We start from the raw sequence: 144,179 nt of genomic DNA, 5'->3' as shown, positions 1-144,179 counted from the left end.
CTATAGCACAAATAGCTTAATGAGTCATGTCCTCTTAAATACTGCATTAGGGAATATAACATACATGTGAAAAGAGCATCTGGAGACTCTCAGTTTGAATTCCAAATTGGTTTTGGGACTTGTGAGGCATTACTCAGTCTTAAGATACTGATTCAGCAATGTCATGTTTGCATTGAAGCTTATGCTTGGTTCATCAATTATGAAAAAAAACTTTTGACACCGTTCACATGACAAACTGATGCTTATCTTAGGTGAACTGGGGCTGTTTGACTGGAAATCTGTAGAACAATCAAGTGCTGGCTTGCATATTGCAGGTCAGCTATCAGAAGAAATATTCATTGTGAAGGAGTTCATAAGGGCTGCATACTCTCCCCATTAATTTTCACCATCTGTTCTAGAAAGATTTTCTTAGATGCTATTGATTGAAAACAACAAGGAATGATGGTTAATAGAGTTATCATCAATAACATCAGATATGCCAATGACACTGTTTTATTTGCAATGAGACTGGGAGATCTGCAAGAACTACTAAACACTGTTACTGAAGGAGCAACACCAAAGGGCTACATTTAAGTGTCAAGCAGACAAAATGGATGGTTGTCAGCAGAAACCAAGATGAGATTCAGGACTCTGTGCACTCAGTAATGGTAAGATCAGAAAGGTTTCATTGATTAATTATTTGGCTTGTCAAATCAACAGTAACTGGGGCTTCTTTCAAATAGATTTCCTGTAGAATTCAACAGGCCAGAACATCTTTCCAGAAAACAAAGGAAGTTGCAACTAGCTGAAACTTAAATTTTTCACTTCACATGCAGCTACTTCAATGCTATGTATTAACACGTTCGCTGCGGTCGCCAGTGCGAGCCGCTAACGCGCGAGGCGGACGCTTGTAAGCGCACGTGCGCTGAGAGCTGAAATCATAGCCCTGCGTAACCTGTAAGTTTGTGGCGAATAAACTAGATGCCGCCAGCTGATTCGTTTGGAGTTCGTACGCTGGCTACCAGAGGCGCAGCGTTCCACTCAGTCAAAACAGTTCGGGGCTAGCTGCCAGGAGCGCTGCAATCACTTCTCTTTGCAGCCGCACGGCCTTCTATGATTTTTATTTCGAGGAAATAACTTTACATAGTTACCGACTTAGCTCGCCACTGTATCTTTTCATAATTCTTATGGATGAATAAAACTTTGTTCTGCAAGGGAAGTCAGCAGTTTCAAGTTATAATAAGATACTGCTGGAATTTATATTTCGTAATCCATACCTGGCTGAATACAAATTATGAACACGCCTAAATTTTGATCGCAAGACTAATGTCTAGTTTTGCGACAAATTCATGTTGTGCACGAACGTAATATTGGCAACGAATATAACGTCTGCGGAAGAGGTGCTAGATATAGAAATACAAGTACACTTTAGCTGCATGCCGATCATGTGATAAATGCTGCCTGCTGTCTGTCGCTTATAAGCGTTACATGCATTTATTGCAAACAATTCTAACAAAGCCCCTTATTTATTTATTGTATTGCTAACTGGACAGAAAATGCAATTCACGCAAGTGACAAATCCACTCCATTGAAAAAGAATTAGTCGGAAAACACCAAAAGATTTATAAAACGAAGAAAAAGAAACAGGACTCGTCTGCAATGTGGTGCTATGGAAACCCAATCACAAATATATACATATTATAAAAATGACTGTATGTGTATGTATGTATGTTCCACATCTCCTCCTACTGGACCGATTTCAACGAAACGTGGTACACATATTCCTATTATCGGAAAACTATCACTGTAGGGGTAAGAACCACATACGACACATACGTCAGGAGATATGACGTCATGAACAATGTAATTCGTCAAAAACGGCCGCATCATGTGACGATATTCCACATCTGCTCCTAAACTAGTACACCGATTTCAATCAAATTTGGTACAAATCTTCTCTAAGGTAATGAATCATTTGCTATGGTAGCAAAAACTACTTACGATATATAGTTCAGGAGATATGACGTCATAAACAATTCTGTTCTTGAATAACCGCAACATCAGGTTTGTGATTTCTATTTATTATGTCATTACTACTAAAGCTATTCGCGAAGAATTTTGCAGAGGATATGCATATATACCACTAAATGTAGCTTTGAAATTATATCATAGTATGACACGTAGTACAGGAGATATGACGTCAAAACTATGAAACGCACGAAAATCCGTCCCACTATGCATGTGGTTGTAATGTATTACGTCTGTAATACCAACTCCATTCGCACCTCATTTTGCAGTTTCCTAATATTCTTCCCGGGGAACATGGAAAATTATATTCTTGTGGGACACATAGTACAGGAAATATTATGTCATGAAGATTGACCTGTGTGAAAACGGAACTGAGATGAATGGAAAATAGATAGCGATAGAACAGGAGGCGATGGACAGAGAGAGAAGAAGCAGATGGACTAAAATAAGACAGGAATGAATACACACCCGGGCAACGCCGGGCACTGCAGCTAGTAACAAATAAGTTTTCAAGGTGTAGAGGTGATGTTTTTATAGCAAACCACAAAAAAGTCCACATACGGTACTGTACAGAAACATCATATTCTGAGCAACCAATGTAACTATATTTACATGGCTATCAAATAAAACAAACACTTTACAAATCAAACACAAACAGATCTTCCTCTGTAGATACGACGTCCCATTACATTATGGATGTGTAATTGTGCAGCAGTTCAAACAGAATCCAGGTTGGTTTGGACACGTTAGACACACGTATGGTGTATCCGTACGCTTGCCGCGCACGTTTTACATCGCTTCCGCATAACTTGCTTCGTCCCTTCCGTTGCGTCCCGCTTTTGCACAACATGTGTGTCTTTACATTTGTTACGCACACCTTTTGTAACGTCCATTGGTGGAAGTAGTCCCTTTATTATTTGTATTCTATAATCATACAAAGTCATATTATGCCCTGAGTATTTATTATATAGGTAATGTGCATTGAACATTAGCATGTCAACTACATGGAAGAATAGTTTCTTTGGCCAGCGGATTGTCTTTCGTTCACATAAATAATAAGACAACATCTGGTCCTGCCTATCGGTCCCAGACATACAACTATTATATCTGATAATTGGCAGTGGTTTCGCGACTATTTGCTGGCGTGCATTCTGCACACGTTCCATTGTATTGGGGTATTCTGTGGAAATATAGGAGACCTCTCGTCTATCCTTCCATTTGCCGATCATTACCCCGTCCGAATATCGTGCTATGGTGTCCCCTTTCCCCAGCTTGGCGCATACCACGTCTTTAGGGGTATTTTTCCTATTTACCCTTAGTGTCCCGGTGCAATGTGTTTTTGCATTCAACAGGGTTTTAGCTAAGGCAAAGCTGTTGTAAAAATTGTCCATGTAAATGTGATGGCCAACATTCACCTTCTCTTCTAACAAATGCAATACTATCTTTTCAGCATGCCCTTTTCCCCCCATATCACCACGCATCCCCGTGTACACAGCGCATTTATTGATGAAGCCGTCTGGGTTATTTAGCATGTACAATTTGATGCCATACTTATTTCTTTTGTTTTTTATGTATTGTCTAAATGACAATCGTCCCCTCCAAAGAATCATTGATTCATCTAAAGAGAGATCCCTACCTGGATAATACACATTACACATTTTGTTGTTGAAATAATTCAATATAGGGCGTATCTTATACAGTCGATCATTTGGTTTCGGTTCGCCTGACTCTAGATTTTTTGCAAAATGCAATGCGCGTAAGATAAGCAAATATCTGTCTCTGCTCATACTCATCGTTATTCCTTTATTTTCGAACAGCGGATCCCTCTTCCAGTAGTCTTGTAGTCGGGCACATTTGACATTACCCATATGTAATGAAATCCCCAGGAAGACAAGTATTTCTTCTATACTTACGGGTTTCCAATTACTAATTCTAGAGCCCTCTTGTGTATTTGCGCTCGCAAATATATTCCGTGCGTTATCATTTGTTTCGTCAACTATGAGCTGCAGTATGTCATCTGTAACCAGTAGCCTAAAGAAATCCATTGGCGTATTGCCAGCAGGCTTCATCAGCAAACATTCTGCTTTCGTAAACGGGTGATACTGCATCCCATGTGGTTCTTCATGCCACGTAACACCTGGTTTGCTTACCTCTGCGAGCGCTGGTTCTTTATCGTCGGCGATTTCCTCATCATCGTCGCCCGTATCGTCCGATTCCGAACTGTCACGAAACATACTGGACAGTTCTGCTTCCACACTGTCATCACTGTGGTCTGTTTCTGCAGTCTCCAAATGCCAGTCACCCTCATCTGGTTCGTCCTCTCTGAACTCTACATCACTATCTTCTAACACACGTAGTAACTCATGGTCAGTATATTGGTCACTCTTCCTACACTTTTTCGCGTTCGAAGGCCCCGGTGTCGGTTCATTCGCCGCCATTGCAAACAATGCACAACACAGACGACAAAAAACGAAAACACACAACTGCAGACAGGAACACGTTACGTGATATGTCGTTGGTTACTTGAACTAACACGAGTGCACAGCCGAACAAACTAAACTGAGAACTCTGCTAGTGAACGCGCCGCTTATATGCATCAGCCGCAGCGAGCATGTTGACGGCGTAGCGTAATGGTCAAGCGCATTGCTCACGAAACAGTCGACCTGGAATCAATCCCAGGTGCTTCCTAATTTTTTTCAATTGTTTTCATTCTTATTTTCCTTGGTTTCGTCAGATTTTGCAACTATTTACCGTAGAATTTAAATACATTCAAGTAGTATATTTATATAACTAGGCGAAAGTTTTAATGAAAATAAAGATTTTAAAGATTCTTGTGATTACGTGCGCTACTTTTTATTCATTACGACAGTAGAAGTTTTGCCATTTTTGTGGTGACATATCATAGAAACATGTGAAACATATATGTTTCACTCTAGGCACATTTTATGAAGGCATTGTTTGAGCAGTTACATTTCTCTGCAACATGCTTCATTGGAAAGCACACTTAATTCAAGTTTTAAAACTAAAGTGTTTCCTCTAATAGTTTGGATGCAAACCAAGCGTACTAGATCATAGGGGTGTCCACAAGAGCACTGAATTGATGCAGCACGGTCGAATGTATTTTAATTGCATCTTCTCTTGATGATACCTCTCGCTGTTGTTGGAGTTATTCAGGGGCACTTTGTAATCTTTTAATTAGATTTTTGACTTGACGATAGAAATATACATCTACCGTAAATAACCGAACACTCTGAAGATACGAAGTAAAATAAAAATGAGAAAAAAAAAAATCAGGACGGACCTGGGATTGATCCCAAGTCGCTTGTTTCGTGAGCAATGCGCTTGACCATTACTCTACGCCAATAACGACGAACAGAGCGCTAAATAAGGTATAGCCTCCTATAGTGCTATCGGAACAACTTTCGAGAGCATATTCTCCTTTCCTATGGCCAACTCAGGCGAAATATTTCGGGCACGTTATGTGGAGTCCCACCTCTTTCTAGAAACAATTCGGACGAAATCGGCGTGTCCCAGTTGGCGACCTCCCCTAGTGAGAACTCAGCTAGCGAGCGCACCGCTTATAAGTGTTACCCGCACTGGCTTGCTGATCGCGGCAACGCTTATGAGCGTCAGCCGCTCTGGCGTGTTGATCGCGGAAACGCTTATGAGCGTCAGCCGCTCTGGCGTGTTGATCGCGGAAACGCTTATAAGCGTCAGCCGCAGCGAACGTGTTAAGTATCTCCTTGGAGTTGTGTCAGGGACACTTACTGCAGTATCAGTTAATTGGAGGCATTTGAAATGTGGGTGTATGAAGGACATTAAGGATACCATGGGCAGAAAAAGGCACAAATGTGGGAATATTGTGGCATGTGAACAAAGATTCAGAAATTCTCAGTACCGTCAAGAGAAGAAAACGTGAATGTTTTGCCCATGAAATGCAAGACGACAAATGCATTTGTTGCAAGTATTACTTCAAAGGAAGATTGATGGCAGATGTTGTCTAGGATGTAGGGAATTATCCTACCTAAGAATTTAAGTCAGTTGTTTGGCTTGCGCACAGAAACATTGTTCAGAAAATACATGGACAAGCAGCAGATCATGCTACTTGTTGCCAATTTTGTTGGAAGACCAGACACTTAAAGAAGAAGATCAATAATTATGTGAAATACCAAAAATCAAATTTATGTTGCCCCAGAAGTCATTGAAGTGACAACCTGCAACTTGGGCCTTGCCCCATTAACTGAGTTAGCAGTGTAGTAATATAGATGAGGCATCTGTGCAACAAATTATGATTGATTTAATGAGTGGATAAGATATTACAATGTGAAAATGACTGAAGATTGTCTTTGATGAGATAGAGATTAACATGGGTGCGGGAACACAACTGTTGGATGCTGGAGACTTGAAAAAAGGTCACTTGGAATGATGAATATACACATTGGTACATGACCATACCTGTGTACAAGTGCATTGAAACTCAGATGAGCCAATGTGTGCCTCTTGCTGACAGGCTGGGTTTCAGGCAGATAGTGAATATAATGCTCATGTTGCAGAAGATGATTATTTACACAGGATGAAATGGGATGCCTGATATGTCTACCATCATTCATTTGAATGATACAGGAATATATTGTCCAGTCACATACACTTGTTTGTGCTCCTGCAACAGAGTACCGCAAAGGTAATCTGTACCTCCAGCACAGATCAATGTACCACGTCATCACTGCAGAATTTTCTTGTAATAATTTGAGTGAGAAAGTGCTTCTGACCCCCATCCCATTCCTACCCTCACCTTCTCATCAGATCACAGGATGTTAGTGATGCTATGAAGAAAAAACATGCATCCAATCAAAATCTGTATTTTTGTGAGTGGCTGTTGAGAGGTAATGTATCAAAATGGCTTTCTATGTCTTGTGGAGTCCGTGCAATGTGTTGCTTTGATCACAATTTTGAATGGGAGTGCTGTACCCTACTAGGCAGCTATTTTTAATTTAGTTCCTTTCGAGTATAAATTCAGTTATGGACAATGGCTTAATTTTTGGATGCGGTGAATCTAACCAACCTTATTCTTATTAATGATATGAATATAATAGAGGGCAACATTCCACGCGGGAAAAAATATATCTAAAAACAAAGATGATTTAACTTACCAAACGAAAGTGTTGGCATGTTGATAGACACACAAACACACACACAAAGATGAAAGGATGTGGGTTTTAAGGGAGAGGGTAAGGAGCCATTCCAATCCCGGGAGCGGAAAGACTTACCTTAGGGGAAAAAAAGGACAGGTATACACTCACACACACACACATATCAATCCGCACATATACAGACACAAGCAGACATTTGTAAAGGCAAAGAGTTTGGGCAGAGATGTCAGTCGAGCCGAAAGTACAGAGGCAAAGATGTTGTTGAATGACAGGTGAGATACGAGCGGCGGCAACTTGAAATTAGTGGAGGTTGAGGCCTGGTGGGTAAAGGGAAGAGAGGATATACTGAAGGGCAAGTTCCCATCTCTGGAGTTTTGTCAGGTTGGTGTTAGTGGGAAGTATCGAGATAACCCGGACGGTGTAACAGTGTGCCAAGATGTGCTGTCCGTGCACCAAGGCATATTTAGCCACAGGGTGATCCTCATTGCCAACAAACACTGTCTGCCTGTGTCCATTCATGTGAATGGACAGTTTGTTGCTGGTCATTCCCACATAGAAAGCTTCACAGTGTAGGCAGGTCAGTTGGTAAATCACGTGGGTGCTTTCACACGTGGCTCTGCCTTTGATCGTGTACACCTTCCAGGTTAACAGGAATGGAGTAGGTGGTGGTTGGAGGGTGCATGGGACAGGTATTACACCGGGGGCGGTTACAAAGATAGGAGCCAGAAGGTAGGGAAGGTGGTTTGGGGATTTCATAGGGATGAACCAAGAGGTTACGAAGGTTAGGTGGACGGCAGAAAGACACTCTTGGTGGAGTGGGGAGGATTTCATGAAGGATGGATCTCATTTCAGGGCAGGATTTGAGGAAGTCGTATCCCTGCTGGAGAGCCACATTCAGAGTCTGATCCAGTCCCGGAAAGTATCCTGTCACAAGTGGGGCACTTTTGGAGTTCTTCTGTGGGAGGTTCTGGGTTTGAGGGGATGAAGAAGTGGCTCTGGTAATTTGCTTCTGTACCAGGTTGGGAGGATAGTTGCGGGATGCGAAAGCTGTTTTCAGGTTGTTGGTGTAACGGTTCAGGGATTCCAGACTGGAGCAAATTCGTTTGCCATGAAGACCTAGGCTGTAGGGAAGGGACCATTTGATGTGGAATGTGGCAGCTGTCATAATGGAGGTACTGTTGCTTGTTGGTGGGTTTGATGTGGACGTATGTGTGAAGCTGGCCATTGGACAGATGGAGGTCAACATCAAGGAAAGTGGCATGGGATTTGGAGTAGGACCAGGTGAATCTGATGGAACCAAAGGAGTTGAGGTTGGAGAGGAAATTCTGGAGTTGTTCTTCACTGTGAGTCCAGATCATGAAGATGTCATCAATAAATCTGTACCAAACTTTGGGTTGGCAGGCCTGGGTAACCAAGAAGGCTTCCTCTAAGTGACCCATAAATAGGTTGGGGTACATGGGGTCCATCCTGGTACCCATGGCTGTTCCCTTTAATTGTTGGTATGTCTGGCCTTCGAAAGTGATGAAGTTGTGAGTCAGGATGAAGCTGGCTAAGGTAATGAGGAAAGAGGTTTTAGGTAGGGTGGCAGGTGATTGGCGTGAAAGGAAGTGCTCCATCGCAGCGAGGCCCTGGACATGCGGAATACTTTTGTATAAGGAAGTGGCATCAATGGTTACAAGGATGGTTTCCGGGGTAACAGATTGGGTAAGGATTCCAAGCGTTAGAGAAAGTGGTTGGTGTCTTTGATGAAGGATGGGAGACTGCATGTAATGGGTTGAAGGTGTTGATCTACATAGACAGAGATACGTTCTGTGGGGGCTTAGTAACCAGCTACAATGGGGCGGCTGGGATGATTCGGTTTGTGAATTTAAGTTAGGTAGAAGGTAAGGGTGCGGGGTGTCGGTGGGGTCAGGAGGTTGATGGAGTCAAGTGAAAGGTTTTGTAGGGGGCCTTAGGTTCTGAGGATCCCTTGAAGCTCCACCTGGACATCAGGAATGGGATTAGCTTGGCAGACTTTGTATGTGATGTTTTCTGAAAGCTGACGCAGTCCCTCAGCCACATACTCCCAACAATCAAGCACCACGGTCGTGGAACCCTTGTCCGCCGGAAGAACGACGATGGATCGGTCAGCCTTCAGATCACGGATAGCCTGGGCTTCAGAAGTGGTGATATTGGGAGTAGGATTAAAGTTTTTGATCCAACTCCCCAAGACACTATCCAAATTGAAAACTGCCTGGAACAGTTCCGTCCTCTGTCACAGCGGGCCACACCTCCTCTTCCTCAAAATCACCCTCTCCAGAATTTCTCACTTTCAGCCTTGCCTCTCAATCATTCTTAAAAAACCTTAATCCTACTCCCAACATCACCACTGCTGAAGCCCAGACTATTCGTGATCTGAAGGCTGACCGATCCATCGTCATTCTTCCGGCGGACAAGGGTTCCACGACCGTGGTACTTGATCATCGGGAGTATGTGGCTGAGGGACTGCGCCAGCTTTCAGACAACACCACATACAAAGTTTGCCAAGGTTATCCCATTCCTGATGTCCAGTCGAAGCTTCAGGAAATCCTCAGAACCTTAGGCCCCCTACAAAACCTTTCGCCTGACCCCATCAACCTCCTAACCCCACCGACACCCCGCACCCCTACCTTCTACCTACCATATTTACTCGAATCTAAGCCACACTTTTTTTCCGGTTTTTGTAATCCAAAAAACCGCCTGCGGTTTAGAATCAAGTGCATAGCAAGCGGAAGTTCTGAAAAATATTGGTAGGTGCTGCCACAACTAACTTCTGCCGTCGAATATATGTAGCGCTACACAGGCATGCTTTGTAGGCACAAAGATAAATACTGGCACCAAAACCTCTGCATCAGTAAACAAATTAAAAAAAAAAAGATGGAAGACGAGCTTTTTTTTTCCGCCCCGAGTTTCGACCACTGCATTTTCATACATTATCCAACGAAATAAATACAAATTCCGTATGGTTCATCTTCGAATGTAGTAGAATTTCAATGTACTACGAAAATCCGACTGGAAAGACTTTCAAATAACTTCCGGGAATTCAGCCAGGTAACACTTTCAGCGACCGCCGATATTTCGGCGGGAGAACACCCCGCCATTTTCAAGGCAAACTGCCTTGCAAACTGTTTGGGATGTTAGTCAATATAGCCAACTCTACGTTCTGAATTTTTTCCTACCTCTGAGAAGAGATGGTTGCTAATAGGAACCTGATGAAACGTGAATCACAAACAGTACTCTCTTCACCATAAGTATAATATGAATATAAACTATTTGCCATGCATTCTTCCGTGTTTGCTGCTATCTCATTTAAATCCTGTCTGCCTAATAAACTATGAAACTAGAGTGAGACAACAGCAAACGCAGAAGAATATACTCATCGTGTCATGTTTATATTCGTATTATTCTTATGCCTAATAGTGATACAGTCAGAAATGGAGCACGGCAACTGACTAGATATTTAAATCTAAGATGACTCTAATTTCTGTGCAGAATTCGATGTACTAAAGAAGCGGCCGCAAAGATTTTCAAATGGAGAAAAATGTTCGCCTAAGTCTCGTTCAGAACATGTTCTATCATACGCAGTCTATTATTTGGTTCTTGTTGATCATTATCAAAGAAAGCAGCAGTGTAAGTAACAACAAATAGCAGTCTCTTCTCATTGCTTCGCTAATGAGACGATTTGCCTCTTTTTAGTTGTAAGCGGCGGTAGCGCGCCCAAAGCAAGCCATGCCGCGAGCAGCGACAGGCCGTAAACACGCACTGTCAGAATGCGACAAACAATGCATGACACAGTACAGTAATACATTTTCAGCTTAGAGTGACGTAAACACCTATAACAGATAAAACGGTACTTATCAGATCAAAGCAAAATAAGCAATCAATTCAAACAAGACGAAGCACGTGAAAAAGGAAGGGTACCCATATAAATACGGATGGAGTGCCTGACGCATAGCAATGGCTACCTGGTAAAGCTTAACTGCTAGGCTTACGACTCGAACCAAACTACTGTAGCTATATCGTCATTCATTTGACCTAAATTGTGTCTCATATTACAATGGACCAACTTTGTTTCGATTTGGAGGTGCGGCCTAAAACTTTTCTCTCCCCTTGAATTTCGAGTCTCAAATTTCAGGTGCGGCTTAGATTCGGGAAATCTTTTTTTCCTTTATTTCAAGTCTCATTTTTCAGATGCGGCTTAGATTCGAGTGCGGCTTAGAATCGAGTAAATTCACAAACCCAATCATCCCAGCTGCCCCATTGTAGCTGGTTACCAAGCCCCCACAGAACGTATCTCTGCCTACGCAGATCAACACCTTCAACCCATTACATGCAGTCTCCCATCCTTCATCAAAGACACCAACCACTTTCTCGAACGCCTGGAATCCTTACCCAATCTGTTACCCCGGAAACCATCCTTGAACCATTGATGCCACTTCCTTATACACAAGTATTCCACATGTCCAGGGCCTCGCTGTGATGGAGCACTTCCTTTCACGCCAATCACCTGCCACCCTACCTAAAACCTCTTTCCTCATTACCTTAGCCAGCTTCATCCTGACTCACAACTTCATCACTTTCGAAGGCCAGACATACCAACAATTAAAGGGAACAGCCATGGGTACTAGGATGGCCCCCTCGTACGCCAACTTATTTATGGGTCACTTAGAGGAAGCCTTCTTGGTTACCCAGGCCTGCCAACCCAAAGTTTGGTACAGATTTATTGATGACATCTTCATGATCTGGACTCACAGTGAAGAAGTACTCCAGAATTTCCTCTCCAACCTCAACTCTTTTGGTTCCATCAGATTCACCTGGTCCTACTCCAAATCCCATGCCACTTTCCTCGACATTGACCTCCATCTGTCCAATGGCCAGCTTCACACATACGTCCACATCAAACCCACCAACAAGCAACAGTACCTCCATTATGACAGCTGCCACATTCCACATCAAATGGTCCCTTCCCTACAGCCTAGGTCTTCATGGCAAACGAATTTGCTCCAGTCTGGAATCCCTGAACCGTTACACCAACAACCTGAAAACAGCTTTCGCATCCCCCAAGTATCCTCCCAACCTGGTACAGAAGCAAATTACCAGAGCCACTTCTTCATCCCCTCAAACCCAGAACCTCCCACAGAAGAACCCCAAAAGTGCCCCACTTGTGACAGGATACTTTCCGGGACTGGATCAGACTCTGAATGTGGCTCTCCAGCAGGGATACAACTTCCTCAAATCCTGCCCTGAAATGAGATCCATCCTTCATGAAATCCTCCCCACTCCACCAAGAGTGTCTTTCCGCCGTCCACCTAACCTTCGTAACCTGTTGGTTCATCCCTATGAAATCCCCAAACCACCCTCCCTACCCTCTGGCTCCTACCCTTGTAACCGCCCCCGGTGTAATACCTGTCCCATGCACCCTCCAACCACCACCTACTCCATTCCTGTTAACCTGGAAGGTGTACACGATCAAAGGCAGAGCCACGTGTGAAAGCACCCACGTGATTTACCAACTGACCTGCCTACACTGTGAAGCTTTCTATGTGGGAATGACCAGCAACAAACTGTCCATTCACATGAAAGGACACAGGCAGACAGTGTTTGTTGGCAATGAGGATCACCCTGTGGCTAAATATGCCTTGGTGCACGGACAGCACTTCTTGGCATAGTGTTACACCGTTCGGGTTATCTCGATACTTCCCACTAACACCAACCTGTCAGAACTCCAGTGATGGGAACTTGCCCTTCAGTATATCCTCGCTTCCCGTTACCCACCAGGCCTCAACCTCTGATAATTTCAAGTTACCGCCGCTCGTACCTCACCTGTCATTCAACAACATCTTTGCCTCTGTACTTCCGCCTCGACTGACATCTCTGCCCAAACTCTTTGCCTTTACAAATGTCTGATTGTGTCTGTATATGTGCGGATTGATATGTGTATGTGTGTGTGTGAGTGTATACCTGTCCTTTTTTCCCCCTAAGGTAAGTCTTTCCACTCCCGGGATTGGAATGACTCCTTACCCTCTCCCTTAAAACCCACATCCTTTCGTCTTTCCCTCTCCTTCCCTCTTTCCTGACGAAGCAACCATTGGTTGCGAAAGCTTGAATTTTGTGTGTCTAACAACATGCCAACGCTTACATTTGGTAAGTTCATCTCTGTTTTTAGATACACCACTTTATTCTTAATTTGAAACACAGATGAAAAATTTGATAAGATAGCAAAAACCCTGTCTACTCATCAAAATTATTTTGGAAGAATCCTGTTTTGCAGAGTATAAGTTTCTGGACATAAAGGTAGAATGCTTTGACATGAATGTTACTACATACCCTACGTCAGAGTCAACCAGTGTACACTGCTCCAGGTCTAGTGAAAAATTCAACAGTGTTCTCTCAGAGTGATGGAATTTGTTATATTTGAGGGATGTTACTGAAGGCATTCATTTTTTATTTTTGCTTTAAAATCATTTTGGATTTATTACCAAGTCTCAGACATTGCTTAGGAGACCCATATTCCATGGTAACATAATTATTTTACCAATACCAGAAAAGGAAAGTTGCTACTCACTATTTAGCAGAGATGCTGAGTCGCGATAGGCACAATGAAAAGATTCACACAATTATAGCTTTTGGCCATTAAGGCTTTTGTCAGCAGTAGACACACACACACACACACACACACACACACAAACACAAACACAACTTGCACATACATCTGTAGTCTCAAAGAGCTGAGACTACGCTGCGAACAGCAGCACCAGTGCATGATGGTAGTGGCGACTGGGTGGGGGTAAGGAGGAGGCTAGGATGGGGAGGGATAGTATGGTGGGAGTGGCAGACAGGGTGTTGCAGTTGAGACGGAGGGCAGGAGAGAAGGTACGGAGGGGGAGGGGATAAGTAGTGGAAAGGAGAGAAATAAAAGAAATTAAAAGACTGGATGCGGCAGTGAAATGATGGCTGTGTAGTGCTGGAATGGGAACAGGGAGGAGCTGGATGGGTGAGGACAGTGACTAATGAAGGTTGAGGCCAGGAGGGTTACGGGAACGTAGGATGGGAAGGATCCATATGGTACAGGCTGTGAAGCAGTCATTAAGATAAGGGATATCACGTTTGGCAGCTTGTTCAGCAACAGGGTGGTCCACTTGTTTCTTGGCCACAGTGTTTTGCTGGCCGTTCATGTGGACAGACAGCTTGTTGGTTGTCATGCCTACATAGAATGCAGCACAGAGGTTGCAGGTTAGCTTGTAAATCACATGACTGGTTTCACAGGTAGCCCTGCCTTTGATGGGATAGGTGATGTTAGTGACCGGACTGGAGTAGGTGGTGGTAGGAGGACGTATGGGAGTGGTCTTGCATCTAGGTCTATTACAGGGATATGAGCAATGAGGTATGGGATCGGGAACAGGGTTTGTGTAAGAATGGACAAGTATATTGTGTAGGTTCGGTGGATGGTGGAATACCATGGTAGGAGGGGTGGGAAGGATCGTGGGCAGGACCTTTCTCATTTCAGGGCACGATGAGAGGTAATCGAAACCCTGGTGGAGAATGTAATTCAGTTGCTCCAGTCCCAGATGGTACTGAGTTATGAGGTTAATGCTCCTTTGTGGCTGGACTGTGGCACTTTGGGAGGTGGTGGGAGACTGGGAAGATGGGAAGATAAGGCACAGGAGATCTGTTTTTGTACAAGGATGGGAGGATAATTACAGTCAATGAAGGCTTCAGTGAGACCCTCGGTATATTTTGAGTGGACCACCCTTACACAATGACATGAAATGTAAGAGCACACAGAAACTGAAAGTTAGTGTTAGGATTTGGCTCATCTGATATTTGATAATAAAATATGTAAAGTTAGGTTTATGAAGAGTTGTTACTCAACCAGCAGTGTACTATAAAAGATGAAATGTGCTTTTATAGCATTTGAGCTGCAATCATCACTTATATTTAATGTAAACTGCGACACTAGGACTGCCATTGTAACTATAGATCATCTGAATGGCAGTGTGTGAACAGAATCACTTTGAAATTTGTTTTGTATATGTCATTTTATAATGTAAAGATTTATTATGTATGCCACAACGTATAAGCCACATTTCTATGAATAATTTATGTTACACATGTGATTTGTATTTGCTTCTTCTTCTTCTACGTGATCAGGCCCAGTGGACCGCATGCTTCTACAACTTTCCTCCTCCACTGTATTCTGTCCATTGCTGCTATCCGCCATCCGTCCACATGCTTTGTTGAAATCTTCATGTAAGCCATCCCTCCAACACTCCTTGGGTCTCCCTGGTGGTCTCTGTCCTGTAGGTGTGAAATCCAGGAGCTTCCGAGGCTATCTATGATCTTTGCTAAAATATTGAAATGTTTTGTCACCTGAATGACAGTAACAGATGCTACTTCTGTCCCACTCAGTAGCTGAGAGACTGCACAGGTAAACACTTTTTTGGAACAACTGTGTCCTCTTATTTGAAAATATGTATGCACAAACAGAACATGTAATCACATTTAATTATTTCTTTCTCTTGAATATTGTTTTTACTTGTTTCGTATTTGTGTACTAAAAATACAAAACGTTTACTTAGCTTAAGCTTGAAATACCAAGATTTTCACCTGCTGACGAAAATTAGTTAAGAACAGATGATGCAAGTGGTGCAATATTTACTATGATGCAAGCCTATTCACCTTTGAATTCTGTGAAAAGTTGATGAACTTGCAATCCATCTTTGTCTTACAGTCAAGTTTCACAGAAACTGTTTGTGCCATTGGTACACTGATTATGTTATAATGCACACACAACAGAAAATTAATATTGTCTGTTCACAGCCACACTGTAGAATTGTGCACTACATTACTCAAACAGGCTTCAAAATCATCCAGTCTCCGGCTGTACAAGTCCTTCAGGGGTGTGTGAAACGTAACATATAACAGATTCCCACCCACTTTAAATTAAAAATATACGTTGAGTCTTGTTATGATAATTCCAAACTGACAAGTATAATCCATAGATTGTGTGAAATATTGTACCTATGAAATATTGTATATGTATATTTCATGAATTTACTGTGATAAAGGTTATTTCAAGTTTAAGTTGACCTGCTATCTGGTGGCACTGCAGTTTGCAATTGACACTGTCAAAATCAAATGTATTTTATTAATTTGCTGTGTTAAAAAGAGAAATGAATGACATTATTGCAAAATATGTATGTATATAGGCCCTGCAAGGTCACTGATTTGCACCACTTTTTGAGAGATTTCAAAGTGGCCACCTTGCCAATGAGTTTAGTAAAATTAAGAGGACATTCATTTTTGGAGGGAGATCTTTGGAGGTGGCAGTGGAAGACTTTCTCTTTTATTTGGCGTGGAGGTATAATGGCAGTACATTGATATAATAGCTTTTCTTTGTTCCATTGTAACAACCTCGAGATGTGAATAAAACATTTTGGAAACTATAAAAATAATATTTGTAGCACAAGTTAATGGTATATAAGTAATTTCCTGGCCAGTGGCTGTATCAACAGAAAATGTCAGTTATCTTTTATACAGCAGCAGAAGCATATCAACTGTACAGCTCCAATGATTCAAAAAGTGGAGAGGAATTTTTCAGTGATCTGCTGTCTATAGGCTCAACTGTTGCAGGGCTGGGGAGTGGAACATCCACCCCCCAAGACTTTGATTTCTGTGAAGATCCTATTTTATCTTTCATGAGCGCAGGGGATTGTACTTTCCTTTGGCCCGTAGCCTGTGGCTGCTGGTTCTTGTCTTGAGAGGAGGTATCTGGACAGGCGTCCTCATCTCCGCAGCATGTCTGGCTGCACTGATGATGTGGGAACCTCCAGTGCTATAGGTCTAGGGGATGAGGGAGCTGATATTCCCTCTCCCAACTGCAGGGCGTGTTATGGAATACAACCCAGGCCAGGAGGTATCATGCAAGACACAGTCATTGTGTGAGGTGTGGACAGTGATACGACAGGTGCAAAATTGAAGACCGTATTAGTTGGATGAAGTCTTTCAAACTTTTTCCTTGCATCTTGGTAAGACAGGCGGTCAAGTTTTTTATATTCTTGAATTTTATTCTCCGTATTGAACACTGAGCATTGCAGTGAATGAGGAGGGTGTGGTTCTAGACAACTGACACATTGAGGGGGTCGGTCACAAGGGCTGTCCTCATGGGACGTCCATCCACATGCCCTACACACACCCTCATTACAACAGTGGGAGGACATGTGCCTAAACCTTTGACACTTAAAACATCTCATTAGAGGAGGAAAGTATGACCTGACATCACACCTATAAATCATTATCTTAATCTTCTCAAGAAAAATGTCGCTGTTGAAGGCTGGAAAAAAAAAGCCCCAATGTCCATTCAGTTGTCCTTGGGTCCTTTCTGGATGTGGCTAACTAAATTGACTTGGTGCTGCACCACATTAGTATGCAGCTCTTCATTTGTTTGTAGTGTTAGGTCCAGATGGAAGCTAACACTTTGAATTCTATTTGAGCTTGTTATGAGGAGAAATGATGACTGCTACATCTCCTAACTTGACATAGGCCTGTGGTGCCCAGGATTAGTTGTTGTCTGATGTTTTGATCAGTAAAGATCCATTTCTCGATTGCCACAACCTCCCTAAACCGATTTTTAATGTTTTCAAGGAAAAACATTGGCTTTGTTGTAGTGAAAGAGCTGCTGTCAGTGCAGGAACAAACCAAGAACTCAGCAAACTGTCCACTTCCATTTCTTCATGCCTGGCTCTGGTCTTGAGGCATTGCCAATGACAGAAATGGCATAGAATTGTAAACTTCTGTGTTAAAGTCACTGTTCTTGACTGATGAAACAGCTGTTTTGGCATAGCCACCATTAAGTTTGATCTGTTTCATTGCAGATCATCCGCCCCAATGCCACTCACTCTAATCAAAGACTCTCCCTGCTGGTGCCACCTCACCAAGGCAAAGGCCACCTGCCAAAGTAGCCATTGTTTGGAGTCTCAGTACCCCAAAGTGGACAGGTTCCAACTCCTTGGGCGATATGGGGAGGTTACAGCTCAGACATCAGCAATATGATCCCTGCATTGTCAGGGGGCTACCACCAAGAGGATACATGACAACTCCACCATGACAGACTGGCTACCACACTCGATTTCAGGTGCAGAGGTAGATCCACTTGATTGGTAAGTGCGAAAGATAACACTGCACAGTGGAAAGTTAATGCACCACAGTAAGGCATCCTTCCACTAGTGGCCTGCCCTTCAGTAAAATTTGGAAAGTGGAGGTCAAACCCAAAAAGAGAATGAGAATTTAAAAAGCCAAAAAAGGTGAAAGAAAAAACACTAAAAAATTGAAAAGAGTGAAAACCTTCAAAAGTCTGAAGAAAGTCACAAGACCAAGGTGAAAAAATCTTGACTCAATAAAAAGACTCCTATTAATTACCTCCTACAACAGGCAAGGAAGGGTGTGGGGTGTGGGTCCTTTCTAGCCCCCAAAACCGCTGGGGGGGGGGGGGGGGGGCAGATTGCTGTCTCCATTTTAATCGTTGGTATATGATTACACAGCCTTTTAACAGATGTCTGTGTATCAGCTTTACCTTCAAGTGCTTTCAGAAAATGCCTCTAATGCTCTTTGTGGTGATAAATACATTAGTGGAAATAGGTAGCATTCTATCACTGTTATCCTTATTTTACCATAGCCACTAATTATGATGGTAAACAAATAAATGGTTAAGGGGGCCACAATAGTAAGACCCCCTAAGATTGCTGAGCATTGGTTCTCCCTCGCTGTCTATCCAAACTGCTCGACCTGGTTTCCTTTAAATTTCTTAATTCCATTTGCATCATAAGAGTCGCAAAACTGTGATGTGGCAAATGGCCCAGAGGTTGTCCTCTGATAACTGTTTCACCAAAACAGCAATCTGCCCCATCAGCATGTAGCAAATCTTGAGGTTGAGGACTTTTGTAGAGATTTGTACCATCTGAGTGTTCTCATTGGTACACAACGACCCAAAGTAGTAAATTGTGGTGCTTTCTGCAGCATGCCTATAGATTAAGTGCCCCTTTACGCATTCTTTTTAGCACAGAACAAGAATCCGCATAGTTGTACAAATGGCTTAAGCAAGCCACCCACAACCTATTGCAGTATTTTTCACTGATTTGAATGCAAGTGTATATCCGTGCATGAAAGAATTTCCAATGACACATGAATGCTGATGACAAAACCCAAAGCACTCACTCACAGGAGATGAGCCTGCAGCTGTGCAGTTGACAGCCCCTGCAGTGCACCGACTATGTGATTTCACGAAGAATGAAGGTAAAATATAGCAGCTTGGTGCAAAGAACATAAGAGTGATTTAACTGAACAATATAATCTGAAGCCATCTCTTATTAACAACAGAAGTAAGGATTATCACAATAAAAACAAAGATGATACAGCTTTAATCATAATATACTATACATTAAGAATGCTGGCTGCAGACAACAGTGGAGGAAAATTAAAATAAAATAATAACTGCATTCACAGTAGTGCCAAAAATGACAAGTAATTGAGATTCAAGAGAAGTGATGCTGACTGTGAGGCTGTTTATGTACCATAAGTATAGTTTTTTGACTGACTTCGATTCACTGGTGGCATGGAATCAGAGTAGCTGATACCTTCTCTGAAGAAATAATTATTATTCTCACCACAGCATCTAGTTACATTAGTTTATGTTGCTGGGTCCAGTTGGAATCAATAGTTATGTGCAGCAACCACAGAAATTAGGAATCGATAATTACGTGCAGTGACTGCAGAGACAGCAGGAACTGCTGGTTCCCTTTTAGCACTCGACATGATGACAGCTTGCTCTCTGTGCATAAAGTAGGGTCTACTAACTGCAGTTTGTGCCATGTCTAAACACACGTGACTTTTCTCCTTTAGTTTAGTGCATGTTTTGTTGCACCCTTTAAGAAATGAGTAAATGTGCACTAAGGTTATAGAGGACACTACTGGTGTCACGGAGTAGCCTGTACTTGCATTGCCCATAATCCCCAACATGAATTCAGCAGCTGAAGACTGGGTTGTTCGCCATTTGATACCAATCAGGATGCACATGTAGTTCCAGAAATACTGCTGACACAGAGAGGATTATCATCCTTCAGATTTGAGGTGACACCACTGGTCGTATCATAGAATTCCCATTCCATGCGATGCTAGCACATCGAACTGCGTATGTCTCACTCTTTATAGCTCACTTTCACTCACACACGTGTGTGCATGGATACACTCATTGTCTGAGATAGTCTGCTGTTAGCTTACGCTACACCAGGTGGATTAACTTATGCTATGGCTTGCGCCAGTGCGATTATTAGATGGTAAAATGGAAATGTCGTGTGGCTAGGGTCTCCCGTCGGGTAGACCGTTCGCCTGGTGCAGGTCTTTCGATTTGACGCCACTTCGGCGACCTGCGCGTCGATGGGGATGAAATGATGATGATGTGTGATTTTCTGCATACTAAACCAGATTTGTATGTTATTATTAGAATTTTCAAAAATGGTTCAAATTTCTCTGAGCACTATGGGACTTAACATCTGAGGTCATCAGTCCCATAGAACTTAGAACTACATAACCTAACTAACCTATCACACACATCCATGCCCAAGGCAGAATTCGAACCTGTGACCATAGCGGTCGCGCGGTTCCAGACTGAAGTGCCTAGAACCGCTCAGCCACTATTAGTATTTTAATGTTTCAGATTACATTGGTAAAGTTAACTGTCTTTGCAGTATCTTGGCTCTGTATGCTTTTCTGAAATCCTAGGAAATGTGATGAGTAAGGTAACTTGGCCATGTGGTAGTTTAGGAATATCGTGTGTGTGTGTGTGTGTGTGTGTGTGTGTGTGTGTTTTTTTGGTCCCCAGCAGCTAATTAATCTGAAACTTGGGTAACTTTAAAAGATTCTACAAGTCTGTGACTCCCTTTGACATTCCAAGATGTTGGGATATTCTGTTTGGTGGAACATCTATTAAGGTAAGCTTCGTCAAATGTTGCAAAAGGGGGATTTTCACATCGTGTTCTGAGGCTGTAGTGAAGATACCTCCATGACACGACTGTGCAACATCTGCAGCAAGCATGTTATCTGCGCTAAGGATTTGTAGTTGAAGTACAATTCCTGCAGGGCGACTAATACACAGCTCTAGCTCGTCTAATGTTGTCACTAAGAGACAGGCTTGCTGTAGGAATGGAAGTCTAGGCGTGGTGTCTTCAGCACTTTGGTAGTACAGGATGTTTAAAAAAAACAACTGTGTCTTCTCCGTGAATGAAGACAGACACTTCGAGTAAATTTTAACAAGGCGTTTACTTTAATGCCAGTTGTAAGTTGCCAGTTTATGTAACTGCTGGTAAGGGGTCTCCCTGCTGCAGCTAGTTTGCTCACTTGTTCATTACCCACCATGCATTGAACCGATATGAGGCAACTCATCGACAAAAGCGTTTTGCATTCTCCATTTGAACAGGTGGAATTCAGTTACAACTGTGAGATACAATTTTCGACGAGAGGATGGCAATGTACCTCCTTGAACTCAAAGCGTTAGATGTCAAAGCGTTAGATGATACCACAGAAGTTTCAGGTTATTCCTCTATGCTCGGTCAAGACATAGAGCGCATTCAACACATTTTGCATGTAGTCCAAGAAGTCTACTTGTCATGCCATCTGAGAGTTAGTTATTCTTCCTGTGTCTGACGTGTTTTGCGATGATGTTTATGTTTCAAACCATAGAGGACTAATTTGCTACATATATGTATATAAACAATATTTAATCTGGGTGTGGAGGTGCAAGATGACAATTTGTTTCAAGTTCCTGGCTTATTAAAACTGTGTGCCAGATCAGGACTTGAATCTAAGACGTTTAATTTTTGGGAGCCTGATCCCAAAACTCAGTCGTGACGGGGTCAGCAGCAGGGTGAAGTGGGCAGGGGTCACAACCCGAGGCTTGTCTGCAACGTGTCGCCCCCCCCCCCCCCCCATCGGACCCTCATCCCCACGATGGATATGTATTATACCTTAAACAGTGCCATATATCTAGAGATCTGTGACTATTTCCATGCAGAGAAGCTGCGTGCAGTATTCTAACAAGATGGAGCAACCGCTCACACATCCAACCAAAGCACACAGTTCACATCACCAACGTATACCCTGCGACCAATAGAGGCCTCTGGCTCCCAAGGTTCCTGGACTTAACATCGTGTGATTATTAAAAAGCAAAGTGTGTGTTGACAATCCTCGCACAATAGACGATCTTGAATGGAACATTACTAGAGAAATTAGCGACATAACGCCTGCAGAATTGCAGCATGTTGCTGGTAACATCATTATATGAAGTCAGCGATGCCTGGATGCCCATGGGTACTACTTCCAGCATCTCTTATAAACAGATAACTGGATGTTTTCAACGTTACTGTTATCTATTCTGTTTTAGTACAATCTCGGGCATGAGGCTCACCAGTTTTATATGGGATACCCTGTATAAACGAGATGAGATTGGGTCTGTAGCGTCGCAGCTATTACGCGACTGCATATTTTTGCAGTAAGTTTTGTTACGTTATGCCAAGCTGTTTTGGAAGCCTGCAGTATAGTAGCATTTGGCAGCGGCCGATTTGTGGCCTGCCGTATGCGTCACCTATCGCTAAAGCGGACCGTGAGAATGCTCACTGTGGCGAGTACTAAAATCACTTATTCACCTCACTTAAGAAACTAAATAACTATGTTAAATATTATCTGTTTTATTCCAAATTTGGTAATGACCTAATGTTATTCAGACGAGCTTTGTGTCAAAATTTAATACCGCTACCTATAATAGTTTTGGAGATAAAGAAAATTACTTAAAAAGTAAAAAAACCGACATTTAGGGAATTACATTCAGTAAGGAACTATACTAAAGTCTATTCACCGAGAGCTGGGACGAAACATAAACAGTGTCACGTGGGCGACTACGCTCGTTTCCAGAGAAAGCATTCGGTGTTCACGTGATACGTAAGGGGTGCGGAAAATCCTTGGCGCCCGCTTTGCAGCTGGCGGCGTTCGGCTGGCTGCCGAGCTGTCACAGCGGACCGTCAGAAACCTGGGCAACAATGTACGAAATAATTTAACAATAATGTTAAACTGAGTTCATTCTGTCGAAGTAGATTTATTTTCATTCAGGTTTCTAACAAAACTCTCCATTCAGACACAATTAATTGTTAATTTTAATAACAATACCAGTAATAATAATGATAGAGGACGAAACGAGGTTCACTCTGTCGAACTTGAACTGTTTTCATTGAGGTTTATAACAAACCGCTCCTCTATAATGCAGTCTAATTTCCACATTTGAGTTTCCACTTTTTCTACGACATGGAGGACGCACTTGTTCCAATCCTCTGCAGTCACTGTTCTTACTGCTTCTTCTAGCAGTGCTTTAACTTCCGGCATTTTGTATGTTTTGCTTTTCGCTGCAACATAGCTTTTGATTCTAGCCCACACTAACTCGATGGCGTTTAATTCACAGTGGTACGGAGGAATTCTGAGAACAGTTTTCCCTGCATTCTTCGCCATTTCATCTATTGCGTATTCGTTGTGCGCTGTTCGGTGATTTTTAACTATATCTAACAGCTCTTTTTTCAACATACCGTCTTCGAAATCGATGTTTTTAGATTTTAGCCACTCTGATATTTCGTGCTTATTGGAATTCGCATTGGGAACTTTTTCTTTTCTCCGAGAATGGTACGGCGCGTTATCAAGAACAATAACTGCATTTTCCTGAAGCCGAGGAAGAACGTCATGAAACCACTTCTCGAAGGTTTCGGCGCACATCTCCTCATGATAATCACCACTTTTCTTGGATTCGAAAGTCCAGAAACATCCTTCAACGAACCCTGCTTTGCTGCCTATGTGTGCGACAATCAGACGTTTCCCTTTACCTGATGGGCCCTTGCTTCCGGTGGATAATACGGACAGAAACACTTGTTTTGAGGATGTAACAGTTCCGTTTTATACACATTAAGCACCATGTGCTTCTCAGAAGAACTTAATGATTTCTTCTTTGCTCGCTTCTTTGGTGGACTCAAAACTGACATGTCGACCTTGCTCGCTGAATCCGTGGATGACATAATGAGGACAGCCATATGTGATGCTAATGAAATAAGTGAATATATAAAATAAGAAACGATGTGATGCTATTTGATGCGCACATAAACAGTGAATGCTCAGCGTGACTACAAAAGCATTTACTTACTCTAATAATCAACAACTAGTCTTTCACGCGTCTTTACAGATGAACTTAAGATATCCTGAAATCGTCGCTCTACGAGGTGCATTCAAGTTCTAAGGCCTCCGATTTTTTTTCTCCGGACTGGAAAGAGATAGAAACATGCGCATTGTTTTAAAATGACGCCGCGTTCATTGTCAATATGTCCCAGAGATGGCAGCACTGTACGGCAGATGGAACTTTATCGCCAGCGGCGAGAATGAGAACTGTTTTAAATACTTAAAATGGCGATGTTTTCCTTACTTGAACAGCATGCAATCATTCGTTTTCTGAATTTGTGTGGTGTGAAACCAATTGAAAATCATCAACAGTAGAAGGAGACATGTGGTGATGGGGTTATGGATGTGTCGAAAGTGCGTTCGTGGGTGCAACAGTTTAATGAAGTCAGAACATCATGTGACAATAAACCGAAACAACCTCAGGCTCGCACAAGCCGGTCTGATGACATGATCGAGAAAGTGGAGAGAATTGTTTTGGGGGATTGCCGAATGACTGTTGAACAGATCGCCTCCAGACTTGGCATTTCTGTGGGTTCTGTGCACACAATCGTGCATGACGACCTGAAAATGCGAAAAGTGTCATCCAGGTGGGTGCCACGAATGCTGACGGACGACCACATAGCTCCCCTTGTGGCATGTTGCCAAGCAATGTTGACGCGCAACGACAGCATGAATGGGACTTTCTTTTCGTCGGTTGTGACAATGGATGAGATGTGGATGCCATTTTTCAATCCAGAAACAAAGCGCCAGTCAGCTCAATGGAAGCACACAGATTCACCGCCACCAAAAAAATTTCAGGTAACCGCCAGTGCTGGAAAAATGATGGTGTCCATGTTCTGGTACAGCGAGGGCGTAATCCTTACCCATTGCGTTCCAAAGGGCACTACGGTAACAGGTGCATCCTACGAAAATGTTTTGAAGAACAAATTCCTTCCTGCACTGCAACAAAAACGTCCGGGAAGGGCTGCGCGTGTGCTGTTTCACCAAGACAACGCACCTGCACATCGAGCTAACGTTACGCAACAGTTTCTTCGTGTTAACAACTTTGAAGTGATTCCTCATGCTCCCTATTCACCTGACCTGGCTCCTAGTGACTTGTGGCTTTTTCCAACAATGAAAGACACTCTCCGTGGCCGCACATTCACCAGCCGTGCTGCTATTGCCTCAGCGATTTTCCAGTGGTCAAAACAGACTCCTAAAGAAGCCTTCGCCGGTGCCATGCAGTCATGGCGTCAGCATTGTAAAAAATGTGTATGTCTGCAGGGCGATTACGTCGAGAAGTAACGCCAGTTTCATCGATTTCGGGTGAGTAGTTAATTAGAAAAAAAAATCGGAGGCCTTAGAACTTGAATGCACCTCGTACAACACCCACTAACGAGCTCACACCTGCAACTGAGACGGCCACACTGACTGAGCGCCGCGCCTGCGAACCGCACAATGCACCGCTCATAACGGACAAACGGTTGCACCCATCGCATTCGAACAAACTACAAAATTAAATTCAAACCTTTCTGAAACTTTTCTCACTTACACTCCCACAAAAACATTTGAAGGGGAAAAGTTTGTCGCTTACTATATTTCGGATGATGATTTGGTAAAAGTTCTGCATCAGACGTGAGATTTTAATTTATTACTTCACTATTATGGTCTCTATTGGGCAGAAAATTTACAGACGTCATCAACATACAGTACTGAAGGCAATTATAAAATTATTTTGCTGTGCCACACACAGTTTTGGAGATATGACGTGATAAATATAGAGTAACACGAAAAAACTTTTCCTGAATGCTTAAATATTTCTCTTTTTCAGTGACAATAATTTTTAATGTAATGTAAAAAAAGGTGTCAGAAGGTAGATCTCGGATCACTTTATCATGTTCAGGTGCCAAATTATAAAAAACACGACTTTCATATTTTAATTTCAGACGCCCCTGCCTTGTACACCCCTCGACGGCAGCGCTGTGGTCACGCGCCTTGCCGTGTTTACAGTACGTCTCTTGTTTCGGTGAATGGAGTATAGTTTATCTTTTGGTATTATTTGAAAACGTAAACAGTAGTCTCAGTGTGCAGAATTAATTAATTCAGATTTTCACATTAAAACTCTAATTTTCATTTTCGTAATATAAAATTCAGACAAAATTATTATTTGTGTTTTATGTCATTGTGGAGTAAATGAGAGTGAGTGAGAGTGTGTATGTGGGACATACGTTAAATTTCGAGATTAATTTTATGTATTGCATTACGCAATGATAGCACGGGTAAGATGTTTGTACTCACATTGCTGAAGACGTATTTCCAAGCGTACTTGTATTTGTAAGAAGGTAGCCAGAATAGTTATTTGTAGAGTAATGTTTTCCTAAAGTTGGTTCAGTATTAGTTTTCGTTTGGTTTGGTTTGGTGGAACATTTTATCAATATCTGCAGCATAAAATGACGTAAATGTATCTGTGAATGTAGATTGGAGTAAAACAGTTTAGGCACCAATATGATCTTGAAAGATTGATCTGATTGGCTGTTCATTTGATCAACCAATCAGAGTGAAGTCTTTCTCGCACTCTATCAAGTACTATAAGCGCTGTGAGCAGCGGCATTGAGAGAGTTGTGTACTAGCTGGCTAACGAGAAGGTCTTGTTAGACGTGTCCGAAAAAATTATTTGTAAAATGAGGAAGTGACTGTTATTTCGAGTTCGGGTTATATCACCGTGGAAGCAGATGCATTTACGGACAGTTCTGTGAAGTTTGGGAGATTTTGGAGTGTTTGGTACAGAGAAAACCACGCGTGAAATTATCGGCCGTTGTGAAGAATCCTGCATGGCGTGTTCAGTATGCATTTACAGAACATTTTTTGGCGACCATCTTCCTTTGAAGAATCCACTCAAAAGGACCGAGTTTGAAACTCATTTCGTAGCAGAATATTGACTGTATTAACCTCTTCAGTCCCGACGTACACATACGTGCACATCAGGCCTTTGTAGTGTCATCCTGCCAAATGACGTTTTCCTGAACTGAGACCCGATGTGCACGACTGTGCACATCATGCGGTTTCTGTTCCTGCCGCTAGGTCGTGCGCAAGTCAGTTTTGGCGGGTTTTCTTGCATCCTGAAACTTCCGATCTGAAGGATGGCGTCATCTGCGACACGCGAGAAAGGTAAATTCAGTTTCAATAATCCTTTTTGAATTGTATTACTGTTTTTATCGTGTCTTACTCCAAACTAGACATCAAGAAAGTTATATGTGTATGCAATGAAAACGATAGTTTCGTAGTTTTACAAACATCGACTGTTGAATTTGAAGTACACATTTGTGTACATCAGGTCTTAGCTCACAGAATGTAGTGGTACTAACGCTAAGACTGATCTCATTGTGAAATCGTAATTTAAAACGTAATCTAAATTGAAGTCGAAAGTTTAGCTACTAATACTCTAGGAGAGCACCTAAGTTATCGTGGTTGTTGTGGTGTAATGGGTAGCGTGTTGGATTCGGAACAGATAGGTCCTTGTGGAAGTCAACAGAAATTATTGCTGCGGTCGTTCTGCTGGTGGCGGCGTGCGCAATCACGTCTCTGTATGCGCAGGCGGCGTCGAATATGCTCCTGCCGCGCCGCGCCCGCCGCCTGCCGGCTCCCGCGCCGCGCCAGCCGTAGCAGTTTCGTCGCCTTAACGTGAGCTTCAACGATTTGGTGAGTCAAAATGACTACTTACAACCGATCTAACACGACGCTGCAGTTGCAATTTGACCGGGAATTCGTTAGGCCAACGTCCTTTGAAATTGAGGATTGGATGTTTAGGGAACTGAGGATAGAAGAGGATGAACTTGAGGGACTGATGCTGGACTTCACAGTATACAGTCTTTTCATTAAATTAAAAACGCTCGTACGATGTGAAACCTTGGTGACTACCCACGGTGGCATACGGAAATTCACGCACAGGGACGGTGCCATGAGTGACGTAAAGATCTCGTACGCTGGTTACGGTGTGAGGCACTTGAAGGTCTACAATCTGCCTTTCGAAGTGCCGGACGAGGAAGTTGCACGATGTATCAGACTGTACGGAGAAGTTCTGTCGGTGAACCGCGAGTTCTGGGGAGCGGGACACAGATACAAGGTCGACTCGGGCGTCAGGGCTGTGACGATGGTATTAAAGAAACATGTGCCATCTTTCGTGATGATTGGAGGGCACAGGGGAGTGGTGCAGTACAATGGCCAGCCCCAGACGTGCTCCATATGCAACTCCACAGAGCATATGCGCGCAAACTGCCCAAGAAACAAACGACCGGCGCAACTGCCACGGCAACCGAATACGAATACCGAGCAATAGAATGTTACGGGCAGCTACGCCGGAGCTGTAGCTGGTGAAGCGCCACGTTTAAACGAAGAGCCGGTCGTAGCCGTAGCAGCCACAGAAGCGACAGCGGAAGCGGCAGCTCCGACAGCCGCCGCCACGGAGAGCCCAGCGGCTCCCCCACCCCCTGTCATCGTCCCGGCCCCGGCCGTGACCAGCGCAGTTCTCCTGCAGGAGGTGGTAACGACACAAATAGTAGAGGTACCCGGATACAAAGTTATCAGCAACATCGACCCCGAAACCCGACGAGGGACAGCGATTATGATAAGAGAAGAAATAGAGACAGGGGAGCCAAAACTGATGGTAGATGGAAGCGGAATCGCAGTAGAAATATCAGGAACGGTGTTCATAAAAATATACGCACCGTCGGGCTCAGAAAAGAAGAGGCCGAGAGAACAATATTTCAACGAACGCATCTGTGAACTCCTCCCGCACAATGACACCAACATTGTGCTAGGAGGAGATTTTAACTGCGTAGCTGCACCAGAAGATCAGATCCCGGTACCGAACCTATGCATGGAGCTGCAAGAGCTCATAAGGCGTCTAAAACTTGACGACTCGTGGCGTCTGCTCAACAAGAGAACACAGAGTTCACTTTTCACTACAACAGGGGGAAAAGCAGATTAGACAGGGTGTACGTGAGCAGAGAGTTGGCCGCCTCTGTATCACACGTAGAGGTCTGCCCAGTGATTTTCTCTGATCACTGCGCATACGAAACCAAAATCCACCTTCCGAGAAGAAAGACCGCTGGACAAAAGGCGAGATGGAAACTAAACGTCAAACACCTCAAAGACGAGAAACTACGGTCGGAAATCTCCGAGACAGTAGGGAAATGCTCAGAAAGACGTCACGCATACAACTCCACCATAGAGTGGTGGACAGAACTTGCCAAGCCAGCTATCAGAAGAGCACTGATCAGATACAGCGCGGAAAAAGCATACTGGAAGAAAAGCACAGCAGACATCTACGCACTCTGTCTTACGGGAGCACTGAACGCCCCTGCTGACGACCCACAGTACCTGACGCGCGTGAGAAGATTAAAAGCACGTCTGCTCAACATGAAACGGCAGCGAATGGAAGGCGTCATCGCTCGCAGTCAAACGCACGGCGTCGTCGAGGATGAGCCTGCCACACTGCACCACTTAGTCAGGGAAAGGCAAAGGGCAAACAGCAAGGTTATCTCCGAACTCCTCGATAAGGACGGAAACAAGCTGTCCACAAAGCGGGAAATTGTGGACCACGTGGAAAACCACTTCGAAAAGCTCCTCAGAAGCGAAGAGACGGACGATGCCGAAACGGCAGACATCCTGCTGGAGACACGTCGGCTCTTGACCAATCAAGATCGGGCGCTACTGACCGAAAACATGACGGAGGATGAGGTGAGAGCCATCCTCAAAGACAGCGCAAACTGCAGAGCACCAGGAGCCGACGGCATCCCCAAGGAATTCTACAGCCAGCTCTGGGACCTAGTAGGAAGACATCTGAGAGAAATGGTGAACGAAATCCTAAATGGGACAGCAGTACCGGCCTCCTTTCTGGAAGGGACGGTAATCCTTCTCCCAAAAACACAGGCAGCGAAACACATCGAAGAGTTCAGGCCCATAACTTTGCTGAATGCAGATTACAAGATTGCCGCGAAATGCCTCGCAAGTAACATCAAGACTGCGTTAATGAAGGCGATTAGCCCGTGGCAAACGTGTGCAGTGCTCGGCAGGAGCATATTCGACCCCGCCTGCGCATACAGAGACGTGATTGCGCACGCCGCCACCAGCAGAACGACCGTAGCATTAATTTCTGTTGACTTCCACAAGGCTTTCGACAGGATCAACCACCGATATCTCCTGCAAACGTTAACCAAACTCGGATTCGGACAAAAATTCACCGAAATTATAAGAAACTTTCTAAACAACGCCACATCGATAATAACTGTAAATGGATGGACAACAAAAAGGATACAACTAGGCAAGTCAGTAAGGCAAGGCTGCCCGTTATCCATGGCCCTCTTCGCGGCAGCGCTTGACCCACTGCTACGTAAACTGGCTGCAAGCCTGCATGGTTACCAAATCGGGCAACAGAAGGTCACATGCATGGCCTGCGCCTACGATGTGGGAATCTTTGTCAACAACGAGCAGGAGGTAGACGAAATAGAACCGATAATCAAAACATTTCAAAACGCATCGGGAGCAAGGGTCAATCCCAGAAAAACTGTGCTGCTCCCCATTGGCAACGGAAGTCTGACCATCAACAGGGAGTGGTATAGAGTAACCGAGACCCACAAAACACTAGGGATACTGATCCAAAAATGCCCACTAAAGATGGCGACACAAAACTGGCGAACAACCCTACATACAATACGAGGGCTCGCCAGGACTCACTCGAGCAGACACCTAACACTAGGACAAAGAGTAGAATTGATCAACACAACGATCCTGTCGAAAGCCTGGTACGTGGCACAGATACTGAGTGCACCAACAGAAATCGCACGAGCGATACAAGGAGCCGTCTGCTACCTGCTGTGGAGGCGGGAAATATTCAAAGTATCGCAGGCGACGTGCTCACTGAAGAAGGAGGAAGGAGGGCTGGGGCTGGTGGACGTCAGGACAAAGTGTGCTGCGCTGCTGCTACACAGAGCAATCCAAATGGAGGGCAAAAACAAAGACAGCATCACGGCCTGCCTAATAAACATCTACAGGCCACGATCAGAAGAAGCGCCGGTAGACACCAGTCACATACCGTTTAAGATGCGACACATCAGGCAACTGATCCTCGATAAAAGTTATGCACTGCCCGCCGTAACAAACCCGCAACTAAGAACGGCGAAAAACATCTACGGCGCATTAAGAGGGCTAACACACAGAACAAGAATCGAGATAAAATCTCCAGACCACGACTGGCCAGTCGTCTGGAGAAATATCTCAGAAAAAGCAATACCGGAGCACGCCAGATCTACGTGGTACAAAGTAGTGCACAACACCGTACCGACCAACGAGAGGCTGGCGCGAATCCGTATAGAAGAATCGCCCAATTGTGAAACGTGCAACGAAAAGGACACCGTAGAGCACCGTTTCCTATGCAGGGCAACCAGCAACATATGGGAGACAAGCAAGAAGATAGTAGCCCACATGAACAGAAGCGACCCAAGAAACATCCAAGTCACGGCTCTCACCGTCCCTGAGGCGAAACCTATCCCTAGGCCAAAACTAACGGCCACGATGTGGATACTCGCCATGACTGCACACGCAGTCATTACCAAGAAGCAGTCAGACAGCGTGCAGTTCCTCACGGACTTGTGGGAAGAGCACAAGAAGGCAAAACAACACGCCAAATACCGTGAGACTTTCCACAACTTCCTGGAGATCCCGCTGACCGCCGCCTTCAGGGACGCCCTGTCTGCCGCCACGTGACGTGTCCGCCACCGCCGTTGCCGTCGCTGCCGCCGCCGCCCACTGCCACAAACCGCCCACGCCCTTGTCGCAGTCGCAGATGTCCTCCCACATCCCAAAAGCACGAACAGTGATACGTGTGTTAAAGTGCTAAAGTGCTTTTTATAAAAAAAAAATTAAAAAAAAAGTGACAGTGAAAAGTGATCGAACACGTAAAAGTTTCCAATATAGTGTCAATATAATCATAGCTCCGAGTGTCTTTTTGTTTTTTGTGTTTTTGTGCTTTTTTTTGGTTTTCTACCCTCCATTGTGTGCAATCGAGAGGTGTGCGTAACTGTGAGTACCACAAAACTATTACACTTCTATCAGTACAACAAACTAGTGATTCACATGCTTATATATGTCTGTCTTTCCACCACGAATAGTTTTCCTCCTTTCAGTCTTCCTTACTCTCACGCAACGTCTATATTAAACTAGCTCTACAATTGCACTATATAATGCTTCCTAGTGTACTGCTGTTTGGTCAATCGGAAAAAAATAGGTTAAAGAATTCGCTAAAATAGTAATGTCCTTTTCTTTTGTCATGGATTGTTTAATATGTTAAGATAGTTTCTCACGAGTGTTCCACCTTTGGATACCACTTTACTCATCAAACACCAGCTGAGAACTGATACACTCGTTAATATTTCTGTCAAATTGATTTCATGCCTAGTGCATGTCCCACTAAGGACTCGTTTCCAACATCCAACGTAAAATGCCTCCCCCTTGTTTTCCAACACAAGATTTAATAAGAAGATAGTAATAAAACATTACTTTAAAATGAATAGAGCACATCCACAACTCAAAATATCTACAAAATAATAACAATAATAATAATACCATAACTAGTAATAAGAAAAATTTCCATAAAATAACTTTTTTTTTCTTTACTAATTATTTTTACTAATTATTATCTGTTAATAACTAGATCGTACAATCGATGATTATTCAAAATTCATTCTGCCACACGTACAAATGTAGTGTACAAAGACTCAGAAAAGTTAAACTGCAACAATAAACAGAGCAAGAAACAAATAACGAACTGTGACTGACAGACTCTCGAAAAGTATTTTAAAAAAAGCACCAAACGAAATAATTACTTGGACAGTACAGTAACAGGAAAATAAAAGTAAAGAATGGATTGTCTCGTCTTTACAAGTTAATTGCAAACTGTATTTGTAAAACGAAAATTGTTAATTTGTAAATAAAAGTCTATATACGTTCAAAAAAAAAATGCTGGTGAAAACTCAAAAATTTTTAATTTTGTTATTAGGTTCAGTTTCATTTCTTTATTCCATTACATCAACAGTTACTTTCACTTTGTTTCATTTTCGCTTCTCAGCTCTAACAGATGATGAAATTATAAAACTGCTCGAGACGAGTGACTTGAGTTCCTTGTCAGAGGAAGATGATCCTGTTGATGAACCTCCAACTCCACCTGAACGAATTGGTGTGCTTGAAGTTGAAGGATGGCCCTGACTAACATTAACCTATACCTTTCACAAATCACTTGCCTCACAAAAATCTTCGTTACTCGAACTACTGCAATACAGCGAGTGCCACTACTGCCAGCTAAATAAAAGATTCAAACTACGGAAGGCACTAACTACTGATAGGCATAGTTAGCAAATGAAAGATTTTAATAGAGAAGAAACAATGTATTTACCTTAATAGTGTTGAAAAATCATAATATACATAGCAGTTCATGACATCCAGTCTTACAAATTTCAAAACTCCGCCATTTCTCTCCCCACATCCACCACTGCTGGCAGCTCACCTCCAATTGTGCAATGCTATGCGCTGTTCACATCCAGCTGCCCAACACTACAATGGCAGACAACAATGCAAACTAGCCACAGACTGCACACAGCACAGCCAGTGATTTTCATACAGAGCGCTACGTAACGTTGCCAATAAGAAAACATAAACAGCCCACTTACATAGCCCCCATGCTCCCCACAAAAAATTTTACAAATTGTTTTTGGCAGTGGCCAATAGTGATTTGATAAAATTTTTCATAATTACAATAACAAAGATATCAAATGCACACACTTATTGATACAATGTTGGTCAAAAGCTAAAATTTTCTCACAGTCCATAAAGACAGTCCTGATCATTTATCACAGTAAAATTACAGTGTTTTTCTCAAAGGCTGAGCAGTAAAAGAAAATGCACACGGAAGTAGTGGATTTCCATGCAGTCTTGAAGAAGTAGTGTTGTCCTTCCAACGGAAAGACAGTGCTGACTCTTGACATGCAAACAGGTAATGGTCCACAACAGAGCAAACCCACAGCAGAGTCAGTCGAAATTTTGAAGAGTATTGGTAGGTAGGTCATCACAGAGCAGACCCACTGTAGTCCTGGTAGAGATTACGGTATTGGTGGGCCACCAGAGGTGCAGACCCACTGCAGTCCTTGGAGAAATAATGGTACTGGTGAGTCAGCAAAGGTGTAGACCCACTGTAGTCCTTGTAGAAATGGCCAGCAGCCATCTGTTGTGACTGTGCAGGTGCACAATCACCATTGAAGAGTCTTGCGGATAATATAGCGAGTCCATAACCACCACTTGTGCATTCATAAAGTTTTTGGAATTGTCCTTAGAACCAGCAATGCTGTTAACCAGTCCCTTGCTGAATTATCAACACACGTCCAGACACTAACAGTTCTCTTTTTTTCACATATTGTGCATATACACTCCTGGAAATGGAAAAAAGAACACATTGACACCGGTGTGTCAGACCCACCATACTTGCTCCGGACACTGCGAGAGGGCTGTACAAGCAATGATCACACGCACGGCACAGCGGACACACCAGGAACCGCGGTGTTGGCCGTCGAATGGCGCTAGCTGCGCAGCATTTGTGCACCGCCGCCGTCAGTGTCAGCCAGTTTGCCGTGGCATACGGAGCTCCATCACAGTCTTTAACACTGGTAGCATGCTGCGACAGCGTGGACGTGAACCGTATGTGCAGTTGACGGACTTTCAGCGAGGGCGTATAGTGGGCATGCGGGAGGCCGGGTGGACGTACCGCCGAATTGCTCAACACGTGGGGCGTGAGGTCTCCACAGTACATCAATGTTGTCGCCAGTGGTCGGCGGAAGGTGCACGTGCCCTTCGACCTGGGACCGGACCGCAGCGACGCACGGATGCACGCCAAGACCGTAGGATCCTACGCAGTGCCGTAGGGGACCGCACCGCCACTTCCCAGCAAATTAGGGACACTGTTACTCCTGGGGTATCGGCGAGGACCATTCGCAACCGTCTCCATGAAGCTGGGCTACGGTCCCGCACACCGTTAGGCCGTCTTCTGCTCACGCCCCAACATCGTGCAGCCCGCCTCCAGTGGTGTCGCGACAGGCGTGAACGGAGGGACGAATGGAGACGTGTCGTCTTCAGCGATGAGAGTCGCTTCTGCCTTGGTGCCAATGATGGTCGTATGCGTGTTTGGCGCCGTGCAGGTGAGCGCCACAATCAGGACTGCATACGACCGAGGCACACAGGGCCAACACCCGGCATCATGGTGTGGGGAGCGATCTGCTACACTGGCCGTACACCACTGGTGATCATCGAGTTGACACTGAATAGTGCACGGTACATCCAAACGGTCTTCGAACCATCGTTCTACCATTCCTAGACCGGCAAGGGAACTTGCTGTTCCAACAGGACAATGCACGTCCGCATGTATCCTGTGCCACCCAACGTGCTCTAGAAGGTGTAAGTGAACTACCCTGGCCAGCAAGATCTCCGGATCTGTCCCCCATTGAGCATGTTTGGGACTGGATGAAGCGTCGTCTCAAGCGGTCTGCACGTCCAGCAAGAACGCTGGTCCAACTGAGGCGCCAGGTGGAAATGGCATGGCAAGCCGTTCCACAGGACTACATCCAGCATCTCTACGATCGTCTCCATGGGAGAATAGCAGCCTGCATTGCTGCGAAAGGTGGATATACACTGTACTAGAGCTGACATTGTGCATGCTCTGTTGCCTGTGTCTATGTGCCTGTGGTTCTGTCAGTGTGATCATGTGATGTATCTGACCCCAGGAATGTGTCAATAAAGTTTCCCCTTCCTGGGACAATGAATTCACGGTGTTCTTATTTCAATTTCCAGGAGTGTACTATGACCAACAGAAATGTGTGCAGTGAAATGAATGCTTACAAGTTACTTAATTTGATGAACTGGTGTCAATTACAATATTATAACATGAGAATACAATAACAAATGTACAAAATACATCATTAAAGAACATAACAATACAGATAACATTTGTAGGAATACAGGCTTTACAAAAGAATAGAAATATACATATACATCAGTGTTACAGGAATTATGACATGAGTACATACATAAAAGATCAGAGTAACTTTCGAAACATCAACTTCACACATGAGCATTAAAACAGAACAGAATAAATAATGTCTAAACATCTTTACAAAGAAAATAACATATTATCAGAAAAATTCTACAACATAACTCTTATTAGCTAAACACATAAAGACAGGAAAAACACAAATATACAAGAGTACACAAACACATAGGGGGATAACACAATGGAAAGGACAGGGTTCGTTTTCAGTGTAACATTTGTTACTGCAGTCCAACCCAAAACTTCATTCCATATATCGTCCCTCTTATTTAAAATATGCTCCAGCCAAAAAAAAAAAAAAAAAAAAAAAAAAAAAAAAGAAAAAAAAAAAAAATCCAATCCAAGCATGCTTTCTGTATTCTGTTCACATCCTCTTTCAAAAATAGTTTTTGTCCACTGTGCACTACTTTTTTTGACCAAACCATTTTCTTATAGCTTCTCAATGCATTTCTTCCGATTCATCATAGTTAGTTTCTTATATAGTCTACCCCCTCTTAAGCTAACTTAAATCTACTGAGCTCAGATATATATACCAAGGGATGAGGCTATGCAGCAGCACGTAACAAAGTAACACAAAAGCAAGGACAAAAAAATACAAATTGGCAAAGTAAGCAACAATATTACAACTAAAATAAAGCAATGAGCAGCAAACAAGAAAAATAAATCAGTAGTAAACTGGCTTAGCAGAGTAACACAAAGTCAAATTCAGTAACACTATGCCTGGCAAACAGCAGCAGCAAATGAAATAACTTATATCTAAACATGACATAGCTCAAGCAGAAAAAATATTACATTAAAGACAACAATGCAGACAAGGGAAATGTATATTCACATCTTAATGTCTATGTAATTAAAGTGGTGCACCACAAGAAGGTATTCTACCAAAAAAATTACCAAGTACTTGAAAAGAAAATTCCGTATGCAATTGCTGTGAAGGGAAATGTCTTTTTATGCTCCTTCGTTTTTTTTGAATAGATCATAAAATTATTTACTGGATCTGTAGGCATAAAATATTCATATTAGTACATCTATTAAATTTTATTTTAACCAATGCTGCAGTGCAGCTAGAAACTAGATATTAAACAAAATGAGTAAATAAATACATAAAGCAAGCCATATGGCATTTCTCTCAACTAGCAAGACAATAGCCATGAAATGTTTCTCATCGTTTCATTAGGCATTTTAGTAAATATCATAAATTAAGAGCTCCACAGTATAATCATATGTTTTCAAGTTTGAGCGTGTCGTATTTGCGATGCTTTCTACAAAGGAATGTCAATAGCGAGGATAATGGCCTCCCCTTTTTTTTCTACCTGTGCCTCTAAAAAGGCACACACTAATGGCTTTTTCTCCAGGCGTCTGACACAGCTGGGTGCCCACGACGCATTACATGCAGGTGGTCACTTAACTTTCTTACGGAAATATTTACGACAGCAGTTTCCACTACAGTGACAGTCTCATATAAAAATATTTCACAGGTCAAGAATTTGCGTTACAAATCTGTAGAAAAAAAATCCTATTGATATAACAGGGTCCAAAAAATTTCCGTCGGCATTGTAATACATTCACGCATTTACATACATTTCATAACTCTTAAAGTACGATTCTTGGTTTCCAACAACCTTTTTCACAAACCAGAGTCCCTAACCACCACTCGTTATTCCTTACCTTATTCGTCGACACTTCTTCAATATTTCATCATAACAGATACGTGGCATAATCAAATAACACATATAGCATCAGCTTATTGATCATAAACATACCGCAACAGCATAATACACATAGTCATCGTAATAATAACATCATAACACCTCAGTCAACTCTCAAAATCGTCGTAGCTTCCCCCAATAATTTCAAAACCTAAAAAAAATTCTCTGCTCATTTCAGTAGTGTCATCTACCTCAAACGTACTTTAAAATCATGATCCCATACCAAATACATCATTCAAAGCTCTCATAGTATCACAATGGTTCCAAAAAAATATGAACAGTTCACAAAGTACAGACAAAATACAATTTCATAAGTGTGAAATTATCCAACTGTGTAATTGCGTAAACATGTGTCACTGACATAAAAAAATTTTTGTTTCTCTGTTAAATAATCAGATAGCTGTGTAATTCTGCATTGGAGAAATATGGTACTGATGTGTAAAGTTGTATAAGCAAATACCATATTAGCAAGGGATCCTTGTGCTTGCCACACACATGGTGCACAAAGTAAGCGTGTACCCCCCTGAGGATTAATGTAATTATACCCTCAGGTGTTACAGATTACAGCAATGGAATGAAATGTATAACGGAAAACCTTTGTATCATTGTACTTCAAATATCTTTAAAAATAAATGTTTTAATTACAAAATTAATCGCTCAAATACGTGTACTGTAGCGCTAAACTGTGCGTCTTGTTGTAAGATAATCTCTGTGGAAGTGTCGTAGTTATCGTCCTCCGAAAGCTAAGTTCTGCAGAAGTCAATGTACTTACCTCATGATAAACAAAAGTGAAATGTTTTGTGTATAGATATCTTAGTTATTACGCTTACTGCCATGATTAAAATTTCAAAATTAGTTTTTTTGTGTTACTTTGACATCAGATGCACCAAAAAAAGCAACTGAAACATTTTTCCATTCTTTGTTTACCTTCGGGACTGAAGAGGTTAATCTCGTAATATTTCAGGTTGGACTTAGTACATTTCTGGCTGTCTTGCGTGTGATATAAGCTGCATGAACTAGTAGTAGATGTACTATCGACGTAAATGTGGGCTTGTTGACACCATAACTAAAAGACAATAAAAAAACATTAGTATCGGGAAGCAGACATTTTCAATTAAGTAAGGAAGCATCTACTTTCGCCCGTTATTACTAGAGATTTACGGGTTTATTTTGTTACCTGAGTTACACGGACTATTCAATCGTAAGTATGGACGATGGTTTTCTTCAACGCTGCTTTTAACATCGTCTACGTAGTAACTATGAATGCAGAGCAACGGATGGTGAACGAACGCTGTACGGAGGTAGGTGTACATTAATTTGTAGCTTGCTTCACTCAATGCTAGCGAACTTTCAAGTGTTCAAATGTGTGTGAAATCTTATGTGACTTAACTCTAAGGTCGTCAGTCCCTAAGCTTACACACTACTTAACCTAAATTATCCAAGGACAAACACACACACCCATGCCCGAGGGAGGACTCGAACCTCCGCCGGGACCAGCCGCACAGTCCATGACTACAGCGCGTGAGACAGTTCGGCTAATCCCGCGTTTTTTTTTTTTTTCCCCCCCCAGCGTTACGCCGCAGGTCGGTGTATGAGGCGGTTCCTGGCGTTGAGTGGGGGGGGGGGGGGGGGGGGAGCAGTAAGAGATGAGGTCTGCGACATCAGGCCACAGAAACACATGAACTAAAATTTAAACCCAGAAAAAAACATAAGCAGTCGACTGTGCAGTTCCCCTTGCACACATTCAAGTCGCTGGCCTGGACATGTTGGTACACCGCACCTTACAGTACAGCTGAGCTACCTGAGCACGACTCACGACCTGTTCTCACAGCTTTATTTCCGCCAATACCTCATCCCTTACCTTCCATAATTCACCGAAGTAATCCCACGAAACTTTCGGAACTATTTATTCTGGAAGCAATCTCAAAAGACAGTGGCTAAGACATGTCTCTGCAGTATTCTTTCTTCGAGAAATGCTAGTCTCTCAAGTATCATAGGAGAATTTCTGTGAAATTTGGAAGGTAGGAAATGAGATACAGACGAAAGTAAAGCTCTGAGAACGCGTCCTGAGTTGCGCTCGAGTAACTTAGTCGGTAGAGCACGGTTTCAAAAAAGGCAAAGATTCAGGGCTCGAGTCCCGGTCTGGCACACAGTTTTAACCTGCCAGGAACCTTCATGTCATTGCACACTGCTGCAGAGTGAAAATTCGTTCTGGAAATTTCTTTACATATTTAGAGTTTAGTGATGAGGCTACATTTCATTTATCAGTAAATGGAAAACGGAGTCGGTATAACGTAAGAATACAGGGAACATAACAGCCACGTACCATAGTCGAGCACGAGAGACACTCTGAAACTTCCTGTGTTTTGCGCTGTTTGCAGGGCAAACATTTACGAGGCATTCTTTTCTGCACAAAAGACAGTTACAAGACTCACTTTCCTGCATATGTTGGTGATCTGGCTTTTTCCACAATTGTGAGAACACACTGAAAATTCAATTTTTCAGCAGGAGGGATCACCTCTGCACTGACTCCTACATGTTTGGGCATTTCCGAACAATGAACTTCCCTAGTGTTGGATTGGCCATGAGGGCATATAAATCTCGAATTTCACCATTGGGCACCAAGCTGCAGGATATCACAGTATCTGGAAGTTTTGGTTTGTGGAGCACTGTGAGTGATTTCATCTACATGCGTCCACTTTCAACAACTTTGGGTGAACTGCAATGCCGCGCAGGAACGTCAGTGAATGCAGTGGCTCCAGGCATGCTCACAAAAGTATGGGACAAGTATGACGAGGGGGGATTAACTAAAACTTTGGTCCTAAAAGAGTGACTGTGAAGCATACGTCATAGTGATATGGACATGCACGTAAAAGACGTACCCTTGTAAAATCGGATGGTAGTCTTGAAAATAAAAACTTTGTAGTCCTTTATATGTGGAAAATTCATCCCAAATTTCTGTCTTCATTCATATAGAAAATGCGGTGTTGAGAACTTCGATTAATCTTCTCGAGAAACCATTCATATTTAGCGTCTTGAGACAGGGCTCGTGCCATTTGGCGCTATTTGGCAATGTCCAAGTTACGTGTCGTTTAAAAAATGGTAGAGTTGTTGGGTATGAAAGTCAGAATTTAATCTTCCGTCGACGGCTATATCATTAGAGACAGGGCTCAGGCTTGGACTGGACAAGAGTGATGAAAGAAATAGGCAGCAGTGCCCTTTAAGACGGACCATCCCGATGTTTGGCTGAAGCAATTTAGAGAAATCACTGAAAATCTAAATCTGGATATCCAGATGGAAATTTGAATAGCTCCTCCCAGATGCGAGTGCAGTGTTTTAACCACTGGGCTACCTCAATCGGGTACTCAAAGTAACAGCTGGTTTAAATAATTAGAGCATTTGATAGTTACTTGTGATAGCATGGGGACCGGCTAATTCGTTTTTGCAAAGATGCTACTTGAAATACCGAACTACACTACTTGCCATTAAAATTGCTACACCACGAAGATGACTTGCTCGGCGGTTATTCCATGCTGAGCACACAGTCACTGTCTTCTACATGCTATCACATACTGATGGAAGTAAACATTGTATTTGTATTCAATTCGCCATTCCTCGCAGTTGCTTTCAACCCTGAATACAGACGCGAAATTTAACAGACAGGAAGAAGAGGCTGTGATATGCAAATGATTAGCTTTTCAGAGCATTTACACAAGGTTGGCGCGGGTGGCGACACCTACAACGTGCTGACATGAGGAAAGTTTCCAATCGATTTCTCATACACAAACAGCAGTTGACCGGCGTTGCTTGGTGAAACGTTGTTGTGATGCCTCGTGTAAGGAGGAGAAATGCGTACCACCACGTTTCCGACTTTGATAAAGGTCGGATTGGAGCCTATCGCGATTGCGGTTTATCGTATCGTGACATTGCTGCTCGCGTTGGTCGAGATCCAATGACTGTTAGCAGAATATGGAATCGGTGGGTTCAGGAGGGTAATACGGAACGCCGTGATGCATCCCAACGGCCTCGTATCACTAGCAGTCGAGATGACAGGCATCTTATCCGCATGGCTGTAACGGATCGTGCAGCCACGTCTCGATCCCTGAGTCAACATATGGAGACGTTCGCAAGAAAACAACCATCTGCACGAACAGTTCGACGACGTTTGCAACAACATGGACTATCAGCTCGGAGACCATGGCAGCGGTTACCCTTGACGCTGCATCACAGACAGGAGCGCCTGCGATGGTGTACTCAACGACGTACTTGAGTGCACAAATGGCAAAACGTCATTTTTTCGGATGAATCCAGGTTCTGTTTACAGCATCATGATGGCCGCATCTGTGTTTGGCGACATCGCGGTGAACGCACATTGGAAGCGTGTATTCGACATCGCCCTACTGGCGTATCACCCGGCGTGATGGAATTGGGTGCCATTGGTTACACGTCTCTGTCACCTGTTGTCGCATTGACGGCACTTTGAGCAGTGGACGTTACATTACAGATGTGCTACGACCCGTGGCTCTACCCCTTTATTCGATCCCTGCAAAACCCTACATTTCAGCAGGATAATGCACGACCGCATGTTGCAGGTCTTATTGGGGCCTTTCTGGATACAGAAAATGTTCGACTGCTGCCCTGGCCAGCACATTCTCCAGATCTCTCACCAACTGAAAACGTCCGGTAAATGGTGGCCGAGCAACTGGCTCGTCACAATACGCCAGTCACTACTCTTGATGAACTGTGGTATTGTGTTGTAGCTGCATGGACAGCTGTACCTGTACACGCCATCCAAGCTCTGTGTGACTCAATGCCCAGGCGTATCGAGGCCGTTATTACGGCCAGAGGTGGTTGTTCTGGGTACTGATTTCTCAGGGTCTATGCACCCAAATTGCGTGAAAATGTAATCACATGCCAGTTCTAGTATAATATATTTGTCTAATGAATACCCGTTTATCATCTGCATTTCTTCTTGGTGTAGCAATTTTAATGGCCAGTAGTGTAGATACTGTGTCAGTGCTGCGATTGTTAGTGACAAGTCGTATTACCTCACACCGTGACTTACTGGAAACCAGATCCAAAAAATGGTTCAAATGGCTCTGAGCACTGTGGGACTTAACTGTGGTCATCAGTCCCCTAGAACTTAGAACTACTTAAACCTAACTAACCTAAGGACATCACACACATCCATGCCCGAGGCAGGATTCGAACCTGCGACCGTAGCAGTCGTGCGGTTCCGGACTGAGCGCCTAGAACCGCATGGCCACCGCGGCCGGCAAACCAGATCCGTAGTATGTTGTAACAGATAATATAATGGCTAACAACATTGTTTTAATTTTCCTTCCCAGTAGAAAGTAAATCAGTTGAATCCCCGCCGCGCTTAATTTAGTCTGAACAAACGTAACTGTCTAATATACCATGAGACGAAAAATTCATCTAAAAAATATGACGTATGGTGCATTTACTATTATTGAATTTACGAAACTGAATACATAATTTACGGAACTAAATTCGTAATTTACGAAACAGAAACCGGCTAAACGTGCTGCCTGAATAAAACTTTATAAATAAGTCATGAATTATTTATATCTAATTTCCTTCAGAGAGAATACATATTAAGAGCTCTTTAAATAAATGTGACGTCTTCGTTTTATCTAGCTACACGAAAAAATACGTGGATAAAGTAATATATGCTATCAACTATTACGTTGCCTAACGAAAAACATGGATTGTAATTAATTTTACTTCAGATGTATGTTACAAATGTTGTTAAACGCTTATGCGCAACGTTTTACAAATTATTAAGGCAACAGTTTTCAGTATAGTATAGCGGCTGCAAATTACATCTGTGCACATCCATGAACATGAATTACAACAAAAATGAAAAAATCCTTGTTTCTCAATATTTCTTCTTTCTCAGAGAAAGTCCGTTTAGTTTAATGGTTCTTCTGCACCGACTGTTTGGTATACAAAGTTGAATAGGGTGTAGGCAGCTTTCAAAACCTGCAAGAGATGAGAAAGCACATATATAATTTATTACTGTTGTGACAGATGCGTCGTCAGGGCATAAATTCCTAAAATAAATTGAAGAGACAAAACGTTAGGACCACAGCCCACCGCGAATACGGGTCTCTAATGGGGAAATCCACTGATTCTGACGAAGCGCACATTGTTAAGGCCTAGCCCCCTGGGAACAAGCATCTGGGAAACGGCGAAGCTGTTGTGCCCTACGCTAGTGGGCATCCATGGAAAGCGGTTGAAAGACGGTGAACCTACGAGCAGGTGACAAGATGTTGTACACCCATGTCTCAACACAGAATGTGGTTGTTGGAGGCTTGTTTCCTCGGTAAAACAGGATAGGCAACGATCCGGGTCATTTACGATAAAGTTAACAATGCTGTTGCAGGCAAAAGTGTTACGGACCACACTGTTCAGCGCACGCCATTGAAAAAGACGCTCCGCAGCAGACATGTGTTCCCATGTTGACCTAACTACATCGTTAATTAGGATTGGAGAGAGCACTTGATTATCGAGGTGAGGCTGTGGATCGATGGAATTGTGTCGACTGGTTGGTGAATCACGTTCTTTGTTACAGCTGGTCGAAGTCAGTACCCTGATTCGCCTTCATCCAGGCGAACAGGTTCTCGAAACGTGCAGTGCACCACCGATGCTGGCTGAAGGGTCTGTATTATGCTATGGGGTGCATTCACCGGGGATGATGGCAGCTGCAGACTATGTGAACAGAATTGAGACCATCTGATTTCATTCACGCTTCCTGTCTTCCCCGACGACTATGGTATTTTCCAACTGCATAACTGTCCGTGTTACAAGGCCAGAATCATATTATCATTATTTGAGGGGCGTTATAGTCAACTTATGTTGATGCTTCGCCATCAAATTGATCTGACTGCACCCAGTGGAAGACATTTGGGGTGTGATCGGGTGCCAGCACAGCGACCACAAACCACCGGCCCGTAATTTACGGAAATTGCGTGGTCTATGCGTAGATACCCAGTGCCACATACTTCCAGAAACTTAGCAAAGGTTTGTCCAATCTATGGCACACAGAATCGCTGCTGTATTGCGTTCCAGAGGTGGATCAACATGCTATTAAGCAGGCGGTCGTAATTTTTGGTTTTATCCGTGTAAGTTTGATTCAAAGCTGCGTATGAATGCAGACGTAGATTTACGCGGCGAATATCGGGCTGTTTTATTTCTGGGACTTCAAATGCATATCATGCAGACATTCAAAATTAATATTGCACATCGTAAAGCAATCTAACCTTTATCAATATACAGGGAGCCCCCAAAGTTCGTTAGATCTGAAAATCCACTAATTCACGGATTGTTGTTGTTGTTGTTGTTGTCTTGTGCTGTTCAGAGGAGATCTCCACCCCTTCGTTGTTGTTGTTGTTGTGGTCTTCAGTCCTGAGACTGGTTTGATGCAGCTCTCCATGCTATTCTATCCTGTGCAAGCTTCTTCATCTCCCAGTACTTACTGCAACCTACATCCTTCTGCATCTATTTAATGTATTCATCTCTTGGTCTCCCTCTACGATTTTTACCCACCACGCTGCCCTCCAATGCTAAATTTGTGATCCCTTGATGCCTCAGAACATGTCATACCAACCGGTCCCTTCTTCTTGTCAAGTTGTGCCATAAACTCCTCTTCTCCCCAATTCTGTTCAATACCTCCTCATTAGTTATGTGATCTACCTATCTAATCTTCAGCATTCTTCTGTAGCACCACATTTCGAAAGCTTCTATTCTCTTCTTGTCCAAACTATTTATCGTCCATGTTTCACTTCCATACATGGCTACACTCCATACAAATACTTTCAGAAACGACTTTCTGACACTTAAATCTATACTCGATGTTAACAAATTTCTCTTCTTCAGAAACGCTTTCCTTGCCATTGCCAGTCTACATTTTATATCCTCTCTACTTCGACCATCATCAGTTATTTTGCTCCCCAAATAGCAAAACTCCTTTACTATTTTAAGTGTCTCATTTCTTAATCCAATTCCCTCAGCATCACCCGACTTAATTCGACTACATTCCATTATCCACGTTTTGCTTTTGTTGATGTTCATTTTATATCCTCCTTTCAAGACACTATCCATTCCGTTCAACTGCTCTTCCAAGTCCTTTGCTGTCTCTGACAGAATTACAATGTCGTCGGCGAAGCTCAACGTTGTTATTTGTTCTCCAAGGACTTTAATACCTACTCCGATTTTTTCTTTTGTTTCCTTTACTGCTTACTCAATATACAGATTGAATAACATCGGTGACAGGCTACAACCCTGTCTCACTCCCTTCCCAACCGCTGCTTCCCTTTCATGCCCCTCGACTCTTATAACTGCCATCTGGTTTCTGTACAAATTGAAAATAGCCTTTCGCTCCCTGTATTTTACCCCTGCCACCTTTAGAATTTGAAAGAGAGTATTCCAGTCAACATTGTCAAAAGCTTTCTCTAAGTCTACAAACGCTAGAAACGTAGGTTTGCCTTTCCTTAATCTATTTTCTAAGATAAGTCGTAGGGTCAGTATTGCCTCACGCGTTCCAACATTTCTGCGGAATCCAAACTGATCTTCTCCGAGGTCAGCTTCTACCACTTTTTCCATTCGTATGTCAAGAATTCGCGTTAGTATTTTGCAGCTGTGACTTATTAAACTGATAGTTCGGTAATTTTCACATCTGTCAACACCTGCTTTCTTTGGGATTGGAATTATTATAGTCTTCTTGAAGTCTGAGGGTATTTCGCCTGTCTGATACATCTTGCTCACCAGATGGTAGAGTTTTGTCAGGACTGGCTCTCCCTAGGCCGTCAGTAGTTCCAATGGAATGTTGTCTACTCCCGGGGCCTTGTTTCGACTCAGGTCTTTCAGTGCTCTGTCAAACTCTTGTCGCAGTATCGTATCTCCCATTTCATCTTCATCTACATCCTCTTCAATTTCCATAATATTGTCCTCAAGTACACCACCCTTGTATAGACCCTCTATATACTCCTTCCACCTTTCTGCTTTCCCTTCTTTGCTTAGAACTGGGTTTCCATCTGAGCTCTTGATATTCATGCAAGTGGCTCTCTTTTTTCCAAAGGTCTCTTTAATTTTCGTGTAGGCAGTATCTATCTTACCCCTAGTGAGATAAGCCTCTACATCCCTGCTTAGCCATTTTGCACTTCCTGTCGATCTCATTTTTGAGACGTTTGTATTCCATTTTGCCTGCTTTATTTACTGCGTTTTTATATTTTCTCCTTTCATCAATTAAATTCAATATTTCTTCTGTTACCCAAGGATTTCTTCTAGCCCTCGTCTTTTTATCTACTTGGTCCTTTGCTGCCTTCACTACTTCATCTCTCAGAGCTACCCATTCGTTTTCGACTGTATTTCTTTCCCCCATGCCTGTCAATTGTTCCCTTATGCTCTCCCTGAAACTCTGTACAACCTCTGGTTTAGTCAGTTTATCCAGGTCCCATCTCCTTAAATTCCCACCTTTTTGCAGTTTCTTCAGTTTTAATCTACAGTTCATAACCAATAGATTGTGGTCAGAGTGCACATCTGCCCCTGGAAATGTCTTACAATTTAAAACCTGGTTCCTAAATCTCTGTCTTACCATTAAATAATCTATCTGATACCTTCTAGTATCTCCAGGATTCTTCCATGTATACAGCCTTCTTTTATGATTCTTGAACCAAGTGTTAGCTATGATTAAGTTATGCTTTGTGCAAAATTCTACCAGACGGCTTCCTCTTTCATTTCTCTCCCCTAATTCACCCACTATGTTTCCTTCTCTCCCTTTTACTACTCTCCAATTCCAGTCACTCATGACTATTAATTTTTCGTCTCCCTTCACTACCTGAATAATTTCTTTTATCTCATCATACATTTCATCAATTTCTTCATCATCTGCAGAGCTAGTTGGCATATACACTTGTACTACTGTAGTAGGCATGGATTCACGGATAGAGAGGTAAAACTCTACAGGCATGCCTCAAATGACATGGTGTTTTTCTGGAACCAAAAAACAGTGCAAAACCTTGCCAACAGATGACGGTGGACAGGAACACGTCAGTGACACCACCTGAGAATCGTGTATAAAGTGAACTGTTGTGAGAGGGAGTCAGATCATCCGTAGCGTGGCTGATAAACACTTGATGGAGGTTACGACTTCTATGCAGGATTGCGCTCCGCACCGTATTGCTACACGTGTGAAAGATCTCTTGCGCACGCCCTTTGCTGAGGATCGGGTGCTGAGTCGCGACGTCTATCATGCTTGACCTCCCAGATCCCCAGACCTCAGTCTGTAGAATTATTGGTTGTGTGGTTACCTGAAGTCGCTAGTCTACCGCGGTCATCCCATTTCATTAGGGACGTTGAAAGAGAACATCCGACGGCAATTTCATGCTGTACCGTGCTGTTCACAACATTGTCCGTCAACTACAGGTTTTGATAAGTGAAGGCCGATATGTTGAGCATTTGTTATAAAGAACATCGCCTTTGCTAATAATGAATTGTTGTACTGATTATTGCTTTTGTATCATATGCAGCATCATCTGTTCACCATTTAGTACACTTTTATTGGTTGCAAGACAACCCCATGTCATGTCAAACATTTGTGTCAATTTTTACGTGTCTACTGACATTATTCCGCGAAGTATTCGATTTTCAAATGTTAACGGATATTTGGGTCACCCTATAGACGCTAGGCTGCAATACATTTGAAGGGAAAAGCAGGGTGTTGGAGCACCGGGTAGAAGCATTATCAATCTAATATCCCGCGTGTGAAAGGATAAACTAATGACCCAGAATATACTAATCATCCACTAATAACGAGGCGGTTGAGATCTACACCAATCGAGATTACCCTGAGGTTATTTTAACGCTATTTCGCCGTTCATGTTTCCCGTGTTTTTCCTAAACCGCTTGAGGTGATAGCCGGGGTGATTACTTCCATCTCGCTACAGTCAGTTTCCTCTTCCAAACTTGTTCAGTGGAGTCTGGGTTACGGTATACTTTTTTCAGTCTTATTTCTCACGTCGTAATGGCATCTGCACTTCATTCACGAAAATGTCGAACACAGACATTACGGCTATGAGCATTTGCACCAAGGGCGTCGATTTAATCAAGACGTTTTGCCATATCGCCAAATTTTTGTGTTGAGTTCTTAAGGTCTGTAGTTATATCCACTGTCATCGACACTGAGTGTTGCGAATAGTGTTTATGTTAAGGAACCTAAAATCTCATCTTCGTAATGCTCTCGCGTCAGCTAAACGATCCTGCGACAAAATGCGCCGCTCTTCACAGGACTGTCTCTATCTCGTCTATTAATCTTTTTCAATTAATCCAGGTTGGTAATGATCACAGACTAATGAGCAATACTCAAGAATAACTGTTTTGTAAACCAGCTCTTTCGTGAACGAATTACATTACTCTAAAATTCTCCCAATGAATCTAAGCCTGGCATCTGCTTTTTCTACATTTAGTTTTATGTGGCCATTATACTTAATGTTACTTTTGGTTACTCCTAGGTATTTTACTATATTTAACTTTTTCAATGATTTGTCGCCAATAGTGTAATAGTGCAGTGGTGAATATCTTCGCCTATTTAATACATCACATCTATGTACATTCAGTGTCAACTGTCAGTGTGTCAACTGTCAGTCCCTACACCAATTGTCTATCGTCTGAAGGTTTTCCTGCAATTTCCCACTGTTTTCTGGCTTGGCAGTTTTCTTGTCGACAACAGCATCGTCCTTCTGATCTGAATGCATGCAATGATCCGATTGGGAAGGGTGTCATAAAGTCATTCTATTCCCTCCTGAGGCAAGCTGCCCCACAACTCTTGTAACTGGTCCTTGATATACTGGATACTGGCTCTGGGATGGGATGACATCCCATCTGGCCTCATAGATTTTCTATCGAGGGCAGATTTGGGGATCTTGTGGGCCACGAGAGTACGTCAACACCATGAAGACAGTTCATAGAGTTAAAGCCCATGTGTGAACGATCACTGTCCTGCTGAAAAATGGTACCACGATCCTGTCGCTTGAGAGATAACACCCAAGCACGTAGGATGTCCCTGATGTACCCTTTTACCGTCACCCTCAGTCACTGCCAGGCGCCACCTGAAGCTATACCCGACGGCTCCCCAAACCATGTATTTGTGAATAACACCGCTGTGCTTTTCGAAAACAGTTGAAGAATGGAACCTCTCGCCACGGCGCTGCTTGCACGCTGACGATGATCAGCCAGAATAGTGCAAAACCACGATTCATCCCTAAACACAATGTGACGCCATTCATCAGCAGTCCATGCTTTCTGGACATGACACCAGGTCAGATACTGCCATTTGTGGCGTTAATGGCAGCTTACACATGGGGCAGTAACTGTGTACACCAGTTGCAGCAAGACTCTGACTAATGATGTGGGATGACATCGAATGTTGCAAGGAGTTTGTTATTTTTTCTCGGGTGGCAGCTACGGTGTGCTTGGTCCGAAATACGGTGATACTCCTTGTGCTGGTCAGACTTGGTCGACACGGATCTTGACCACGAGTATGCCTGTCATGTTCTCGTGCAGCCTGCAACAGGCTGTTGTCACATCGGAATTCCCCACAAATATGGGCACATCATGATTCAGACAGGTGGCCAAACATAGACCCACAGCAAGGCTCCTTCCAACTCCATCGGATCTTGATAATGTGGTCTCACACAAGTATGTGGCATCTGTGTGTCCTTTGCAGTAATAACTCAGCATCTGACGCTGTCCATTCCCTTTACATGCCCCTCCGGGCCTGTTTACAACACTAAAATCGAAAAAATGCTAATGCAGTTTGGTAGCCATTCTACATGTCACAGAAAATTGTAGTTCTTTAATGATTTACGTACCCACTGATGGTGTGTGCTTGTACGAAATTACATTGACATACGACCATGTCTTCTCGGTGCTTCATTTATTTTCTCAGGCAATGTATTATATTCACGGTATTGTTGTTCTGGCTGTAACTGAATAAATTTTTCGAGTGATGCAAATCGTGAGCATCTCACGTGCGAGGGTTGCCCAGAAAGTGACGTGCCGCAATTTTTTCTTCAACAATTGGTTCAAATGGTTCAAATGGCTCTGAGCACTATGGGACTCAACTGCGGAGGTCATTAGTCCCCTAGAACTTAGAACTAGTTAAACCTAACTAACCTAAGGACATCACAAACATCCATGCCCGAGGCAGGATTCGAACCTGCGACCGTAGCGGTCTTGCGGTTCCAGACTGCAGCGCCTTTAACCGCACGGCCACTTCGGCCGGCTCTTCAACAATTCTTTACTGAACAAAATGAGAAATACACAAACAAAAGAATGGTCTTTTATCTATACACCCCATTTTTCCACGTAATCTCCATCCGTTGTATCGCCTCCCTTCGGCGCGAAACAAGGGTATGTATGACCGGTCGCTACCAATCTTTGTCCTGGTGGCGGAGCCAATACTTCAATGTGTGAATCACCTCCGCATCGTCCTCAAAGTGTCTTCCACGAATGCCATCCTTTAATGGCTCAAACAGTCCGCCCCAGTAGCTGAGTGGTCAGCGTGACGGATTGCCGTCCTCTGGGCCCGGGTTCGATTCCCGGCTGGGTCGGAGATTTTCTCCGCTCAGGGACTGGGTGTTGTGTTGTGTTCATCATCATTTCATCCCCATCCGGCGTGCAGGTCGCCCAATGTGGCGCCGAATGTAATAAGACCTGCGATATGGCGGCCGGACCTGCCCCGCGAGGGGCCTCCCGGCCAATGACGCCAAACGCTCATTTCCATTTCCATGGCTCAAACAAGTGGAAGTCCGAGGGCACTAGGTCAAGGCTGTCGGGTGTGAGAACCGTGGATGGACCCCCAGACCTGCGACTGTAGCGGGCGCGCGGTTCCGGACTGAAGCACCTAGAACCGCTCGGTCACAAAGGCCGGCTTATGAACTTACCCTCCGTGCCCAGTGACTAACTGTACTTCTGTCGACGGCAGATGCTCCATAGATTTTGCACAAGTGTTTATGAGAGTTCCCCACAGTTTCTTTCTCTGCAGTAGAAATTCAATGACGGCACGTTGCTTGTAAGGTACAGCACCTACAAACGCCATTTTGAAACTGTCCTACTGCTACGCTATCTTTCGGGAGTGACGGAAACTTGGCGCGCTCACTCAGGAGACTTCAGATAACACATACGTAACTTTTCGCATTATTAGCATTGTTTTCGGGTGAAAAAAAAAAATGCGGTTCATTATTTTCTGGGCAGCCCTCGTATAACTGGCTGTGAGAAAACTATCATTGCTTCAAGTTGATATCACAACACCGTAGTGATCGCCTTTGGTTTTTTGTTGTCCTACCGTAGGCCAGCTATACTAGGAATTGAACTATTTTGAAACTGAAGAGCAATTTGATCGAAATAAAAGGTTTTCACCGCATCAATACTGTTTTCTCTTTTTTTTTGCGGTCGTTGTACTGACCTCGATAAAATTATTCTGCAGATGTCTTGTATAGAGTCTTCTGCCATTGCGCAATTTCGACGAATTCAGATTACGCAGGAAAACGACTAGCCAATCAACCTTCACTTTGAGATCGTAGAACGGTAGTCATGGCACATCTAATGAATTCAGAAATACGGTTGCTAAGTTTACACTTTGGTTTTCATTATGACGGTGTTGATCGAAATTTATGTTTCTTTTCCATCAGGAGTAAGGTCTTGTGTAATCTTGTGGATGTCACTCGAATATTCCATGTTTCTTCTCCAGAATTTCTCGTTCGTAAGGCCATTCAGAATCGGTGTAACTTTCGGTGAATCCAGTTAGAATCTGCGGATAAACTGTTCAGGTTTTTTTAAACGTTGTTGCACAAATCATTCGTCAATACGATTTGACCGAGATTTTTGTATTGTGTAAGTGCCCTGTCCTTCCTGCAGGAATTTTCCGACAAATGATTGGGCTGCTTTCTTTCTCGAGATTTCCATTCTCATATTTCTTGTTAGTTTCATTTTTTCACGTACTGCCAGGTAGTCGAGTATTCTAAGCACGAATTTATGTCGCCGCTGCCGTCGGACTTGGAATGACAGGTAGCGCTTGACGAAAAACACTCGATAATGTTAAGGAGGCGCGTGCCACTAGACTCGCGTCGTCTCGTCAAATAGTAGATGTACCTTGCAAAAGGTGGGGTAGATGATTTTATTTTTTTGACTTGTTCATATGGTTGGAAGGTTGGAAAACCAAGTTTTGTCAACAAAATCTCGGTTCCCTGTGCTCCTCGCACTTTGACGGGTTTTCCTCTTTAGAAGAGCACTAAATTGTCGTCATATCTGATTACTACAACTTTTTCTGCATCCAAGGCGAAGGACGGACAGTTCGTCAAAAATATCACTTTTCCAAATTTTGAGGAAAATGGCAAAAACCTAGTTTTTGAGCACTTTTATTTCAGTTTCTGTTTATATATTAGTAATACGTTTCGTACGGTATTATGTATTGGAATTCAGCATCTCACTTTGTCATATTTAATTACTTCCCATGTAATCGAATACTTCCTGGGCAGCCATCTAATGATTCCTACATCACTAGTCGATGTTTAGCGCCAGGGTATTTCAGGCCTGACTCATGCACATTTCTAATACTACATCATTTACTCATTATGTTATGTGTATTAAATAAGCAGCGACAGAAAACTCAACTATAATTAGCTGAATAGGGCAACCCAAAATAGGTAGCTAATTTTACTTGTATAAAGAAAACATGCACTAAATGAAACGTAGTTAGCTTTATTATAATTAAAATGAGATTAGCGTTTAGTAACACTTATTATTATCACTTCTGAATGCATAATACGTCTGTCAGTGTATTGGCAACTTAGGCACACACGAGTTGGATCTGTGAGACACTTCTGATGTTTTGATGCCTCAGATTCCTCGGTGTCACTAAAAATTCCTTGCGTAATAGAATTAATGTCAGCAAATCGAGTGGGTCCCAGAGCGATTTGTCCTTCTTACAAGTCAACCTCTTCCAGTTCATTAACTTAAACATCTAGTTCCTCATTAACTTCCATAAAATACACTTCTTCACTTTCTTCATAAAAGTTCTTGCACGTTTTCAAGGTTGACTCCACTGCATTTGTCACAAATGGAAGAACGTTTCAAACCCACTTTCCTGCAGGTGCACGCTCCGCCACAGCTCAGCTCATGTGAACAGGACACAGCATGAAGAACTGACTTAGGTGCTGGCCCTTGGCTCATTACAACAGGCCTTGGACTGCATTTACTGTGAGTCGCAGCCCTATTTCTCAGGAAGTTTTCAGTTTCCCATTCAGCATGGGACTTGAAGTGAAGTTGCACAGCAACTTGTTGATGGCAGTCTTGAATGATTAAGTTTGCTTTTTGCGTCAGAATATCTGATGCAACTACAACTTCACACGTAGAATGTTCTTAGCACTCTTTGTGCTACATTGCTGTCCTTTGTATGGGTACCCATTAGATAAAATAGCAAGTTGAGATCCAAAATGACGTTGCAGGTAAGAAACATAACTTTGGCCTACTGATTTGACGACCGAGTTACGTTGTATGTAAGAAGCTCTAGATCAACGTGAACGTGATAGCAGCTAGGTACCAATTCTTTAATTGCAAGAAAAGGTCAGTACAAAATTATCGTCAGTGGGTAACGGATCTGCAGGGTATGCAAATTCAAGTGTGCTTGTGGTGCTTTATATTCAGATGTGCTGTTGCCTGATGCTATCGTGTAAAATGTCATTGATGTCAAACTTAGAGAATAGATTTTGAAACAGCCCAATCCATCATTCCAGCACATAGTGCAAATCCTAGATCAGTATGATTCAGGTGCCGTGTCGGCCAATAAATTTGAGCAGCCACCAGTTTGTCAGGTCGAGTCGTCCCTTGTTCGTGACCAGCCCAATAGGCAGCAACAGTTCGCATATGCTATGCCGCATAAACAGTTCTCCACGCCGAATACGCAGTTCTCTAAACAGGCGAACAGGATCAAGTCATGCCCTCGCTGCCATTCACGGCACAGACAGCGAAACTGCCCGTCACGATAGGCACAGTGTCATGTATGATCCATATGTTTGCAACGGAAAAAAGCATAAGAATTGTGTCCACTCATGTAATTCTCATCACAAGTCCCATGTAATCAATGCAGTGTATTCAAAGCCTGTTGCAGACATTAGCAAAACTAGCAAGTGAACAGTTTCTTCAGTGCTACGCCAGTCCAACAAACGTTTTGTTCATTTGGATATTAGTGGAAAACGTGTGAAATTTCAGTTGGACACAGGTGCTTCTGTTACGTAGCTGAATCGTAACACATATGAACTGTTAGGCTCCCCACACCTGTCTAAAACTGGCACGCACCTGACTGCTTATTATGGACAAGACATTCCCATTCTCGGAAAATGTACTTTGCCTGCCCCGTATCACATGCATACACGAACTGTAACTTTCATTGTGCTCCAATCACACGATTGCGAGAACATATTTGGCCTTAATTCGTGTGATCTCTTTGGCTTTCAAATTCAGGATAATGTGTAGTCAGTGTCTGCATTCAATGCAAAAGACAATGTAGCTAGCTTGCTGAAAGAATTCCCTGAACTCTTTTCTGAAGATTTAGGCAAAGCTAAAATTTTTGTTGCACATATTACTATGAAAAGCAGTGCAAAGTCGAAATTTTGCCGGGCCAGAACTATTAGAACAATTCCCATTGCATTACGGGATAAAGTAGCAGCTGAACTTAAAGAATTGCAAGATAGCGGAGCTATTGCGCCCATAGAAGCTAGTCAATGGGCAAGTCCACTGCTTTTGCTCCCCAAACCTTCAGGTCGCATTCGCCTCTGTGTTGACTTTAAGTCTACAGTCCACCCACGAACTGTCATTGATACTTATCCATTGCCACGCCCAGAGGATCTCAGGAACAGGTTAGGTTCTCGTCGCTACTTTTCAAAAATTGTTTTCCGCGACGCATATCTTCAAATACTACTAGATGGAAAATCTCAAAAAGTGTGTGTTCAAAATACTCATTTAGGCTTGTTTAAATATTTGCGTTTGCCTTTTGGCAGTCCTTCCACACCCACCATTTTGGCTGGTTCAAATGGCTCTGAGCACTATGGGACTCAACTGCCGTGGTCATCAGTCCCCTAGAACTTGGAACTACTTAAACCTAACTAACCTAATGACATCACACACATCCATGCCCGAGGCAGGATTCGAACCTGCGACCGTAGCAGTCGCACGGTTCCGGACTGCGCGCCTAGAACCGCGAGACCACCGCGGCCGGCCCCACCATTTTCCAATGGTATTTGGAACAGCTAACTGCTCAAGTACCAAACTGTTGAAACTATTTGGACGATATAGTCATAGAAGGTCATACACCTGAAGAACACACTGCAAATTTTCATGCTTTGTTTCGTGTGTTATCTGATGCAGGACTTAAGCGTAGACTGGACAAGTGTGTTTTTTAATAAGTGAGTTGCAGTATCTTGGTCATGTCATAAACAGTCAAGGTGTACATCCTCTTCAGTCACATCTGTTAGCCATACGTGACCTGCCAATTCCTCGCAATGTCACAGAATTGCAGTCAGTCTTAGAGAAAATGAACTATTAATTCGGTTCATACCAAATGCTGCACAAATAGCTGCTCCATTGCATCACTGGTGTCGCAGGAATGTCCCCTTTGTTTGGACAGATGAGTGGCAAGAAGCTTTTACTAAACTTAAAGATGCATTGCTCAGTGATCGATCCTTGGTTCACTTTGATCCTGACTAATCAGTTGTATTGCAAGTTGACGCTCCCTCTTACGGAATGAATCGGTGCAGTGCTTTCGCACAGATTTGGTGATGGGACAGGCCTATTGCTTTAGTAACTAAAGTGCTGTCCAAAGCTCAGTGTAACTATTCACGAATAGAGAAGGAAGCATTGGCTGTTGTGTATGGTGGCACCAAATTCCACCACTATTTTTCTGGCAGAAAATTCTACTTAGTAACGGATCACAAGCCATTGCAGTCCTTGTTTCATCCTATAAAGTCGGTTCCTGTACGAACTGCCCAAAAAAAGCAACGATGTGCTTTGTTGTTGTCTCAATACCTGTACGATACTGTGTGTCGTCCGACAGCTCAATATGGTAATGTGGACGCACTTTCATGTCTTCTGATTGCCCCTGATACAGACTTTGACGCTTCTACTGCATCTTGTTGTCACGTCGAAGCTCAGGATTCTGAATTGCTTCAGTCCTTTCTTCCGAACTATCGGAAAATTGCACAGGCCACGGAAGCTGATTTAGACATAAACATTTTGCTAAAATACATTTGCACGTCTTGGCCTCGCTCATTGCATAGCATAAAGAACTCTGTAGTGCGCCGATTCTTTCCACCTCGGCATAGCCTCGCTATACAGCAAGGTGTGATTAGTGTTCAATACGACAGTGGACAGTCATGTGTGTTGATCCCCAAAGGTTTGCAAAAGTAAGTGTGGCAGTTACTTCACCAAGGACACTGGGGGATTGTTGGTACGAAACAGTTAGCGCGTCGACACTGTACTTGGCCGGGTATGGACACCCAAATACAACAGATAACGTCACAGTGTCACACACGTGCGGAAAATCAGTCTGCTCCACCACAAAAATTCTCTGCTTGGCCTTGGCAACGTGTGCACATAGACTTTGCGGGACCTTTTGGAGCACTCGTTGGCTGATTGTGGTAGACGCTTATAGTAGGTTTTCTCTTGCTGTGCCAATGAACTCGGCAACGTCACTAGCACAGTTCAGGCATTTTCCTCTATATTTTGCCTCGAGAGGTTGCCTCAAGTCGTAGTGTCGGACAACGGCCCTCAGTTCACGTCAAATGAATTTGAAACATTCTGTCAACGTAATGGGATACAGCATCTAACTAGTGCACCGTTCCATCCTCAGTCAAACCGCGAAGCGGAACGTTTTGTCAGTACCTTCAAGCAGCAGATGGCCAAACTTCGCTCCGCACACGCCAGGGATCAAACATTGCAACTGAAACTTCCTGGCAGATTAAAACTGTGTGCCGGACTGAGACTCGAACTCGGGACCTTTGCCTTTCGCGGTCAAGTGCTTTACCAACTGAGCTACCCGAGCACGACTCACGCCCCGTCCTCACAGCTTTACTTCTGCCAGTATCTCGTCTCCTACCTTCCAAACTGTACAGGAGCTCTCCTGTGAACCTTGCAGAACTAGCACTCCTGGAAGAAAGGATATTGTAGAGACATGGCTTAGCCACAGTCTGGGGGATGTTTCCAGAATGAGATTAGAGCCTTTGCCCGCGAAAGGCAAAGGTCCCGAGTTCGAGTCTCGGTCCGGCACACCGTTTTAATCTGTCAGGAAGTTTCATATCAGCGCACACTCCGCTGCAGAGTGAAAATCTCATTCTGGATACATTGCAACTGTTTCTCGCCTCCTATCGTTCGCCTCCATGGGCTGGACCATCGCTCGTGAAACTGCTTTACGACCGCCACCATCGGACACTGCTCCACCTGCTCCACCCGCCTCAGCATCCGGCGCCGAAGGATGGCTTCAAGTATCGCTTCGCTTCTCGTGATATTTTGTTTTTCAGGGTTTTTAGCGCCAACAGACGGTGGGCGCGAGGCGAGATCTTTCGTCGACTTGGTGCATGCATGTATCTCATTTCAGACCCAGACGGATTGCAGCGCCGATATCACAATCAAGTTCGCCATTGTCGTGTGCACAGTGATCCTTCTGTGTCTCTTCCCCCAGATCCACGGATCCAAGGACAGTGCGGCCTCAAGAGCCGCCAGACGGTGTCATCGCGACACCGCGGGACGACCGCAAGAAGACGCAGTCTTCGCGTCCGGAGATGTCTACGCTGTCTACGTAATGTGTTGTGCAAGGGGGCACAGGTCAACAACGGGCTACTGATATAGCTGTTCAAAAACTTTGTTCGGGTTTCGCCGGAGAAGATTAACAAGCGGAACTGCCTGTATCCTGTTCACAACATCGTAACCCGCCGACGTGCTGCCCAGCGCAACGCTTCGTATTCAACGAAAAGTTAAGATATTTCGCCGAACGCTATCCCCTTATCTAAAAATTTTCTTTCTCTATTGGAAGTAGTAGAATTATGGACTCAATTCAAATCAATTTTTCGCTTGTTTATGTTTGCTTTCTGCTATCGAAAATAGAAGTACCATTAGTGAACTAATAGTTGCACGGTAGCCATTGTTGAAACACCCATAAACACAAACTTCTTCCTCTCATTAGAACTATTTCTCCGCGCATGTCAAAATTACTGCAGCCGCATTATTGTAGGTGAATTTATATATTGTTACGAGTACAGCAATGTAATAGTGACTACTAAAAGTATTTTGGCGTGAAATACGGCTGTGCGCGTAAATTATGGCGACCACCATAATTGCCTGAGATCCGACCAATGACATAAAAGCTGCTACCTCACCACTGGCGTATTTCCGGCACTGAGCGCGAATCATATGTCAATTGTCAAAACACGGGGGAATGTTTACACATTATTAAAAGCTTTTATATTACATAGCTACGAGTCGTAGTATTGAGAGCTGCTGGTTATACTCAAAAGTGAGTAGATGTATGGTGAATCCTTGAATCCTCCCCCCCCCCCCCTCATGTGTTAATGTAATTATTAACAGTGTTGTATGCAAATCACGCAATTTTGTCACCTTTCCTAAATTCTGTCCGATATTGTCTTTGATGTTTTTGAATTTTCGGGTGGTATATGCACAATTTTGTTGACAGGTTATTTTTAGAGCAGTTCCTCGTAAACAGTCAGTTTTTCAGTTCATAAATAAAGTGAAGTTTTGACCAATTGAGAAATATAACAAATAGTTTGGTTTTCCCACTAGAATTTTGGGTAACTTCACAGTTTAGATTTTGATAATTATTTTTTCAATGGGGTGAATCCATCACAATGGCCGAACGCGGAATGGAACCGTCGTGACCCTGAATGCGAATCCAGTGTGCTAACCACTGCACCATGGCGCTAAGACGGACAGAGTGCTTGCATTGTGCATATAACACTTAGAGTATATATATCTATGGAGTGAGCATAGTCTACTAAGCATTTTCTCAACATCATACCGGGCTAGTTACGTGATTTTGGAACGACGTTGATTGTCTACAATTTGCGGTAGTATCGAAACTTGAATATTGCACTATTCGTCTTGTTTCATGTACGTTTCTGTATTTTTGAGTTTTAGTAACAACTATGTATTGTCGTTGCTACGGATGTAAATAGAAGTATGTGAAACGAGGACCAGTGCCTTTTCACAGGTATGTATAACAAATGTACCACTGTAAATGTCATATTGATATGAGGCACTTGGTACGTTGAAAAATATCGAGGCATGTTATTAAAAAGCCTTGTATTGTAGAGCCAATTTCTGCGATTTTAGGGCTATGTGTTTTTGAGACAAGTGTTAATACTAGGCAAATTTGGAAGCCTGTCTGAGTAAACCCAGTCAGTATGAAGGTAATGTTAATATGCAGACAAAAATTTATACATGATAGCCTGATTAATTCCTCCAATTTATGCAGGTTCTCAAATCTTGTGTGCACCTGCAGGGTGACTATTATTGAACTATATGAAATAAAATAGTCATAACTTCTGAACGGTTTCCGTTAGAACGTTCAAGCTGGACGGCCGGCAGCGGGGCATGATGGGAATTAGTATCCGCATGTATGGTGTGGTTTAGCGACGAAGCCCACTTTCTTTTGGAGGGGTACGTCAGTAAGCAAAACTGGCGGATTTGGGGGACTGAGAATTCGCATTTCACCATCGAGAAGTCTTTTCACCTCGATGGGTGACTGTGTGGTATGCAATGTCCAGCCACAGAATAATCTGTGCGACACCCCTTGATGGGACCGTGACTACCGAATGGTACGTTATCCAAAGTGACCCTAATTTCGAGAAGATGTAGTTCATGCAAGGCGGAACTCGATCCCACCGAAGCACGAGATGTGTGATGACCTGGAGACTTTGAAGACCACATTCTGTTACCCAGAGGCCATTGGCATTGGCCTCGATTGACCGTCATATTCCCCGGATCTGAACACATGCTACTCCTTTTTGGGGCTATCTTAAAGACAAGGTGTACAGCAATAACCCGAAAACCATTGCTGAGCTGAAAACAGCCATTCAGGAAGTCATCGACAGCATCGATGTTCCGATACTTCAGCTGGTCGTACAGGATTTCGCTATTCGTCTGCGCGACATCATCGCCAATGATGGCAGGCATATCGAACATGTCATAACCTAAATTCGAATATCTGTAGTGATGTTTACATGCTGAATTAAGTGTGCACGCCGCAGTTTGTAACTAATTTTCGTTTTTTCTTGTAGTTGAATAATTGTCGACTTGTTAGTATTTGTGCATGAGATAGCTTCTGTATAGTGTCTTTGTAACGTAATGAATTAGAACAGTCTCGACAGTATGAATCACTGCAATAGAAAACGTGAAAAAAAGTATTGATGGTTGTCAGTTCTTTTATTACTTCAAAATTCGACCATTGATCTTGTATTTTTAATTTTTTGTGTAAAGCACATGGTTTTACTTTCCTGAAGAGATGGCGGAAAATGTTGTAGTCCAGATTGCTTACCTTATTTACTGTAACAATTTCGTACCTACAAATGCATTGTCTTTTCCTGACACTTTGGCGTCGTCTGCAGTGTCATTGTAACATAATTAATTAGAACAGAGATTCGACGATATGAATAAATAGGGCCTATCACAGAAAACGTGAAAAAATATTGTTGGCTGTCACTTCTTATTCCGTTACTGAAAATCCGTAAATAAAGTGGAATCTGAGCTATGATGCGGTGACGAAAATGCGCAATACCATTTCTCTTCACATCTTTAAGGCAACTTCAGTTCCTTGTGTCAAATTGGTAAAGATGTCTGTAAAACACGTATGCAAAGTTTCACGGTACTTCTGAAGTTGATCTATCCGTAGCAACGAAGTAATAACAATCAAAATTTGCTAGGGGCTATACGGTCCCAAAATCACGTGGCTTGTGCTGCAGCAGATGTTGCGGACAGAATTCTCGTTCTGCACATCCGAATGCTCACTCCATAGATATTTATACTTTGTAGTGTGACACTCTGTATGTGTTCGTTAAGTGTGAATTTGTTGTTGTAGTTTGAATTATGTTTTGTTGTTGTACTTGCTGAAAAGGATCCACTTCTCTTGGTCCTTTTTTTTTTAATTTAATTTCTGAATTGGAAAGAGACTCCTATCATATCATTATGTAGCATCTAACTTACTAAGTATATTACTATCAACTACATTTGATATTTCGCTTCCGGCTTGTGGTTGACCAACAGGCAAACACGCTACGTAATTCTGTCCATTCGTGAAACACATTACTTTTAAGTTCACTCGGCAACATTGGAATATTTGTCCTTTTATTTTATTGACATGCATAATGTACACTAATCTTGTGCGAAATTGGAACCTTTCAAAGCTGAATGGTAAGTTAGCTGAAATGAGTGATATCCTCGGTATGAATAACTGACGTGTCTTTTTCTTTTTCGGTTAATCTTCCCGGTTCTGTGATGGTATTTCGGAATTTAGTGCGAGAGCATACAGCGAAATGTGAGCGAAATCAGAAATTATTTTGGGAAATATACGCTTTCGTCTCGGTTCAGCATTGTATGAATGGATTTAAAGTTTTTTCCTCTGGTATCATATTCAGTATTCGCTGATTTGTTTTTTTAAGCTATGTCTTTTGTTTTTGTTTCTAAAACCATTCATTCACACAATCGTTCTTCTTTTACGTAGTTTCTATAAGAGGATACACTTTTTTGGGTATGTTGTACTTGCCGTTTCCAAATCGTATTTTACAGCACTCGAGAATATTCCAGAACATTCGACAACAACTGGGAATATTCGTAGAAGCTCGAGAAAATTATAGAACACACTCGAATTTTTCAGTTGAAAAATACACTGCTTAACAAAAGAAGTGAAACACTCAGAAGAGGAGGAGGGAACGAATAGGCGATATGAGATGTTATTCCAAAGATTACTAAACAGTCAGATTTGCAAGGAACATGGCCGTTTAGGACCACTTATCAGTATGACGTTGCATCCCCTCTGGCCTGAATACATACACTGATTTCCGACGGGAAGCCGTTGTGTTCTCTTCTGAGGCAAGCTGGCCCGAAACTGTTGAAACTGGTCCCTCAATAATCCCGGATACTGGCGCTGCGGCGGAGTTGAGGCCTGAGCTACACTGAAGCGCCAAAGAAACTGGTATAGGCATGCGTATTCAAATACAGAGATTTGTAAACAGGCAGAGTAGGGCGATGCGATAGGCGAACGAATGACGCCTGCCGCTTGGGTTCTGAGGCCATCCTTGGTTCCTTCCGGCGGCTGGCTGATTTGGTGAAGACAACCAGCATCGCACGCGGAGTGCAAGCTGAGCTTAATATCTGCAGCATAGTGCCCAGAGTCGATCGCGGTCCTCTGGTTTGGAGCCGTGTGGAGGGTCTAAACCAGAGGCTCAGACGACTCTGCGACTATAATGGTTGCAAATTCATCGACCTCCGTTATTGGGTGGAGAACTGTAGGGCCCCCCTAGACAGGTCAGGCGTGCACTACACACCGGAAGCAGCTACTAGGGTAGCAGAGTACGTGTGGCGTGCACACGGGGGTTTTTTAGGTTAGAGGGACCCCCCCCTTGGGCGAAACGATAAAATACCTGACGGCTTACCAGAGAGGACATTATCATCGTTGATAAAGAACGTCCGTCCTCAGAGACCAAAAACAGGAAAAGTTAACGTAATATTGGTAAACTGCAGGAGTATCCAGGGCAAGGTTCCTGAATTAGTATCTCTTATTGAAGGAAATAGTGCGCATATAGTATTAGGAACGGAAAGTTGGTTAAAACCGGAAGTGAACAGTAACGAAATCCTAGACACAGAATGGAATATATACCGCAAGGATAGGATAAACGCCAATGGTGGAGGAGTATTTATAGCAGTAAAGAATTCAATAATATCCAGTGAAGTTATTAGCGAATGCGAATGTGAAATAATCTGGGTTAAGTTAAGTATCAAAGGTGGGTCAGATATGATAGTCGGATGCTTCTATAGACCACCTGCATCAGCAACCGTAGTAGTTGAGCGCCTCAGAGAGAACCTGCAGAACGTCGTGAAGAAGTTTCGTGATCATACTATTGTAATAGGGGGAGACTTCAATCTACCAGGTATAGAATGGGATAGTCACACAATCAGAACTGGAGCCAGGGACAGAGACTCTTGTGACATTATCCTGACTGCCTTGTCCGAGAATTACTTCGAGCAGATAGTTAGAGAACCAACTCGTGAAGCTAACGTTTTAGACCTCATAGCAACAAATTGACCGGAACTTTTCGACTCCGTGAATGTAGAAGAGGGTATCAGTGATCCTAAGTCAGTGGTTGCATCAATGACTACAAGTGTAATAAGAAATGCCAAGAAAGGAAGGAAAATATATTTGCTTAACAAGAGTGATAGGGCACAAATCGCAGAATATCTGAGTGACCACCATCAAACGTTCATTTCTGAGGAAGAGGATGTGGAACAAAAATGGAAAAAATTCAGAAACATCGTCCAGTACGCCTTAGATAAGTTCGTACCGACTAAGGTCCAAAGCGAGGGGAAAGATCCACCGTGGTATAACAATCATGTACGAAAGGTACTACGGAAACAAAGAAAGCTTCATCATAGGTTTAAGAGTAGTCGAATCATAGCTGATAAGGAAAAGCTGAACGAAGCGAGAAAGAGCGTAAAGAGAGCAATGAGAGAAGCATTCAACGAATTCGAACATAAAACATTGGCAAACAATCTAAACAAGAACCCTAAAAAGTTTTCGTCATATGTAAAATCGGTAAGCGGATCTAAATCCCCTATTCAGTCACTCGTTGACCACGATGGCACCGAAACAGAGGACGACCGAAGAAAGGCAGAAATACTGAATTCAGTGTTCCGAAACTGTTTCACTGCGGAAAATCGTAACACGGTCCCTGACTTCAGCCGTCGCACGGACGCCAAAATGGAAAATATTGAAATAAACGATATCGGAATTGAAAAACAACTGCTATCACTTAGTAGCGGAAAAGCATCCGGACCAGACGAGATACTCTTAAGATTCTACAGTGATTATGCTAAAGAACTTGCCCCCTTTCTATCAGCAATTTATCGTAGATCGCTGGAAGAACGTAAAGTACCTAGCGACTGGAAGAAAGCGCAGGTCGTTCCCATTTTCAAGAAGGGTCATAAATCAGATGCGAATAATTATAGGCCTATTTCGCTTACGTCAATCTGTTGTAGAATAATGGAACATGTTTTGTGTTCTCGTATTATGACGTTCTTAGATAATACAAATCTCCTTCATCATAACCAACATGGATTCCGCAAACAGAGATCATGTGAAACTCAGCTCGCCCTATTTGCCCAAGAAATTCACAGTGCCGTAGACACTGGCGAGCAGATTGATGCCGTATTCCTGGACTTCAGGAAGGCATTTGATACGGTTCCGCACTTACGTTTAGTGAAAAAAATACGAGCTTACGGAATATCGGACCAGGTTTGTGATTGGATTCAGGATTTCCTAGAAGAAAGAACACAACATGTCATTCTTAACGGTTCAAAATCTGCAGATGTAGAGGTAATTTCGGGAGTACCGCAGGGAAGCGTGATAGGACCTTTATTGTTTACAATATACATAAATGACTTAGTTGACAACATCGGTAGCTCCGTGAGGCTATTTGCAGATGACACGGTTGTCTACAAGAAAGTAGCAACATCAGAAGACTCGTACGTACTCCAGGAGGACCTGCAGAGGATTAATGCATGGTGCGACAGCTGGCAGCTTTCCCTAAACGTAGATAAATGTAATATAATGCGCATACATAGGGGCAGAAATCCATTCCAGTACGATTATGCCATAGGTGGTAAATCATTGGAAGCGGTAACGACCGTAAAATACTTAGGAGTTACTATCCGGAGCGATCTGAAGTGGAATGATCACATAAAACAAATAGTGGGAAAAGCAGGCGCCAGGTTGAGATTCATAGGAAGAATTCTAAGAAAATGTGACTCATCGACGAAAGAAGTAGCTTACAAAACGCTTGTTCGTCCGATTCTTGAGTATTGCTCATCAGTATGGGACCCTTACCAGGTTGGATTAATAGAAGAGATAGACATGATCCAGCGAAAAGCAGCGCGATTCGTCATGGGGACATTTAGTCAGCGCGAGAGCGTTACGGAGATGCTGAACAAGCTCCAGTGGCGGACACTTCAAGAAAGGCGTTACGCAATACGAAGAGGTTTATTATCGAAATTACGAGAGAGCACATTCCGGGAAGAGATGGGCAACATATTACTACCGCCCACATATATCTCGCGTAATGATCACAACGAAAAGATCCGAGAAATTAGAGCAAATACGGAGACTTACAAGCAGTCGTTCTTCCCACGCACAATTCGTGAATGGAACAGGGAAGGGGGGATCAGATAGTGGTACAATAAGTACCCTCCGCCACACACCGTAAGGTGGCTCGCGGAGTATAGATGTAGATGTAGATGTATAAGATAACAATTGTCTGAACATGGTGTTATAGTCGGCGCACGAGCGATGAAACACAGCATCCCCAAGGCAGGGGTGAAGCGGGGATTTTCCCGTGCGAGCATCTCACGAGTGTACCATGGATATCAGGAATCCAGTAAAACATCAAATCTCCGACATCGCTGGGGCTGGAAAAAGAATCTGCAGGAACGGAACCAACGACGACTGAAGAGAATCGTTCAACGTGACAGAAGTGCAACCCTTCCGCAAATTGCTACAGATTTCAATGTTGGACCGTCAACAAGTGTCAACGTGTGAACCAATCAAAGAAACACCATCGATATTACCTTTCGGAACCGAAGGCCCACTTGTGTACCCTTGATGGCTGCACGACAGAAAGCTTTACGCCTCGCCTGGTTCAAATGGCTCTAAGCACTATGGGACTTAACATCTGAGGTCATCAGTCCCCTAGACTTAAAGCTACTTAAACCTAACTAACCTAAGGACATCACACACATCCATGCCCCAGGCAGGATTCGAACCTGCGACAGTAGCAGCGCCTCGCCTGGACCCGTCAACACCGACATTGGACTGTTGATGAGTGGAAACATATTGCTTGGTCGGATGAGTCTCGTTTCAAATTGTATCGAGCGAACGGTCGTGTGCGGTTTATGGAGACAACCTCAAGAATCCATGGACCCTGATGTCAGCAGGGGAGTGTTCAAGCTGATGTAGACTCTGTAATGGTGTGGGGCGTGTGCAGTTGGAGTTATATGGGACCCTTGGTACGTCTAGATATGACTCTGGTAGGTGACATATACGTAAGGTTCAAATGGCTCTGACAAGGGAACCTCCCCATCGCAACCCCTCAGATTTAGTTATAACTTGGCACAGTGGATAGACCTTGATAAACCGAACACAGATCAATTGAGAAAACAGGAAGAAGTTGTGTGAAACTGTGAAAAAATAAGCAAAATATACAAACTGAGTAGTCCATGGGACACATAGGCAACATCAAGGAGCACGGGAGCTGAGGAACGCCGTGGTCTCGTGGTAGCGTGAGCAGCTGCAGAAGGAGGGGTCCTTGGTTCACGTCTTCGCACAAGTGAAAATTTTACTTTCTTTATTTTTGCATAGTTATTATCTGTCCGTTCGTTCATTGACGTCTCTGTTCACTGTAATAAGTTTAGTGTCTGTTTTGCGACCGCATCGCAAAACCGTGCGATTAGTAGACGAAAGGACGTGCCTCTCGAATCGGAACCGAAAACATTTGATCGAAAGGTCATAGGTCAACCGATTCCTCCACAGAAAACACATCTGATATATTCTACACGACACTGGTGACGGCATGTGCGTCACATGACAGGAATATGTTGTCGACCCACCTAACTTGTACACTTTGCGAATGGGTAAAAAGATTCTTCTACCTTGCCCGATTTAGGTTTTCTTGTGGATGTGATAATCACTCCCAAAAAAGTGATGAAAACATAAGTTTGTCACATAAACTGAAAATAAAAAATTAAAAGTTTTCACTCGATGGAAGCTTTGAACCAAGAACCTTTCGTTCCGCAGCTGCTCACGTTACCACGAGACCACGGCGCTCCTGCAATCCCAGTGTCCTTGATGTTGCCTATCTTCCCATAAACTACTCAGTTTGTATATTTTGCTTATTTTTTCACAGTTCCACACAACTTCTTCCTGTTTTCTCAATTGATCTGTGTTCAGTTTTTCAAGGCCTATCCAATGTGCCAACTTATAACTAAATCTGAGGGGGGTGCGATGGGGAGGTTCCCTTGTGAGCACTATGGGACTCAACTGCTGAGGTCATTAGTCCCCTAGAACTTAGAACTAGTTAAACCTAACTAACCTAAGGACATGACAAACATCCATGCCCGAGGCAGGATTCGAACCTGCGACCGTAGCGGTCTTGCGGTTCCAGACTGCAGCGCCTTTAACCGCACGGTCACTTCGGCCGGCACATATACGTAAGCATCCTGTCTGATCACCTGCATCCATTCATATCCATTGTGCGTTCCGACGGACTTGGGCAGTTCCAGTAGGACACTGCGACATACCACACGTCCAGAACTGCTACAGAGTGGTTCCAGGAACACTCTTCTGGGTTTAAACATTTCCCCTGGCCGCCAAACTTCCCAGCATATCTGGTACGCTTTGAACGTACTGTTCAGAAGAGATCTTCACCACCTCGTACTCTTACGGATTTAGGGACAGCCCTGTCGGATTCATGGTGTCAGTTTCCTCCAGCACTACTCCAGACGTTAGTCGAGTCCATACCACGTCGTTTTGCGGCACTTCTGCGTGCTTTCGGGGGCCCTATACAGAATTGCTGGTGTACCAGTTTCTTTGGCTCTTCAGTGTATGTTCTACCAGGGACTGATCTGGTAATCTTGCTAGCAAAGAGAGTACCTCAACATCACGCAAACAGTTCTTCTTAGATATATGCGCCACCTGTGGATCATTGTCCCATTGAAAAATGGAGCCACGATACTCTCGTATGAGAGGTAACACGTGAAGACGCTGTAAGTACGCAACGTATCGGTGTGCTGTCGTAGTGCCCTTAATCACTACCAGGTGACACCTGAAATCGTACCTGGTGACTCTCCTCACCATGGCGCCAGCAGCAACACAGTTGCGCTTCTCCAAAACATTGAAAGTATGGGACCTCTCCACAGCTCCCCGCAATACTCACTGACTATGGCCATCCACTGTAGTTCAGAATTCATCTCTGAACACGATGTGACGCCATTCATCAGCAATCCTTGCTTCCCAGTCACAGCACCACTCTAGACGCAGAGGTTTGTATTGTGATGCTGACGGCAGCCTACACATCTGACGATAATTGCCTAGTCTGGTTGTTGCTAATCTCCAACCGATAGTGCTTAGCCTTGTTCTCGGATGGCAGGCGCACATGCTTGGAGGTTACCATGTACTTGGTGCACAATATGGCGATACCCCCTTGTGGTGTCAGATGTAGTTGACCGGAATCTTGACGACAAGTATGCCTGCCTTCACATTCTCATGCATCTCAGCAGTGGGCCACTGTCACATACGAATGCCCCACAAATCTGGATACTGCACGTTTCGACCAGCTGGCCAAATAGAGATGCACAGTGAGGCCACTTTCACTCCCTCCCATGTGCTGATAACTCTGTCTCACACTAGTATGGGGCATCTCCATGTCCTTCACAGTCATTACTCAACATGTGACTCTGTTCGCGCCCCTTATATTAAACCCTACGAGCCCACGTAACAACATTATAGAAGACCAACATTAACGTACTATATTGGTCGTTCTACCTGTCACAGAGGATTGCATCATTTACGTACCCGCCGATGGTGTGCATATGAACGATGCTACACTGACATCCAACCATGTCTTCTGGGCGCTTCACTTTTTTTCATCAGGCATACATCGATGTGAAAGAGACAGTTGATGTCCCAGTGACCACCACGATGTGACGACGACCGCTTCAAAAAACAGTTATTATCACCACAGCCACAACAGTTACCACCACAGAACCACTATAGTGCACAAGATGGAAACGAAGGATAGCAGTGGACACAAAAACCAGTGATTGGTGGTGGCCGGTTTTGTAGGTATCGTGAACTTAACCCACAAACACTTGATGTTAGGTATCCACAGGGTGCCACATTTATCTCTGCCGCCCCAAATAACTTGTTGTCCACAAGTAAGTAAAAAATATACCAGGGGCCATGAACTCAGATGGTTAGCTTTCTTGTGATTTTGTTCTTTACGAAGATATGAACAGTAATACTTCTCTATTAAGTGACAGCTCATGTTTTTTACTCCGTTATCCACTTCGTCTGCTCGAGACCTGTTCACAGAAGTATCACATGGTACCAGTCACATAAGCATGACGTTATTACAAACTTAATACAAAACTGACTAGAACGCATTGCAGGAGTAGATTACTGTTTAACGTCTCATCATCAAGGAGGTCATTAGAGACGAAGCACAAGCTCTTTCAGAGGAACCATCTCGGCAGTTGCCTGAAGCGATTTAGGAAATCACGGAAAACTCGGACCCGGGTTTGAACCGTCGTTCTCCGAATGCGTATCCAGTGTGCTAACCACTGCGCCACCTCTCATTGCAGGTACTCGCCCAAACGTAACTCGTCCACTTGCTGGAGTTGACAGTAAACAAATGGAAACAAGGAAAATGGACACAGGTTATTCAGTTAGCGATCTTCAGTTGAAGGTTTACAATGTACACCGGCGAAGAGAACGTACAAATGCAAACTCATCTATGGAGAAAGGAAGTTACCAGAACAGTAACTGCAATAATGTTTTCTCATTTACAAGACTGGCACATGTAGTAAAGTAAAAATGAAATGAAATTATCGTATGGCATTGTTGGTCGGGATGCTCCATCGGGGAAGTTCGGCCGCCGAGTGCAAGTCTTATTTCAGTCGACGCCACATTTGGCGACGTGCGTGCGGGGGATGGGGATGAAGTGAAAATGAGGAGAACACAACACCCATTCCACGAGAAAATTTCCTTCCCCACCAGGAATCGAACCCAGGCCCACTGCATGGGAGGCAAGCACGTTAGCACTCTGCTCAGCAGACGGACTTTAGTAATGTACTTTGGTACCTTCAAACGAAATTTTGTTAGCAGTAACTGCAGTCCTTAACAGAGAACTGTATGATAATCACTTTTCTTTTAATGAGGCTGAAGGCAGGCTTAACGCTACTCAGGTAGAGGAACTACAAGAGAGCGATATCTTGACAAGAACCGACCTCCCGACAGACGGTTTCTTGGCCTGTTGTGACGCTTCAGGAAACGGGAAGTTTTAGCCCCAATCAACGCAATCGTAGAAACATAGACGAAGCCGCCGAAGTTACTATTCCCAATTCTGTTTCAATGATTCCGCATGTGAGCTCGCATCAGCTTGAACAGGAATTTGGCGTTCCTAAAACCTATGCACATCGCATTCTAATACATCACCATTTCCACCCTTATAAAGTGCCGGATGATCAAAAAGTCAGTATAAATTTGAAAACTGAATAAATCACGGAATAATGTAGATAGAGAAGTACAAATTGACACACATGCTTGGAATGAATGGGGTTTTATTAGAACAAGTAAAATAAAAAAGTTCAAAAAATGTCCGACAGATGGCGCTTCATCTGATCAGAACAGCAATAATTAGCATAACAAAGTAAGACAAAGCAAAGATGATGTTCTTTACAGGAAATGCTCAATATGTCCACTGTCCATTCCTCAACAATAACTGTAGAAGAGGAATAATGTTGTGAACAGCACTGTAAAGCATGTCGGGAGTTATGGTGAGGCATTTGCGTCGGATGTTGTCTTTCAGCATCCCTAGAGATGTCGGTCGATCACGATACGCTTGCGACTTCAGGTAACCCCAAAACCAATAATCGCATGGACTGAGGTTTGGGGACCTGGGAAGCCAAGCATGACGAAAGTGGCGGCTGAGCACACGATCATCACCATCGACGCGCGCAGGAGATCTTTCACGCGTCTAGTAATATGGGGTGGAGCGCTATCCTGCATAAACATCGTACGTTCCAGCAGGTGTTTATCAGCCAGGCTGTGGATGATGCGATTCTGTAACATATCGGCGTACCTCTCACCCGTCACGGTAGCAGTTACAAAACCAGAAGAAGCATTTCCTCGAAGAAAAAAGGCCCGATAATGGTAGATGTGGTAAACCCAACCCATACCCTGCAATGGAGTTTCCACGACAGTTCTAGGATTTTCGGTAGCCCAAATTCTGCAGTTGTGGGCGTTGACAGATCCTCGGAGCGTGAAATGAGCTTCGTCGGTCCACAACACGTTACTCAACCAATCATCTTCCGCCATCTTTTGAAACGCCCACACTGCAAATGCCCTCCGCTTCACTAAATCGCCAGGTAACAGTTCATGATGCCGATGGATTTTGTACGGATAGCATCGGAGGGTACGCCTCAGTGCCAACCAAACAGTAGTATATGGAATGCCGGTGCGACGTGCGACTGCCCGAGCGCTGACTTCCCCGTGCATAGACGAGTGGTGAGTGTTCATTCTCAGACGAAGAACAGATAAATTCCAAGAACACACGTTATTGATCCAGCGAAAAACCACGATTGTTTAGAGAGGTGTAACTCCAAAGTTAGTGGATAGATCTTGAAGAGAGAAGGTGGATTACCGAATAAAAGTCTAGAGCATTATTTAAAAAAGACGGAGTGCTGTTTATACCATCATAACGAACAAAGCTACAAGAAAGACATCATGGTTTTAGTGTCCCCTGGTAGGTAGCAGGTAAGCGACATCTGCTTGATATTTTTTTTTCTGTGGTGGACAAAAAGCTATTTTGAGACATCAAGATGAGACAGCATATATAGATGACTTGTCTAATATTATTGTAAACTATCTTGGCGCCCGCTGCTTCGCACGAGTCTGGGTAGCAATTACAACAAAAATAATTTTATAAACATATATTAGACCACACAAAAATGAATCTGTTAAAGAACTGTTGCTTTTTCTATGCCAATTTGTCGTGATGACTGTTAAATGGCTTTCATTGACTTAGTTCACGACCTGCAACACCTTCTAAACGTTGTACGCTAATTAAGGCCATAGAAGCATGGTCTTTGCCGAATGTGCTTTTGACCAAAAAGTGATTGTGGTAGCTGGAACAGGAGTTTTTTCGTTAATCCTGCCTTTTGGCTTCCTGTGGCAACAATTCTATAGAAACTTTCGTCCCCTAATACACATTTCTAACAGAGAGGTCTGACACCAATTTTCATTGATTTAGCTTTAAAACTTATTCAGTATAACAATATATTTCCAAAAAAAATTTTCATCACCTATTTCACCCCCCTCCAGAGGTTGAATTTCCAAAAACAGTGAAACATTTACTCGTAATTTTTTGTGTTTAACTGTGAAGATACATTCGATTTCTCATATATTTAGATTCAAAAATGCTTTCATAATGATATATTTCCATAAACACTTTCACCCCTTTAATGACTGATTTCCGAAAACGCTGAAACGCGTATTTTACTTATTTCTAACCGAGAAGACAAATATAAATTTTCATAGATTCAGCTTTAAAAATGTTTTCATTCCCTATTTCGCATTTTTGGGCATTCAACCTCTAGTTGAATGCCCAACGAAACTGAAACCCTTATTTTTTGCATCTGACCGAGAAGTCAAATACCAATTTCAATAGATGCTGCATTAAACTGCTTTACTAGTTCTTTAATAGTAATTTATTTTAAAAAACTAAGTTTTTGCTTCAGTAAGTATTGTTGTTGTGGTCTTCAGTCCAGAGACTGGTTTGATGCAGCTCTCCATGCTACTCTGTGCTGTGCAAGCTTCTTCATCTCCCAGTACCTATTGCAACCTACATCCTTCTGAAACTGTTTAGTGTATTCATCTCTTGGTCTCCCTCTACGATTTTTACCCTCTTCGCTTCCCTCCAATACTAAATTGGTGATCCCTTGAAGCTTCAGAACATGTCCTACCAACTGATCCCTTCTTCTAGTCAAGTTGTGCCACAAATTGCTCTTCTCTCCAATTCTATTCAATACCTGCTCGTTAGTTATGTGATCTACCCATCTAATCTTCAGCATTCTTCTGTAGCACCACATTTCGAAAGCTTCTATTCTCTTCTTGTCTAAACTATTTATCGTTCATGTTTCACTTCCATACATGGCTACACTCCATACAAATACTTTCAGAAAAGACTTCCTAACACTTAAATCTATACTCGATGTTAACACATTTCTCTTCTTCAGAAACGCTTTCCTTGCCATTGCTAGTCTACATTTTATATCCTCTCTACTTCGACCATCATCAGTTATTTTGCTCCCCAAATAGCAAAACTCATTTACTACTTTAAGCGTCTCATTTCCTAATCCAATTCCGGCAGCATCGCCCGATTTAATTAGACTACATTCCATTATCCTCGTTTTGCTTTTGTTGATGTTCATCTTATATCCTCCATTCAAGACACTGTCCATTCCGTTCAAATGCTCTTCCAAGTCCTTTGCTGTCTCTGACAGAATTACAATGTCATCGGCGAACCTCAAAGTTTTTATTTCTTCTCCATGGATTTTAATTCCTACTCCCAATTTTTCTTTTGTTTCCTTAACTGCTTGCTCAGTATACAGATTGAATAACATCGGGGATATGCTACAACCCTATCTCACTCCCTTCCCAACCGCTGCTTCCCTTTCATGCCCCTCGACTCTTATAACTGCGATCTGGTTTCTGTACAAATTGAAAATAGCCTGTCGCTCCCTGTATTTTACCCCTGCCACCTTCAGAATTTGAAAGAGAAAGCTTTCTCTAAGTCTACAAATGCTAGATACGTAGGTTTGCCTTTCCTTAATCTATTCTAAGATAAGTCGTAGGGTCAGTACTGCCTCACGTGTTCCAACATTTCTACGGAATCCAAACTGATCTTCTCCGAGGTCGGCTTCTACCAGTAAGAATTATGATAAGTTAAATATTTACGTGGTTGAATTGCGTGCCCAATGAACAGTGCTGCTGAAAGCAATAAACGGTTCACGAGAGGCGACGTAACTAGTCTACGGAGAGAGTGGCGCTCACCTGGAGCAGCGTCTCCCTGGACAGCGAGTAGAGGCCGCAGACGCGGATGGCGAGCGCCTGCGAGGAGCGGACACAGAAGACGATCAGCAGCCGGCGGAAGCGGCCGTCTGCGGCCGGCCAGTCGCAGCTGAACGCCGACGCGGGCAGCCGCTCGCTCTGAAGCAAACGCGGTACCAGGTAACACGTGCACCAGCTCAGCCACTCAAACATGAGTTACTACACGTTTTGTCAAACCTGCAAGATTATTACTAAATTTACATCTTAACGGCCGTGGCGGAGGGTACTATGTACTCTGTCACCTAATCGCTCTCCTGCTCCAGCCGCGAATGCTCCTCGGGAGAAAGTATGGTGACATTCGAATACTAAAGTTCCAATAAAACTAAAAGATTATACAGTGTGTAAAACCGAAGAGAAAAGAAACTGGTACACCTGCCTGATATCGTTTAGGGTCCCCATGAGCAAACAGAAGTGCCTCAACACGACGTGGCATGGACTCGACTAAAGTCTGAAGTAGTGCTGGAGGGAACTGAGACCATGAATCCTGCAGGGCTGTCCACAAATCCGTAAGAGTACGAAGGGGTGGCCAGCAGAAGTGTATAAATTCAGAAGAGTGTTCGTGGCTCATTGTTTTCGCCAATAATCATTAAAACATGTTTGTTGTTAATAATGAATTTGGTAAAAGTTTACCATATTTTGTACTGCCTGCCATCGGGTTCCCCTACATGGCAGGCAGCACCGCATAACAGCCACGATTTGAGGGAAACAAACCAACAGCCAAACAGGCGAAGACATCAGGTAAACACGCCGAAGATTCCAGTCGATTAATAGGAACCTTTCCTTGCAGAGGTCGCCGCGACATATCCGGCCACGGATTTATACGCCGGGTTTCTATTGGCTCCACCTCACTATATACGCCCGGCCGGTCGAAGGCAGACCAGTCTTCGTCCGCTGCTAATGGCACCGCTATAGCAGAGTCTCCGAGAAGATATCACCGAAGCCGCTGTACTGCACCGCCGATCGAAGTACCAGCCGACCGAGAGGAACCACATCTCCGGCTAGATCGACGGACGCCTACATCTATTGTACAGCCAGCTACTGTATTGTAGAAGAAGTTACGTCCAATAAACTGTTGGAGAATACAACATATTTGTTATTTGATTTATTTTCTGGAATTCTTATTTTCGGTTCCCAATCAGTTTTCATTTAATTAAATAAATTTTTAATAATAAATGAGTAGAGTATTTCAATTGACTGGTAAGTCATCTGTTCTCAAAAGAAAAATTACTGAACCCATACAGGACAGCTATAGTAAAGTTGCATTAGTCGGTTTTTATTAAACTTTTTTAACTCCAAACATCACACTGAAAAATAATAAACTTTGCTGCAATTGAGAAACAATAGAGATTCCAACAGGTCAGTTTAATTTGGGAAACTTGGAAAAATTTATTCATTCGAAGAAGCCTCATATTCACATGAAAGCCGATGAAATTTTAAACAGAGTTGTCATTGCGAGTGATGTAAAATTTTATATGCATATAAAAGGTAGTATTGGCAGTGTACTAGGATTTAGTAATCAAGTTATTGAAGCTAATGAAAAGACCGTTCCTTAAGATGTTCCTAAAATTATTCCATTCGAATTAATAAATATAAACTTTAATTAGGTTTATTTGTAAAGCATACTGATCATTTTTATCAAGAAACTAATGTTATTGCCTTATTCAAGCCTAGTGATGGATTTGGTGGGCCAATAATTCACGAACCATGGTATCCTGTAAATATTCCTATTTTTGATCCAATTCAAGGTTTAGAAATTACTATAACCGATGAAAATGATAATTTGATTGACTTTAATGTTGCTTGTGTAACAGTTATTTTAGAAATTTCTTAATTTTTTTGTTCTTAAATAAATCAGAGACAGCTATGAACAGAGTCAAGAGTTAACAATTTTATTCATTCCCTATGAATGAGAAAACAAAAAAATAAAAAATTGAATCTCCCCAACAAGAACATAGAGATTAATATAAATATTGGAGATCGTTGGGTTCCTCCTAATCATGCCCAATTATACATGAACTTCAGTATTATTTGAACTGATGATACAGATTATCCAAATTATGATAGTAAATCCAATAAAAAAATTAATTGATTATTATGTAGCAAAACTGTTTATGTCATCACCATAAAGAAAGGAAACAATATTGTGTCTAGATTAGAATTTCCATTTATTTCTTCATCAGCTCTTATTCGATTGACTTCGACTCTAGCCAATGAGCTAACCATGGAAGGACATATTCTTAATAATGGAAAGATAAAAAATAAGTAAAATGAAGTGCTTTATCCATTGGAACTGTTTGGGGATTTTTTAAAGATTATAAAGAAACAGTGTGGGAAGGAGAATTAACACTAATTTTCACATGGTCGTCAAGCGTTGGAGATTCTATTCTTTGTTGGGCAAACCGTACCCAAGCTAGAGTTGAAGAAGTGACAACACTTCCAAAAGAAGGAAAAATTGTCGTAGAATCGATGGAAATTCGTGTTTCTGTGGTTAAATTTGAACCAGGATACTTGCTTGAATTAGAGTAAGATAGACTTAAAAATCCGAAAACTCCCATAACTTTCTTTGAACTATAAATTATAGAGATTGCTGGATTGGATGAAAAGAGAAATTTTGAGTTAGATAATACAAATTTCTATAACTATGCAGAATTTGATACGCCTTATTTCATATTAATTGTTTTCCAGACTATAAGGAGAAATAATCAGTTAGTGGACTCTTTCTTATTCGATCATGTTAAATTACAGAATATCTACGTTAAAAAAGGAAGAAATGAAATTTTTCCTCAAGAAATGTGGAATCTACATCCACCAAATAATTATCTAAAAGCGTATGACGCTTTCCTAGAATTTAAGAGAACTACGCAATTGAATGGCGCTGTTAATGCGAGTCCGTTCAATTTTATTGAAAATTATCCTAATATGTCATAAATATGTATAGGAGAACGAATGTGTTAGCTACACCGAAAACTACAAGCAAATTGAAACTTCCTGGCAGATTAAAACTGTGTGCCAGACCGAGACTCGAACTCGGGACCTTTGCCTTTCGCGGGCAAGTGCTCTACCGACTGAGCTACCCAAGCACGACTCACGCCCCCGCCTCACAGCTTTAATTCCGCCAGTACCTCGTCTCCTACCTTCCAAACTTCACAGAAGCTCTTCTGCGAACCTTACAGAAGAAGCACCCCTGGAAGAAAGGATATTGCGGAGACATGGCTTAGCCACAGCCTGGGGGTGTGGCTAAGCCATGTCTCGACAATATCCTTTCTTCCAGGAGTGCTAGTTCTGCAAGGTTCACAGGAGAGCTTCTGTAAAGTTTGGAAGGTAGGAGACGAGATACTGGCAGAAGTAAAGCTGTGAGGCGGGGGCGTGAGTCGTGCTTGCGTAGCTCAGTCGGTAGAGCACTTGCCCGCGAAAAGCAAAGGTCCCGAGTTCGAGTCTCCGTCCGGCACACAGTTTTAATCTGCCAAGAAGTTTCATATCAGCGCACACTCTGCTGTAGAGTGAAAACTTCATTCTACAAGCAAATTGGGTTGCCTCTTTTAATGACAAAATTCCGAAATACACAATTGCATATTTAGTAATGTATGGTAAGAAAAATTTGACATACGATTCACAACAGAATTATGGTTGAAAATTTTTAATATTATTATTTTTTATTCTATATAAATGGGTACTCTGCTGAAGAAACCAAGTAACGCAAGCAATTCTAATTTGTTTAAACAGATTAGTGAGCTAGAAGTAAATGGACTGTATTACATTACTGATTGTGAACGTTTAAAAACTAGATATGGGGGGAGAAAATTTGTATCGAGTTCGATAATAAATTTAAAATTATTTTACCAAGAAAGTTTAATAAAATAATAACTAGCTGGGACTTTCAATTTTGTAAAGATGGTTATATTAAACTGAAAGATAAAGGAATGAAGAAAACTAATAATAATGATAACGAATTTCTCGATCTTGGGTTTGTTGTATGATTTTTTTATTGATTTAATTTTTTATATCTTATTTTGCGGGTGGGTGGGTATGCTCGCTAAAATGTCTCTGCAAAAATTGTTTAAGAGTGCACCCAATGTAGCCACTAACTACTGTCGTACGTAAAAATCCCTACTTCATTGCTACCACTGAGATGCTGTGTCTCATCGCTCGTGCGTCGACTACAACACCACGTTCAAAGTCACTGAAATCATGGTAGCCTGCCATTGTAGCCGTATAGTTGAATTCTTTTATCTTGGCGGCTCGCGCATGCCCGCCCAGTCGCGGGAGATCGCTGCGTTGCCAGTTGCAAACGACGCACGCGCCAAGAGAAGCAGCGCCATAGTATAGTGTAGTTCGCAAAGTTACGTTTAAGGGGGGGGGGGGGGGGGGGGAGCGCGGAGTTTATGAAGGAAAGCCACCACGGCCGCATTAACCCTTTCCCTGCTACAGAGACGTGCTTCCCGCATTCCGCGCTGTGCGCGATTTTGTCATCACTGCACTGCTCGCCTGTGCTGACACATGGTGTTCCGACTGCTTTGACACACTTATCATTCGATTTAACAAGAACTATTTGGCCCAAAAATTGGTTTTTTCACATCTTCTTGACTGATACCTCCCCCCCCCCCTCCCCATAAATGGCTTAATTTTGTTTCGATGTTCAACACAGTTATTGTGCAGCATTAAATGTAGTAAACCATTGCACGAAATTTTAAAGAGTTTGCAGAGGTATAAGTCCATAGCGTATACTTTCCGTATGGTCGATTTTAATTGCCACAATGTTGAGAATGAAATGTGGACAAGATGCCTAAATTTCATATAAAATTTACTGTATAACAATATCTCATTTAATTTAAGTACCAGATAGGTGTCGTATGTAATATTGTGAAATATTCTGTCTTTCGCGACTGTAATAAAAGTTTTATTTATACCAGAGTCTTTTCGCTTTTTTCTAAAAAGTTCTGATTAAAACAAAATTGGCGAAGTACACAAAACTGAATTGTGGACGTAACAAAACATAGAAACTAAAATTTATTGTCAGTGAGGCGCAATGCACAAAAAATTGTTTTTGTCACGATGGACAGCAAATACTTGCCAAAACATAGATCAGTTGACAAAAACATTGAATATGATGATGTTGCCAAAGCAGCGAAGCAAAGAATTGTGTCAGATAATCAAGTAGCTAGGCAACGTACGAGCCGAAATTCTGCTCTAAATAATACTTTTAATACTGTCGCAAAGAATATATTTCAATATGAATAGTAAAACAGCGACTGCGAAAGAGAAGATATACAAACAAAACAGATAACATGAATATTGTGTGTGTGCCTTTTCATTGTTTTTAATTGCTGTAAAAAGAAATATTGGAGGACAAAATTAGAAAACCCGAAAACTTATTATGATTATAATGAAGAGACAAAGAACTAGAAATTTCAAAAAATTACATTCAAACGAATAAAATTCATGAAGACAGACACTTCGATATTGTTATTAAGCATCGAACAAGGTTTGAAATCAAAACCTTACGCTTAGCAGTCAAACACCTTAACCATTACGCTAACACTGCTCATCATTCATGTAAACTCCTGGAGGACTCTAGAATATCACGAAAAATACCGACAAACACTGTTGGTATGACTATGAATTATTCACGTTTCGTCGAAGTACAATAGGAAATAAACAATTACTGCTGTTCTTCATTGTGAAAAAGCAGTTCGTGAGAATGATACAAACACCTTTCCTTGTTATTGCCTGAATTAGGAGGCTTATTGCTTGCTTGGTTTAATTAATTAATAGAATATGAAGCAGTTGGTATAAAGAATGCTTTTTCCAAACTTTCTATAAAAGTAAGTCTGCTATCAAGACATTGCTTTTGTTCAATTACTTTATTTATGACTGAACGTTTCTAAAACTGAAGCCACTCGTCCATGGTCTGCACTGCAGTCAAGCTCTGGCAACGTCGTTCTCTGTTCATTGGCTGACTGTGTTTTGTGACGTCATATGCGCAGAATGAAGCTAAACTCGGCCGCCGTTGTAAATGAAGCGCACTTTAATAACCGATCTAAAAGCTGTGCCAGATATTTGTATAGGAGTTGCCGACCTCAGCGCCATAGTCTGCCTGTTTACATATCTCTGTACTTGAATACGCAGGCCTTTACCAGTTCCTTTGGTGCTTCAGTGTAAAACAAACGTTATTAACATTCTGCATCTTTATTGTCCACAAGTTTATTTCTCAACAAGTAACGCTGGCAACGAGAATATTTCTCCCAACAGGAGATAAGTTTGTTGATACTGTTACTGCAGAATTTCTGACTCTGTTGACAGAGCCCCAATCTCATCTTGCTTGCACAGCTTCATCATTATGAAAGTGAAGTCCTCGAAGGTTTTCTTTAAGTTTTCGAAAGAGATGAAAATCGGACTAGGCTAAGTCAGGACAGTATAGAGGATGATCGATGACAGTGAACCTAAGGCGTGGGATTGTTGCGGATATCGCAGCGCTCATGTGTGATCTGGAACTGTCATGCTGAAGGAGAGGGCTCTCTATGTGTGGCTGAACTCTTCGAATTCGTGCTTTCTGTTTCCTGAGTGTCTCGCAGTACCTTGCGGAGTGTAGCTGGTGCCTTTAGGCATGAATTCCAAATACACAGCGCCTTGAATATCCCACAACACTATGAGCTCGACTTTGCCTGCTTATGGCATGGTTTGGAACTTTCTTGGCGTCGGTAACCCTTTGTGGCGGAACTCCATTAATGCTTTCTGTTTTCGCGATGAAATGGTGAACCCAGCTTTCATCAGCTGTCACAATATTCTTAAGGAACCCATCACTCTCAGGCTCGTAATACAAAAGGAATTGTTGACAGACGTCCAGCCTCCTCTGTTTCATGTCAGGAGCATTCCAGGCACCTACTGTGCACATAGTTTTCTGTATCTGAGTTTTGCAATGATGGCCTGTGCACGCTCACGTGATATGTCACACTTACCTGAGACCTGTATCTTCGGTATCTGTCGATTTTCTCAGTGCAACCTCGATTATCTGGACCAGATCGAACCGTAGGTCATTCGGATCATCGAAAATCTGGATAATCCGAAAATTCAGAAACATTATGATAACACTGCTTAAATACCATAAACACAGACCCTGTATTTGTTTTCAGATAAATACACAAATTAGGCATTACATTCACTCTAATTTTGATAAGATATTGAAAAATCACGGCGATATTTATACACTGAAACAATCAAGTTTCTCTTCAGCCAGATTCGTGCGTCGTTTATGTGCACTACTGTCAGGCAGGCGTATCGTCAGCTTGTTGTTGTTGTTGTTTTTGCCTGGCATTCCAAATAAACTACTATTTTGTCCAGCTGCGTTGCTGCCTCTATGTGTGTCACAGTGTCTTCAGATAGAAAGCCATCCTCGTCAGTCACTGGCAGCTGACGTATTTCATGTCGATCTTTCCATGTAACCCTGGCTGGCTGGTAATTTCGGATCACCAATAGAAAATTTCTTGTTTAAACGTATCGAGTTTTCCTGCAATATCTGAACGAAATTGGGCATGCCATTCTCGCTATTTGCACTAAACCACACAAAAATTGCGCCATCTAGAAGATCAGTCTTTGTTTTTTTGGTCGTCCTGCGACTGCATAACATCTAAACTGTCCTGTTTTACCATTTTGAAACAAAGCTCTCAAATTTTTTTCCATTTTTTCCAAATCATACACCGTTAAGGATCAAACTCCAAATTCGCCAGCAATGTTTATCATCAGTTTTTCTTTATTCATCATATGCAGTGCATCTAACTTTTTGTCTAAGGACATTTACCACTGCCAAAAAACGGGAGGATTTCTATGCAACTCAATATTAGCGTGTTAACAGACACCAAACTACACAATGTGATCAAAACTATCCAGACACCTAGCTGAAAATGACTTACAAGTTCGTGGCGCCCTCTATCGGTAAAGCTGGAATTCAATATGGTGTTGGCCCGCCCCTAGCCTTGATGACAGCTGGCTCTGGCTGGCAAACGTTCAATCAGGTGCTGGAAGTTTTCTTGAGGAGTGGTAGCCCATTCTTCACGGAGTGTTGCGTTGAGGAGAGGTATTGATGTCGGTCGGGGAGGCCTGGCACGAAGACGGCGTTCTAAAAACCCCAAAGGTATTCTATAGGATTCAGGTGAGGACTCTGTGCAAGCCAGTTCATTACAGGGATTTTACTGTCGTGTAACCACTCCAACACAGGCCGTGCATTATGAACAGGTGCTTGATCGTATTGAAAGATGTAATCGCCATCCCCGAATTGCTCTTCAACAGTGGGAAGCAAGAAGGTGCTTAAAACATCAATGTATGCCTGTGCTGTGATAAGGCCACGCAAAACATCAAGGGGTGCAAGCCCCCTCCATGAAAAATACGACCACACCATAACGCCACCGCCGCCGAATTTTGCTGTTGGCACCATATACGCTGGTAGATGACGTTCACCGGGCATTCGCCATATCCACACCCTGCCATCGGATCGACACAATGTGTATCGTGGTTCTTCACTCCACACAACGTTTTTCCACTGTTCAATTGTCCAGTGTTTACGATTCTTTCACCAAGCGAGGCGTCGTTTGGCATTTACCGTCGTGATGTGTGGCTTATGAGCAGCCACTCGACCATGAAATCCAAGTCTTCTCGCCTCCCACCCTGTCGTAGTGCTTGCAGTGGATCCTGGTGCAGTTTGAAATTCCTGTGTGATGATCTGGATAGATGTCTGCCTGTTGCACATTACGACACTCTTCAACTGCCGGCGGTCTCTGTCAGTCAACAGACGTGGTCGGCCTGTACGCTTTTGTGCAAAACGTGTCCCTTCACGTTTCCACTTCACTATCACATCGGAAACAGTTGACCTGGGGATGTTTAGGATATGGAAATCTGGTTTACATACGTATAACACAAGTGACACCCAATCACCTAGCGACGTTCGAAGTCTGTGAGTTCCGCGGAGCGCCCCATTCTGAACTCGCACGATGTCTAATGACTAGTGAGGTCGCTGCTATGGAGTACATCTACCTCTACATCTACGTGATTACTCTGCTATTCAAAATGAAGCGCCTGACAGAGGGTTCAATGAAGCACCTGAAAGTGTCGCTCTACCGTTCCATTCTCGGACGGTGGGCGGGAAACACGAGCCCAGATTTCTCTGGTTACCTGTAGTGTTACTTAAACATCGATGATCGTCATATCCGATATTATCGATAATATTTCTAGAACTAAGGATGTATCGATGAACTATTGACTGTGTTGAGCAGGTATTTGAAATGAAAAATACATTTCTAAGAATTTTTATTGCTTAAAATACAACAATACAAAATATGCTAATTTTGTTTTATAAAAGGTAAGGTATTTAAATTCTTGTCCTTTAGTCTGTTGTTTAAAATACGACATTACAAGGTACACTTAAGGTGTTTAAATTCCTTCCTTTAGTCTGTTGTGTTCTTAAGTAATTGCTTATACTGCCATGGAGAAAACCCTCTCTGCAGCAACTGAAGTCGCTGGACACCACAAAAATATTTAAGGTTCAAATGGCTCTGAGCACTATGGGCTTAACTTCCAACGTCATCAGTCCCCTAGAACTTAGAACTACTTAAACCTAACTAACCTAAGGACATCACACACATCCATGGCCGAGGGAGGATTCGAACCTGTGACAGTAGCGGTCGCGCGGTTCCAGACTGTAGCGCCTAGAACCGCTCGGCCACCCCGAAATATTTAAAGGCCATTACACGCAACACACTATTAGATTTTGCACAATATTCTAATACACAAGCATGCTTGTCTATTACGAGTTTTTCAAAATATTGATGCACGTCATTTATGAAATCACTGACTGGTGAAACGACATTGAGTAGGGAAGGACGGGGAAGGAAGTCGGCCATGCCCTTTCAAAGGAACCATCCCGGCATTTGGCTGGAGCGATTTAGGGAAATCACGGAAAACCTAAATCAGGATGGCCGGACGCGGGATCAGGTATTATTCTTGTAGTTGATGCGATAATAGCAGCATACTCTTTCTGAAGTATTTTTGCAGCGTTCTCTGCCTCTTTAAATATCCTAAAACAAGTTTTTAAACTTAGGATTTGATAATGTCATAAGCATAATTAACAGTCAATGTGTTAAATGGTTTCACTTTTTCATTGACTGATTTAATCAAGGAATCCTGTAATACATCGTCCTTCATTGTTAAGGTTCTTTACGACCCTGAAATCTTTGTAGAAATACGTCGTATAAGAGGTAATTAAAGAAGCGGTGATGTATGACTCCCCTGAGATTGTTGTTGTTGCTACTTCGAACGTTTGAAGAAGATCTTTTATCTCTTGTATAGCTAAGTAACTTTCTGCTGTGAGGGTAGGCAGTGCTTTGAACTTTCATTGATCGCTATCTCAAGCTCACTTCGTACTTCCAAAATTCTTTTGACTGTGTGGAACGAGCTGTTCCACCGAGTCGGCACCTCTCGTATCAGTATCAGCTCTTTTTTGTTTGCTCTTTTTGAACATTGCACAGTTTGTCACTGGTTAGTATAGAGTTAAGAAAGAAAGGCACAATAGCCTTTGTTTTCAATTAAATTTTTGAAAATGTTTCTGCTTTTAACAACTTTATGCTGTTAAGTTGATGGAGTGGACAAAACAGGGTGAATGTCGAATCCTTAAGATTTAGGCAACTTTTTCGTAACTGCAGCGTTGTCTGTAACCCACCACTACTGTCTTATCACGGATATTGTATTCTTGTAAGGTTTGATTGATGACCTGAAAACAATGTAATGTTAAAGTAACCTGACAATATATCCGAAATTTTACATAATATTGCCAAAAAATTTCTTTTTTCAGCGTCTTGTTATCTGAAAAATTACTTTCACATATAAAAAAATAATTTCATCTACATCTATGTGATTACTCTGCTATTTACAATAAAGTGCCTGGTAGGGGGTTCAACGAACCACCTTCAAGCTGTCTCTCTACCGTTCCACTCTCGAACGGCACGCGGGAAAAACGAGCACATAAATTTTTCTGTGCGAGCACTGATTTCTCTTATTTTATCGTGATGATCATTTCTCCCTATGTAGGTGGGTGCCAACAGAATGTTTTCGCAATCTGAGGAGAAAACTTGTGATTGAAATTTCATAAGAAGATACCGTCGCAACGAAAAACGCCTTTGTTTTAATGATTTCCATTCCAATTCACATATCATGTCTGTGACACTATCTCCTCTATTTCGAGATAATACAAAACGAGAGGCCCTTCGTTGTACTTTTTTGATGTCATCCGTTAGTCCCATCTGATGCGAATCCCACACCGCACAGCAAGACTCCAGAACAGGGCGGACAAACGTGGTGTAAGCAGTCTCTTTAGTAGACCAGTTGCACCTTCTAAGTGTTCTGCCAATGAATCTCAGTTTTTAGTTTGCTCTACCCACAAATTATCTATGTGATCGTTCCAATTTAGGTTACTCGTCATTGTAATCCCTAAATATTTAGTTGAATTTACAGCCTTCAGATTTGTGTGACTTATCGCCTAATCGAAATTTATCTGATTTTTTTTAGTACTCATTTGAATAACTTCACACCTTTCTTTATTCAGAGTCAACTGCCACTTTTCCCACCACATAGATATATTATCTAAATCATTTTAGAATTTGTTTTGGTCATGTGATGACTTTACAAGACGGTAAATGACAGCATCATCTGCAAATAATGTAAGAGGGCTACTCAGATTGTCTTCTATGTCATTAATATAGATCAGGAACAATAGAGGGCCTATAACACTTCCTTGGGTAACGCCGGATATTACTTCTGTTTTACTCAATGACTTTCCGTCTATTACTACGAACTGTGACCTTTTTGACAGGAAATCACGAATCCAGTCGCACAATTGAGGCGATACTCCGTAGACACGCAGTTTGGTTAGAAGACGCTTGTGAGGAACGGTGTCGAAAGCCTTCTGGAAATCTAAAAATATGGAATCAATTTGACATCCCCCGTCGATAGCACTTATTACTTCATACGTATAAAGAGCTAGTTGTGTTTCACAAGAACAATATTTTATGAATCCGTGCTGACTATGTGTCAGTAAATCGTTTCCTTCGAGGTACTTCATAATGTTCGAATACAGTGCATGTTCCAAAACCCTACTGCAAATCGACGTTAGTGATATAGGGCTGTAATTCAGCGGATTACTGCTACTTCCATTTTTGGGTATTGGTGTGACTTGAGCAATTTTCCAGTCTTTCGGTACGTATCTTTCTGTGAGCGAGTGATTGTATTTAATTGCTAAATATGGAGCTATATTATCAGCATACTCTGAGAGGAGCCTGACTGGTATACAATCTGGACCGGAGGCCTTGCCTTTATTAAGTGATTTAAGCTGCTTCGTTACTCCGAGGATATCTATTTCTATGTTTCTCATCTTGGCAGTTGTTCTTGATTGGAATTCAGGAATATTTATTTCGTCTTCTTTGGTGAAGGAGTTTCGAAAAACCTTGGTTAATAACTCTGCTTTAGTGCGCTGTCATTAGTGAATTCACCGTTGTTATCGCGCAGTGGAGGTGTTGCTTGCGTCTTGCCACTGGTGTGCTTTATGTATGACCAGAATCTCTTTGGGATTTCTGCCAGATTTCAAGACAGAAGCTCGTTGTGGAAATTATTAAAAGCATCTTACATTGAAGTACGCGCCGTATTTCGGACTTCTGTAAGACTTTGCTAATCTTGGGGATTTTGTGTTCTTTTAAATTTGGCATGCTTTTTTCGCTGCTTCTGCAACAGCTATCTGACCCGTTTTGTGTACCATGGGGGATCAGTACCATCACTTATTAATTTATGTGGTATATATCTCAATTGCTGTCGATACTATCTCTTTGAAAACATTCCACAACTTTTCTACACTTACATGATCAGATCGGAAGGAGTGAAGACTGTCTCTTAAAAAGGCGTTAAGAGCATTTTTATCAGCTTTTTTAAATAGATATACTTTGCGTTTCTTTTTGATGGTTGCAGGTGTTACGGTATTCAGCCTAGTAGCAACTGCCTTGTGGTCGCTAATCCCTGTATTCGTCACAACACTCACTATTTGTCCAGGATTATTTGTTGGTAAAAGGTCAAGTATGCTTTCGCAACCATTTACGCTTCGAGTGGGCTCGTGAACTAATTGTTCAAAATAGTTTTCTGAGAAAGCATTCAGTACAATTTCGGATGACGTTTTATGCCTGCCGCCGGCTTTAAACGTGTAATTTTTCCAGCATATCGAGGGTAGACTTAAGTCACCACCGACTAGAATTGTATGAGCGGGGTACTTATTTGAAATGAGATCCAAGTTTTCTTTGAACTGTTCAGCATCTATATCTTCTGAGTCGGGGGGGCGGGGGGGGGGGGGGGAGGAGGGGGCATGTCGATAAAACGATCCAATTAATAGTTTAGTCCGTTAGTCCGATTGTCAGGTATAGCCTCAACACATGCTATTTCACACGAACTATCTACTTCAATTTCGCTACAAGGCAAACTACCTCTGACAGCAATAAACACTCCACCACCAACTGTATTTAATCTATCCTTTTTGAATACTGTTAGATCGTTTGAAAAAAAATTCGGCTTAACTTATTTCTGGCTTTAGCCAGCTCTCTGTACCTATAACTATTTGAGCTTCAGTGCTTTCTATTAGGGGTTGGAGCTCTGGTTCTTTCCCAACACAGCCACGTCAATTTACAACTACAATACCAATCGTTTCTACAACTACCTTACTGTGTTTTACCTGCCCATTTTTAGACGGACTTCCCTTCTGTGGTTCCCTGAGACCCTCTAACCTAAAAAACCTCCCAGTCCCTTAACACAGCCCCCGCTACCCGTGTAGCCGTTTCCTGTATGTAGTGGACTCCTGACCTATTAAGCGAGTGAGCTCATTTACCTGGTGCACAAGTTTCAAACAAGGGGTTTCAGTATTAACGGCCAAGAGTTTAAGAAATATCTACAGGCTATGGAGTTTTGCAAAGACATTCCTGGACATTCACAGTTAACTCTTGGCAAGAAGAGATTAGTTTGGTCTCACATCCAGTGAAACATTAACATTTCGCCCGAATTACTTATGAATATGCACTGCAATACTGCGAAAGCAGATAACATGTAAATACAGCTGTATATTTTAATGATTATGTCCAGCCACCATAAAAATAAAAAAAGTTTGACATTGACGGATTGTACTTTTGCTGCATTAAGTTTTGCGGGAGCTGGTGTGTACTTGCAGGAACAAGCTCCGCTAATCGACCGCAACACGGGCGCCCAACATACGAATGATATTTGTGCTTCTGCAAAATCAGAAGTGACGCAGGGGCATTAGGATTGCGTCAGTGCTTTAGAATCGCTTTACCCATTAACATGTTCAAATAAAAACACTTGTAAGTACAATGAGGACTGAGAAACAGAAGAAGGCAGTAGCAGCTGTGTTTAATTAATAACGACAATGAGTGTACTTATTTTAAAATGCATTATACAGTACAATCAGAAACACTAAACAAATCTTTAAAATATCATTTTTACCTCTACTAACAGCGTTGCATTAGAACACCCATATTTGCATTTGTATTCCTTGCTACAGATAAGCAAGATCATACATTTGAAGATGAAAATCTGTGTAATGCACATTCATGAATCCATGTTATTTGCGTGTGAAGTTTTTGCCATAAGCATCTGATCGGTACGAGATGTGCGCGACCGTCAGTTGTCATCACCGGAAGACAAACAAAAAAATTCCCTCTTTCACGAACCCTCCCCCACAGCGACCAATCTATTAACAACATAGTTTATAAACAATTTAGACTGGTTAAGGTGCCACCATATTTGTTGTTGATTAAATACCTCCATACAAGCTACTTTCCCTCTGCACTGCAAACACATGGAGGTAATATGAACCGACAATTTTTCAGGCGCGAATTGTAAAAGAGTTACATTATAAACGATAGGACTATCGATAGTTAAACCAGACTACCGATGGAGACGACAGTGCATATGCTATCGATTAATCGGTAGTTTATCGATGTTTAAATAGCACCTGGCAGTAGGTGGCAGCACAATGCACGTTATATGAAAAACGTAGGTTTTTGGGGGTGTCCTGACACTTTTGATCACATGCTGTATGTTCCGTTGTTGGCGGTTGGCTAAATTTAAATTTAATAATCGAAGTCGTCGACTGTTGTTGCTATTACTTCCGGGGTATCAAATAATGTACAATTGCTGTACTAAAAAAATAAAAGCCGGATGAGGAGATCCGGATTTATGAGGACCGGATCAACGAGATTTCACTGCATTTGTTTTACTTAAAGCTATTCCAACAAGTTACAGTCCCAGCAGCGCGTCTCTGAATTTTTATGCTGTCTGTTGTCATGCATACTTGAAAAGTACGCTAACGGTGGAGCAGTATTAACTCCACCTGTTTGAGTCAAGAATTATTGATACTATGTATACAGTTCCCCTCACAGATGAACTGCAGTCCCTCAGAACTTTTCCAGTAAAACTAGGCCTTCTATTCGGCTTCCATTATACTGATTTTCTTATTTGTCCCATTTCATACAGTGTCATAGTTTTCCGCCTATATATTTCTTACGGTACCCTGATCCATAGCTGACGCACACTTGTACTGTGGCGCTCGACACGGAGGTAAGCGTGTTCGAATCCTGGTCGTCGAAAATTTTCTCTGCCAGTATTTGGCCGCAAGGGGAGCACAGGTGGTAGTGTAAAGTTACTGATCACCAGTCTTTCCACTAATACTCTTGGATTAAATTTCAATCCTCTCCTCAGCAAAGTGAGAGAATCTGACACTCTTGGTGATGATCCGTCCTTCGGATGGGGAAGTTAAGCTTGGTGGCTCCATTGGTGTTATTCAAGAGGAGTGGGCTCCTTGCTGGCACCGAGTTTCACCCTATCGCTTCCTTCACCCTTAACAACACAAATCCAACACTACGTGGTAAAGCACTCGTCGCAGTCATCCACACGACGCACACATTTGACACTGAGTGACATGTCGAAGGAAGGCATCCCCATGAGAGGTTTTTCTAGAACAGCAATACACGATTCCTGCATTTGATACCCTACGCTCATTCCCCGAGTACTTCTTCGGCTTCTACGGAAAGACGTGCTCAACGTATTCGCCATTAATCTTGTAATCAGATAGTATTTGATTCTTTCCGTTTGTTCTAGGCATTAGAGGCCTAGTTTAAGCGCGCCCTTACACCTATCGTAGAATTCCGTTGAATGTTTTAATCTAGCATGCCGTCTCATGAAACTCCAGAGGAACTGAACGAACTTTCTCAATATATCTGCCTTGTTACATCTTTCATCAAACCAATCTCCTTTTCAGAGAATACCGCATTTATACTATGCTCATAATACTGTACACACAGGCATAACTTTTAACTGAATCCAACCGCAACAGAAAAACTTCTGTCCGTCACCTTAATAGACCGAAGAACTTTTCACAGGTGATCAATAACGATATACAAGAGGATAGAGATTTTTTTCCTCGTGAGAAATGCCAAATAGAATAGAACATTCACAGACATTAAAACATTAGAACCTTTCGAGAAAGGAAAACGTAAATGACAAAGAACGATGATGGCACGATGACTTTGCAGTATGAATACAGATGTCAGTGAGTGAGATCGTTCACAAAAGCTTCTCTCCAGTTGTTACAGATCGCCGGCCGCGGTGGCCTAGCGGTTCTGGCGCTGCAGTCCGGAACCGCGGGACTGCTACGGTCGCAGGTTCGAATCCTGCCTCGGGCATGGGTGTGTGTGATGTCCTTAGGTTAGTTAGGTTTAAGTAGTTCTAAGTTCTAGGGGACTTATGACCTAAGATGTTGAGTCCCATAGTGCTCAGAGCCATTTGAACCATTTTTTGTTACAGATCAGCCTAGATAGAACATAATTTTCACAACCGCCACCAACAAACGCAGGAGAGCTTCTGTAAAGTGTGGAAGGTAGGAGACGAGGTACTGGCGGAAGTAAAGCTGTGAGGACGAAGCGTGAGTCGTGCTTGGATAGCTCAGTTGGTAGAACACTTGCCCGCGAAAGGCAAAGGTCCCGAGTTCGAGTCTCGGTCCGGCACATAGTTTTAATCTGCCAGGAAGTTTCACAAACTAAACAAACGGCGTTACCCACGCAGCTTAGTGGCGCAGATCAAAAGCAAGTACTAGATGAATAACGAGCCCAGACCTTTTTCCAGCTCCCTCACGGCAATGAGCACTCGAATAACATTGAGCTAGTATGCATTGAGGGATGAAATAGCGTGCTTCGCTTCAGGCATCGCACGGCTATAGCAGATTTCGTATGCTTCGCACTTACCTGTGTAGTGATCCTTTGCCCCAACAGACACAAAATCGCTGTCTGGTAAGCATACAGGGTCGACCCCAGCACCATCTTGGTCATCCCAACAGGCTCAATATCTTCCTGCAGCAACTGAAACAATCACCGCATGTTGCGCTTTTATCTGAAAAGAATAAAATTGGTTTCTAACACCAGACTTTTAAACTATACATTTCAGTAATCAGTACGTGTGTTATGATGTACAAATTGCTCATCAAATTAGCTCGTACGTTAAGCATCCCGCCATCAAAGAATGGCCTGGAAGTGCAACGGCGTCGTATACTTGTCTTTGTGATTAGAGCATAAAGAAATGTTTCACATTTGTTCGTGTCTCATGTAGTTTTGAGGAGTTTTTTCAGTAAATAAACCAAGAAGACATTTAACTGTCTTTGTCATAACGTTAATATTACAACTGTATCACATAAGAGTGTTACCTCACCATCAAAGGTTCCTTTTAGAATTATAAAATATTTTCTGCATAAATTATTTTAAAATGTATTGTTTCATTGAAAGACAGGAACGAAGCTATTGCTCTGATGCAGTCCCAAATAATATCCGAACTGAATGAAACTGCATAATTTACGCGTGCTAATTTTTTACGTTTCATTTCGTAAAGGTATTTCAATGCAATTGGTAATCAGAAAGTTTATATTTTTAGGGCATTTATATTAATTCGTTCACACAATGAATCTTTCTGCTTTCCATGGGAAAACGCTTTTCTAATTGTTGAAGTGCAACAAAAATTTACTTTACCATGTCAGCAATTTTATATGCAATGTCGTGATGTAAATGAATTAGGTAGAAGGAGCTATCTCTCATCAGACCATGCAACGTTCTGCCACTGCGCCAACTTCTAGTGCCGATGGTCACGCTCCCATTTCAGTCGTAGTTGCCGATGTCATGGTGTTAACATTGCCACGTGCTTGGGTAGTCGGCTGCTAAGGCCCATTGTTAGGAGTGTTTGGTGCACTGTGTGTTCAGACACGCTTTTACTCTGCCCAGCATTAAAGTCTGATGTTAGTTCCGCCACAGTTCGCCGCCTGTCCTATTTTACCAGCCTGTCCAGCCTATGACGTCTGACATCTGCAATGAGGCGTAGCCACCCAACCTCACGGCACCTGGACGTGGCTCAAAATGGTTAAAATGGCTCTAAGCACTATGGGACGTAACATCTGAGGTCATCAGTCCCCTAGACGTAGAACTACATAAACCTAACTAACCTAAGGACATCACAAACATCCATGCCCCAGGCAGGATTCGCACCTGCGACCGTAGCAACCGCGTGGTTCCGGACTGAAGTGCCTAAAACCGCTCGGTCACCGCGGCCGGCCTGGACGTGGTTTAACCTTGTTTTCGCCACGTGTTGAAGACACACACCACGGCGCTCCTCGAACACTCAAGTCGTGCAGTTTCCGAAATGCTAGTGTCGAGTCTACGGGCCATCACAATCTGCTCTCGGTCAAACTCAGGCGCACCTTCCCCATTCTGCACTCAAACAGCACGCTTACTGTTGCTACATGCACTGTGCGTGTGTCTGACTAGCAGTCTTTCCTAGCCAGGTGACACTGCTGTCGTCTGGATCGATCTATTTCGATAATAGGTCGGTGGTCGTTATGTTCTGGCTGACCAGTGTATGTCATTAATGGTAAGTGACAAAAGGCAAGGACAGGACTAGCAGTGCGAGAGTAGCTATCGTCGTGCGAGGACCAGATGAAACAGAGTTGACATTGTCAAACAATGGAAAATTCTGGATGGAATAATTTCAATATTATGAGAAGGATATATTGGTACTCATCATATAGCGGCGATGTCGAGTCGCAGATAGACACAACAAAAGGACTGTTAACAAGTAAGCTTTCGGCCAAACGCAGACGCACACGTACATTCACTCAAACTGAACCGACCCACACTTGGGTATTGTCTCTGGGTCCAGCCTCAGCAGCCACAGACAGTTGTCAGATGTGTGAGTTGCGTTTTCGTGAATGTGTACTTATGTTGTCTAATTTGTAAGAAGGCCTTTTGGCCGAAAGCTTGCGTGCTAACCGTCTTTTTGTTGTGCCTATCTGCGCCTCAACATCTCCGTCGTAATACTGACAGAGTTGACATTGTTGTAGTGTACGGTCTGAAGAGAGGTGTGATGGGTACGTTCATTGAACCTGCTCACTATATTTAGATCTTTCCATTGCTCTACAATTTTTACTCTCTGCACTTCCCTCTACTGGCAAATTTATTCTTTGATGCCACAAGATGTGTCCCATCTACAAAACCCTTGAAAATCGACAATTAGGTGAAAATAAACCTCAGTGGATTACATTTATGAGCAACGGACCATTCGGTTTTGGCAATGATGATAGTGGGTTTTCGCCATGGACCTCGAGGCATTTAGTTGGTGATTGCAGGTGTGTTCGTTGGCAATTGACCTGGAAGGAGTATAGGGATTGTGAAACAATGACTGATCTACAATTTTGCTTTAAGCCATGAGAACACATGCATCCAGAATGCCTGATTGCTGCCTAACGAGCGATGCGTAGGGAACAGTCCAGGTGATGGCTGCAACAGACAGATCTTCTAAGCCAAAACGAGACCCATTCTGATATATCTTCTTAAGATCTATCATCCTAAATACAGCTTCATAAATTAATTCTATGGGTTTTTGGGCTTGCAACCAGGTGAGATCGATATCTTGACACGATGTTTCTGGACACAATCAATCACCCACCTGTTGGTGAGTCTTACACTGCAAATAGCTGGTGCAAATTGGTGACTTCATACTGAAACAACAGTGATGTCTGCACGCTCTCCGTTGAATTGCGGGCCCACGAAGTTAAATTTTAGTGCTCAAGATGAAAAAAATTTGCTGTCACTGGACTTGTTTTTACTTGTAATTTTTTTTCTTTCTGATACCTATATACGTACGATGGATCATTTTATCCATAATGTAGAATAACTCGAGATGGAGATGAAACATTGCACAAAAGTTTAGACAAAAGTTGTAGATGGCAAAGAAGATCACACATTGCTGCTGATAGCCGTGACCTTGAACGTGATTTTCAAGGTGATTTATAGGTTGAAGTGATTTCTTTAATGGGAACCGTAAAATTTGATTCATGATTTGAAAAGCGCGGAAAATTTTACGCGTAAATGATTCGTTATTCAAGATTATAGCTAATTCAGTGAATATAATAAGCAAATATGTTTTTAGTTCTAAAGTGCGCGTCATTTATGACGGTGGCCGAGTTTAGGTTCGTTCTGCGCATCTGACGTCACAAAACACAGTCAGGCAATGAACAGAGAACTATGTTGCCAGAGCTCGACTGCAGTGCAGAGCACGGACGAGAGTCTTCAGTTTTAGAAACGTTCAGTCATAAATAAAGTAATTGAACAAAAGCAATGTCTTGATAACAGACTTTCTTTTATAGAAAGTTTGAAAAAAGCATTCTTTATACCAATTGCTTCATATTCTATTAATTAATTAAATCAAACAAGCAATAAGTCTCCTAATTCAGGCGATAGCAAGGACAGGTGTTTGTATCATTCTTACTAACCGCTTTTGCGCAATAAAGAACAGTGGCAATTGTTTATTTCCTATTGTACTTCGACGAAACGTGAGTAATTCATGGTCATACCAACAGTGTTTGTCGGTATTTTGCGTGACAATTTAAAGTCTTCCGGGAGATGTGTTGAACGACGAGCTCTGTTAGCATAATGGTTAAAGTGTTTGACTGCAAAGTGTAAGGTTTTGATTTCAAACCTTTTTCGGTGTTTAATATTTTCTTTATTTAAAAACAATATCGAAGTGTCTTACTTCATGAATTTTATTCGTTTGAATGTAATTTTTTGAAATTTCTAGTAGCAAACTAAAATCGACCATATGGAAACTATACGCTATGGACTTTTACCTCTGCAAACTCTTCAAAATTTCGTGCAATGGTTTACTACATCTAATGCTGCACAATAACTGCGTTGAACATCGAAACAAAATTAAATCATTTATGGGGGGGAAGATAACAGTCAAGAAGATGTGTAAAAATCAAATTCCTGGGTCAAATAGTTTTTGTGAAATCGAATGATAAAGCGTGTCAAAGCAGTCGAAACACCTTGTGTCTGCACAGGCGAGCAGTGCAATGATGACAAAATCGCGCACATCGCGGAATGCGGGAAGCACGTCTCTGTAGCAGCGAAAGGGTTAATGCGGCCGTGATGGCTTTACTTCATAAACTGCGCGCTCCCCCCTAAACGTAAGTTTGCGAACTATACGATGGCGCTGCTTCTCTTGGCGCGTACAACTGGCAACGCGGCAATCTCCCGCGTCTGGGCGGGCATGCGCGAACTGCCAAGATAAAAAGAATTCAGCTATAGTAGGGATTAATTAGAATAGAGGAGAGATACAGAAAAATACAATGTTAGATACAAAACGGAAAGGGCATCCCGAGGCACGAGCGGCGAGGGGACTCATTCAACGACTTGTAAATCAATGATCTACATTTTATTTATGTTCGTTGTGTCTTGCAAATGCCACAATAACATTTAAAGCCTGTGACGTATTTATTTTTGCCAATAAACACGTTAATTAAAACTTTCAAAATGCGACATCACAAATAGGGCTTTCCATGAAACATAACTTACCCTCCCATTGACCTTCGGAAATTACATTTAAAATCATAATTATTGGTAATGATACGTGCCATTATGCCCCTTCCAATCTGCTTCTTACATTGTCTTTTGCTTTAGCCCTCCTCTATTCCGATTTAATCCCTGCGAGAACTAAAAATATATTTGCTTACTTGTCCTTCATTGAACCTTGCCATGACCTTGAATAATGTACGTTACATACAGTATAAAATTTGTCGCTCTTTTCAAATCTTAAATAAAATGATGAGGTTCCCATTTTGAAAAATCACTTTAACCTCCAAATCACCTTGAAAAATCACGTTTAAGGTCACGACCATTAGTAGTAATGCGTGACCCTTTTTTGCCACCTACAACTTTTATTTAAAACATTTTGCAATATCTCATCTCAGTCCCGATAACTTCCCCATTATGTATCAAAAGTCTGATTTTCCAGTCTCATATTCTACAGACTGTGCGTTTCTTTTGTTTGAGGATGTAGATAAATTTTAAACTATCTGTCTGTCTGTCTGGTTCGACACTCCCGATCCTAGGCGCACAAAGAGCAATTCAGTTACGACTCAGGTGAAACTAATTGTGACAAGATCTTGTGACTCAACTCGCCTAATAAGCAAACGGATATTTAATTAGAACTGCTAATGTTTTGGCCCTGGATCTGCGTCTGACTGCGTACTTAGACAAATTCTCCCCTACATCAAACGTAAACTTGAGCATTTTCAGAGTTTCTACCGGTTCCAAAGAATTACTAGGATCTTTAGTTTTCGTGAATATATTTCAAATTAATCAAAAACTGCACTTCGTATCATTTTTCAAACCAATTAGCACTGTCCATTACTATTGCACAACTAAACTCAGTCTACTACTAACAACAGAGAACTACTAGAACATATTTTAAATATATTATGAAACTTTTCATTATACATGTAACGTACTTGTCTCTTTCCTATCCATCCTTTTAAATATTCAATCAGTTTTAACATAAGACTGTTACATCAGTCAACAAATTATACAGAACAGCGACTGGCGTTTTACACAGTTTCTTGAACAGCAGCAATGGTGTAACGATGCTTCTTGGTGGCCAGTGCATTGTCGACCTGCTGTTGCCACACAAGCACATATGGCCTGGTGTTTCACTCCCAAGCGCTTCCGACTACTACGTGGCGTCGTAACAGTTGGTTCTCGAACATGTTTAGAACAAATTAATATATGGTTTATGCCTCATATGTGACTTATTCTTGTTGCTCTGGAATTTTTATTTTAACGTTCTTCTAGCTATAATGTAAATTAGAAGAGCAAGATAACCATATGAACGGTCGAAATAGGCGGAACGTTGCAAGACTAAATTCAATAGCAGTTCGGTTTTCTCTTACCCCAATAACTTTTAGAAATTTCGAATGCTATCTATTCCTTCTGCTTTATTTGATCCAAAGTTAAACTCTATTAAACTCGGACTCGAGTGTTGGATTCCCTACATATTCTACATCTTCTTCTATAAATTCATCAGATAAGTCCTCCCACTCGTAGAGTTCTTCAGTGTGCTCTTTCTAACTATCCGCTCTCTCCTCTGTGCTTAACAGTGGAATTTCAATTGCTCTTGTAACGTTGATTCCCTTGTTTTTAACTTAACCGAAGGTTGCTTTAACTTTCTATGTACTGAATCAGTCCCTTCTACAATCATTTCTTTTTTGATTTATTCACTTTTTCCAGCAGCCATTTTGCCTTGTGTTTCCTGCACTTGCTTTTTACTTTATTCTTAAGTGACTTACATAGTTGTTTTGTTATCATTATCTGCACAGTTTTGTAATCCCTTCTTTCGCCGGTTAGCTAAAGTATTTCTTCTGTTATCCACGATTTCTTCGCAGTAACCTTCACCTTAAAATATAGTATCTGATTTTGGAATATCTGTCTGACTCTAATGTAATCCAGTTGGAACCTTCCTGTGTCTCCAGGCCTTTTCGAGGAAAACTCCCTGTGATTTTTAAATGTTTATTCGCTATTATTATCTGAAATTAATTGCAGAACTCAGTTAGGCTTTCTCCTCTCTCTTATCCCTGTTGTCAAGCTCATATTCTCCCGTAACTCTGTCTTCAATTCCTTCTCCTACTACCACGTTCCAATTCCCTAGGATTGTTAGTTGATCATTTTCCTATACATCCCAAATCATCCCTACCACATATTTATATACTTTATCTGTTCACAGTAACTCTCTCTCTCTTTGTGCGATACCTTCTTTTGTACAACAAATCCTACTCATGATTTACTATTTTCTGCTGTTTTTGATATTACCTTATATTCGTATGACCAGAAACCGTTACTTTCCTTCCGTTTCACTTCACTGACGCCCACTGTACATCGATTCAGCCTTTGCATTTTCCTTGACAGATATTCTAGTTTTTCTACTACGTCCAGGCTTCTGATCTTGGAAGCTCCAACTAGTAGAATGTTATCCCGTCGTTGGTTATTCCATCTTTTTCTCGTGGTCACCTCCTTCTTGGCACTCCCTCCCGGATATCCGAAAGTGGGACTAATCTGGAATCTTTTGTCAATGGAGAGATTATCATGACACTTTTTCATTTGCAGACCATATGTCCTGTAGATACACATTATGTGTCTTTAATGCAGCGATTTCCATTGTCGTCTACAGCTTTATATCATTGATCATCCGTGATTCTTCCGCCTTTCAGGGGCAGTTTCCCACGTCAAAGGCAAGAGGTCGCTGTGAAATTCTGTCTGCTCCTCTACACTCTTTGACAAAGTCATTGACAGAACAAGGGTCACTTCTTATAGGCCTACCGAAAGTAGTATTATGAAGTCCTCTTTGTGTATTTCAAAAATATGCAATTTAAGTGTTACATAGGAATAAAGATCGCGTCAAAACAGCTTGCTCCTTCCTAAAACGCTGTTTGGTGAGTTTGTATGTCTCTGGCTATATTGTGTGTTTTCAAATAGCGTATTTTGGTTAGATTTTTGATATTATTTAGTGGTTGCTTATAGGACAGTCGGTCTGTAAACGTTTTAAAGGGACTTGGCACTAATGTTCCGATCGGTGAATATTGCAAGTTTGTTTAAAAGTTATTTTCGTACATAACCTCGAGTGCGCCTGAATCATTTGTTATAAAAAGCAATAATTGCCAACCAGTATCATTGATCATAATTTTTCTAAAGTGGAACATCCGGCATTATCTTCTTCCCTCTAAAATGGTGCCTGATAAGGTGAAACATTACTGAAAAACTTGTAAAAAAACCAGCTGATGGCATTTATTCTATGAACCACCAACAACATATACTCAGACTGAAATACCAATATAGTTTATGTACTTTAGACGTGGAGATGTATTGAAGCACTTGACAAGCATCACAGAAAAATTTAGATGTGGAAATATTTGAGGGTAAATTGTGGTTTACACCAATTTAGTCCTAAAAATGGAATTAATTACATTCCTCAAGTAACTGTCAGTAATTCAGACTGTCTGTTTGTGTGCTTGCCTTCTTAGCACAATATTTTAGTGGACATGTGCTCTCTTCAGTTACAAGCTTGGTCAGGTTAGTTTCGCCATATCACCCCAGTTAGGCCCAACCTGAAATGTCAACTATCTGTTTAGCATGTTGTTTGTAACTATTTGGGCATGAAAACAGCGTTGGGGACTTGCTTTGTGAGTTCACGGTCATGTTTTACGCAGTAATGTTGATAGATATATCTGTGTGTATGCGTGTATGTGTTTTTGTTGCTGACGTATTTAGATGTGGAAATATTGCAAGATACACCCTCCTGTGAGAAAAGGTATCTCGGCTGAGAGAACTTGAAGTGCAGTGGAGGAAACTTCGTTTTTACGTTGTGTAAGAATTGTTACTTAGGTGGAACTAATGTGGTTGACTTATATTCAAACAGCAAATTACCATGATTTTTAAATAACAGACTCAGTCAAAGTCATCTAGCACTACCCATTGTAACACTACAACATTTTTATTGATCGATGATTTAAGTCACTCCAAAGCAGTGCACAGATAGACTGGTTCTAGTACAAAGTTAGAATGGACCCATCTCAGGAGTGGACTGCATTTTTAAATTTCTATTTTATTTTCATTCAGGTGGAGTGACTGTAATCATTTATGGAGTGGCTGTAAGATTTTCTGGCTGTCAGGAACATTGGTCTGGATCAAGTTTCATACTTTGCGCTATTGGTGAAGGATTATCAGAACGTGACTGTATGAATGATCTGAGTCCGATAGCGAACAGCCACATCCTCTTCTGTTTTAGACTTGGTTTCAGCCTCCTTCGGTGAGGGGTTACAGTTATGGTTCTATGTATAGGAGTGTTGGTTTTGCTTGCAACTTGTCTGAAGACTAACTGATTCTGTAGAACATTGTCGACACGATCTTGCAATGTTTTCTGATTTAGTAGAACTGTGGACTTTTCCGTGGGTGCCCTCCTGCAGATACACTTGCAGAATCCAATACTGCTGCCTCTGAGTAGAAAATAGGTATAGAAAAATTTGTACGAAAATCTGTATTCTTCTTGATTAAGCAAACGATGTTGAGGAGATAGATACTGACATGAGGTTGTAGTCTGTCTTGGCCCCTACATATGAAATTCTTAGCCGGCCGCGGTGGTCTAGCGGTTCTAGGCGCTCAGTCCGGAACCACGCGATTGCTACGGTCGCAGGTTCGAATCCTGCCTCGGGCATGGATGTGTGTGATGTCCTTAGGTTAGCTAGGTTTAAGTAGTTCTAAGTTCTAGGGGACTAATGACCACAGATGTTAAGTCCCATAGTGCTCAGAGCCATTTGAAGCCAGCCATATGAAATTCCTCTCACTGCAGCCAATTCCTGCATTACGACATAACGAGGGTACCCCCTACTCAGGACAGTTCACTCACACGGAAGGTGCAATTTGGTGTGTAGGCTGCCCGCGTCTACCACAGGCAAGCAGGAGTCGGATGGACGAAGTACAAAAGAGGGTGGTTTGTAAACCTGGAAAAGCCCACTTTGGGGCAGGGAGTATACTTACTGAAAATTATTGCACTAAGTTCACTGACCCGACGGGGGATAAATTAGAGAAGTACGTGCTTTTTGACCTGAAAGGAGTGGTTTTCCACTTCCTGGCAAAGAAATTTTCTCCTGGTAAACGTATTTTATGTGCACTTGTAATTGTGTTGCAATTTCTAATCCTTCTCTACTTACTGCCACTGTCGCTACGATGTGGAAGCAAATGGAGATGGTGTTGCAGATGAGTAACACAGATATCCCGCGACTGAGAAGCATCTGCAGCAGGTGCATGTAACTGGAAACAAACCAAAACCACACGCCTTTCAGTCTCATTGACGTCAGGATGTAGATGCTCTAAACATTTGTTTATCAATTCACAAAAACCGTTTGATGAACTAAACATGTATAATCTATTAATCCATACGGGCTACATAACTTCCCATGTTCAGTTAGTTTCTGTATCATTTACCTGTTCTGTTTCTGTCCACCAAAAAGAATCTAACCCCTTTTTAAAACAGTAAAGATTCATAAAATGATAACAAGACAAATGGTATTGCCCACGATTTTTGTAAAAATCAAGTGCGTTCCATAATTTTAGAAGTATGTTTCATTCGCAATATCAAATATTTTCACGACCGGTTTCGGATACCGACTAGTAATCTTGACATACGAAAGATACATACCACATCGGAAATACCCTGAACCGCCAAAGAAACTGGTATAGGTATGCATATTCAAATGTAGAGATGTGTAAACAGGCAGAATACGGTGCTGAGGTCGGCAATGTCTATATAAGACAAGTGTCTGGCGCAGTTGTTACATCGGTTACAGGTGCTATAATGACAGGTTATCAAGATTCAAATGAGTTTGAACGTGGTGTAATAGCCGGCGCACGAGCAATGGGACGCAGCATCTCCGAGGTAGCGATGAAGTGGAGATTTTCCCGTACGACCGTTTCGTGAGTGTACGGTGAATATCAGGAATCCAGTAACACATCACATCTCCAACATCACTGCGGCCGGAAAAAGATCCTGCAAGAACGGGACCAACGGCGACTGAAGAGAATCGTTCAACGTGACGGAAGTGCAACCCTCACGCAGATTGCTGCAGATTCCTATGCTGGGCCATGAACAAGTGCCAGCGTGCGAACCATTCAACAAAACATCATCGATATGGGCTTTCGGAGCCGAAGGCTCAGTCGTGTACCCTTGATGACTGCCTCGCCTGGGCCCGTCAAAACCGATATTAAACTGTTCATGACTTGAAGCATGTCCAAGATACTACTCCAGGCGGGTGTAAAATGAATGTGCGCAACGGAAAAACTGAACGCGAAAATGGAGATTTGGCTCTGTCTGACTACCCCCTGAAGCAGATCTTAGGATCTCTTAATGGTGATATCTCCTCCTTGCTCTTTAACATAAAAATTACAACATAAACATAAATGAATGATTAAAGGAACTAGTAACTATAAAATGATAAATGCTGTTTCTTCTTGTACATTTATTGTAGATTAAAGCCCCTTTATATACTACAAATGTGTATATAGCAATGTCTAATAGACATAAAGAGACACAAATGAATTTCCTAGTCAATATCAGTGATCAATTACCCAAATCTGCCCCTTTTTATGGCTACGCGATCTAATATAAATAACGCGACATAACTGTCATCATCTACGTACCAAACACTAGAAGGCACTACTTTCAAAGATGATCTACAATGGTATGTAGCCTCAGTGGAAATAAAACTTACGTGATCACAGCCTTATAGCCCTAATAAGCCGAAACAATTAGCAATATCACCGTATGTACTGCACCCGGTGTGTCGGAGTGACGGTTCTCGTATACGTCTGCGACGATGGAAGAACTTCTGCCACAAAATAAACTCTTTCAAACACTAGACTGGCAGAAGGCGGTCCTCTGACTAGTATACTCTAAAACTGTCTTCTCCTCTCTGTGTTCTACAGACGAGAAACGCGAACTCCCAGCCACAAGGGCGGAGTTCAGGTAACGTCTCAATGTGATTATAGGCAGAAGTGCTCTCAATCACTGAACGCTGCATACTCAACGACGACTCCCTACCCAGAGGCGAAGTCCAGAATCGTATAAGTTCGAAACAGTACAGTGCCTAACAGTTTTAACTATAAAATCTCTGAGAGCAAAGACAGCAAGTCCGTCTGTACCAACAAAACCTGATACTGAGCGACCGCCAAACCCGGGCACTCAAAACGGAAGACCTCTTTTCTCCACCGCTGGTTTCCCAGCAAAACTCGGCTCCCCGGCCTCGTAACTCAGAAGGCGAATCATATTCTCGAAACCACGGAATATTTACCCTCTCTACAGATTCTTCCGAACGCTGACCAACCATATTTTAGTCTTTTGTCGTCCAGCACGGAAAGTTTGCGAGGAAATACCTATACTCATACAATGGTACGCTTCTCAGAGTAAAAATCCTCGTAAATAACCAAGCCTGCGATTTCCGAGGTAACGCTTCCTCGTTTCTCTCTGCTACGTCCAAGATTTTCAGAGTTTCCGAAGTATTATCCGGTTTTTTTTCCTGGCCCCGCTACAATACGGGCCGGCCGCCGCTGTATTGTGCTTCCGAGCTCAGGTGTCCAGACCGTCCGTCTTGACACTTCTAGTGTGAAGCAGGACCAACACACCTGTGTGGGCTTTTCACCCAGGGCTTGAGTTACGCCTACCGTTACATTTCCACAGGCGTTCCAACCTCTACTAGTATAAGCAGTCATTCATTACGCCGATTTGATAATAAAGACACTCCGTCATCTTTCATGCAATAAGCGTTAACAACTATTTACAAGGTTTACGTGACAATGTCAGTCTTCTTTAAATATTCACATATACGATACACAACCTATCAAATGATACCAAATTGCGGTTGTAAATAACGGCAAAATATGTAGGTGAGTACTTGCAAGGTGCGAAATTATAGCCATCTTAGCCGGCCGAAGTGGCCGTGCGGTTAAAGGCGCTGCAGTCTGGAACCGCAAGACCGCTACGGTCGCAGGTTCGAATCCTGCCTCGGGCATGGATGTTTGTGATGTCCTTAGGTTAGTTAGGTTTAACTAGTTCTAAGTTCTAGGGGACTAATGACCTCAGCAGTTGAGTCCCATAGTGCTCAGAGCCATTTATAGCCATCTTACACATGTTGCCTGGTCGGACGTGTCTCGTTTCAAATTACATCGAGCGAATGAACATGTAGGGGTAGGGAGACGACCTCATGAATCCATGGACCCTGCATGTCAGCAGGGGACTGTTCAAGCTGCTGGATGTTCTGTAAGGGAGTGGGGCGCGTGCAATTGGAGTCTTATGGGACCCCTCATACGTCTAGATACGACTCTGACAGGTGACATATACGTACACATAAGTAAGCATCCTGTCTGATCACTTTCATCCATTCATGTCCATTATGCATTCCAACGGACATGGGCAATTCCAGCAGGACAATGCGACACCCCACATGTCCAGAATTGCGACAGTGTGGTTCCACGAACACTCTTCTGATTTTAGACACTTCTGCTGGCCACCAGACTCCCCAGACATGAACATTATTCACCGTATTTGGGATACATTGCAACGCGCTGTTCAGAAGAGATTTCAACCCCTTCATGCTGTTACGGATTTGTGGACAGCCCTGAAGGATTCATGGGGTCAGTTCCCTCCAGCACGACTTCAGACAATATTATATTAGAATTATATATTAATACCTTCAGCTGCTGACAGGCGTTGATATATATCAACGGGGACAGGTGAAAATGTGTGCCCCGGCTGGGACTCGAACCCGGGATCTCCTGCTTACATGGCAGGCGCTCTATCCATCTGAGCCACCGACGGCACAGAGGATAGTGCGACTGCAGGGACTATCTTGCGCACGCCTCCCGCGAGACCTACATTCTCACCTTATATGTCCACACAGTACATTCGTAGTGTGCCTATGTCCCTACCCGACACACTCATTACTCGTGGAAGATATTCTTACCAAGTCCCGAAAGAACAGACACCATATCCATATAGGTGTATAGTTCTGGCAATACCGGCCATGACCTTCTTCTTCTGTGCGTATGCACACATATTACCCGAACTCTTACGGGACTTGGTAAGAATGTCTTCCACGAGGAATGAGTATATTGGATAGGGTCACTACGAATGTAGTGTGTGGGCGTATAAGGTGAGAATGTAGGTCTCGCGGGAGGCGTGATCGAGATAGTCCCTGCAGTCGCACTACCCTCTGTGCCCTCGGTGGCTCAGATGGATAGAGTGTCTGTCATGTAAGCAGGAGACCCCGGGTTCTGGTCCCGGTCGGGACACACATTTTCACATGTCCCCGTTGATATACAGGGTGTTACAAAAAGGTACGGCCAAACTTTCAGGAAACATTCCTCACACACAAATAAAGAAAAGATGTTATGTGGACATGTGTCCGGAAACGCTTAATTTCCATGTTAGAGCTCATTTTAGTTTGTTCTTCCACCTACGCTCAATGGAGCACGTTATCATGATTTCATACGGGATACTCTACCTGTGCTGCTAGAACATGTGCCTTTACAAGTACGACACAACATGTGGTTCATGCACGATGGATCTCCTGCACATTTCAGTCGAAGTGTTCGTACGCCTTTCAACAACAGATTCGGTGACCGATGGATTGGTAGAGGCGGACCAATTCCATGGCCTCCACGCTCTCCTGACCTCAACCCTCTTGACTTTCATTTATGGGGGCATTTGAGAGCTCTTGTCTACGCAACCCCGGTACCAAATGTAGAGACTCTTCGTGCTCGTATTGTGGACGGCTGTGATACAATACGCCATTCTCCAGGGCTGCATCAGCGCATCAGGGATTCCATGCGACGGAGGGTGGATGCATGTATCCTCGCTAACGGAGGACATTTTGAACATTTCCTGTAACAAAGTGTTTGAAGTCACGCTGGTACGTTCTGTTGCTGTGTGTTTCCATTTCATGATTAATGTGATTTGAAGAGAAGTAATAAAATGAGCTCTAACATGGAAAGTAAGCGTTTCCGGACACATGTCCACATAACATATTTTCTTTCTTTGTGTGTCAGGAATGCTTCCTGAAAGTTTGGCCGTACCTTTTTGTAACACCCTGTATATCAACGCCCGTCAGCAGCTGAAGGTATTAATATATTATTCTAACTTCGTCATAGAGGGCTGCAGGTCATCAATGGTGTCTGTTCTTTCGGACATGTCCGAAAGAACAGACACCATATCCATACAAATATATACCGGATGATCAAAAAGTCAGTATAAATTTGAAAACTTAATAAACCACGGAATAATGTACACTCCTGGAAATTGAAATAAGAACACCGTGAATTCATTGTCCCAGGAAGGGGAAACTTTATTGACACATTCCTGGGGTCAGATACATCACATGATCACACTGACAGAACCACAGGCACATAGACACAGGCAACAGAGGATGCACAATGTCGGCACTAGTATAGTGTATATCCACCTTTCGCAGCAATGCAGGCTGCTATTCACCCATGGAGACGATCGTAGAGATGCTGGATGTAGTCCTGTGGAACGGCTTGCCATGCCATTTCCACCTGGCGCCTCAGTTGGACCAGCGTTCGTGTTGGACGTGCAGACCGCCTGAGACGACGCTTCATCCAGTCCCAAACATGCTCAATGCGGGACAGATCCGGAGATCTTGCTGGCCAGGGTAGTTGACTTACACCTTCTAGAGCACGTTGGGTGACACGGGATACATGCGGACGTGCATTGTCCTGTTGGAACAGCAAGTTCCCTTGCCGGTCTAGGAATGGTAGAACGATGGGTTCGATGACGGTTTGGATGTACCGTGCACTATTCAGTGTCCCCTCGACGATCACCAGTGGTGTACGGCCAGTGTAGGAGATCGCTCCCCACACCATGATGCCGGGTGTTGGCCCTGTGTGCCTCGGTCGTATGCAGTCCTGATTGTGGCGCTTACCTGCACGGCGCCAAACACGCATACGACCATCATTGGCACCAAGGCAGAAGCGACTCTCATCGCTGAAGACGACACGTCTCCATTCGTCCCTCCATTCACACCTGTCGTGACACCACTGGAGGCGGGCTGCACGATGTTGGGGCGTGAGCGGAAGACGGCCTAACGGTGTGCGGGACCGTAGCCCAGCTTCATGGAGACGGTTGCGAATGGTCCTCGCCGATACCCCAGGAGCAACAGTGTCCCTAATTTGCTGGGAAGTGGCGGTGCGGTCCCCTACGGCACTGCGTAGGATCCTACGGTCTTGGCGTGCATCCGTGCATCGCTGCGGTCCGGTCCCAGGTCGACGGGCACGTGCACCTTCCGCCGACCACTGGCGACAACATCGATGTACTGTGGAGACCTCACGCCCCACGTGTTGAGCAATTCGGCGGTACGTCCACCCGGCCTCCCGCATGCCCACTATACGCCCTCGCTCAAAGTCCGTCAACTGCACATACGGTTCACGTCCACGCTGTCGCGGCATGCTACCAGTGTTAAAGACTGCGATGGAGCTCCGTATGCCACGGCAAACTGGCTGACACTGACGGCGGCGGTGCACAAATGCTGCGCAGCTAGCGCCATTCGACGGCCAGCACCGCGGTTCCTGGTGTGTCCGCTGTGCCGTGCGTGTGATCATTGCCTGTACAGCCCTCTCGCAGTGTCCGGAGCAAGTATGGTGGGTCTGACACACCGGTATCAATGTGTTCTTTTTTCCATTTCCAGGAGTGTAGATAGAGAGGTACAAATTGACACACATGCTTGGAAAGACATGGGGTTTTATTAGAACAAAAAAAAAACCCAAGCTCACAAAATGTCCGACAGATGGCGCTGGACAGCAAAACGTCAGTGACTGCACACGACAATCGTGTATAAAAGGAGCTGTAATGAGAGAGAGAATCAGTTGCGCCAGCGGTCGCAGCATGTTGACGTTACCTGAAAAGGCGCATTAAGTAAAGCTGTATTATCAGAATGGGGTATGTGCTAGTTCAGCGTTGCGATCCTATCACGATAGGAAGGGGATTCGGACGGGTAAAGGTCCGTTGACAAATGTAGCTGCGGCGAGAATGATTTCGAAGTTCGAAGCCACGGGTTGTTTAGACGATAGACCCCGTAGTGGCCGACCGAGCACAAGGCGTAATGCTGCTGAGACAGTTCAGGAAGAAATGGAGACTGTAGCGGGTTCGTCTGTGAACGGGGAAGTCAGCGCTCGTGCGGTCGCACGTCGCACCGGCATTCCATACACTACTGTTTGGTTGACACTGAGGCGTACCCTCTGATGCTATCCGTACAAAATCCATCGGCATCATGAACTGTTACCTGGCGATTTACTGAAGCGAAGGGCATTTGCGGTGTAAGCGTTTCAAAAGATGGCGGAAGATGACGATTGGTTGAGCAACGTGTTGTGGACCGATGAAGGTCATTTCACGCTCCGAGGGTCTGTCAACGCCCCAACTGCAGAATTTGGGCTACCGAAAATCCTAGAACTGTCGTGGAAACTCCATTGCACGAGGATGAAGTCACGGTATGGGTTGGATTTACCACATCTACCGTTATCGGGCCTTTTTTCTTCGGGGAAATGCGTGATTCTGGTTTTGTAACTGCTACCGTGACGGGTGAGAGGTACGCCGATATGTTACAGAATCGCATCATCCCCAGCCTGGCTGACAAATACCTGCTGGAACTTACGATGTTTATGCAGGATGGCGCTCCACCCCATATTGCAAGACGCGTGAAAGATCTCTTGCGCGCGTCGTTTGGTGATGATCGTGTGCTCAGCCGCCACTTTGTCATGCTTGGCCTCCCAGGTCCCCAGACCTAAGTCCGTGCGATTATTGGTTTTGAGGTTACCTTAAGTCGCAAGTGTATCGTGATCGACCGACATCTCTAGGGATGCTGAAAGACAACGTCCGACGCCAATGCCTCACCATAACTCCGGGCATGCTTTACAGTGCTGTTCACAACGTTATTCCTCGACTACAGCTGTTGTTGAGGTATCATTGTGGACATATTTCTTGTAAAGAACATCATCTTTGCTTTGTCTTACTTTGTAATGCTAATTATTGCTGTTCTGATCAGATGAAGCGCCATCTGTCGGACTTTTTTTGAAGTTTTGTAATTTTTTGGTTCTAACAAAACCCCATGTCATTCCAAGCATGTGTGTCAATTTGTACCTCTTTATCTACATTATTCCGTGATTTATTCAGTTTTCAGATTTATACTGACTTTTTGATCACCCAGTGCTTCAGACATTAGTCGAATCCATGCCACTTCCTGTTGCGGCACCTCTGTGTGCTCACGGGGGACCTACACGATATTAGGCAGGTGAACCAGTTTCTTTGGCTATTCTGTACACGTGGAAGGAGACTCACTTTATAATGATCTGATGGTGATTTATGTTCTCCACGAGGCTGCGGAACATCTCATCACGTGAATACAGAGGACTTTGGGCCTCAGCCTCAGCTGCGGCGGCAGATTTTCCTTCAGAGTTGTACGACGATTTTGCTGGAGACGTGTCCTTGTAGCAGGTGGGGAGCGCGGCACTCGGGGCCCCGCCAGCTCCGACGCCGGAGAGCCTGTCGTTGAGGACGGCCAGCTCGGCGGCGGCCTGCAGCATCAGCGCAAGCATGGCGCAGTCCAGCAGCACCGATGTCTCCGAGCAGATCCAGCAGCACGGCACCTGCACGCCCAGCAGGATCTCGTACGTGGGCGACGACTGCGTGTCCAACGGCAGCCACAGCGGCATCATGAAGCCCCGCTTCACCGGGCGTCCGTCTGCTCGCGCCTTGGCGATGGCGCCGGCCACGATAGGAGCGACGGTCCACATGGCCGAGTTCATCCTGTACGACACCTGCAACGCGGTACACAAGGACCATAACACTGCCAAGCTTATGGTGACAAAACGTGTAAGACACACCTAAGCGCATTAGTACTATTATGGAAATCCGGTCTGTGATGCTAGTTTTGGTTATTCGTAATTGTGTCCAAGTTGTTGTAGCCATAAAGTTTGTGCGTCACCTTTACTCGTTGCAAGTTTTCAGCACCTATCTGCTGCAAGCTTAACGCTGGAACTTGAGGAGGCTGTATGCCCTACATAGGGACGCATGTATTGGACTCTGCTAATCGAAAAAATCTTCAGAAAAAAAAGAAATTCAAAGCAACGAACACTAAAGTTTGATAGTTACGTATTATCCATCTTTGAGCATAAAGAGCTATACAAAAATTACACAGCTTCTGTAAAGGAACTGCACAAAAACTTAAAGTAGTAGAGAGGTATAGTACTGCCAGTACTAACTATGGAGACATGAGGCACCACAATGAAATTTCTACAGCACTGCAATCGGCGATCACAGGTTCGGAGCACCTATGACTGACGCCAAGGGAACTGTCTATTAAAAATGCAGTTTTATTGGCTAGAATCTCTCTTTTTCACTTCTCCCTGAGATGGGGGCAGGCGGCCAATTCCACGTGAGGCATTTCTGAGAGTATCCTGGTGAAAGTGGGACGTCTCTGATTCTACTGTGTACATACACAAACTCTGAGTCTGAGATATTATTGTCGCGAGTAGTAGCGAACGAGGATTTGTCGAGGGGAGCCGGAAGTGGTCGGACGCAGGTCGTAGTGGAGAAAGGCGCGCGACGTGAGAGGTCGCAGCCTGTCGTGATCGTGCTAGTAGCGTCGGAGGAAACTTTGGTATTAATTGTGGATTTCTGGTAATTTGCCTTTTTGCTGCACTTAAGCCGGCCGTTGTGGCCGTGCGGTTCTAGGCGCTTCAGTCTGGAACCGCGTGACCGCTGTGGTCGCAGGTTCGAATTCTGCCTCGGGTATGGATGTGTGTGATGTCCTTAGGTTAGTTAGGTTTAAGTAGTTCTAAGTTCTAGGGGACTGATGACCACAGATGTTAAGTTCCATAGTCCTCAGAGCCATTTGAACCTTTTTTTCTGCACTTAGTTGTTGGTTGCTTACGCACTGGAGGAATTCTGTCAGATTTGTGTATGATACACTCAGAGTAATAGTCGTATCTTTGTTGTGTTCAGAAACGTGTTTATTGAGTATAGATATTGCGGAATAATTAAAAATCTGTGTAAAGTTGGTGTTTAAATCATCAGTTTTCTAAATATAGTAAATTAAAAGTTTGTATTGCTTTCTTTCATTTTTCTGTACATCGATTAAGGTTAGTTGACTAAACCCTCCTGATCATTCGATTTCTATGTATAAAAGTATGGCAATAATTGTAACAATTAGTCCATGCATTGCACTCTGCATGGATTGTAGTACTGCTTTTTGAAATATTTTGGCATGTTGCTGATCACAGAGTTGCAGTGGCAAGACGAGGTAAGTTGTCTGTTGCGTACAGGCACATTGCAGAACAGTTTTTAGGAGACATTAAAGGATAGTTTAAATCTCGCAGTCAGATAGTTGTGAACTGGTATTTTCATAATTCGTGGTGGGAGTAGTTAATTTTGTGTTTCTGTTTTTCTTCTACTCTAAGTCAGAATTCCATTATTATCACACACGTATCTTTTTGAAGATAATTTCGAACGGGTTTCAACAGAACAATCCACAGTGTGCTCGTTGGTCTTCTCCCTTCGAGTGTCGTTGCGAGGGAGGTTTCTTTGCGGTTTTTGGATAAATAATGTTAACAATTGTTGACTGTACGGTGTTTGGTACAGGAGGCGCTGACTGCTGTTACTTCTTTGCCGAAACGCGTACCCCATGCTTGAGTATCTTTGTTCAGCTTTCCCAAGTTTAGAAGACTGCTGGGGTATGAATTCGCACGAGTGGTGACCAACAACCGTGTTTGACAGTTGACGTGAGACAACTGCGTCATTGGAAATCTCGTCGTGACCAACAGGCGCCCATCATTTAAGGTAACAACTGTCTTCAGCACCCCTAGCCGGGATACCAGCAGGCATGAAATTTTACCCGGTGGGACTTAAGAGAAACAGCGTTTCCTTTTCTACTATTTGTTCATCCGTATCAGTTTGCGCTTCTGGTTTCGCCTCTTGGCTACTGCCACATTAACGCTGGTGGCTGTGATGCTAATTTACGACAGAGCTCACCATTCAGTCAGATCCTACACTTAACTGTTTTCCATTCTTCTCTTCATTGATAACATTCGGTGCCAACTGTGGGCTGTGCGAAAATGAACTCCAGTGGCACAAGATCTGGTGTAAGTCTTTTCTAATTATGCCATTCAGGCGATTTCATAGCAGGTGTATTGAGTGTAGCCGTCTCATGATGGTGACTGTAACGCGTATGTGTATACTGTAAAGTTGTGTTTGTGTTGTTGACGGTGATAAAAGAGTGTAGAGAGGGAGTAACCAGTAACCGTGGCTTGCTTACTTCTCTCGAATAACGCCGAGACGGCCTCCGAGCTTTACATTCCCAATCGACGGACGGATCGCCATCAGGAGCGTCCCATTAACAAGCTTGACATGAACACGGATTAAAAAAACCTAGAATAAATTTCTTTTTGATTTACGTCAATGATCACAAAACTTGTGGTCTGATACTACCGGTATCGGTCAGCAATGATCATCTTCAGATCTGTAGCAAAACAATGTAAAATGAAGAAACAAAACTAGTCTACAGTTTGCACATTAAAACAATAAAATCTGCCATAATGAAAAGTATTACTCGTATAGTGTGGAAACATGCGCTCAAAATATGACGAGCCGTACCTGTTGTACAACATGTCCTAATAGAATGAAGCTAAAGTGGCATCGTCACAAAACACACACACAATCAGCTTACCATCAGCGCATTTATTTAGAATTTGGTCTAAACTAGGCCACAGTGCCGGTGGAGTCATACTGTTAATAGCACTACTGCTCATAAACAAACAGCAGTACAGTAGTCACAACAGGTGTTCGTGTTGTAAACTCGTTAGATATCGTTTGCTGTAAACATACGCATATTCGTCGATTATGAAATTGTACAGAATGCAATAAATTGGAGAATAGAATAGGTAAAGTCTATAGTGGGCTTAGCAAGTATATAAGTTATTACAGCGATAAAATGTAATAATTAAAAACACGAATAAAACTAAATTTGAAACTGTTAAAAAAATTGGTTAAGTGAGAAAGTGTGATTCTGAGACACTCTTGTGATCATTTTAGATAAAAAGAATAACATATACTACAACCAGGTTATGGAGCTAATAAAATAATATAAACAGGGAAAGAAGCGAAATGGATAGAAAGCAAAGACTGAAGTATATAATTAGTGCCCTCTGTTGGCGAGACCGCCGTAATGCAACAAAGGCGAGAAGTCGGAGAAACTCGTCGTGACCAACAGGCGCCCATCATTTAAGGTAACAACTGAACACATAGACACTGCTCCCTCCCCCCCCCACCCTTACTGTCAGAGGGCCTCTCGTACCCTGCGATATACCGTTCCAAGAAAAGGATCTAGGGGCTAGCGTTGCTGCCTCTGGATCTTGCGGTCCCGGGTTTGATTCCCGGCCGGGTTGGGTATTTTTTCTGCCCGGGGATTGGGTATTTGAGTTGTCATGACTTCATCATTATCATCATCATTCGTGATCTTTGCTAGATTGAACTGTGTAAAAATTGGGACCTTTTACTGGCGCTGATGACAGTGCAGTTGAGCACCCCACAGACCGAACAACATCATCATCATCCAAGCACAGTATAATAAAATATTGAAGCAGCCATTTGACAAGATTATTTGTTAATGAAATATATTATATAAACAGAGAAGGGACAATCAAACACGAGAGTAATACGAATAACGTAAAAAAAAAATAAAGAAAACGGAGCAAATACGTGATTCAGTCTATACTGGTTAACGGTAGGTCAAGATATACATACGACAGGCGTTCAGTGATTACTACACACATCATCACCAACCGACTAGAGATCTCTGCCCGTAGCTTTCGTTTGTTGCTACTCTTGTGCGTAGACTGGCAGGGACCACTCCCCTGTGCTTTGTGTCTGTGTCTGTTTATCTACGTAGTTTACATGTGTCGTCGAAACTGTCTTTGTGCGTGTACATGGCCTCCTTGCATGTCATCGTTTTCTTGTCGCCGTGGCGGTCGTTTTCAGCTGACTTTCCATCGTCACAGCCGCCTCTTTCATCGCTATTGCTGCGCCGTCATCGTCATTGCTACCGCCACCGTCGCATTCCACTCGCTGCTGCCGTCACCTCCAAATCCGTCTTCGTCATCATCGTCGCGGTCGTCGTCATCCTCATCTGCAGTCATCACGTCACATCTGCTGTTATCCCCCACCATCTCTGAGACGCTCTGCCGCCGGTAATTATCATGGAACTCCTGATTCTCTCGACACACGAAGGGTATACCAGCCACCTCCGTCATTTACACCACTACGTGAAGCGCTACCTCTAGCCCACCACCATATGTCCACCCGCCCCCTCCCCACAATTTCTTCCCACCTGCAGTCACATCAGCTGACTACACTCTCCTCCCTGCAACACCTTGCCTACCCTCCATTTTTTCATTTGCATATCCTCCACTCCTAACCTTTCCTACACTCACCACTGTCCCTGCAACACCTACACAAGTTACATCTCACCATGTCACTATCGCTTTGCCAGACACCACAACACCATCCACCAGCGTCCACACTCCCTCTAGCCATTTGGAAGGACAAGCTTAGTGAGACAACCCACTCTCTCCAATTCCTCAAATTCCACCCGATCCGATAGTCACCAAAAACACCAGAAGCGACCCAGTGCAGACAACACAACCAGAACTACCACCAAGAAAGCTCAAACCAACCCCGACACAACTGAACACATAGACACTGGTCCCTCCCCCACACCCTCTCCCCTGATGTCCACTCCTTCCTCCTATCCCTTCCTCACCCACAATCCCTAAACGCCAAATCTCTCAAACACGAAATCATAAAGTATGTCCCCCATATTCCTATCACACAAATATTCCCTGCAAAGGCTCATTCCACATCAAATCGACAAATCCCAATTTCCACACAGACCTTCTCCTCAAACTCCTTCATGTTACCCTTGATCCTCATACCAATCTCACTCCCTTCATTCCCCCTCCACCCACCCATCCAAACAACCCCAGGCTCCTCACCATCCCCCCACCCTAACTTTCATGATCACGAAGCTTGGCCCTGAGAAAACAGCAGAGGAGATGGTAGCAGAACTCAGTTCCAATCCTTCTATAGAAATTAGAAATGCACACCGCCCACTGTATCTATAATGACTCTGGTCCCCCCTGCCTCATGTGAGTAATCACAGAACATGTTCCCACCACTGATTGCCTCCTCACGGAGTAGCACTTACCTGCAAGCATTGACACAAGATCTAATCCTCTAAATCCCCCCTTCTCCCCACAATCCTACAGATGCCAAAAATGCCTCCTATATATCGATCACCTTACTGCTCATAGTAAGAATCTTCCCACCTGCTCCAACTGTAAGCAATCCCACTTCTTTAAACAATGTCCCAACCTAGGTCCCCCCTCCCCACCTGCAACACATGCAATGATGCTCAGCCTACTTACTCCACCAAGTGCAAGGTCAAACTCCCATCCATCAAACCTGAATTAACTGTCCCTGTCCATCCTATAGACCATCTGTCTCATCCCAACAACTCCCTCTGCTAACCTGTTGAGGACATCATCCGTTTCATTACCATCATCCTACAAAATATCCACCCCTTCCATCGAGCCTACACAAATTTACCAAATCTCCCTTGCTGCTTGCACAGTATTTCACCTGAATACCCAAGCCACATACTCCTGAACAAGGTACATTTTGTTTCCACCTGTCTTGACATCCTTGTATAAAACTCTGTATGTTAAACCCCACAACCTGCTACCTAGCCTCTCATCAAGGCACAACAGCACTATAGCACCCTATACAGCAACATCCATTCCATACCCACCAACAAGTCGCTTTTTATGCATACCTTTTCCCAACACAACATCGATGCCTCACCCTCAATGTAATGTTCCCCAAACCACACCATCCATGCCTCTCCCTATATACTCCACTGTACTGATAACCCTCACCCCCTGGCCAGGGATGGAGTAGCAGCTCGCCATCACAGGAACATCCCTGCTCAGTCACAACTCTTACTCAACAGTTCCACCAAATACTTTATCCTTAGCCTCTTCTTCGAAACCGTTATTGTTACCTGTGCCGGCCGCACAGGGTAGCTGCACGGTCTAGGTTGTCTTGTCACGGTTTGTGCAGCTTCTCCCATCGGTGGTTCGAGTCCTCCCTGAGGCATGGGTGTGTGTTGTCCTTAGTGTAAGTTAGTTTAAGTTAGATTAAGTAGTGTGTAAGCTTAGGGACTGAAGACCTCAGCAGTTTGGTCCCATAGTACTTACCACAAATTTCCATTTGTTTTGTTACCTGTGTTGCCATCTACATCTGACCTAACAATCCCATCCCCTATGATTTTGTCACCTACACTGCCCATACCTTTGCCACCTACATTGTTGCCTCTGATCTCAACACTCATAGTTGATCTGCTGCAGAACCCCGGTGGTGGTGGCAGCTACCAAATACCTCCAAGGTGATGTCATCTGCATCCCACAGCACACCTGATCTTAAAGCAACGCCACCCTCAATTTCGTCCTGACATCTCCCAACCTCCTTGGACACCTTACTGTAGAACTCTTTGATCCAATTGAAAGTGACCACCTACCTGTCCTCTTCACCACATCCTGCACACTGTCGTGTCCCCATGCACCCCATCCCAATCTCTGTCCAAAATGTGTCCACGACCACTACTGTGCCAACTGGAATACCTTCCAGATTGGAAGCCAATCCCTAGCCTTCTAGCATCATGATGATATCCCCCAAGCCACAGCCTTCCTGCAACATACCTCACATGTTATCTCCACCTGTATCCCTTCTGTAGCCATATATCCACATCGCCCCACTCTCCCACCACAAGCTGTACTCCTTTTCGGTGAATCCTATGGCTTATATCGCTCCTTCCTCCGAACTTGTGACCATATTACATTCACACACCGTAGCACATTCAGCGACACATTTGAAATTTACTCACTGCCAAAACAGGGTGGGACTGGCACCATACATGCACCAGACCCAATGCTACACTTCCAGTTAACTCTTCCAAGTACTGGTAAGCAATCCATCGACTTACTGGCGCCCATCTCATCACTCAGTACCAGATCGTTTACAACAACCTTCCCGTACCTGACGACCTGAGCAAAGTCAATCACTTTGCATCCTATCCCTCCAACGTCTTCTCCATCGCTGACTTCCCTCACTTTGACTACTCCCAATTCCTTACTGTCCATGAATGCACAAATACCACAGTCCCACACCTGGCTCCCTGCTTCTGGTACTTGAACAACATACCAGACAGAATTAAACACCCCAATCACAGCATATGACATAAAACAAATACTTCACAGATAACACAACACGTCTCATGGTAATGACCACATTACCAGTCACCACCTCAAAGAATGCCCTATTTCTCTTCTCATCATCTGTGCGACTCTGTATACCACTGTCCTCTCCACAGGCTACTATCCTGACCTGTAGAAAACCTCCAAAATCCTACTTTTCCTCACACCAAACAAACCCCCCACTGTTACCTCTTTGTATCACCCCATCCGCCTCACCTCATTGTTTATCAAGGTCTTTAAACCTATCCTCTCCCATAGCATCTATCGCCATTTGCACCAGCATGATCTGCTCCCTGTTACCCAGTATCGCTTCTGTCCCTCCTCTGCTGATGATCAATTCCTGAACCTCGCGCATCTCCTTTCCCAACAGCTCAGCAACCGTAAATCCGCCATCTTTGTCTCCCTTGACCTAGGGAAAGCAGGCTAGTGCAGACTTACGCACTTCTAATCAACTATGTCCACCTTATTGTATCCCTCCTCTCCCACCGCCCATCCTATATCACTGTTAACGACAACAATTCCCATATCTTCCACCCCCCTGCAGGTTTGCTCCAAGGTTCCATTCTCTCCCTCCACTTTTACCCCATTCTCTCCCTCCACCTTTACTTCTTATATACTGCTGATATTTCCAAACCACCTCCTCCCATCTGCCTCGTCCAATATACTAATGACACCGCTTTCCTTGCTCTCTGTTCTACACTCCAGAAATCCCAATGTTCCCTCCAAATCAACCTCAATCAGTTTACCTCTTGTTGTGACCAATTGCTCCTTAACATTAACTCCTCCGAAACCGAGACAATGATTATAAGATGCACTACCCGCGTATTCTGTTCTGGCGTAACATCGAGCGCCAGTACATCGGCCCGAAACGTTACAGCAGAGAAGGCTGTGAGACGACGTCAACCAATAGAACGCTGACTAGGACGACACCACGACAGGAGCGGCACTTATACGAAGAGAATTTAAGCGCCGCTCCAGATAGCCTCGGCCGCACTAGAAGAGCCGCACTAGAAGACGAGCCGTCATCCTAACTCTTTATTCGTGACTTATGTTTTGCTTGCATGGAAATTGTATATATCAAAGGACAGCGATTATTTACATGTCGACAATTGCTTGCGACACTTCATTGCGAAAAGACAAAGTTAAGTATTGTTAACACAATGCACCGTAATAGACTCCATTAATATGACTTGCTAGGATGTTGTCTAGATATCCAGGAAAACAGCTTCCTAGGCACTCTGTGTTAGACGAGTGGGCAGGATCCCACATATTCCGTCCTCATTACTTCTACCTCACCACTTACGATGTCCCATCCAGCTAACAAACACACACTAAAATACCTTGGACTGATCTTTGACTCGCAACTAACATCGAAAACTCATCTACTAACCATCCAACAGAAAACCCACACCAGACTAAAACTACTAACTGGCTGAACATGAGGGCTACATCCTTCACACGTGCAAATCTCTGATCCACACCATTCTTTGCCACCCATATATTGCATGGATATCCACCACTCCTAAGTCCTATAAGTCCCTCCAGATCCTTACATGCCAAGCTCTCCATCTCGCTCTCCACTTCCGCTTACCTTCCCCAACAAGGATCCTTTACCATCTCGTCAGATTCCCAAACTCTGTTCACTCACATTGAACACCTCCGAATAACCTACACCATCCGTAAACTCGACTCCAACAATCATATTGTGCCCCCTCTCCTTTCCAATCCTAGTGCGCTGCCGTGTCTGTACCTACATATTCCATCAACCCTTCACCTCATAACCTCCAAGTCCTCTCCCAAAGAAATTTCAACTGCCTCCCTCTCCTGGACTGTGAACTCCTCTCCACACATACCCGACTTACCAACACTGAATCCACCCTACCCTATTAACCCCCACCAAAGGCTCCCTCCTCCACCACCTCTCCTCCAACCATACCACCTCATTTCCTCTTTCCTATCACCCCTCACCACACTTTCCTCTGCTATCTATAGATGCCAATATCAGTTAACCTTCTTTCCTTGTCCATCACAGTCACCCCTCTCTCGTCACCACCTCTTACCAGTCATCATCACCACCACTCTCCTATCTACTTCCATACTGACCATCTATAATCTACCGTCCCAGGGCAGGTCCTTTTCCAGCCCTAGTGAAAGTGCATGATGTTCCGTTGGTTGGTTGATTGATTTGCGGAAGGGAATCAAACATCGAGGTCATCGGTCCCATCGTATTATGGTAGGATGGGGAAGGAAGTCGGCTCAGCCCTTTCACAGGAATCATCCTGTCATTTGCCTGAAGCGATTTAGGGAAATCACGGGAAACCTAAATCAGGATAACCGGACGCAGGTTCGAACCGTCGTCCTCCCGAATGCGAGTCCAGTGTGCTAACCACTGCACCACCTCGCTCGGTCCCGTTTTTAATGGTCAATGTATCTTCTGTCGTGATCCATGTTTTTCAAGTGTTTTTAACTGTGCTGTCTGTCCACATTTTTGTCACTGTTTTTAAATAAGTCATTAAGACAGCATTATATTATTTATATATCTCCCATTTACATCACCTTTTTAAATAATTTATGTTCTTAGTAAAAATGTCTCCAAGTATTTTCCTTTTAGCGTCTAAGTTTGACATTAATGACTACTGGCTGAAGAGCGGGTTATTTGTACCGTTGCCAGCCCACCCTCGCAACCCTACCTCCTCGCACCCCTCCTACATGGGGCGAGGGGGGTGGATGAAATAGCAATAAAGAAAAAAAAAAACACTGTAAAACATCAAAGCAAAGCAGACATTAGGTACAAAGTCTGGCTGCCCATTGATTACGTTTGCTGGTTCTTGTTTTCTGGCTTTGTAAATTTCGGACACTTCCAGTAAATCGAGAATATGGGCTTTTGCGCTCTGTGGAGAATACGCATACTTTTTTCACTGTTCTCTGGGGTATGATCAGAAATATGCAATCCAAAGACCGTAAATGCTCCTTAAAACTTACATTAAAAGAGCGGCCGGTTTGGCCGATCTAATACTTGTCGCAGTTATTACATTCGCTCTTGTGTACACCACAGCCATTAAATTTGTCGTGTGCACTTCTCAGCTTATGTTTTACGTGAAGTTTTAGAGTATTGTTAACTTGAAAACCATATCTAACTTTAGATTTTCTGAAACATGTATCTATTTGCTGGGACATATGCCGTAAAACTGCATTGGGATGGTATTCGTTCTTCCTTTATTATTGCTCTTTTCTGGCTGACTGTGCATTTGCCTACTATTTGCTTTTTGTTTATTTAGTCAATTGTACGGGTGCATAATATCATTTACAGGAAAACCATTGGCTATTGCACTCAGCTTTAAAATACTGGGTCCTTTGCGTATTTGATAAACGGACAAAGGTAAACGAAAGAACCGGCAAATCATTGAGGTGAAGAAGGCTTTTTTATATCGTTGGGGATGGCATGTCTCATTCCCCCACATCAAGAAACACCGCAAAGACCAACAGAACTCAATCGTTTGCGCAAATTTATGGTGATAAAGAACTGTAACCCATCACATATTTCTATCTGCCCTGCCAAAGATTGCCAATGAAACTGGTGTATACGATCAGAGCGCCCCCTTCACCTGGGCCATGTTGACGACATGTGACACGACAGTGAAACTATCACAATCGAGTAGGTATACTGAGAATAGGAAAAATTCTCGTGTGCCCTCTACTGATGTATCTTGTCTCGCTCTGTTATAAGCGTGGCGCTGAAACAAGAAAGGCAGTTTGTGTTACGTGACCGTTACTGCGACGCGTTACTGCTGTGCCACATGGCTCTGTAACAAGCCGGATGGGATTGTTGGCACTAGGTCGGATTAAAGGAAGACATCGAAACAGTTCAGAAGCCGGCCGAAGTGGCCGTGCGGTTAAAGGCACTGCAGTCTGTAACCGCAAGACCGCTACGGTCGCAGGTTCGAATCCTGCCTCGGACATGGATGTTTGTGATGTCCTTAGGTTAGTTAGGTTTAACTAGTTCTAAGTTCTAGAGGACTAATGACCTCAGCAGTTGAGTCCCATAGTGCTCAGAGCCATTTTTTTTTTTTTTTTGAAACAGTTCAGACCCGGGCTACTAGATTTGTTACCGGTGGGTTCGAACAACGCGCAAGTATGATGAAGTTGCCTCGGGAACTGAAATATGAATACCTGGAGGGGAGGCGACGTGCTTTTCGAGGAACACTATTGAGAAAATTTAGAGAACTTGGATTTAAAGCTGACTGCAGAACGATTCTACTGCCGTGAACGTATATTTCGCGTAATGATCGAGAAGATAAGACAGAAGAAATTAGGGCTCCTACGGAGGCATATGCACAGTCATTTTTTCCTCGTTCTATTTGCGAGTGGAACAGGAACGGAAGTGACTAAAAATGGTTCAAATGGCTCTGAGCACTATGGGACTCAACTGCTGTGGTCATAAGTCCCCTAGAACTTAGAACTACTTAAACCTAACTAACCTAAGGACATCACACACATCCATGCCCGAGGCAGGATTCGAACCTGCGACCGTAGCGGTCGTGCGGTTCCAGACTGTAGCGCCTTTAACCGCGCGGCCACTGCGGCCGGCTAGGAAATGACTAATATTGGTACAGAGTACCCTCCGCCACGCACCGCACGGTGGATTGCGGAGAATCTGTAGACGTAGACGTTTTCTCCAATATACTTTCACTTCTTATCTCATTTTTTACAGTAATTAATTGCATTCTGTTTCTTCTGTACTATTTTTTAGTTCTGGTGGTGAATGCTTAGTATTTGAAAGCCGTCAACATAATTACTAATTTTTTGCAATAAAGACAATTTCAGTAAAAACATTTGTTAGTTTTAAATGACACATGCCACAAACAGTGCACGAAGTATGTAGTAAATAGTGAAACGAAGCACTTTTACTTTCATAATTGCTCGTTACGAAGCAGGGGTATAGTGCCGGCACTACAGGATGAAGTTCTTGTCTGTGCTTTCTGTTTTCCCCGCAGCATTTTGTGTGTTAGGCGGTTGTGCGGATCTTGCTTCCTCCATTCCCTGCAAGCAATCGACAAAAGTCTAACAAATTGTACAGCAAGCTTCAAAGTGATTGAGTATCTTTTCTGTAGCTCCACTGCTGTCCACCATGATTGCGTTGTTCCGGAACTGAAAACTTACGTGAGACAAGGAAGAGATACTACGGTGGCTATGAATATCCCCAGGTGCTAGCCCTTTTCCCTCTGATTTTTTTTTCTAAACAATGCTAACTTAAGTTGTATTCTCCAAATATTTTGGCGTATTGGATGATGGAAAATATATAAAAAATTCTTTCACTAAGAATTTAATGGGAAAGCATCTAATAAAATCGATTGGGTCAGAGTTTATTTCAGTTTATTTGTTCTCTAGTATCATATCTGATATTTTGAGGAACAGTAACAGATAAAACTTTGTTCTGATTCTACACTCCTGGAAATTGAAATAAGAACACCGTGAATTCATTGTCCCAGGAAGGGGAAACTTTATTGACACATTCCTGGGGTCAGATACATCACATGATCACACTGACAGAACCACAGGCACATAGACACAGGCAACAGAGCATGCACAATGTCGGCACTAGTACAGTGTATATCCACCTTTCGCAGCAAAGCAGGCTGCTATTCTCCCATGGAGACGATCGTAGTGATGCTGGATGTTGTCCTGTGGAACGGCTTGCCGTGCCATTTCCACCTGGCGCCTCAGTTGGATCAGCGTTCGTGCTGGACGTGCAGACCGCGTGAGACGACGCTTCATCCAGTCCCAAACATGCTCAATGGGGGACAGATCCGGAGATCTTGCTGGCCAGGGTAGTTGACTTACACCTTCTAGAGCACGTTGGGTGGCACGGGATACATGCGGACGTGCATTGTCCTGTTGGAACAGCAAGTTCCCTTGCCGGTCTGGGAATGGTAGAACGATGGGTTCGATGACGGTTTGGATGTACCGTGCACTATTCAGTGTCCCCTCGACGATCACCAGTGGTGTAGGGCCAGTGTAGGAGATCGCTCCCCACACCATGATGCCGGGTGTTGGCCCTGTGTGCCTCGGTCGTATGCAGTCCTGATTGTGGCGCTCACCTGCACGGCGCCAAACACGCATACGACCATCATTGGCACCAAGGCAGAAGCGACTCTCATCGCTGAAGACGACACGTCTCCATTCGTCCCTCCATTCACGCCTGTCGCGACACCACTGAAGGCGGGCTGCACGATGTTGGGGCGTGAGCGGAAGACGGCCTAACGGTGTGCGGGACCGTAGCCCAGCTTCATGGAGACGGTTGCGAATGGTCCTCGCCGATACCCCAGGAGCAACAGTGTCCCTAATTTGCTGGGAAGTGGCGGTGCGGTCCCCTACGGCACTGCGTAGGATCCTACGGTCTTGGCGTGCATCCGTGCGTCGCTGCGGTCCGGTCCCAGGTCGACGGGCACGTGCACCTTCCGCCGACCACTGGCGACAACATCGATGTACTGTGGAGACCTCACGCCCCACGTGTTGAGCAATTCGGCGGTACGTCCACCCGGCCTCCCGCATGCCCACTATACGCCCTCGCTCAAAGTCCGTCAACTGCACATACGGTTCACGTCCACGCTGTCGCGGCATGCTACCAGTGTTAAAGACTGCGATGGAGCTCCGTATGCCACGGCAAACTGGCTGACACTGACGGCGGCGGTGCACAAATGCTGCGCAGCTAGCGCCATTCGACGGCCAACACCGCGGTTCCTGGTGTGTCCGCTGTGCCGTGCGTGTGATCATTGCTTGTACAGCCCTCTCGCAGTGTCCGGAGTAAGTATGGTGGGTCTGACACATCGGTGTCAATGTGTTCTTTTTTCCATTTCCAGGAGTGTATTTTTATTTACTAGGAATGCTAGCAGAGTGTTACACCATTTACGTCTCATGTTCTATATCATAAAAATCTATTAATCATAAAGCATGGTGCAGACTACTTCACTTTTTGTGAAATAGTTTGAAATAATCCTTTCCATTTCCAAGATAAAGGTACTGGTTGCACTTTATGCACTGTATTTTAGTTCACCTTCTGCAGTGCTCATGTTGACATACCTGTGACAAGATCTCTTCTGCTGTGGACTGTAAATCGTACCCAGAGTATCGCTTGTCCAAGCCTGATTTTTGGATGAGGTTTGTATATATTTGCCTTTTTTTGAGGTGCTTAATAACAGTGACTCAAATTCTTCTGCCCTTCTCTTTCTGCCTGGACAAAACAAAAGAGCCTCTGCCAAAAACATCCTAAATTTCAGAAGATCCATAATTTATTTACTTTTTATTATTTTTTTATATTTTTTCGGACTGGCTATCACGAATAGGCTCCTTGAACAGAAACCAGCAGTTGACAACTGAAAGATCAGTGAAGTGCAGTAAACATTTGTGTACCCGTTTTCTGGTTATGAACCGCATTCGCTAACACTTAAGCTGATGCTCATGAATGTCTACTCCAACCGTGTTGCCACTGTAATTTTGGATTACAGAAGGACATTGTACATCTAGGTATCGATTCCCTTCCTAACACTACCAGATAACTTTGCTTTTTGGCTTAACGTCAACAATGATCAATACACTTTCTGGTATTTTGTCTGGCGATTTCTGTGACACAGTGTGAAATCTCTGCGCTTCAGAACTTCTTCGGCGCGAAGATCATTATCTAATGCTTTGCCTACTTGGTCATTATTTGACGAAGAAGGCAGAAATGTATCTGACGAAACGTCATCCAAATCAGAATCTTCTAAGAGAGAACGAATATGTCTTCTGTTAAACCCACATACAACCATGCTAATGAGTACCAAGGCCTTCCCATAAAAAGCTGTACAAAAATTAGCGAGATAGAGAGAGCACACAACTTTGCCCACCAGCACAATCGTGCAAATACATGGTTGAGAAAAACTGCTAAGAATAGAGGTGAGATTACTGGTAATTATATATTGCTTAACATTATTTAGTACATTCGAAACAACAATACCCAGTAGGTCTACATCCATACACCACAAGCCATCTCACGGTAAGTGGCGGAAGTTACTTTGTGTACCAGTCTGCCTTCCCGTTTTCCTGTTCCAGACACGTATGGTTTGCGGGAACGTTTGCAGGTAAACCTCCACCTGCGCTCGAATCTCTCCGATATAATCATCGTGGTCTTTTAGCGATATGTAAGTAGGAGAAAGAGACTTTAATGTGATGCTGAACGGCTCTCTTGCAGAATCTGCCACTGGAGTTAGTTAGCTAGTTACGTGTTCCATTGATCACTCTCACGGTGACCGTTATAATGTGGAACGAGTCAAGTTGGCTCAGCATCTTCGAGATGCTTTCGGACTTACTAAATGAACCTGTAACGAAACGGTCTGCTCTTCTATCTGGTACGGATTCCAGACTAACGAGAAATATACAAGTATTGGTGGAAATGGAAATGGAAATGAGCGTTTGGCGTCATTGGCCGGGAGGCCCCTCGCGGGGCAGGTCCGGCCGCCATATCGCAGGTCTTATTACATTCGGCGCCACATTGGGCGACCTGCACGCCGGATGGGGATGAAATGATGATGAACACAACACAACACCCAGTCCCTGAGCGGAGAAAATCTCCGACCCAGCCGGGAATCGAACCCGGGCCCAGAGGACGGCAATCCTTCACGCTGACCATTCAGCTACTGGGGCGGACACAAGTATTGGTTGAACTAATATTTTGTAAGTTACTTCGTCTGTAGATCGACAACGCGTTCCGAGGATTTTTCCAACGATTCTCAGTCTGGCATTTACCTTACCCGCAACTAATTTGATGTGGTCGTTCCGTTTCAAATCGCCAGGACCTCGTGCGCGGGAAGCGAGAACGCTACCGCAAGACCACGTGCTGCAGACGTTATTATACAATTAACGGTCTTTCTGTCTACGTATTCGTAATGCGTTAAATCTCTTTATGTTGAGGATCAGTGGCCATTCTCTTAACCAAGCGTCGATTATCTACAGATCTTCCTGCATTTCGCTATCGTTTTCTAGCATTCCGACTTCTCTGTATACACTAGCATCATTCGATAAAAGCCTCGCGGAACTTCTGTCGTTATCTACTAAGTCATTTACATATAGTTTGAAAAGTAATGGTCCTAGAAGACTTACTTGGGGCACACCCAAAGTTACAAGGGCCGGTCAAGTGAAAATGAGAGACATGAAAAAAAGTAATTTGTCTGTTCATTATTTCAAAAGTATTCGCCATAACTTTTAATAATCTATCCTATTGCTATACAAGATGGCCAGTGCCTTCCTGGAAAAATGTGTGAGGTTGCCCACGGAACCATGATTGTACCCAGATGTGCACCTCTTCGTCTGAAGCAAATTGACAGCCACGGGTATCTTCCTCCAGGGCTCCAAAAATATGGAAATCGTATGGTGAGAGATCGGGACTGTATGGAGGATGTGTAAGAACTTGTCAACGAAACTTCGTCAACGTAGTCGAATAAATTCTCGAAACACGTGGGCGGGTACTGTCCTGCGACGGAATGACGCCGTCCGTCAACTTTCCTGCGCGTTTCGACTTGGCGCGCTTCGGCTGTCGCAAACTATTCAGGTACCGCCCCGGACCCAGAGGCGCACACCTGGGTTCAATCATGTTTCTATAGGCAACCGCAAACATTTTTGCATGAGGGCATTGGAACAGCTTGTCTCACAGTGGAGTTAACGTATCAACAAGTATGCCGTTTACTTTTCAGATCACAAACAGTTCACTTACTTTTTTCAATCTGTCTCGTTATCATATGACTGGCCCTTATACTTTTACATCTGAAGACTTCTCTTCGTTCAGAATGACTTACTGTGTTCTGTTTGTTAGAAACTCTTCAATACAATCACACAGTTGGTCTGATACTCCGTGCGCTTGAAATTTGTTCATTAGGCGACAGCGACAAACTGTATCGAACGTCTTCCGGAAGTCAAGGAGCGTGGCATTTACCTCGGTGATTGTATCTGCTGCTTTCTGGTTCCCGTGAAGGAACGGAGCGAGTTGGGTTGCACGCTGTTTTCGGAATCCATGTTGATTCCTACAGAGGAGATTTGTGGTAATACGTAAGCATAAAAGATGTTCCAAAATTCGACAACAGGCCGACATCAAACTTTCGTGCGTCTGTTCGACGAGCTTTTTTGACAACGGGGATTACCTGTCCTTTTTTCCAAGCATTAGGAGCCCTTCGCTCCGCAAGAGACTTCCGGTACACTGCTGCTAGAAAAGGAGAAAGTTCTTTCGTATACTCTGTGCAGAATCGAATTAATGTTCTATCATGTGTAGTGCCCCTTTCTCTGTTGAGCGATTTAGGTTTCTTTTCTATCCCTTGGGCACTCCGTGGTTCGTGTGGCGATTTAAAGGAGGAACGATAACGCAGTCTTCCCCTGTGAAACTGTTTGGAAAAAGACGTTTAGTATTTCAGCCTTTTCATCTACATCTACATCTACATTTATACTCCGCAAGCCACCCAACAGTGTGTGGCGGAGGGCACTTTACGTGCCACTGCATTACCTCCCTTTCCTGTCCCAGTCGCGTACGGTTCGCGGGAAGAGCGACTGCCGGAAAGCCACTCTAATTTTACATTCGTGATCTCCTCGGGAGGTATAAGTAAGGGGAAACAATATATTCGATACCTCATCCAGAAACGCACCCTCTCGAAACCTGGACAGAGGGCTACACCGCGATGCAGAACGCCTCTCTTGCAGAGTCTGCCACTTGAGTTTGCTAAACATCTCCGTAACGCTATCACTCTTACCAAATAACCCTGTGACGAAATGCGCCGCTCTTCTTTGGATCTTCTCTATCTCCTCTGTCAACCCGACCTGGTACGGATCCCACACTGATGAGCAATACTCAAGTATAGGTCGAACGACTGTTTTGTAAGCCACCTTCTTTGTTGATGCACTACATTTTTTAAGGACTCTCCCAACGAATTTCACCTGGCTCCCGCCTTACCAACAATTAATTTTATATGATCATTCCACTACAAATCGTTCCGTCATTATCATCGCTGACACAGCGAAGTTTAATTTAATTACGAGCTGCTAACCTGACAACGGCGTGGATACTTTCGCCTTGAAACTCGATTACAGATTCTGTGACATATTGGCGCTGAGTGGCAGTAAACACGAGAAGCAAATAGCGCTGAACGTGCGCAATCGTTCTAGGTCCGATGCAAAAAAAAGGTTCAAATGGCTCTGAGCACTACGGGACTTAACATCTGAGGTCATCAGTCCCCTAGAACTTAGAACTACTTAAACCTAACTAACTTAAGGACATCACACACATCCATGCCCGAGGCAGGATTCGAACCTGCGACCGTAGTGGTCGGGCCGTTCCAGACTGAAGCGCCTAGAACCGCTCGGCCACACCGGCTGGCAGGTCGGTTGCAAGCAACTGTGAGTCATCCCGGCAGAAAGAAAGTAAAAACCGAATACGCGTATCGTTTTGGTTAGGATGAAATGGGCTACAAGAGATTTCCGAGAAAAAAAAAAAGTTGCCAGGTGTCAGGAAGGCCAAACAGATGCAGCAGCTGCACGGCACCTTCACTGCCGCACTGACGGGTATAACCAGCCCAGTCGCTGAGCTGCTCCAGCAGGAGAGAGGAATACCTGCAGGAAGCGATGCAGCCTGAGGGCCATGTTGTGGTGGTGGTCGCGGCGACCCTCGGAGTCGGGGAAGCGTCGGCGAGCCTCGGCCAACAGCTGCAGCATCCGCGACAGCCGGGCGCCTTCCAGCGGGAAAGACACCACCTGCACAGCAGAGGGCGCCAACTCAGCGCGTCGCTGGCCAACACCTTAAAGCGGTTGCACGCGTTTACAACATAAGCAGTGAGACATTTCTCGATGGAACGCCAAGTCTGATGGACACTTAAACGCAGGGCTGTATTTGGGATCTGTAAAAACCGGACAAACAAGGTTTAACCTCTCGTCGACACCGAGGTCATTAGAGACGGAGCACAAGCTCAGATCAGGGAAGGATGGAGGAGGATTAAAACTGTGTGCCGACCGAGACTCGAACTCGGGACCTTTGCCTTAGGCGGGCAAGTGCTCTACCAACTGAGCTACCCAAGCAGAGCACTTGCCCGCCAAAGGCAAAGGTCCCGAGTTCGAGTCTCGGTCCGGCACACAGATTTAATCTGCCAGGAAGTTTCTTATCAGCGCACACTCCGCTGCAGAGTGAAAATCTCATTCTGGATGGGGAAGGAAATTGGCCATAGCCTTTGCGAGGAAACAATCCCGGCATTTGCCTTAAGCGAATTAGTGAAATCATGGCAAACCTGAATTTAGATGGCCGGTTGGTGATTTGAACCGTCGTACTCCCGAATGCAAGTTAAGTGTGCACTGCGCCACCTCGCTCGGTTTAGGGAACTGTGGGCACAGAGGCTGAGCCTGTAGTGCGAGCCCCAGTAGGAGAACTTCGTGATAATTGTCCCTAAAAACAGCATTTCACAGCAGTTTTCGAGTTAAAAGCCTGTAACGCAGCATTTGATGTTTATTAGTTAATTACATGAAACATGTCCGCCCCGATAGCTGAGTGGGCGTCAGTCGGCTTTTGGTGGCCGTGGTGTGCGGACCTCCGGCGTGTGCTGTGCGCTGCGGTCTGCTGCGCTCCGCTCGGTAAGTCAGGCGCCTGTTGCAGTAGTTAGCTGCGTTATTTGAGACTCTTGATGGATTCATATTAGAAGGAGAGATGGATCAGCCTAATAGAAGAGACACATTGAAATTTGTTTTTGACCAGAAAGGGCAGAGACCGAATTCGTTCGAAATTGAGACATGGTTAGAGGAAGTTGTGAAAATTTCGTTTGAGGATATTATAGGTATTCACCTTTCAATTGTGAGTAGCATTGTGTATGTCAAGCTTAAAAACACGGAATTGTGTGACAAAATTGTTGAATCTAGTGGCGGAACATTTAAGTTCAAACATCACGATGGCAATGTTAGTGAAGTTCGTGTTACGCATGCTGGCTTTGGATTAAGGACTGTCCGTATCTTTGAGCTACCATTTGAAACCACCGCTGAGCAGATCAATTCCGTGATAGCTCCTTATGGGAGAATAATTAGCAATTTTGCAGAAAAGTGGTCTCCTGCTCACAATTTCCCCGTCTGGAATGGTATCAGGCAACTGCGAGTTGATTTACACAAGCACATACCCTCGTATATAAATGTTTGTGGTTATCGGGCTATAGTAATATATGATGGGCAGCCAAGAACCTGCGCGTCTTGCGGCGGTACAGGCCGTGTCCGCTCGCAGTGTATACCACGCCGAGTGGCCCAGCTACGTGCGGGCGAAGCAGTGAGACCCCCAGCCATGTCAACGTTGCCTTTAACTTATGCAGCTGCAGCCGCTGGACAACTCCATACGCGTGACGCTCCTGACGCTTCTCGGGACGCTACTCAGGATGATGCAGCTCGCGACAATGAAGTGATAATGTAAGTTAGCGACTCGATGGTGACAACACAGCCAAAGAGTCAAGAAGAAGAACCAAATATATCTGTTCAAATAGAACAAACTCCTGAACCGGTTATAGTCCTTCAGAATGAGCAACTCCAGAAACCCACAGGGAAACCAACCCATCACTTGCCAGCGAACAGGACCGAGCGCAAGAAACCCAAGAGGTAATGGAAAACGATGAAATCTCCCCAAGAGTCAGTCCTCCAAGGAAACATAAAAAGAGGAGACTAGCTCATAAGGGCGCTGAACAACTGGCACCGCCTTTGCGAGAAAAAGCAAAACAGATTAGCGACAAACTGCAGGAAGAACAACATAGTAATCCGGTTCTGAGTATGCAGGCACCTGACCCCTTGCAAGCCAAATCAAATACACCATACCCCATGTCAACGGACCATTCGTCACACGAGAGGTTGAAGCTGCTAGCAAATTTCGATGCAGACAAGGTTTTCCCTGATACTAGAAATGCAGAAAAAGAGACATCGAAAGCTAATCAACACAAAACCTGGGCTGATGAATCGGATGAAATGAATCAAGACGAAGAATTGAATGAAACTGGAGGAACGGAACAGACTCCTGCCCCAAGAGATCAACTGAACACGATCGATACATCATTGCCGGAACATACATGTGAAAAAGAATTTTCCTCCGACAGCACTTCGTATGATGAATATTGACTTCGGTAATGAATAGGACAATATGAACGCAGCACAAGCCTACAAAATCGCTACGTTGAACATTAATAAGATACGCTCCTCCCTGCATTTACAACATCTGCAAGACTTTCTGTACGCAGCTGACGTTGATATACTACTGTTACAGGAAGTAACAGATATTAAATTAGAAAAGATACGTGGATACAACTCCATAATAAACCCCGGTATCGGTGCAGAGCTGGGTACGCCGGCCGTAGTGGCTGTGCGGTTAAAGGCGCTGCAGTCTGGAACCGCAAGACCGCTACGGTCGCAGGTTCGAATCCTGCCTCGGGCATGGATGTTTGTGATGTCCTTAGGTTAGTTAGGTTTAACTAGTTCTACGTTCTAGGGGACTAATGACCTCAGCAGTTGAGTCCCATAGTGCTCAGAGCCATTTGAACCATTTTTGAACCAGAGCTGGGTACCGCAATTCTCACGAAAGAAGGCATCCGTGTCACACAAATAGCAAAACTTGAAAACAGCAGAGGGGTTGCAGTGACTGTTAATAATGCTCGCATCATCAACGTTTATGCACCGTCAGGCAACAATAACAGGCGTGCTAGAGCGGATTTTTTAAAAAGTGAAATCGTTCATCTCTTCAGTACACTTCAAGATTATATAATCCTAGCCGGCGATTTTAATTCTGTACTTAGCCCGAAAGACCAGACACCGAATTTCAACAAGTCCTTAGAACTTGAAAGAATAGTCGACCAAATGCAGTTAACCGATACCTGGGAACATACCCATGGCGCACAGGCCGGTTTCACATATTTTACCAGTCACTCAGCAAGCAGGCTAGACAGAATTTACGTCTCGTCCAATCTTAACAACCATGTACTCCAGTCTGAGGTCTGGCCTACTATGTTTTCTGACCACGCCGCGTACATCACCTCAGTAAATTTAGAAAAACAAGAGACCTACCGAGCGAGGGGCATATGGAAACTCAACATTACACATCTACAAGATGAGGAATGTCGCGTAGCATTTACTAATGTGTGGCAAGAATGCGAGAAACGATTCCCGCTATACAGTTCTGCCATAGCTTGGTGGTTACAATGTGCGAAGCCTAAAATAAGAACAATGCTGATCGATTACTCACGACAGAAAAGTTTCTGGATTAAAAAGACGACTGAATTTTATTTTAGCTACCTTAGAGACCTGTACACCTTGGACACACGATTAATGGAGAACTTTAGCCGGATTCAGAAAGTTAGAGCAAAACTTTTAGCACTGAAGTGGCGACAGTCAGAAGGTTTTAAAGTCAGAGCGAGAATACACAACATTGTAGAAGGGGAAGAAACAGCTATGTACCGTGTAATGCGTGAGAATAAGAGAGGAAACAGAAAAATATTGACAGAAGTTAAGTTACCTGATGGGACCAGGCACACAAAACAGCATGAAATTCGAAACGCTGTTCATACATATATCTCAGATATGTTGTCCACCAAACCTACCGTCGACGAGGCGCAGATTGATCTTGTTAGACACGTATCAGGACGAATTAGTACAGAGCAAGTAGAAAATCTCAAGGCTGAAATAGAAGAGGACGAATTGAAAGACGCAATAGCACAGAGTCCTCAAAATAAGTCTCCAGGACCTGATGGTATTGGTATCCCCGTGGAATTCTACCAAGTGTTCTGACCACAAATGAAAAGCAAGTTGCTATGTATGTACAACGAAATCATGAATGGCACTGTTGCCGCTCCCTAAGAATTTCCTGAAGGGATCATAGTTCTAATTCCTAAAAACTCACTTAGCAAAGCAATTGAAAAACTTCGCCCAGTAACATTACTCAACAGTGATTACAAAATTATGGCCCGAGTATTAGCAAGAAGAATAAAAATGGTTATTAACTCTGTAACTGGCACGTACCAAACATGTGTAGGTAAAGACAGAAACATCTATCAGAATACATGCGAATATAGGGATATAATATCAACCGCAAATGTATGCCGAATAAAATGTGCTTTAGTGTCATTAGACTTCGAGAAGGCGTCTGACAGAGTAGATCATAAGTATCTCCTTGGTATCATGGAAGTAATGGGATTCCCACCACGATTCGTGAGGATTATTCAACAAATTCTGAAAAACAGTGTAGCACGAATAATGATAATCGGACAACTAAGTAGAGAGACTGAATTGACTGGATCCGTTCGTCAAGGTCGCCCAATGTCAATGGCCCTTTTCGCAATAGCAATAGAACCTCTCCTCGCGACACTCACGCATCACCTGCAAGGATTGTGTATAAACGGCAAGAAAATAGTGTGCAACGCCTACGCAGATGATGTGGGCGTCCTGGTTATAAATGAAGATGAAGTGGCGAAAGCTCTTCAGATTGTACACACATATGAACTTGCTTCTGGCGCCAAATTAAATAAAAGGAAGTCAGGCATCATGAACCTAGGCAGAGGAATATGCATGCAAAATCGGGGACAATTGACGGAAGTATCCACATTGAAATGTTTGGGTATTGAATTTAGGAGCAACATCCAACACACTATTGCCGTCAATTATAAAAAACTACTTGCAAGCATACGAGAATTTGTACAAGGAAACAGTATGAGGCAACTGGACGAGATACAGAAAACCAAACTAGTAAATGTGTATATAACATCCAAACTTAGCTATGTTGTCCAAGCTTTCCGATGCCATTAGAAACAGCCAGAAGAATTTTATCCGCGATAGGAAGCTTTGTAAGCCAAGGCAACATTTTCAAAGTGAAGTTCAATACACTAACACTCCCAACAAGGAAAGGAGGTTTAAACCTTGTTGATGTCAGTTACAGGTCACGAGCGTTATATGTGTGTCGAATGTGCATGCAATGGAAACAGATGCCCCTCGCTCGGTAGGTCTCTTGCTGAAAGAAATTGCTCCAGCAAGCATGCAGCCGCCAATAGATGTGAAGCATATACCAGCTGGTCTTCGTCACCTAAAAACTTTTCTCGTTGAGTACAGTTATATCTCCTCGAGGCTCTCTGAACAGCAGTTGAAGAGACTAAAGGACATCTATACATATTTGATGGAAGCTAAGGAAGGAAATATTATCGAAAGAAAATACCCCAACAACGACTGGTCTGCAATTTGGAAAAATATCCACGATCGGAACTTACCCTCTAGGGTGAAAGCAACTTGTTATAATGCAGTCAACAGGAAAAAATCAACTAATTCCAAATTGCATGCTATACATCTTACAAATTCGCCCTTGTGCGCGTCATGCAATCTTCTTGACACTGAAGAACACCGATTCGTGTGTGAAAGAGTAAGAGACATATGGCATATAGTTAAGCAGAAACTAGCGACCGTTAACAGAACATCTCCAACCGTTTTCACCGCCGCAGATTTTCTGACTCCAGACGCAGTGCCATATCCTAATACGAAAAGAAATGCTGTTAACTGGGTAAAAGGGCACACAGTGCACTATATCTTGAAGGCAGAAAATAAAAGCAAAGAATATTACTGGGTGTATCTAACGACTCAGCACCATCATCTCATGCGGACAAAAGACTACAAAAAAAAATTACTCATGCTTCCTAAATAGAATCATGGAATAAAATTATACAGGGAACAATAACAGATTAAGATTGGTGCGGAATTCAGAGATGTCAGCCTTGCACGATTACAGATAACTGGAACCGGAATGTCTTCGATCCTTTCACGAGACACTACAGAAAAGGAATCAAGTCCGTGGCAAGACTCACCGGACTACATCCGCCTGAAGAAATTAGATATCAAGTTTTATGTATTTTATTTTTTTTAATCGTCTTATGCCATACGCAGAGAAGTTTTAAGTTCTAAAAAACGTTTTTCAAGGGGATGCAAGATTTTATGTTTTCCTTATGAAGATGAGAGACTTCACATTTCAGTTTATTTTAATATACTTGTCTTTACATTAGCAAGAGGAAGATTCATTACCTTTAATTAATATTAAGAAGAAATATTTATTCTCATTTATGTTAGCTAAGGTAATTTAGGCATCCAGCTTACAGAAAAAAATAAGAAGCCGGAATAAAAAAAAATTACAAAAAACGAAAAAGTGGCCGAGCACTCGCAAACAGTAAGAAAAATGAGGATTTGGCATCAAAAATATGAAAAAGTACATAAAATAAAAAAGTAAAAAAAAGTTGGTAGAAGGATGGACTCTTAATAATAATAATAATAATAATAATAGAAACGACAAAAAAAGTGGTCAGCGCGGCGGTCTGTCACGCCAAGGGGCCCGGGTTCGATTCCCGGCTGGGTCGGAGATTTTCTCCGCTCAGGGACTGGGCGTTGTGTTGTCCTCATTATCCTTTCATCATCATCAGTGGAAGGTAACGGGAAACCACCTCTGGAATCACTTCCCTAGACGCTCATGCGGTGGACCACTCTGACGAGGCTTCCCCCATGACAAGACCTGCCGTCGGGCAGTACACAAAAGTTAAGTTTACATAAAACATTATGACACTGCAGAAATGTATGACGAGATAAAAGAAATTATTCGGATAGTTAAGCGAGACGATAATTTAACTGCGATGGAGGACTGGAATTCCATATTAGGAAAAGGAAGAGAAGGATAAACAGTAGGAGAATTTGGACTGGGGAAAAGGAATGAAAGAGGAAGCTGCCTAGTATAATTTTGTGCAGAGCATAGTTTAATCATCACTAACGCTAGGTTTAAGAATCCTGAAACGAGGTTGTATGCGTGGAGGAGAAATGGAGACACAGGAAAGTTTCTTATTGATTATGTAGTGGTAAGATAGTATTTAGGAACCAGATTTTAAATTTTAAGACATTTACCGGGGCAGATGTGGACTCTGAACACTATGTATTGGTTATAAACTGTATATTAAAACTGACGAAATTGCAAAAAGTTAGAACATTATGGAGATGGGACTTGGATAAGTTGAAAGAACCAGATATTGTTGCTAGTTTCAGAGGAAGCATTAGGCAACGATTGACAGGAGCAGAGGAAAGGAATACAGTAGAACACGAGTGGGTAGTTTTAAGAAATGAAATAGTCAAAGCAGCAGAGGATCAAATAGGTAAAAAGACAAGGACTAGTAGAAATCCTTGGATAACACAGGAGGTATTCAATTTAAGTGATGAAAGAAGAAAATATAAAAATGCAGTAAATGAGGCAGGCGAAAAGGTATTGAAGAGTCTATAAAATGAAACTGTCTGGAATTGCAAATCAGCTAGGCAGCATTATAGAAGTGGTTGAGGACGTAGACGAAGGGACGTAGACGAAGTGAAGATACAACTACTGATAGCCTTGGGAGAGCCAGCCATGACGAAACTCTTCCATTCGATGTGCAAGATGGTGAGACAGGTGAAATACTCTCAGACTATGAGAAGAATACAGTAATTCCAATTACAAAGAAAGCAGGTGCTGACAGGCGAGAGTATTACCGAACTATCAGTTTAATAAGTTATAGTTGCAAAATGCTAATACTGATTCTTTACAGAAAGCAAAAACTGATAGAAACCGACCTTGGAGAAGAGCAGTTCGGATTCCGGAGAAATGTAGGAACACGCGACACAATATGGCCAGACGACTTCTCTAGGAAGATGGGTTAAGGAAAGGCAAACCTACGTTTACAGCATTTGTAGCCTTAGAGAAAGCTTTTGGCAATGATGACTGGAATACTCTGTTCGAAGTTCTAAAATCAACAGGGGTAAAATATAGGCAGTGAAAGGCTATTTACAACTTGTACAGAAACCAGACGGCAGTTATAAGGGTCGAAGGACATGAAAGGGAACTAGTAGCTGAGAAGGGAGCGAGACATGGTTGTAGCCTATCGCTGATGTTATTCAGTCTGTATATTTAATAGGCAGTAAAGGAAACCAAAGAAAAATTTGTAATACGAATTAAAGGCCAGGTAACAAGTACAAAAACATTGAAGTTTTTCGGTCACATTGTAATTCAGTCAAAAACAGCAAAGAATGTGGAAGAGCAGTTGAAAAGAATGGATACTGTCTTGAAAGGATGTGTGTGATGTTCTTAGGTTAGTTTGGTTTAAGTAGTTCTAAGTTCTAGGGGACTGATGACCTCAGAAGTTAAGTCCCATAGTGCTCAGAGCCATTTGAACTATCTAAATCTTGAAAGGAGGCATTATTTTGAGCACTCCCTCAAAGAAATCGACAATTCCACAATGTGGTCGATCTACGGGATGCACCACCCAGTCACGTTAATATGACCACATCTCAAAAACTTGAATAACCACCTTTTGCAGTGCGAACGTGCAGGAAGAGAGTCAGTGAGATTCTGGAAATACCGACAGGGATTTGGTGCAGTGCTGACTCCTCTTTCGAGGCCTGCTGTGCTAGATTTGCAGCTGAGAATCCATGGCATGAACAGTTCAATTGAGGTAGTTACACAGATTCTCGACTGGGTTTAAAAATGGTTCAAATGGCTCTGAGCACAATGGGACTTAACATCCGAGGTCATCAGTCCCCTAGAACTTAGAACTACTTAAACCCAACTAACCTAAAGATATCACACACATCCATGCCTGAGGCAGGATTCGAACCTGCAACCGTAGCAGTCGCGCAGTTCCAGACTGTGGCGCCTAGAACCACTCGGCCACACCGGCCGGTGACTGGGTTTAAATCCGGGGAGTTTGTCGGTCAGGGGAGTACGGTAAACTCATCCTCGGTCTCTTCGAACCAAGCACATCCAATGCGAACTGTGTGACGCGTTCCATTGTCCTGCTGGTAGATGCTATTGTTCCAAGGAAAAACAAACTTCATGTAGGGTGGATTGGTCCTCATGGTTAGATGCACACTTGTCTGGATCCATTGTGCCTTCCAGTACGACGAGATCACCCAGGGAATGCCACACAGACATTCACAGACCATAACGCTCGCTCCTCCGGCTTGGAACCTTCCGACAATTCTTGCAGCGTGTTTGCTTTCAGGTGTTTCAGGCCAATGAGGAATACAGCTATTTAATCTGAAAAGTCACCTTTCGCCACTCAGTGGACGTCCAACTGCGTTGCAAATTCGAGGCTCTGTCGCAGATAAACAGCTGTCAGCATGGGTGTGTGAACCAGGCGCCTGCTGCAGAGGCCCATGAGCAGCAAAATTCGCTGAGCAGTCGTTGAGAAGATACTTTTGATAGCCCATTGGTTCATCTGGGCAGTCAGTTGTTCAACAGTCTGTTGGCCCATATACATTTCCATAGCCGTTATTCAGCCCTGTCGTCTATGGTGAACCACAGTTGCCTTAGCACCAATTTTAGATAGTGTCATTTTGCCATGCACGGTATACTTTGAGCACGGCGACGTACGACCAGTTTAAAAACTAAGCCGTTTCGGAAATTCTTCCATCCTTGGACTGAAGGCAAATGATCGTGTCCTTTTGGACGCCAGATAAATCGCTCCATTTCCACATTACGACAACGACTGCACTGTTTCTCGTGTCCCCGAGACACGATTTATACGATGTTGACTGCCAGTGCTGCCACCTGTCGTCTGTGAGTGGTTATAGCAAGTTGACGTCGAACTTAGGCGGTGGTCACATTGAAGTGATAGGGCTGTGTATAATCATCAAAAGTTTTAGATGTATATTGCATACCTGAGGAACCAGTGAACTCTCTTCGTCCCCAAATTGAGCTCATTATTTAGATTAGTGTCGATGAGAACGGTTACAAGCCGACTGGCTTGACTCCTACCATTATTTAACTACCACTGTCTGCTCGTTGTCAGGAGTGGAGATATGTGGGACACATGATTATCTTTATTTAACTCTGATTACCTTACTTGATAAAAAATGCAAGGGTTGCTTGTATGAACTTATGCGGCTTCAGCCGAGGGAATTTGTGGGAACCCTGTAGTTCGTTTCTCCAGGAGTTGGGGAATGGCCGAGGCACACAGCACCGGCCAGTCCGCTCGCCACTCAGAGGATACGTCCATGGCTTACGTGGGTGGTGGAGACACTCGAGAGAGGCTTGCAGGACATTCACATCACTCAAAGAAGGACGGCATTTTAGGTGTTATAATGTACGGTACTGCCCGTGCCCGGTTAGCGGGGTTGGGTCTTAATAGCTGGCCCACCACCTGAAAATATTTGGAGAGAACTCACTGTTCTTGAAGAGGCCTGCCCTGCTGCTGTGGTAACCAGACCTGGCGGAGATCCCTCGCGTTCGCTTGGCGTCTTTGAAATTTAGAATTGTACAACGTTCTGATTCGCCTATCGAATCTTGACGTCAAACTGGAATTTCCGCAGCTATCATTCTGGTGTACTGCGCTGGGACAACGTCCCGCTGACTTAGCGCGGTCCGCAAATTCCGGCTTGGTGCAGATGTTGTGCTGACCCATATCTTCACGTCCATTGAGATGACAAGAGATTGGTGAGCATATTGTGCAACACCGCCAAGTTGGGTGAGAGTTTGCAACTTTATAAGAGCACACCGACGCCACAGTGCCGTTAGATTGCAGTTAAGAAGATAGGTTCTTTCCATTTTAGTTTGGACAACCAACCACTGCATAATAAAATTCAGATTCATTGGGTTTATTCACAACAGTGGGGGAATGTGCAGCTTGAATCCATTATCCTTCCCTGGACATCATACTTGTACTGATTAATAGTCTGTCACGTTACATTTGTATTGTTAATCTGTTGGCCTTCTTCTGTATGAAGTCGAACTCTTGTAATAAATCACCAGTTTATTTTGATTTGGAGTCCATTTAAAGTAGGTAGCGTTCCCTTCGTCACATTTTCGTTATCAGTTTTTAAAATATAGTTGATTTTATAGCAATTCCCCACCTTGGGATATCATGTTATGGCCAAATTTCAGACAGTGTATTTCCATGATGTTAAGTGATCAACATCAGGTTATAAGAGGTGTACCGGAGTCCAGATAGTCTCTGAATCTGGAACGATTTCTAAGTTTACACATGCGGGATATTGCGTGATGTCTGCTTTGGGTGACTTACGTTTCTCATTTTTATCACAAGCGTTAAGTCTTTCGCACACTTCTGTGACATTTGTCTGTAAATAAGTGAGTGAAAAGGAAACAGAAATCATATACACTGAAGCGTCAGAGGAACTAGTATAGGCATGCATATTCAAATACATAGATACGAAAACAGGCAGAATAGCAGAATACGGCGTTACGGTCGGCAATCCCCATATAAGACAACAAGTGTTTAGCGCAGTTGTTAGATCGGTTACTGCTGCTACAATGGCAGGTTATCCAGATTTAAGTGAGTCTGAACGTGGTGTTATAGTCGGCGCACGAGCAATTGGTCACAGCATCTCCGAGATAGCGATGAAGTTAGGACTTTCCTGTTCGACCATTTCACGAGCGTATCGTGAATATCAGGAATCGGGTAAAACATCAAATCTCCGACATCGCTGCGGCCGGAAAAAGACCCTGCCAGAACGAAACCAACGACGACTGAAGAGAATCGTTCAACGTGACAGGAGTACAATGGTTCCGGAAATTGCTCCAGATTTCAATCATGGGCCATCAGCAAGAGTCAGCGTGCGAACCTTTCAATGAAATATCATCGATATGGACTTTCAGAGCCGAAGGCCCACTGGTGTACCCGCGATGACTGCACGACACAAATTTTTACGCCTAGTCTGGACCCATCAACACTGACACTGCACTGTTCAGGACTGGAAACATGTTACCTGGTCGAACGAGTCTCGTTTCAAACTGTATCGAGCGAATGGACGTGTACGGGTATGGGGAAAACCTCATAAATACGTGGACCTACATATCAACATAGGACTGTTCCAGCTGGTGGAAGCGATGTAATGGTGTTGGGAGTGTGCAGTTGGAGTGATATTGGACCCCTGATATGTCTAGAAGCAACATCCGTTCATGTCTATTGTGCATTGCGACGGACTTGGGCAATTACAGCAGGACAATGCGACAACCCACACTTTCTGAATTGCTACAGAGTGTCTCCAGGAACAGTTTAAACACTTCCGCTGGCCACCAAACTACTTAGGATGAAAATTATTGAGATATATGGGTTTCCTTGCAACGTGCTGTTCAGAAGAGATCTCCACTCCGTCGTACTCTTACGGATTTATGGATAGCCTTACAGGATTCATGGTGTCACTTCTCTCCAGCACTACTTCAGACGTTAGTCGAGTCCATGCCATGTCGTGTTGCGGCACTTCTGCGTGCTCGCGGGTGCCCTACACTACATTAAGCAGGTGTACCAGTTTCTTTGGCTCTTTAGTGTACTTTCTTGTTGGTGCTTTACTTGACATTCAGAGTAAGAACACGTGCATCAAAGTATAGCTCTCTAAGACCAGACTGACAGAACTGAAAAGAGTGCAGAAAATTCTAGGCGCCAATGCAGAGTTTTGCTTCAAAGGTGATTGGCGTGCTGCAGATAGCAGTGCTCCAGCGGCCGACCTTTGCCGTGAGACCGATGACGGTGAGAGAGTTGTAGGCGGTGAAGGAGAGCTGCGGCAGGTCCGACGGCGTGTCCATGACGAGACTGCCATTATTAGTGAGCAGCAGGAAGGCGTGGGCGGCCAGCACGCAGCACAATGCCAGCAGCTGGGGGAGCCGCCGGTCCTGGGACGGGGACCAGAGACCCAGAAGCCTCAGGCCGCTCTCCACGGCGCTCAGCGGCCACACTGCGTCCTTCTGGCTGCACTCCATCTGGCTGCGGCTCTGGGAACATGCGTAGCTGAGCGCACAGAGCCGGTCGGCGTGTGGGCAGGATGGGAAGGAGGTTCACGTCAGAGGCGACAGAAACTCTAAACACACTGTAAGACAAAGAAACGACACACCACAGAGGGATATTCCAAATGGGATGGAATTCGGTAGGCGTGAAGTATATGTACAGACAAACAAACGATTAGTTTCAGAAAAATTGGATGATTTATTCGAGAGAAGGAGCTTCACAAGTTGAGCAAGTCAATAACGCTTTCGTCCCCATCCAGCCCTTACGCAAGCAGTTATTCGGCTCATTACTAACTTACGGAGATGTTAGATGTCCTCCAGAGAAGGTGAAAACTAATAAAACTGACAAACTGCAGGGACGGATACAGATTCATGACTGGAAACGGAGGAAAAAAATGTTCTGTGAACATGTGTCTGGAAATGGACAGTGTGCGTGCAACAACAACAAATAATCCCAGAACACAAAACAGACCTGCATTGCATCCATGTCACAACAGATGTTCAAAGAG

General features: G+C 43.4%; 2 protein-coding genes and 1 non-coding gene across 3 annotated transcripts; all 3 read right to left on the bottom strand.

Annotated features, from left to right (window-relative positions):
• Positions 1–1,601: 1,601 nt before the first annotated feature.
• On the bottom strand, positions 1,602–4,445 carry LOC124545789 (piggyBac transposable element-derived protein 4-like). Its single transcript, XM_047124736.1, has 4 exons — positions 3,706–4,445; positions 2,781–3,564; positions 2,507–2,623; positions 1,602–1,646 (listed from the first exon to the last, which is right to left on the bottom strand). Exons 1-4 carry the CDS (start codon positions 4,443–4,445, stop codon positions 1,602–1,604), a joined length of 1,686 nt encoding a protein of 561 aa, XP_046980692.1.
• Positions 4,446–33,520: 29,075 nt separating this feature from the next.
• LOC124545788 lies at positions 33,521–143,646 on the bottom strand. The gene is made up of 7 exons (XM_047124735.1): positions 143,395–143,646; positions 130,503–130,643; positions 110,851–111,329; positions 102,662–102,761; positions 92,832–92,945; positions 75,445–75,600; positions 33,521–33,685 (listed from the first exon to the last, which is right to left on the bottom strand). Exons 1-7 carry the CDS (start codon positions 143,644–143,646, stop codon positions 33,521–33,523), a joined length of 1,407 nt encoding a protein of 468 aa, XP_046980691.1.
• Trnat-ugu lies at positions 106,247–106,321 on the bottom strand. The gene has a single exon. It is a non-coding gene; the product is annotated as a tRNA-Thr (tRNA).
• Positions 143,647–144,179: the final 533 nt, after the last annotated feature.

The sequence above is a fragment of the Schistocerca americana genome, chromosome 8, assembly GCF_021461395.2.
Source record: "Schistocerca americana isolate TAMUIC-IGC-003095 chromosome 8, iqSchAmer2.1, whole genome shotgun sequence".
In the NCBI taxonomy this organism is placed as follows: domain Eukaryota; kingdom Metazoa; phylum Arthropoda; class Insecta; order Orthoptera; family Acrididae; genus Schistocerca; species Schistocerca americana.
Note: the sequence above shows the minus strand (reverse complement) of the source record. Positions and strands in the feature narration are given on the sequence as shown.

Coding starts and splice junctions, on each gene's coding strand:
- LOC124545789 (XM_047124736.1), bottom strand. CDS start 4,445: ATGGCGGCGAATGAACCGACACCGGGGCCTTCGAACGCGAAAAAGTGT. Junction 2,624..2,780: donor GTAAAACGTGCGCGGCAAGC/GTACGGATACAC, acceptor TTTATTTGATAG/CCATGTAAATATAGTTACAT. Junction 1,647..2,506: donor TACACCTTGAAAACTTATTT/GTTACTAGCTGC, acceptor GGGTTTCCATAG/CACCACATTGCAGACGAGTC.
- LOC124545788 (XM_047124735.1), bottom strand. CDS start 143,646: ATGGAGTGCAGCCAGAAGGACGCAGTGTGGCCGCTGAGCGCCGTGGAG. Junction 92,946..102,661: donor ACATCGTAGCGACAGTGGCA/GTAAGTAGAGAA, acceptor TGATTGTTTCAG/TTGCTGCAGGAAGATATTGA. Junction 33,686..75,444: donor CCAGGGAGACGCTGCTCCAG/GTGAGCGCCACT, acceptor TGAAAGGTATAG/GTTAATGTTAGTCAGGGCCA.